The sequence below is a fragment of the Mus caroli genome, unplaced genomic scaffold (assembly GCF_978045245.1).
Source record: "Mus caroli unplaced genomic scaffold, Mus_caroli_1 scaffold_11, whole genome shotgun sequence".
Lineage (NCBI taxonomy): Eukaryota > Metazoa > Chordata > Mammalia > Rodentia > Muridae > Mus > Mus caroli.
Window position 1 is genome coordinate 109,990,264 of NW_028227266.1, and position 129,291 is coordinate 110,119,554.

The 129,291-nt window shown below is 44.6% G+C and overlaps 1 protein-coding gene across 2 annotated transcripts; it reads left to right on the forward strand.

Moving 5' to 3' along the window:
- Positions 1-2,090: 2,090 nt before the first annotated feature.
- Positions 2,091-85,569, forward strand: Trank1 (tetratricopeptide repeat and ankyrin repeat containing 1). Of its 2 annotated transcripts, none has more exons than XM_029481802.2 (22): positions 2,091-2,891; positions 25,904-26,030; positions 29,646-29,796; positions 31,937-32,055; positions 34,023-34,106; positions 34,339-34,477; positions 35,824-35,955; positions 38,784-38,954; positions 50,953-51,207; positions 52,637-52,813; positions 53,390-56,263; positions 61,848-62,047; positions 62,310-62,447; positions 66,671-66,814; positions 67,700-67,856; positions 72,811-72,899; positions 76,050-76,153; positions 76,251-76,383; positions 79,708-79,853; positions 80,486-83,535; positions 84,297-84,395; positions 84,795-85,569. In XM_029481802.2, the coding sequence occupies exons 1-22, from the start codon at positions 2,482-2,484 to the stop codon at positions 84,893-84,895; spliced, it is 9,000 nt and encodes a 2,999-aa protein (XP_029337662.1). In that variant the 5' UTR covers positions 2,091-2,481; the 3' UTR covers positions 84,896-85,569. The 2 variants fall into 2 exon arrangements, with proteins under 2 accessions (XP_029337662.1, XP_021028374.2); XM_021172715.3 differs by having other exon boundaries at positions 34,342-34,477.
- The last annotated feature ends 43,722 nt before the right edge of the window (positions 85,570-129,291 follow it).

A 129,291-nucleotide genomic window follows, 5' to 3' on the forward strand; every position in this document is an offset into this window, starting at 1 on the left:
CACTGTGTTCTCTATTGATGGACATCTGCTCCCTAGTCGTCCTCCTGGGCAACAGACACGGGTAGAGAGACCATAGGAAGCATAATGAAACAAAGCACTCAAGTATAAAGAAGATCCTGAGAACAGAGTACACTGGAGGAGAAAGGACGGACAGCTGTTTCTTTTTTGTTTGTTTGGTTTTTTTGCTGTCCTGGAACTCACTCTGTAGACCAAGCTGGCCTCAAATTCAGAAATCCGCCTGCCTCTGCCTCCCAGGTACTGGGATTAAAGGCATGCGCCACCACACCTGGCTGAATAGCTATTTCTAAAGGGAGGTAAGGAAAGCTATGCAATCATAAGAAGAAAATGGAATGCCAGCACAGTAATGCTCACTGTATAAAGAGTTCTTGGAAAAGTAAAAGTCTGATAGAAGAAAGATGAATTGGAAAAGCAAGTTGAGGACACTGCTTATAAACTTGAGTAGAGACAGGCAGAATTCTATGAGTTCAAGGTCAGCCTGATATAATCACACACACACACACACACACACACACACACACACACACACACACACACACACACATACATGCTGGCCTAGGCTACATAGTGAGACCCCGCCTCACACAGACAGACAGACAAGAGAAGAAAAAAACCAAAAATGTCAGCCAGGACAATGATGATTTGGAAATTAAGGAACTATGTCACAGTGGCAATTCTGGAAGTCCAACATCTGAATGATAGGGCTAGCCAAGAAGAAAAAAATACTGAAAATGGAGAAGAAATAAGCAACAAGTTAATTGGGGAACTTGACAGCTAAGAATGAAATAATACACCCAGCAGCCAGTGGACTGGACTGGACAACTGGGCCAGCATCTCTGCCAAGCACTGTGCAGCTTCAAAACATCAAGAGAAAAGGAAATTTCTTTAGGTTTCCAGAATAAAGGAAAACAAACAATAAAAGAGGTCAGTAACAGAATGTTTCTAGCAGTTTCAACAATTCTCAAAGCTACAAGTCACTGGAGTGAATGATTTCTGAGCCTGAATTTTATACCCAGACAAACTAGACTACCAAATATAAAGGTCTTTTGGTAAGCAGTCTCAAAGCATTTACCAGATAGGGACAGTGTATGAAACTGGGAAGAAGTATCCCAAGTAGCAACCAAACACATTTACAGACATGAACACAGCAATTAAATAAGCATGGAAAGACTCAAAGGGTGTTAAGATAGGAGGGCAGCAGGGGATTGCTGCTTTTTTTTTTTTTAAACAGTACCAACACCTCATTTTGATAAAAGTTGAAGTGATTTTGAAAAGCAAGATCTACTTTTGTGATGATTTTGAAGAGTATAGCCCACATTAGAGGGCAATGCTATGGAAATGGACGGAAAAGCACAGATGCACATTTTATTCTTGTACTGCCTCCACATCCTCTTGCCTTATTCTGACGTAAGAAACCCATTAGCCTTACTCTGACGTAGGAAACCCACTAGGCCTTTTGGAAGTGGAAATGATGAGGCTGTGGTGGTGGTGGTGGTGGTGGTGGTGGTGGTGCTGTTGCTGGTGGTGTACCAAACATGTTAGAGCTGGGAAGGTTTTATAAAATCTCTTTAAAATGAAAGGTCTAGCAATGCCTGAGGACAGCACGCCTTTCAAATTCTACTTTATGATGCAATGTCTTGGGAAGCTTTAAAAATTGCACTCTGGAGATAAACGCCATAAGAAATCAGCAGCAAAGGCAGCCACCAGCATTTTAAAAATCCCACCGGGATAGGGGTATGACTGGAGTTCAAGCGTTTGTGCGAGCACTGTGCCCGGGACCCTAGGCTAACACTGAGGAGCCTAAAGGCTCAGCCCTAGGCAGTGGGGTGCCACCCAAGGGCTTTGAGGGGGAATGGCGCCTCACATGTGTGTGTGTGCGTGAGTGCGTGTGTGGTGGCGTGGAGGTCGAATTGAGAGAAGGCCAGAAGGAGGCTGCTGGTCAGGGCTGACTGGTTCCGACTCCCCTGGAGGAGCTGGGAAGGAGCGCGGTGTTCCTGACCTCGTCCCTCCGCCTCCCCCGGCCAGCTCCTGTCTTCCGCTGTTCGACGCGCCCTGGGCGCTGGCCCAGGAGGCCCATGAGCCACCAGGAGGCAGCGTGCCAGCGGCCGCGCCCTCTGATTGGGTCCGGGGCCCCTGGAGGGTGGGAACGTGACTCCTGTCCCCTCAGTCGCGAGGACCACCCGGCGGGGGGCGAGCGCGCGTCCCGGCTCCGCAGAGCTTCGGAGCCACCTCGCCTCACCCTCACGACTTCGCGGTCCTCCTGCCAGGCGCCTGGACGGTTCCCGCCCGCGTGACAGGAACTCGGCAAATGACGGAGGCGACGAGCGTCGCGCTGCTCGGAGCTTCGCTGCCCGGTCTGCTCCCGACCTCCGGGGACGGCGCGTCGGGCGCGCGGTGAGTGTGCGACGTCGGCGTCTGAGGGGACGACCCGAGGGGAGCGCGCCGCCGCGAGTTCGCCGAGCCATGGCTTCCACGACCGCGGGCCGCCGCTGGCCTCCGAGGAGACGCAGCTCGAGACGGGGCCCCACGCCGCGGTCCCGCGCGCCCGGCGCGAAGCTTTCGGCTCCGGAGGCCGGGCCGCCACGCCGCGGGCCTCTCCCGCGCGGCGCTGCGGGACGCGACACTCTCCTCGGAGCAAAGGCGACACCTTCGTCTCCCGCCGCGCGGCGATACGTGACGGCTCTCGGGCCCCCGCAGCCGCGTGGGAGCACGGACTCGGCCTGCGCGGCGCTCCCGCAGCCGGTCCCGCACGAACCGCGGGAAGCAGCCTTCCGCCTGGCCCCGGCCTCGGAACGCGGGGCCTCGGTGTCACCTGCGCGCATCCCGAGGCGGCGGCGGCGAGTCCCGGCCATGTGGGACCCGCGCGCGGCAAGGTGCGTAGCTGGCGGGGGTGGGGGGGGGCGTCTGGGGCTTTGCGGGCCCCGAGTCCCCGAGGCCCCGCGGGGTCGTCTGCCCTCCTCCCTCCTCCCTCCTCCCTCCCCCGACCGCGGCCTGGCGCGGGAAGGCGCGCGGGGCGACACGGCCCGGGCGGGCAGCGGTGCCCGGCGGAGCTTTCCCTGCGGGGACCCCCACCCCCACCCCCAGGAGGGGCCTCCGGGCCACACCGCGGCGAACGCGCCTCGCGGCACAGCTTGGCTCGAGGTGTGCGGAGCCGCGCGGGGATGGCGGCGCGGGCTCGGCGGGGAGCGCGGGGCGCGGGCTGCCCCCTGGAGGGGGAGGCCTCGGTCCTCCATCCCTGCGGTCTCCGCGGCCCACCCTCCGCCGCCGACCGGAGTCGCGGGGCGGTTTGCACAGGAGCGCGGGCTCAGCCTGCTGCTCGGCCTGGCTCAGCCCGGTTCGTCCTCGGCCCCCAACCCCTGCACTCTTGCCCTGGCGGGCTCTGCGCACTTGTAACTCGCCGCAGAGGACTCGCGGGCCCTGCTGGGGGGACTCTGCTCTCTGCTGGGGGCGTTTCACCGAGGCAGGCAAGAGACAGGCTGCCTGGAGATAGTTCTTAGGGAGATGTGCAACTTGAAAAAAAGAAAGAAAAATTTAGAAAGGAGGACGAGGGAGTCCGTGAGCTCTGCAGCCTGGGGACCCGCTTCAGCTCAGTTAGCACTGTCGCAATCACTGCATCTTTAGCCAGAGAGGAAGAGTGGAAACCCAGAGGCTCTGCGGTTCCTTACACCCGGATTTATCCCCAGCTACCCAGTGTTCAGCTTTTCCCGTGCAAGACACCTTTTTGATTTTGAGGAAAGGCTATTACACTGCTGGTATCGACAACCTCTTTGGTGCTTTCTAGAAAGTACCTTCTTGTAGAGGGAGCAGGAATATTTAAAACTGTTTTTCTACCGGGGCTGTTTTGTAGGATTGCAGGGCGAATTCCGCCCCCCCCCCATTTTTTTGTATCTTAAAAAAATTTTTTTAAAGAAAATCTGTACAAAATAAAGGGTTTCATGATGACATGACTATTACTGTACTTTGCACGTACTTGCCTCCCCCTTGGTTGTCTCTGCTCCCTTCAAACTGTCCCCCGTGCTTCACATCATTCATAGGTACAGAAATCTAGATTCTACATATGAGAAAATAGTTCATTTCAGTATTTCATGAAATTTTAGTGTACACGGTGGGCTTAAGAGTGTTTCATACAAATACGTCATTGTGTTTTGCTCATACCTCCCCCTCCCTCTCACCAAAATGCCCGCTCGCTCGCTCTCTTCTCCCTCCCTTCTCCGCCCCCCCCCCCCCGTGTGTGTGTGTGTGTGTGTGTGTGTGTGTGTGTGTGTGTGAGAGAGAGAGAGAGAGAGAGAGAGAGAGAGAGAGAGAGAGAGGGAGGGAGAGAGAGGAGAGAGGAGAGAGGGAAATTTTAGATTGTACATGTGAGAGGAAACAAGATTTGCCTTTCTGAGTCTGGCTAATTTTATTTTACTTGATGATTCCCAAGTTCTACATTCAAATCATGCAGTTTGATTCTTTATGCATGAGTAATTGTGTATATATGCCACATTTTCTTTATCTTCCTCTCTTGATGAGTGTGGAGGCTGATTCTACATCTTGAACACTGAATACTGCAGCAATGAATATGAATGTGCGAGTCTCTGGTTCTTTGGCTTTGGCTCCTTCAGGTCGGTGCCATCGAGTACCTGGTTCATGAGGTAATTCTCCCTCTAGTCTTTTTGAGAGACGTCTGCACTGATTGCTGCAATGGCTGCACCACCAGTTTACAGGGGCACTGCCAGCACATTAAGGGTCCCTCTAACCCCACCCATAACCTTTCCAGTTCTTGTCAAGTATTTTCCTGAAGATACACATTCTGGCCGGAGGGAAATGGGATATCAATGTAGTTTTAATTTGCATTTTCCTGTTGTCTAAGAATGTTGAACGCATTAAACACATTTATCGGCCATTTGTAACTCTGGAGTTTTGGGAGCTAGAGAGGTGACCTAGTGGTTACTCCTGCTTCCTGCTCTAGCAGAGGACCTGGGGTGGTTCCCCAGACTCACCTGGTGGCTCACAATGTCCCTAATTCCACTTTCTGGGCTTCTGGCGCCCTCTCCTGGCCTTCTTGGGCACTGATCACACATGCAGTCCAATTCATATATATGTAGACAAAACACTCATACACATAAAATGAAAATGACTAAGTTTTTAATTTGGGAGTTATTTACTGATTTCTAGATGTCAATTTCTCATCATAACTGTGAAGTTCATGAATGTTGTCTCCCATTCCGTAGGCTGCCTTTTCCCTCTGCTCATTGATTCCTTTGCTGTGCAGATGCTTTTCAATTTCATGCAATCCTAGTTGTCAGTGAGTGCAAGTATATCCTTAGATGTTGGAGCCCTTTTCAGAGAGTCCTTGCCTTTCAGAGGGTCGGGGCTTATGTTAACCTGTGACGTATCTATTTTGAATTGATTTTTTTTTTTCTTTTTCAGACTAAGAGAAGGAGATCTAGTTTCATGGATCTACATGTGAATATACAGTTTCCCCAGTATCATTTGTGCAACTTTTGTTCCCAAAGTACATTCTGACATGTTTTCCAGGAACTAGGTTCCTACAGCTGTGTATGGTGGTTGATGAGGGCCCTGGCTAATCAGTTGGTCTGTGTGTCTGTCTCTGGGCCAGTACCATATTGTTTTGTTACAATGGCTCTGTAATATATTTTAGGTCCAGGTATTGTGATGATATTATGCCACTGTTCATTCTGCTAACAGTTGCTCTGGCTATTCAGGGTCTTTTGTGCTTCCATATAAACCTGTGGTGGATTTTTTTCTGTGAAGTATGTTGGGACTTTGATTAGGATTGCACGGAACCTGTGAGTTGTTTTCAGTATTATTCACTGTTCCTTCCATCTATGGTCATGGGAGGCCTCTCCATCTTCTAGTATTTTCTTCAGAGTTTTGAAGTTTTCATTATAAGAGGTCTTTTACCTCCTTGGTTAAGTTTATTCTTAAGTGTTTTATTTTATAGTTTTGAAGCATTGTGGATGGATTTACCTCCATCCCCCAACCCGGTTTCTTTCTTTGCAAGTTCACTATTGTTATGTAGAAAAGCTACTACGTTTGTATGTTGATTTTTGTATCCTACATTGCTGAGAATATTTATCAGGTATGTGTTTTCAGGCATAGTTTTTAAAAGTATAAGATGATGTTGCTTACAAACAGGATATTATGATTCTTTTTTCCCCCATTTGTGATCTCTCTCTCTCTCTCTCTCCTTATCACTCTAGTTAAGGCTTTGGATACTATATTGAATGCAAGCAGACAGAATGGACAACCTATTATTCCAGATTTTAGAGAAATTATTCTCAATTTCCCCCCACTTAGAATAATATTATAATAGCTTTTATGATATGCAATGTCCATTCTTACTCTTTAGGGCTTTTTAAAAACCAAAATGGACATTGAATTTTATCTAAACTGTTTTCAGCATTGGTTGAGGCAATCATAGGATTTCCAGTGTTAAGTTTGTGTGCTTTTTTTTTTTTTTTAAAGATTTATTTAATGTATGTGAGCACTCTGTCACTGTCTTCAGACACACCAGAAGAGAAAATCGGATCCCATTACAGATGGTTGTGAGCCACCATGTGTGGTTGCTGGGAATTGAATTCAGGATCTCTGAAAGAGCACGCAGTGCTTTTAACCACTGAGCCATCTCTCCAGCATCTTCTGTTGGGTATGTTGAACTGTCCTTGCATTTCTGGGGTGAAACCAACTTGGTTATCTTCTTTTTTTTTTTTTTTTGGTTTTTTGAGAGAGGGTTTCTCTGTGTAGCCCTGGCTGTCCTGGAATTCACACTATAGACCAGGCTGGCCTTGAACTCAGAAATTCACCTGCCTCTGCCTCCCAAGTGATGGGATTAAAGGCATATGCCACCACCGCCCGGCTTGGTTATTGTCCTAAATTATTGGTTCAGTTTGCAAATGTTTTATTGAGAAAGTATGAATCTATGTCAGGGAAATTTGTACCTAGTTTTCTTTGGGTCTTTATCTACTTTTGGAATCAGAGTAATACCAGTTTCATAGAATGAGTTTGGGAGTGTTGCTTCCCTACACAATTTTAGGGAGCAGTTTGAGGAGCATTGGTGTGTTAGCTACCCCTACTGCCCATTTTTTTTTTTTTTGAGACTTGGCTTCTCTGTATAGTACTGGCTGTCCTAGAACCAGACTGGCCTCAAACTCACAGGGATCCACCTGCCTCTGCCTCCCAAGTGATGAGATCAAAGTTGTGAGCCACCACCACCCAGGTGGTATATTAGTCCTTTAAACATTTGGGAAAATTCAGTAGTAAATATGTCCAGTCTTGGATTTTTCTTTGTTGACAGACTCTTAATTAATTGCTGTTTGAATCTCAGTGAACACTATAGATCTTTTTACAATTGCTTATATCTCCTTCATTTTGTCTTGGTAAGTAATCTTTCTGTCCCCAGGAATTTATTTTGTATAGATTTTCAAGTCTTTCGGAGCTGAAAAGTTTAAAGCATTCCCTAATGATCCTTTGGATTTCATTGGTATCCACTATAATATATCCTCTTTAAACTCTAATTTTATTAATTTGAGCTCTTATTTTTTTATATCTGTTAGTATTTGTCTTATGAATTGGAAGTCCCAATATTTGGGGCTTGCTATGTATACATTGTTCTGTCATCTTGATGGATTGTTTCCTCTTTATGCTATGGCCTTCTTTATCTCTTAGACTGATTTTGGCTTGCAGTCTACTTTATTTGACATCAGAATATTCACACTAGCTTATTCATTGCCTCTATTTACTTAGTACATTGAATGTTCTGTGAGTTCTTGAACATTGTGGTTATGGTTATATATATTTTTTCTCTGTCTGAACACTGCATTATCTAGACTTTGTCTTCAATTTCTGATATTCTTCCATCTGCTTACTTTAGTCTCTTGGTGACTCTTTTTACTTGGCTGGAATTTCATTTCTAACATATCCTTTGTTAAAGATTTAGTTTTATTTAATTTTATGTGTACAAGTATTTTGTCTGCATGTATGCATGTGCATCATGCATGTGCCTGGTGCCCACGAAGGTTCATCAGCTCCCCTTGAACTGGAGTTACAGTTAGCTGTGAGCCACCATATCGATGCTGGGAATAGAACCTGGGCCCTCGGCAAGAACAGCGGATGCTCTTAACCACTGAGCAATCTCCAGCCCCACATTTTTGACATTTCTATATTTTTTTAAATCTCAATTTTATTGCTGGGCTTCCCATGCTTGCTGTTTTCTCTTCCTTGTTACTGATTTTGTCACATATGAACTGGGCCTGTCCTTTGCTGTCTGTTTTCTGGAGGGTACTATACTGCTGGAGCCCTGTGAGGCTTGCCTCTTTCTGCTGTGTTCCCCTCAGCTTACCCACCCTTCTCAGATGTCATATCTCCATCTCGGTGATGTCTCCTGCCTTTCTACTCTGTCTTTGGAGTAGGGCATGTTCTTTGTTAACTGGACTTCTCATGTACATGTCACGTGAGTCAGTCCTAATCTCTCATCTTACCCTCAGGTATCCAGGTTGGGTTCTCGAGTCTAAGTATCTTTTGCAGGTCTTTAAATCCTCTAGAAGATGGAGTGAATGTATGTGACATGCCCACTCAGAATAGGATTTCACTACCACAGGCCTAAGGGATTCTAAGTCTTCCTTTTAAGAAAACAAAACAAAACAAAACAACAATGAAAGGCCTCTGCACAGAGCCACATCCACCAAGTTGTATGCATGGAATCAAGGGCTTCATTATAGTCATTTTCTGTTTACAGTGATGCTTACATTTGAATTTTTAAAAAGCTGGTCACCTTCACTCTTAGGACCACAGTCATCTCATGAGGCAAGCATCACCACATGGTTATGGGTGCATCTGGAACCAGACACCTGTTCTCTTAACTTCCTGACCTACAACAGACAGGTCTTGCTGCTGTGGAATTCTTAGCTTCTCTTTGCTGGTTAGTTCTTTTTTCCTGTGCTTGCTATCAAAGACCCATTTCTGTGCCCTCTTGTTGTTTTATCTTTGTTTGTTGGGATGAAATTCACCTTAGCTGCGAAAACAGAGCCTGCGGTGTTCTCTCTGAGGGCAGTAGAGAGATTCTGAGAGCACTCAAGAGCTGAAGTGGGGCTTGAAAGTTGGCTTCTTATTTTTTCTCCTCTTTTCTCAGTAATTATTTGATAGTTTTGAAGCATATACATGTGAATATAATTTTCTAACACAATGCTATATTATGAACTATATTATAATGCTGTATAATGAACTATAGCATATATAAAAATTATTTTTATAGTTTATGTGTGTATATGCACTTTTATACTATATATGTTTAAATTAAGAATTTTTTTACTGGCCATTGTTTTTAATAAGAGTAGGGAACCAGATCCCCTTTGCTTTTCCAGATGGGGAAGTGAAGCTGAAAGTCAGCTCCTTAGCCTCAGAAAGACCAGCTTTCCCGCAGGCTTCCTTAAGAATGCAGAGTACTATAGAAAACACCACATGCAAGAGTGGTGATCTCACACGCGCGCACACACACACGCACATGCATTCTTAGCAAAGAAAATACTTAAGTTACAACCAGAGATCAACAGTGGAGGCAAAGCTGGGGAAACTGTTGAATATAAGGGGGCACTGAGCTAGACAAGCCAGCTGGTGCTTCTGTTACACGGAAACCAAGAATGGTATTCTCTTTATGGGAATGGCACTGACTATCTTCCTTGACCAGATATTTTTCTTGATTTCAAAGCACATAAAATGAATATGACCTTGTTTCCTTCTTTCGTTAAAAACCTGGAAGGGTAAATGACCTTTACCTGTGAGCTCCATCCTTTCCTACTTAGCTAAACTCCATGCACCTGGTGAGCTGGTGGAGCCGTGCATCTTTTGTGCTCAAGGCAAATCCGAGTTTAGCAGCTTCAGCTTTTGAAAGTCAAGTACCATTTATGTAGACTCAGCATTGGGTCTTCTCATCCTTGATGGCAGCACTAAAAGTGGACAGATTTCTAGCCTGAGAAACAGGGAGGATAGCTGGGAGAAAACAAGGCCAAGGGTGCACACACAACACAGCAAACTGGGAGCATCACCTGGCTGTCTTGACTCCTTGTGATAATCCTGTTCAGCAGCTTGTGTCTAATCAGTGATGAGCTCCTCCTTCATGTGCAAAGGTGCTTCCAGGGCCCTCTCCTTTGTAAGTGGCCTGTGCAGCACATAAGCAAAAACTGTGGCTTGTGTGCTGAGGGCAGAGGATAGCCTTCTAGAGTTGGTTCTCTCTTTCCACCATGTGGCTGGGGCTTGGGGATCAAACGCAGGTGCCAGGCTTGGCGTCAAGTATGTTTACCCACTGAGCCATCTCACTGGCCCCAGGAAGTGATCATATACTGCACTTTATTTAAAGAGCCAGTAGTCTGAGAAGACAGTGGATTACTGTCCCAAAGGTTTGTCTACCACCTCATCTTTAGCCAGCAGATTATTGAGGGAAAGAAAACAGGCTTCCAACCATTCCAAAGTTAGTCTTACTCCTCGGATCAGGTCTCTGGCCATGTTTCTGAGATTTTATGTTCCTGCATTATTCTCTCTGTGTAGCAGGGGGAGGATTTGCATGGATTACATCTAGAGTGAAAGTTACTTCGGAACAAACCATTAGCATGTATGGCTAATACATGTATACATAGCATTAGTATGCATGCTGGGCTACAAGTGGATTCTTTCCCATAGAGTATAGTGCAAACATAGTATTATAGACTGTGAAGTGAGCCTGCCACTTGGCCAACCTTGGACAGCTCCTCTGTCCATCAGCACCACCCCTGCCAGAGGGGAAGGGCATACTTAACTGCTAATTTCCAGAGTCTGTTTAACCCTGCACACACTAACCTGGTACTAACTGTGGCTCCTGGACTTTCTCTCCAATATATTCCTTTTTACTTGCTTTAAACTTCTGTTTGACTTTTTGTTTTAAGTCGGGTCTGGTCCTCAGAGATACTTGATGGCTCTGGTTTGGGCTAATAAGGCTCTCACTGAGAAGCTTTGCTGCTGATGAGAGTACATACTTCACACTGGGCACACCTGTGAAGACAGGTGAGTGGAGGTGTGAGCAAGCACTCAGATGATAGCTCCTCAGTCCTCCTAGGGAGAAAAGTGAGAAGTCAGTTTTGAGCTGTATCTGGATAGAGGAAGAGAAATTCAAGCAGGTAGGATGAGAAAGGAAGGAAGGAAGATTCTAGATCAAAGGACCAGATAGTTATTAAGAGTATTGGTCAATGTAAGGGTTTACACTAAAACATCAACAATAATAGTTTATCTTATGCCAGGCTGTGTGTAAACTATGGGCTCTGGAAACCAGCAATGTGTGTCTCTGGGTGTGTGGATGAACACATCTTGTAGCCTGGCTGAACTTTCTGTGTGTCTTAAATAGGTATGGATGCACACTTTTGTGTTTTATTGGATTGGTTTTTTGAGGATCAGCATTTAACTTTGAAGTTCATTATGTTTTTCTAGTCACTGTCACCCTGTGTACACCATGGGATCGTGAGCACAGATTTTGGCTTTAGATTTGAGCTTGTGCCTTTCAAGGAGGATTTCTTCCTGTATGAGCCTGTTTCCTGATCTCTCAAACTGGAATGACTGTACGACTCCTTTATTGATTTTTTTCAGTCATATTCCCCTGGAAATGGCTGAGAAGGGCTTAGTACGGGACTGTCAGGTGAGACATATGCAGCACACTTCTGGTGTCATGGAGCTGCCCTGGATACTCTCATAAAACTAGTGAGCAGAACAAATGCCAGACTGAGGTGCATGCAGAGGCTGTGTGGGCTGCAGAAACTGGAGTCCAGCCATCATGTACTAAGCCATTTCTGTGACTCAGTGATATATTTAGTGATATATATTTAGTGATATATTTGGCACATTCACTTCCTAAAGCAGCAATGATGAGTTACCACAAATTGAGGGACTAAACAGAAGCGTAGTCTCTTGTAATTCAGAACATGCTCCCCATGGCTAGACCTCCTCCTCCATGAAGACCACTACTTTGACTTATTTCTTTACTTTACTTTAGACTATGTATATATGTGTATGTCTGTGTGTGGCTACGTGTACATTAGTGCAGTGCCTATGTAAGTCAGGAGAGTGTGTCAGAGCCCCTGGAGCTGGAGTTCCAGGCAGTTGTGAGCATCCCCATGTGGGTACTCAGAAGTGAACGCAGGTCCTCTGAAAGAGCAGGACGGACTTTTAACCATAGTCCAGGCTCTGCAGCTCCATTTTATTATTTCTTAAATGTATGTATGGACACACACACACACACACACACACACACACACACACACGCGCACGCACCCTTCCTAAGCTCTCTCACTTGTTCTCCAAGTTGCTCTACAAATTGCCTTCTAGTTTGCTTTATTCACTTTAGTGGCATATTTTGACAGCTTTTACACTTTATATAGATGCACCTCTTATTTTTAAATAGCAGTATTGTTCTGCTCTAAGATGCACCACACTTTACATAATTTTCTCTGTAGAACTTTTGCATTTGAATGGCTTTTACAGAGTATCGTACAATGAACAAAGCATATTTGAAGAACAATTTCCCAACAACTGAAAGCTGTGTTCCAAGATTGAACATCAAATGTTTGTGACAGATTTTATCTCGCCATCAGTGTAGATGAGTGTGGTGGCCATACTCTTGCTGACCTTAGTGCTGGTAGCTGCTCCATTGTCCCTTGATGGGCAGGAGCTGGGCTTTCCATGGTCCTGTCTGTCACTTTCCTTATGGTTTTTGCTTTTAGTGCCGCTAGAGTCCCCCTCTCAAAAAACTTGTTTTTGATGCATTAAACCTTTTTTGAATTCTGGTAATTCAGGGATTCGTAAGATATAAACAAGCTATGAAGATACGTCTTCTTCCTCTACTCCCCTCCCTTTCTCCGGGAAGGTTAAGTAGTTTTACTTTTGATGGTCCTTTCTAGATCTTAAAAATATTTTAATTAATTAGTTAGCTTTGTGCTAAGTGTATGTGTGTGTGTGTGTGTGCACGTGTGCATGTGTATGTCGAGGCCAGAGTTGACAGTGGGTGTGTTCTCTAACCACTGTCATTGGACCTGCTGCTCAGTGTACAGCTGAGCAGTTGACCTTCTAGCCAGAGAGCTCCAAGGATCTGCCTGTGTCCAGCTCCCCTGTGCTAGGATTACAGATACTGTGCTGCTATGCCCAGCTCTTTTATGGAGGTGCCTGGAATAGGAACTTAATTTGTCATGCCTGTGTTGTAAGCACTCTAATGACCGAGCCAGAATTTATGTATATATAAACAAATGCATATTTATATTCTTTTTCAGCATTTGCCTACTTATTAATATGTTATTTATTTATCAGTAAAGGGAGCATACTGATCAAAGTATTCTGCACCTGCTCTCTTCAAATATATTTTGAAAATGATCCTATATCAGCACATGGACATCATCTAAAGCACTTTTGTAAAAAAATATTGCATAGTATGTTGTTGTGAAGGGGTGTGATGGCTAATGTTAATTGTCAACTTGACAGAATCTAAGAGATAGGAGATGGGCTTCTGGGTGTGCCTGGGGGGGGGGATTACTTTGTTGCTTAAATTGAGGTTGGAAAACTTGTCCATTGTGGGTGGCACCATCCCCCTGGGTGAGATCATGGCCTGTGTAAATGGAGAAACGGAACTGGGTAGCAGCGTGCAGTTATATCCTCTGTCACATCATTGTGGTGCCATATGACCAATGTGACCAGCTGAGTTCAGTTCCTGTTGCCTTCATTCCTGTCATGACAGACTATGTAACATGAACTGTGAGCTAAAAGAAACCCCTTCTCCTTAAGTAGCGTTTGCCGGCTCCTGCTCTTTAGATTTTAAACAAAGTCCTTGATGGGCATTGCGGTAGGTCCCAGATTAAAGCTGCATATATGCATCACTTAGCTAACAGCATATTTCTCCCTAGAACATTGAAGACAGTTCAAAATGTGTATTTACGTCTTCTCAATGCTTCTCTAAAGAGGGCACCACTGATGTAGCAAAGGGTACTAACTGAAGTGCACTGATTGAATGAACTTTAGAAAATATGTATACCTATGTGACTAACCCCCTTCCACTAGAAAGCTTACTCAATTTTTTTTCTAAACTCACTTTGTTGGCAGGATCTATTTGTTCCTTATGGTCCATAGACCTAAGCTTCCATGTTCTTTCATCTGGAAAGTGCTTTCTTTACTATATTTTAAAAAATTGAAAAATATATATGTGTATGACTTCTGGTCTGTATGCATGTCTATGTCTAGTGCCATGGAGTCCAGAGCAGGGCATCAGGTTTCCCTGGGATCTGGAGTTACAGATGGTTGTGAGGTACCAGGTGGGTTCTGGGAACTGAATCTGGGTTCTCTTGCAAGAGCAGACAGTACTCTTAGCCAGTGAACCATCTCCCCTGCCCCTGGGAACCTATTTCCCATGATTCTCCACTTTCAAGGCCTGCCATAACAGGGCCAGACTTCTTAGGCTTGAAGTTTGCTGCCGTCTCTCTCCTGCCCCGTGGTTTCTCTACTCCTGTAGCTATGGAGATCTGCTTTTTCAGATCCTGTGGCTAGAGAAGGTCCATCCACATCAACACTGTAATATTCCTTTCTTAAGAAAATAAAACAAACAGACCTATGAAGTTTCTTTGGCTGTACGATATATTCACAGTGTTAGTCTGGGGATTAGGTGTGGATATTTTTGGACCATCCATTATTTGCCTTACCACACAGTGTGAAGGGGAAATTTCTTTCCTAGGTTCTACCAAGTCATGATTCATTTCTTTTCAGTTTATTTAAAAGCTACCTTTATCTACAGGGAGCTATTTAATGTCATATATTTATTTCTGGATATTCTGCGATGTTTAATTCACATGCTTACTCTTTTACATGTTAGGACAACTCCAAAAAAATGTAGGCAAGTTTCTATAAATACATTTTAAAATGCTAAAACATATTTTACCTTAATATTTCTTCTATTAAAAATATCTTGGTTGCTCTGGCTTATTTATCTCTTAATGAATCTGAGAGACATTTTATTACTTTATTTATCTATCTTGTCTTGCAAAAGTTGAAAAAAAGTCAGATTTGGGGCTGACAAGATGACTCTGCAGGTAAGGGCAGTATTAAGTTTGGTGACCTGAGTTTGACCCTTAGAAGCACATAGTGAAGGAGAGAACCAAGTCATAAATTGTCCTCTGATCTCTCTGTGTGTGTGAGGCACAGGACTCCCCTCTCCCTGCTCCTACCATAGATAAATAAATGTAATTACCATTCTAAATCAAATTTTGTTAAAATACGTTCATTAATGAAGGAAAATCTGTCATTTTATAATCATGAATTTCCCCAGACAGAAATGCAGGGTATTTTAAAAAGACAAGATTGATAGGTGAGTAAAGTTTATTTTACTTTTTCTATAAGTTAGTCTTGCAAACTCAGATGTTCGTGGATATTTCAAAAGCATTCTCTTTAAAAGCTCCTATAGGAATTACATGTGGATCTTTACTAAATTCAGTATTTTGTTATTCTAGTTTTTCTTTCTTTCAAACCCCATCTCCTCAGGTTGGCTAGACAGAAGTTATTTTAGTCCTGTGTTAATTTCAGCTTGTGAACACCAAGGCACACAGCGACGTCCAGTGAATTCACCTCCCTGGGGCTTCTGCTGCTGCTTTTCTCACACAGTGAGCTGTTCCATTTGTTATCTGGAATTTAATAAAAAGTGGATTTTGAAGTACTGTTTAGTCAAGGGACAAGAGTGAGTCAGGCTGAGTTGAGTCATGTCCCAATCTGAGCATCAGGGGAAATTACCAGCTAAAAACTGACTGCATTGAAAATTCTGCATAGCGACAAGCCAAGTCTGAAACAAACCAATACAATGTTAGGCCTTTCCCCATCCCTCTTGCAAGCAAGCAAGCAAGCAGGCAAGCAAGCAAGCAAGCAGGCAAGCAAGCACCCAAACTGGTTCATGAAATCATGTGAGAACATTTTCTTCATGTTTGCTTTGCAGTGTCAGCGGTGGTTTTATTGAATTGCATTTTGGTTTTGCCAGTCGTTGCTCATCTTTTAAAGGGAATTAGGAAGAAAGAAACTTGGTAGTTTGGAGAAGCTGTGGAGTAACAAACACATTTCTACTTGTAATGCTCTGTGAGCAAAGAGGGCATGCTATATGTATACATATAGAGATGTGGGTACAAAGAGGGCATGCTATATGTATACATATAGAGATGTGGGTACAAAGAGGGCATGCTATATGTATACATACAGAGATGTGGGTACAAAGAGGGCATGCTATATGTATACATACAGAGATGTGGGTAGGTTTCTCAGCATAATTTTTGACACCCTACATTTTATTCCAAAATATGGTTCGGGAAGTTGTTTCAAGAGAACTTAGCCTACACTCATGGGTATTACTTGATCTACATTAAGGCGTGATCGGGATAGAAAGAAGCATGATGTTCATGGTGGCAGTATGACAGTTCAGAGAGCACGGGAATATCCGGCCCTGTGTGTTCTTCATACATTGACCGTACAGGGGTTTAGAGACTAGATTTTCCACCAAGTAAACAGTATTTTGATGTTGCATATGGGTGGGGGGTAGCTCTACCCAGCACTGCACTCCCCAGTAGGACTGTTTGCTCTGATGGAAATAGGTTAGAACACTCTTCTAAAGCAGTAGTGCCACTAGCCATGCAGCCTTGAGCCAGCCGAGATGTTGTTAGAGTGACTGGACAATGGGAGCTTTGTGCTGGAGAGATGGCCCAGACATCAAGAGTGCTTGCTGCTCTGGCAGAGGACCTGGGTTGGATTCCAGCACCCACATGGCAGCTCACATCTGTAATTCCAGCTCCAGGGAATCCAACACTCTTTTCTGATCTCGGGCACTAGGCACATACACAAAGCCAGCGAACAATCTGCACCAGACACATACATACATGAAGGCAAACACTCATATAAAAAAATACATCTTTAAAAAAAAGAATAGGTGCTTTGATTGTAGTTTATCCAATTTGAATTATATTGTCAGTATCTATATCTGGTTAGTGGTGCCATATTGTACAAGCTGTTCTTAGGACAGCATCGTATCTAGTAGTTAGGTAGAATGGCAGTAGTCAGCAGAGGAATTCTGCTGTTAACGTTAAGAAATAGCTCGGCCATCAGGACACTGGCTCATTTGGAGACACTTTGCTGTTGGAAACTTACAGCTCCTGTCAAGCTCCTCTCTGAAAAGCTACCATTCAGACACGGAATGGTACTGACCCTCCCCTCCCCTCTGCGATTCCTAGTTCTCACCAGTGAGAGACAGGAAGTCTCCTTGGGGGACTTTGGGAAATTTTTACTTATTTATAAATGTTGAGCGGTGACAGAGAGCCAGGTAGCTCTTCTCATCCCCTTCTTCCTGCCTTTAGGGAAATGCCTAGAGTTTCAGCGGCCATCTTCATCCTCAAGAGGACAAGTGTGATGGCATACACAAAGCCAGTGTGTTTAGGATGATGTCATAGAAAGAGAAGGTGGTGTGCTCTTCCTGCCCTGCTTCTGATTATGAGAGAAAAAATTACCCCTCCTGATTCAAACACCGTCATGTATTCTGGGAGCCAGATGCATCCTAATGCTGCACATTCATAAATATAAGTCCAGAACGTCTACAAGTCTCGGATCAATGCCTCCTGCCCACAGTCCTGTCATTCTCTGGGCTCTTCTCTTCCTTTGAGGTATATATTTTTCAGTGCAGAAGCACATTTGGGGCCATGCATCTATTTAACTCAGTATTTAGGCTTATAGCCTTACTTCCACATTATCTGAAGTAGCAGACAACTCCTCTTTGGAAACTTAGAAAAGTCATTTTAAAAAGATCCAGCTTCAGGGCTGGGGAGACGGCTTACGAGGCGCAGTGCTTGCACTGCAAGCATCAGACCCACCCCAGAACCCATCTAAACATCCAGCCCCAGTGCTGGTGTTTGTGATCCTAGTCTCAGGGAGGCCGAGATGGATGGATCCATGGGACTTGCTGGCCAGCCAGGCTAGCTGAAGTTGTAAGACGCAGGCCAATAAGAGACCATGTCTCAATAAAATAAAGTAAAATAAAATAAAATAAACAAAGTGGACAGAATCTGAGGAATAACACCCAAGACTGTCTTCTGATACATACATGAATAGACACCTATGCTTGTGCACATGAACATGTGTACACCTTACCCCTCTTCCCCACAAATCCCCATTGTCTCAGAGTCCTTCAAAACAGCCTTTTAGGTGTCAGGGCTCTATACTCAGTGCTGAACCAGTTTCTGGCAGGGAGATACAATTTGCTCCTCAGACCCTTGGCGATTAGAGTGGAGCTAGCTTCACTTAATGCAGAGGGGCTTGGCAATGGAAGTAGACAGCAGAAGCAAAATTGGGCTCCACTAATCAGGAGTAGCTACTTTAAAGAGTACATGAACACCTCATTTCAGCCAAGTGGACGGAGTGTTAGCTTTCTACATTCTACACATTGTTATTGAGCACCAGCTTTCACGTTTCACATTCCATAAAAGTTTAATCTACTTTTAGGTTTTAATTTTAAAATCATATGCTGTCATCATGTTATCTAACAAAGCAGAATATAATGAGATCTCCCAAGGCATTTATTAGAAATAAGTGTCTTTAGAAAATTTATTTTCTGAGCTGTCTAATGGCTGGTGTGAATGACAGGTGTTAAGTGCCTGTGCAGACTACACTCTTCTCTCTGTTTAGTAGTGATAATGTTTGCTGACAAAAATAACTAACACAGGGCAGATATACTGTCATCTAGTAATTGCTTATTAAAAACAACACAAAGGCATGTTCTTACCTAAAAAAAAAAAATCCAACAATAACAACAACAACGCCCAACATAGCCCAGTGGTTGGGTCAGTTATAAACTTTAAAAGAGGAGCTTCATATGGCCAACATACTCAGGAAAAGACTCACAGTATCAGGCATCAGGAAAATGCAGCTTAACACTACAAGCTACCACCTTGGGATAAATTAAAGATTGATAATACCTAGCATCAAAATTTTGTTGGCAATTTATGTTTCTAATATTTGCCTATTGAGTATAGATTGAGTCAACTTGGAAAACAGGCAGTATTTATGAAAACTAAACAGTGCATTTAATGCCCCCCCCCCCATGACCCAGTGAGTATACTTCCTGGAAGGCCCTCACAAAGTCAGACTTATCTATTGAAAGACACATACAAAAAAAAACCTATAAAAACTTAATAGGTATCTCATATTTCCTGGTGGTGTGTATTATCTGGTGAAAAATACACCTATTGTATAATGTGCTCATTTTAATGATCAAGGAAGGTATATATTGGATACTGTAAGCCCTAGTATGTTTTAGCTGCTGTCTTGGTCAGTGGGGCAGGATTCCATTGCTCAGAAACAATTAGTACCTTTCTGCCCTCTCTTTCCTGAGGTTCATGTCCTTCAGCACTACCAGAGATGAGGGAGGCTTGCTATCCTGTCAGCCTCTGGGTTTCTTGATATACCATAGTGTACAAAAAGAAATAAATACCTTTTAAATAGAAATACACTTCAAGAAAATATTCTTTTACTCTGTACTAGTATTTTCTCCGGACATGTGTTTTTATTACTATATTTTTGCAAAAAAAAAAAACCCCAAAACCAAAAATTGAATGTAAAATAAATGGAGTATAGTGGCATATTCTATAATCTACATTCAGAAGGTGGAGGCTGGGAGGATCTACAGTTGAAGGAGCTAAGTTACAAAGCAAGAGCCTGTCTCAAAATACCAAGGCTGGAGCTGCAAGCTCAGTGCTAGAGTGTTTGTTTAGCTTGCTTAGTACCCTGAGTTTGAGCACTGTGAAGCAAACCCACACACCACAGCTACATACACGCATATACATATACATACATATACACACATTTACACCACACCTACATACACATGTATACATATACATACACACACATACATACCACACCTACATACACACATATACACACACATATGCATTACCTCCCCCCCAAATTTACCATCTTACCTTTTAATTTTGAGACTTGATCTCACTGCACTCATCTTGTCAAGTTGACCCAGGGAATGTTTTCATTTGCAAATCTGAACCTCCATTTCCCTAACACAACTTTCCATTTTTCCTTTTCCTTATTCCAGGCAACCTCATTTTGCTTTCTGTGTCCGTGAAATTGACTTCAATGGTAACCTACAGAAGTGAAATCATACATTGTATGTCTCCTTGTGTCTGATTCATATCATCACATAAGGTTCATCCATGAGAATACATACATCAGAATGGCATCCTTTTAAAGGCTAACATTACACTGTACATATCTCATACATTTGTTCATCTGCTCATCAGTGGATAAAAATTCGTTTTAAAAAACGTTTATTTTTCTTTTATCTGTGTGGTGTATGTCTGCTTAGATGTCTGTACACTAGAGAAATGCTGGGTCAGAGAGACCGGAGGGCTTCTCGAGGCTAAACAAGTTGTGGCAACTGCCATCTGAAATTTCTCTCAGAGATAGACTAGGACAGTGTAGGCAGGACTGTGTTGCCACAGGTGCTTAAAGGTTAATGCAGAGTCTCTGACCACACAGGGAAATATGCGGTACCAAGTGATCCTGAGCAGAGCTTTGTCTCCCAGCTGGCTAACAAAACCAGGCTTCCATTGAGAAGGAATGTCTACCCCTCTGACTTGATAGGTAGTGGCTTGTCTCTTATTTAAGACAAGCCACTCTGAGAGCAGAGTTCTGCTTAATAATCTTTGGCATCCTGAATTCCCAGATTTTCCGGCTGGTTGAAGTGACACAGGCTAATACCTGTGCTTCTTGCATGGCAGAGACCAGAGACTCATTTTTGGTCACAAAGCCAAACTATTAAGGCATAGGACAAGGTGAGAAGGTAAGGTCATCCAGTTTTTATTGTTGATTCAGGGATCCATAATAAAGTTCTGTCTAAATAGACCCTGGCTTGATAGGGATCATAGAACTTCCAGTCTGCATGGACAGCCACAGTAGGCTAGTTTAGAACTATTCCTGTGTTCTTTCCCATGGACCCACTCTATGACAGATGATACAGAAAGACTAAGAAAATCAAATACTGTGTGAGGCACACAGAGGGAAAAGATCAAATCAAGATTTCAGAGTACCAAAATGATTGCTTTTGTCTAAAAGAACTAGTTCACAAAATGTTCAAAAATGATTTATGTATTTTTACGTGTATGGGTGTTTTGCTTGTATGTATGTCAGCACACAATGTGTGGGCAGTGCCAGCAGAGGGCAGAAGGTGGTGTTAGGTCTGCTGAAACTGGAGTTTCAGACAATTGTGAGCTGCTGTGTGGATGCTGGCTCTTAACCCTGAGCCATCTCTCCAGCCCAACAAAATATTTGTATTATCAATTTCTTGTCGTCATCATCATTTTATAAAGAGCCAAAGAATCCTATCTATTATCCTGGCCTTGGACGTCCTAGAGCAGAGACTCAGGAAGTTGCCTAGTAAGAAACCTTTTGAGACTGGTCTGAGGTCCTAGCTTCTGCTGTAGTAGCCTCAGGACAAACTATTCCAGGTTCTTTCCCTTTGACGTGATACATGGAGATAATCAGGGTTTGGGCAGGACTGTCTTCAGCATTTGCCCACAAAGCACCTAGAGCTCCCTGTAGGCTTCTGTGAGAGCATTCCCAACTGCTGCTGTACGGGACTGTCAGCGTACTGAAGAAACATTTGTGCTTGGGTCAGCTGTATCCTCACACTCCATTTAGTGACATCTGTGGTGTGATTATCAAGGTCATACATCGTAAAGTATTGAGAATTGAGGGGAAAAACTCGAGGAAAACTCAAGTCCTACTTAATCTCAGTGGTGTGGCAAAATGGTAATTTTGTCATATTTTTAACACATTAGCCATTGAAAATTTAATTTGGGATCATATGACCTCATGTATCCTGTATTTTTCCTTTATTAAATGGAAACTTGTTAAACATGGGTAACAAGTTACGAACTATGAAACATTTAGGATTATTTCCATTTTTTCACTGTGGTGAACATCCATGAGGCTATTTCCCCTGTAAACAATTCCCTCAAATTTGAAATAACTTTCTCCCTATTGTGTAACCTAGCCTGGCCTCCAGCTCAATCTCCTGCATTGGCATCTAGAATGCTGGCTGATAACAACCAGACGGGTTGGCCTTGGCCAGCAGTAGAAAGATATTTGTGAAGGACAGGCATTGACCCTCTGTCGGGTGTTGTGGGGGTTTTCATGTTCAAGCTCTCTGGTAACATTTGTTGGGCAAATGGCTGTCAGTATTTGGAAGAGAAATATATCCATTTGCTCCCTAAATCAGTTCTTGATATTTTCTCATGTGTTCCTTAGTCACTTCTGTATAAATGCACAGAGTGAGAAATGTGGGTGGAGTTTTGTGGTCTGATTTGTATGGGAGCCACAGGCCTCATTTTCATAACCTTCTACCTAAGGACTAAGTGGGGTCAGGAAATCTCATTCCTAGCCAGCTCCCGTGTGCCTAAACTAAGCCATCATACCTGCTTGGTGCTGCTCCTTCCTCCAACTCCTGACAAGACTTGAAATGATAATGGTAACATGAACTATTACATGTCCAGGGATTGATTTGGCTGACAAGAAAGTCCACAGACTTGATATCTCCAAAGATCCATGGCTTGGGTGGATGCCTGTCTGTATTCTTGTCGTTATCCAATACTTTCCCCACTGCTTTGCCTTCATTATTGCCGTAATGGAAGGGGCTTCTCTTTTGATCCTTGCTTTCCCCTACCTCCTTGCTAGTTGCTTCTTAAGGCTTTCTCAGGCCTCTCCTCTCCTGTCTTGGCTCAACATAATTGGAGTCCCTGTCATGTAGCCAGGCTGTCAGACCGTTTTCTTCAACCTTTGAGACAAACACGAGATGTTGATATGTATGTACCCTTCCTGTGTCTGGTGTTCAAATGCTCTTCCACAGCTATTTAAATGATCTTGTACATGCTAGATCATAGAGTGGCAACAGCAGAAGAGACTGTGATTGGAAAGAGGAAGGGATATGAGCAACTTTTGGGCTAGTACTTCCAGGCTTGTTTTATAGTTTGAGGAGGAAGGGTCTGGAAAGGCTGTGCCCCCATTTCCTTATCATGTACACATGAGGTCTTTAGAACTACAGTGCCTTTCTGTGTCAGTATGTGATGAGGGTAAAGAAGGACTGCTGACTGAATTTTACTTGTCCTAATCTGCATAGAATCTAGGTTAGAAATTTGGAGTTGTTCAGATCTGGGATAAAAAAATGGACAACATCACCCACAGATCCTTGGGCAAGTAACTTGAATGTCCTTGAGTTGTTTTCTTATGTGAACAGTTGGAACAATACCTCCTTGTGGGCTGTGGTGGCACCTGCCAGGTCTATACTGACCTGTGCCTGGAAGCAGTTCCTTGGTGGTCACTAACACTGAACAAATGGAATGTTCTTGTCACGAGGAAAATGAGAAAGGACAGGTCTTCTCAGATGTCTCTCTGTGGCAGAAGGTGTGACAGGGTGTGCCCTTTCAAGGTGGGTGGAGTTAGAATAAATGAACTGCTTCTGTGGACGCCACAAAACAAGCTTGAGAGTGACCATACCCGACACTAGCAGGGGAGCCAGCCTTCCACTTTCTACGGGGAAGACCTAATTGTTCATCTGTTTAAAGAGTCTGGCCCCCAGGTTCTTAAGACTATGAACTTCTCTTTGGTCATCTGAAAGTGTAATGAAGCCTTCCAGATTCTTCTGCACTTACATACGTTGTGGGTAAGTGCTCAGCTTTTCTGGCCTTTGTTTTCTCTTTTGACTAAACAAGGCCTTTGTTTTACATTCTCTCCACATTTCTTATCACCTGGTTTCTGTTTCCTTCCTCATACCAGTTCCTATTTGTCATCCTTAGTACAGAAAGTCAAGGAGTGTGATTGGAACAGGGAACTGGAAAATGAAACCAAACAGAACTTACCCTCCCACCCAGTTAAAGGATGCGAGTTCCTGGGGTGGCTGGACCCCAAAGCTCTTCATTGTCATTGCTGTCATCTTGTTGATTGTTTCTGCCATTCATCCCTGGCCACAGGCATACCACAGGCTCTCTAAGGCTCACTGGACTTTCCTTGACTCTTCAGTTTGGAAGACCTGTTTTCAAACCTAGTAGTATTATGTGACAGGGTTAGAGGTTATTGGGAATGCTACAGAACCCTTATCTCTATAGGTTATAACTACCAATATAGTCTGAATTATCACTCAAAACTGAGAAAAGAATTATGAATGTATTAAAATATTGGGGGACTAACAAGGGGAAGGACAGGAACCAAGCAGAGTAAGACAGAGGGGTGTAGGGGAAGGCAGTGGGAAGGAGAAGAACAAATGAGAGCAAATAGTGACACGTACATAGGTAGTATATGAAATCTATAACTTGATAAGATCATCTAAAATATTAATTGCAAAAGTTCATTTCTCATGGAAATAAAGATTAGAGTAGCAATAATAGATGAATGAAGGTATAAAAATAATTGTATCTATCAAAATAAATAATCATGTAAGAAATTTGCTTTTGGAAATCTTGCTTGCTTCTGAATCAATTTTATGATGCTAAAAGCACATGGTGGCCAGCATAATTGCTATATTAATTTCCTGTGACATATTACTACACACTAGTGTTTTAAGACTACAGATTTATTCTCTTATGGTTCTGGAGCCCAGAGGTCTGGGGTTAGTAGGGCTGCTGCTTTCCTGGGTGGAGGAGGGCGGGAGAGCTCTGAGAGGAAGCAATGTGTTTCTCCTACAGGTAGGAGTCATTGTGCAGTGGAGGTCTCCCTCTTCCAAAGCCTTTTCCATTTCGCGAGTGATATTCTAGGATTGGCTTTTCTTCCCCTTTCTCTTTGCTAACTCTCTGCTGCTGACCTCCCCGTGCCTCCTGTGTGTTTCTGGGCTGTATCCTTTCACTCGAGAAGATGGTTGTGCAGTTAATGAAGGCAGACATGCAGAAGGTTGACAGTGGGAAAGGTAACAGAGATGGCTTTTGCTGTTCTTTGTTGTTGTTGTTGTTATTTTATAAGAAATGGATATATATGCCTAGTGACTTGTTGGTTTCACACTTTTAAAATGAAAAGGAAGTCCCAAGTCTTGTTTTCTCCCTCTGTGCATCTAACATTCCAGTGGCACTTGAACTTCCCTTGATAGTGTGGTGTGTTTGGGACTTCTTTCTTCTTTCAGCCTGCTCCTAGCATTTCCCTTGCTGCCATGTATGTTCTGGGGGAAGGCATGAGTGGCCCTTGCCCCACCATGCCTCAGAGGGGCCCTCCTTACAAGCAGGAGTTAGAAGCTAGTGCCTCGTTCACCCAGAGCCTTTGTCTTCCCTTTGGCCCACACAATGGGTACAATACCCTGGAATTCCCTGCCTATAGAGCCTGCCTCCAAGCCTGCAGAGCCCACTTCTACAACCAGCTTCCAGGAGACTGTGTAATCATGGATCCTGAGAGGATATGGCGTGTATGTGGAATGGGCCATGCCACATCTGCATTTTTTGAAGTCTTGGCAGGAATGCCATCCCATCCCCATCTTCATGCTTTACTTTTTCTCCAGTGTAATTTTACATTTCCTCTCTACAAATATAAAAATATTTGTATTGATTGGTGTGGGAGATGGAATTAAGATGTTGAAACCATTTGTCAATTAAAAAAGTGTGAGCAGAATATTTGGGAGCAAGAAACATAGGTTTGTACATTGTAAATGGTCCCGTCTTTTTAGGGGGTTAAGAAGACAGATTGTATATGCATATCAGAGATTTCCTGCTAACCGCTCTGCCTGGTGACAGTGGGTCAGTTCCAGAGTCAGGCCCTTGAGGACTGTGCCTTTGCAGAATGATGGCTTTATTGATGGCTGGTTTGTTCTTGCTCACAGGACTCCTCCTCGGGAACTGGCTATGCTGCTGTGCAACAAATCCAATGCATTTTACAGCCTTGGGAAATGGAACGAGGCTTTTCTTGCTGCCAAGGAGTGTCTCCAATGGGACCCAACCTATGTGAAGGTATGGGAGGGTGGCTGCTTCCCTCTTCCCTCCTTGTCAAAGTGGATATTCTAGAAATGCTTCCCCTTGAATGCACTTGCTCTTCCGAGGTCCACTGGCTGGGGGAGCCTTCCCTCCAGAGGAGTTAAGAGCAGGATAGTGAGTGTTGACACATGCTGCTGGGAGAGTGGCACCTGACTGCCTGGTAGCTGGAGCTCAGTGAGAGGTGGGAGGAGCTCACTTAGACCTGAAGTAGTTAAACAAAGATGCAGCTTCATCTGTAGGTGGCCTTTGCTATCAGCAAGCTTTAGTTCAGATGGCCGTTCAGTAGAAATCAAACCCCTTTAGGGGAACAGGGAAGTTTGGGAGGCCAGAAAGACCCTGTAAGGCTGTAAACAAAGGTCAGTAAATGGTGTGTGTGTGTGTGTGTGTGTTTCTTTAGACCTGCCTGGGACTCACTATATAGACTAGATTAGCCTTGACCTCAAAGAGATCAAGATGCCTGTCTCTGCCTCCTGGGTGCTGGGATTAAAGGCATGCACCACCAATCTTCCTGGTCTGGCAAGCACTGCTGCTTTCTCATCTGAAACGTCCCGAATGCCCACCCTGTAAGGCATTGGTGTTTCAGGACACACAAGAGGAGTGAGAGACATCGTCTCAGACCTTGAGTGAGTCATACTCAGACTAAGAGAAGAATAGCACGGAAGTGTTAAATTAGTGATCTGGGTAATGGAGAAAGACTCCCCCCTAAAGTAGGAAAACACTGGACATCAGCTTTTCTGTCACATGCTCTGATGTGCACCAGATTCTAGCTCTCAGCTCATGGTCCTGGGGCTGCAAGACTAAGGAGAGACTGAACAAAATTGTTGGCAGCAGAACACAAGAAGAAGAGGCGGGGAGGCTGGAGCTACAAATGACTCAAATACTGGGAGGGAGGCTTGACTATTTCGAATTATATGCAGGCACTGAGCCTTATACATGCTAGGGATGCACTTCTCTACTGACCTGCATTCCTTAGAAGGTGGGTACTGTACAAGTCACTGAGCTTGAAAATTGCAAGGACATTTCTGAGAATTCTTCTCAAGGGCATGCCAGGGTTGGGAGTAGTTGGGCCCCACGTGCAGTCCTGCTGTTCTGACTGTGGTCTCAGCATCTGAATAATGCTCCCAGCTTCCCTGGCGCTCCTAGGTGTCTTCCCTCCACCCTCACTGTTCTCTGTGGCAGAGGAAAAGGCTAAGTCCCTTCAGTTCAGTGGCTGGAGCCTGGGGAAGTAAACTGAGGAAACAAGAGTACACTTTAGTCCTCGATTTTTTTTTAAATGAGGATTTTCTATAAGATTCTAATGAAGGGGACAAGTCTGGAGTTTATGTCTTCTCTCTCTCTCTCTCTCTCTCTCTCTCTCTCTCTCTCTCTCTCTCTCTCTCTCTGTCTCTCATTTCGCTTTGCTTTTCAAGTCCTGGCTGTTCTGGAACTCCAGGCTGTCCTGGAACACACACAGATCTGCCTGCTTCTGCCTCCACTGGGGTTAAGGGTTAAACGTGTGCACTGCCACCGCCCAGCATAGTTTATGACATTTTTTAACAGGAGTGAAGTACAAGGGAAGGGAACCTTAGGTTGTAGGGGCTGCAACTTGTATGCTGAAACGAATAGAAAGAGCTGTTTCAGGAAGAAGGGTTGCACGTGTTCCCCTCAGGGCTGATGCTGCTCCAAAAGCTCCTTCTCATGAGGGCATTTATGGTATTGACCTCCCAGGAGATCCTGCAGTGAGTTGGAGAAGGAAGGCTTTTTGTTCTGCCTCTTTTGATTCACAAATGCCTTCCTCTTAAGGTAATCTTTATGCCAAGGCAGCCTGCTTTGGGATAGTATATTCCCATACTCTTCTCCCTGAAGAATAAAAGATGGGATTTTTAGACCTGAGATGGGGAAAAAAATCAATGGAAAGTTCTGTGCTTGGAGAAAGAAAGAAAGAAAGAAAGAAAGAAAGAAAGAAAGAAAGAAAGAACACAGTACAAATGTAGTTTTCCCTCTTTTTTCAAGTTGTTACCTGAGCTTTTTAGATGTGCAGAGAAAGGTTAGTTCAGATCAATAGATACTGAGAAATCCAAGGTTGAGTTGGATTTCTAAATGCTTGATTTTGCATGGACCCAGGTTGTGAATATTTCTGTTAAGTCTGACAGCAGTCCTGGTGTCCCTGCCACTGCAGGTGACTAAAACTGGGGAAGGCAGTGTCCTCTTACTCTTACGAGAAGTCCTGCACACACACATGTGTGCATATGTATGTGTGTGTGTGTATAATATATATGTATATGTATATATATTATACACACACACACACACACACACATACAACCAGACCATTCTGCCTCTTAAATATTGCTTATTATATATTTTATTTGTTTGTGTGTGTGTGTGTGTGTGTGTTGGAGGTGTGATTGTGCCTTAACTTGTGGGAGTTGGTTCTCTCCTTCTTCTTGTGGGTCTTGGACCCGAGTCCGGGCCATCAGGCTTGGCAGTAAGTGCCTTTACTCCCTTAGCTGTCTTGTTGGCTCATCTCCCTCTTAGTTGTAATTTTCTTCTCTTCAGGAAAGACACAGTTTTTGCCTCTTGTTCCTATAGCTTATAATAGAGAGCTCAGTAGTACTTAGTGTTTGTCATTGCAGAGCTTTCTTACATACCAGTGAGCACTGTGTTTACTGTGAGTAAAAGGAAGAAGAAATAACTTGTGTGCTCGCACAGCAATCTCACTCTTTCTCTGAACACCAGTCACAGGACACTTCTCCTGCTTCTCCTGTCCACACTGTGATTAACACCAGGAGCAGTAAGCAGCCTGCTTTCTTCCCTCCCTGTCACACTAGGTGTCACAGAGGTTTTACAGTTGAACATGATTACATACTTTTTTTTTTTAAGTTTATGAGTATTCCTTGATTTGGGGATGGGCTTGCATGCATAGTTTATTTGGTGTGACCGACCCAGGGCTATATGTGTGCCTTGGATAGTGGAAGGGTTTCTTCTTAGGGTTAAGTTTCACTGGCTGGAGTTTAAAGTGATTACATACTTTCTTATCAGGTAAGATGCATCAGAAAGACATGGCACACAGTATAATGTGGGAAGCCTGTGCTAGTGCTTGATAGAAGCTCTCCTTGGGACTGGGGGATGACCCAGTGGGGAAAGTGCTTGCTCAGCCAGCATACAGAACTCAGTGTGGAATTCTCGGTGCCCACATGCTTGTAACCCCAGCACTGGTTGGAGGGAGAGCTACGTGGATCCTGAGGGCTGACTGGCTAGCTGGTCAGTCTGGCTGAAATGGTTCAGTGAGAGATGTTGTTTAAAAAAGCAAGATGGAGGGCTAGAGAGATGGCTCAGCAGTAAAGAGCACTGACTGTTCTTCCAGAGGTCATGAGTTCAATCCCAGCAACCACATGGTGGCTCATGTGCGTGCACGCGCGCACACACACACACACACACACACACACACATACACACACACAAGCACCCATGGGGCAGTGAGACTCTTTGCACACAATGAGACTCTTTGCACACAGTGAGACTTCTGGAGTAGGATTGCTGTTTGCTTTTCTTTCCAGCAGCAGGGTGGAGGTGCTGGGAACATCTCAGCTGTCATTTGTCCTTTTCCAGGGATACTACCGAGCTGGTTATTCCTTGCTGCATTTGCTCCAGCCTTATGAAGCTGCTCGGATGTTTTTTGAGGGTCTACGACTTTTGCAGAGAAGCCCAGACCAACTGCAGGTTCCTGATTTTCTTGTTGGGATCTTCACAACGATGAGCAGTAAGTCAAACTGAAGAAAAATACGTTAAGTCCTTGTTATTTACCCCAAAGCCTATGGGAATTACTGCAGAGTGTTCTTTTGGGGCTGACGTATTCAGATGGAATGAGACTGGTCTTACGGAAAGCAGTTTGGAAGCTTCGATGGCTTGTGCCTTTGTAAAACCAGCAAACTCCTATTACTCTCATGACTTAAAGCTGTTGGAGTCATGTTTTATAACCTGTAAGTTTTCCTTATCACTGGTTAGAGATTTGCTTCGTATACTGCGTGCCCTGGATGATTTTGTTCTTTCAAGTATTTTTCTCTAACCTGCTAAAAGTCATTCTTTTTTTTTCTTAAAAAAATTATTATTCTTAGTGTGTGTATATTTTCTCTCTTAAGTTTTCCAATTGTTTAGCAAGCCATCTCATTGACCCTTGTTTGCTATGAAAATAAGCTAGAGGGCTGAGGGACAATGTATGCTTGGCAACTTAGCTGCAAAACCTCTTGCCCAAGGATCAAAGGCCTTACATATTCATTCCATGAGGGCTCAGAGGGAACCTTGTGTCTTACACTTCTGGCTGGAGGTGGTGCAGTCTACTGCCCTGACAGTAACCTTGCCTTCAGATAGTGTGTCTATCAGATTTAAATTGCACTGACTTAACGTGTGCCACTCATGTATATTGTTCCAGGGAAAACAGCATCTACTTTAAGGCCTACTCCCATTTCAGAGGTCTAAGAATATAAAAAGTGACAGACACTTTAGATCACTGAGAAATAATCTTGGCTTTCAAAAGTAGGGAAACCACTGTTGCCAGCAATTGAGAGCTGCTCTTCACTTAGCTGTTCCCACTGCAACCATGCTCACACAACTTTTGTGGTCTGTGCTAGAGCCTTACAGACTATGGCATGTTTGGTACAGAGAAGGATTAGTATTCAGGAAGAATGGAAAAGGGTGAGAGGTGTAGGCACAGCTGTGCCCTCCAGACAGAGAGATAGAAAGTCTCCAGGTAGGTCACAGTTTCCTTCCTGAGAGTTTGTTCCCAAGGTCCAAAGGTGGTCAATTTCCCTCCTAATGTAATGGCTTGGCCAGTCCCCAGTGCTTCCTCAGAGTCTTTCTGCATCTGTGTGAGTGCCTGTGTGTGTGTGCACGTGCACCTTAGGGCCAGAGGTTGACAGCAGTTATCTTTCACATCTGCTGTCCACTGGCCTCTCACTGATCCAGAATGTATACTGCATGTGAGGTGCCTTGAGTGGACAGAAGAGGGTGTTGGATCTCCAAGGGCTGCAGTTATAGGTGGTTGTGAGCCACTGCATGTGGGGATGTGGGTGCTGAGAACAAAACTCCAGCTCCTCTGGAACACGGGGTTGTGCTCTTAACCTCTGTGCCATCTCTCCAGACTGCAGCAAGGCTCCTTTAGGGCATGATTTCCTCCTCAAGTACTCCTTTCTTTTGGAGAGTGAAGTAGACCTATGGCACAGTTCCTAAAATTTTAAAAGCAAATTAATGAAGTTTTACATTCTTTCATACTCTATCTCTATCTACTTTAATTATTTCATTTCATTTCATTTATTTCTTTTTACTTACTTACTTAGGTTTTGGAATGTCTGACCCTGGAGGAGGTGCCGTGTTGTTCTGCTACTTAACTCTGCCTTCGCATCCCCATTTGTGTGTGTGAGAGCTGTGGTCTGGAGGACAAGGAGCCAATCATTGACACAGTCGTAGCCCATGTGTTAGAAGGCGTTTTTGCCAGGAATGCTCTGCTTGCCATTCCAGGGTCAGGCTTTCCTGTGTCATAGTCTCCACTGTTAAATAAACAACAGTATCTGTCACCAGAGTGAGTGCTGTAACCCATTTGGGTCTCTATTTAAATAGTATTTCCTCGGTGGTTTACTTGAGAGAATAAATAGAAGCTTCTATCACTGGGCTCTGCAGGTAGGAAGCTAAGTGACGGTTACCTTGCATCATGGCATCTGACTCTTAGGGGACTGATTGTGTGGAGAAACTTAAGATAGTTGTCAGTCATAATACATTTCTACTTAGATGGAGTTTTCCTCCTGAGAGCTTTAACTTATCATTTAACTCTGTGTGGTCTTCACTGGGGAGTCGTTCTTCAGGCTTTCCTCACTTGAAAGTTTCTAAGCTATGGAATTTTCTTTCAGGTGACTCCATTGTTTTGCAGAGTTTCTTGCCCTGCTTTGATCATATTTTCACTACTGGATTTTCAACAGAAGTGTGGCAATATGTAATACAGAAGTTGGCCAAAAAAGGATTATGGCATGTGAGTACAGGAGGTGACTCTCTTCTTAGGAAAACACACACTGTATTACTTTCTTTCTTTGACACCAAGGAAATGTAATGTGTAGTATTTGTTTATCTTGATATCAGAATAACGTCTTAAAAACATTTCTTTAGCTGGGCAGTGGTGTTGCATGCCGTTAGTCCCAGGACTTGGGAAGCAGAGGAAGGCAGATTTCTGAGTTTGAGGACAACTAGGGCTACACAGAAAAACCTTGTCTTGGAAAAACAAAAAACAAAAAAACCCCAAAACCCCTATTTATTTATTTATTTATTTATTTATTTATTCATTCATTCTTTGTGTATGGGTGTGTGCACATGCATACCTCATGCATTTGTGCTTTTGTGTGTGTATGTGTGTGTTGTGTACAGTATATGTGATGTGTACTTCTTTGTGTGTGCATATGTGCATGCAGATGTATGTGCACATGTGCGTACTTTTACTTATTTATTTATTTATTACATTGATTTACATTTCAAGTGTCATCCCTTTACCCAGTTTCCCCCCTCCTGGAAACCCCCTTTCCCATACTTCCTCCCCCTGCTTCTGTGAGAGTGCTCCTCCATCTGCCCGCGCAGGCGGGGATTCATCCATGTGTGTACTTCTGTATGGAGCCCGAGGTTGATGTTGAGTATCTTGCTCCATCTCCACCTTATTCAGTTAAACAGGATCTGTCACTGAACCTGGAGCCCATCATTCAGATAGGCTGCTTGGCCAGTGAGCTTCAGGGATTGACCTGTCTTCTCTTGCCTCAGCCGGAGTTATAGATGCCTGCTTCTGTGCCTGAATTTTTATGTGGATGCTGGGTATCTGAGCTCAGACCCTGATTCTTGCCTGACATGCACTTTACCAAGGGAGCCGTCTTCACAACTAAGGGTTTCTGTGTAGTTGTAAGAGATTGCTAACAGCTAACTGAGATCAGGGGTGTCCTGGAGGCTTTCCCTCCATTTCCTACTCAGACTGCTTGTCATTTGTGTGTAAGTTACAGCATATAGAGTTAATTTTTCAGGATTTTGCTGAGAATTTAAAAAGAATTGTTAAGGGAACCTAGTGATGATTGTAGTATGTGCTGGAGTTTTACATGTGCTAAACACTGAATGAGCAAGTTTTCCTTCTTTTTTAATGTCTATGGTGCTTGCCTGCACGCATGTCAGTGCACTACATACTTGTCTGCTACCCAGGGCTTAGTAGAGCATGTGAGAGTGTTAGATCCTTGGAATTGGAGTTACAAATAGTTATAAGGTGCCATGTGGGTATAAGGTGCCATGTGGGTGCTGGGAATTGAACCCTGGTCCTCTGGAAGAGCAACCAGTGCTTTTAACCATTGAGCCATCTCTTCAACTGTTGAGTAAAAGAGTTTTATAATAATAAGTCCAAGGGGGCAGGCCCAACATCCTAGCTGTAGTGAGACATCTTATAAAAGCCAGGCCAGCAGTCAGGACTGTAAAAGCCCTCGATGCATTATCTAGGGCTAATCACAAACAGGGCCTGTGGAAGGTGGACATTAACAGTGAATCAGACTGAAAGGACCTACTAGCAAACTATGACTTTAGTCTCAGTTCCTGGGTTCCTAGTCCATTGGTGATGACATAAATGAGGAAGGGAGTCTAGAGTTGTGACTTTAGGTATGGTCAATGTACAGCCTGGAACTTTAAGTCTGTGTGACATCAGACTGCCCTCATCCCATCTCATGCTGCTTGATATTAGAGAATATTGTCCCTAGCAGGTTGTGAAGGGAAGTGGAAAGAACTTTGCTCACAGGCAGCCAGCAAGATAACTAGACAGAGAGACTGATTATCATGGCTCAGGCTAACAAACTGTAGTAGCTTAAAAAGTAGATGAAGCCTGTGTTTTGACTGTTGTTAGCTCATACAATAACCTTTCTGTTCTAATAACTCATGTGGGTAATATTTCTATGCCAACCTTTTCTTGTCGTTCCTTATAAACAGTCATTTCTACTGTTGTCAGCGAAGAAAGACAGGCTGCCAAGCAACATTCATGTCTCTGAGTTGTCACTACAAACTCTTTTTGAGGTAAGGGGGGTGATTCTAGGAATGTGACTTTATAGAGGGAGGCCATGTCACTTGTGTTTAGGACTTCCCAACAGCTGCTTTATTGTAGATGTGCCATTCATTCTATTCTCGGGCAGAGTGTAATTAATTCATGCTTTACTGGTTCAAAAATTTGTGGATGGTGGAGCTCAAGCTTAGTATCAATGTAGTAACTTCCATGAATCTGTTAGTATATGTTGTTTTTTTTCCCCAGAAGTATGCCTTCATTGGGTTTTATGAGAAACTGGAACAAGTGCCCAAGTTGGTTCAGTGGCTCGTCTCCATCGGTGCAAACATTGAAACCATAGGGCCCAACCCTCTCCATGCCCTTATGCGGCTCTGCATCCAAGCAAGTGAGTGCTCTCCCCTTCACACACCCACCTAGCTCAGAGCAGAGTCGAGCTGCTTGAAGGCAGACTAGCCAAGCGATTCAGGGCTTCAGCATATACAAGACATCTTTATTTCTCCTGGCACCTAGCAGTTTCCAGAGATTCAGCTTACAAAGATATTGTGTTTTTAGAGTCTAGATAGAAGGGTAAGAATCCCTGTCCCAGATAGGGATTGGGACAGAGTAACTGTTGAGACAGAGGCAGCTTGCATTGTTCTGTCCCTCAACATGTTTTTCTTCCTGTCTTCAGCTGTGTTTTGGGACTGAGCTGGGGGATCCTTGATCCTGATACTGATACAGTTGGGTATATTGTCAAGGGCTGCATACACTCTCCCTCTCTCCTTCCCTTAGCATAGAAAGAAAACCTGTTGCATGCTAGGCAAGCTGCCTGCTAGTGAGCTGCTCTCACCCTCATGCCCCTCTCTAATCTTGACATGTTTGGCTAGTTCCTTTGTCTGACTTTAAAATTCATGTAATTCAGACAGGCCTTGGACTTGTGTTCCACTTGCATTGGCCTTCAAGCACCAGGGACTATACGCATGTGCCATTAGACCTAACAGGGCTGTCATTTTTATGAAATAGACTCTTTAAAGCTTCATCATTTGGTCTTAAAAAGTTAAATATTTGAGTCTATCATTAACACATATACACTTATACCACACCAGATAGAACCTTGGGTTTTCTTGTCAGGTGTTAAGTTTGACATCTGCCTGGACCAGAGCCAAGAGAACTGTTTAGGTTTTCTAGGCTGTGTTATCTTCCCAGAGGGAATTGGGGTAGCCAGGACCTGGAGCTTAGTTTTTCCATCTTTTATTTCCGCTCCACCATTATCCATTCCATACAGTCAGGATTTTATACATGATACTGTCCTTCCTCTCATGCAGAGATTGGAGGATAAACATTAAAGGAAAGCCTGACTAAAAGCAGTATATTCCTGAACTCCATTTTCAAATGAAGATTGAAAATGCCCTGTGTCTTGAAGGTCAAGACCCTGTCCTGTGTCCTCTTGACCTCAGCTGGAGCCAGGTGCCGCTGAGGGCACAGGCTTAGCTCCTTCCCTTGCCTTGCCTGCTGACTTGTTCACCCCTTTCTTCTGAGTTTCTCTCACTCTGTGAATCACAAAGGCAAGAATTCCTGTCAAGCTTCTAGGGGTCCTGACCTAAGATGATCGTGAAATGCATACTCTCCTCTCCCCTTCTGATGGAGAGTAGAAATGTATGCTATAGGACTTTGATCCCTTAGGGGGCATACAGTTGATTTTATTTGCTGATTTTATATAGAAAGTAATAATTGCAACTTATTTCTGCCTAGGGGAAAGTCAGCTTTTCCGGTGGGTAATGGATCAAAAGCCTGAGTGGAAAGAACACATCAACCACAGAGACGATGCTGGCTGCACTGTCCTGCATGTCGCTGCTGCCCACTTCCCAGGGTACACCAGCAGGCGTGAGTACTGTGATGGCTGTGCTGTGGGCCAGTGACTGCAGACATCAGAAAACTCACACATGGCAGGCTTTTCCTTAAATTACATATGTTTGGGGGAACAGGCTCTAAGCAGGAAGGAGATGGGTGAAAGGAGAGCCACTGGCTCCTGTGCTCGGTGGACTTTAAGTGGTTTCTGGGGGGTTTAATGATTCAAGAACATAGGCTTTTGGCTACACCCTTTCCTGCCCCATAGTCACCTTTACCATATGCTACAAAATGACTTTATTTATTTATTTATTTATTTATTTATTTATTTATTTTATTTTTGCCAAATTTGTGTGGGCTGCCTGAGATAAACTGTAAACCAGGCAAATGACATGGTCTTCATGGTCCTTAGAACCTAACATGGGAATTACAGCCTGCCACACATGGTGCTATATTGGTCACACATAAGAGACATGGGCACAGCTGGAGAGAAGTTGGCCTTTTTAGACACTGAAGGAGGAAAGCCAGTCACTCCCATAGAGCTTTTTGATGACACTCATTCCCCCCAAACTCAGACCCATCAGTATTTGCTTTCCATTGCTTATACAAGAACTTGTTTTCCCATCGTGTGTGGTGGAACATACATTTAATCCTAGCACTGGGGAGACAGAGTCAGGTGGATCTCTTTGAATTTGAGGCCAGTCTGCTCTACATCAAGACTGTCTCAAAGCAAACACAGGGCATTTCCCTCACAATCTCAGTGGTAATGAAGCCTCAGTCAGTGGAGTGGAAGTGACAGGAGTGGTGGCGCTTTCCTAGTGAGGTGGTCACCTGAGCAGACTTGTGATCCAGGCTGGTCAAGAATCTGACAGCAAGCCACACTGGAAATAGGGACGTTTTTATTTAATTATTTAAAAAACCAAACAAACAAACACCGTGTATGTGTGTGTGTATGTGTGTGTGTATGTGTGTGTGTGTGTGTGTATGTGTGTGTGTGTGTGTGTATATATATATATATATATATATATATATAAATTTCTAATTGTTATTTGTGTGTGTGTGCGTGTGTGTGTGTATGTATATATATGTATATATATAAAAATTTCTAATTGTTATTTGTGTGTGTGTGCGTGCGTGTGTGTATGTATATATATATGTATATATATATAAATTTCTAATTGTTATTTGTGTGTGTGTGCGTGTGTGTATGTATATATATATATATGTATATATATAAAAATTTCTAATTGTTATTTGTGTGTGTGTGCGTGTGTGTGTGTGTGTATGTAAATAGAAGACAACTTTTGGAAGTTGATTCTATTTCTTCCACCAAAAGGTTGAGCTAAGGTTGTCTGCCTTAGTGGCAAGTGCCTTTGCCTGCTGAGTCATCTTGCTGGCTCACACAATGCTTTTGAAAACAAGCACTGCTTAGTTTTCATGGTCCATTTGATAGCCTACAGATGGGAGGCTTTTACCTCCTTCTTTTTTATGCTATAATAATTGTGTGAGTTTCCTGTGCTGTGTAATGAAGTACCATCAATGTGACACTCCCTCTGACACTCATTTTTAAGTTCACAAGTTCTGTAGGTCAGCAATATGGCATGATGTAATCGGCTCTTCTGCTGATTTTTGGAAAGGCTGAATTCAAAGTGTTGGCTTTGGCTGTGTCTGGAATCCTAGGTCTGCTTTCAGGCATATTTGGTGGAGCAGAATCTAAGATACTAGGCTAGGGTTTAAACTTCCTTTCCGAATTTCTACCAGAAGTTGCTCTGAGCTTCTACGTAGTCGCTCTGTGGCATCTGGTACCTTCAAAACCAGCAGAGAAGAACTTTCCGAGCATCTAGTCCCTCTCATCTTTGTTTCTTTGATGATTGGTTTTCTTCTCTGATCTCCAGAACCTTGGCACTTGACATTCATATAACTAGGTCAGGCCCAACTGGATAATCTTAAGGTTAGCTGACTTGCAGAGTCTCATTACAACAGCATCTAGATTAATATATGATGGAGTATACAGACATCATGGGTCAGGAATCTTAGGGCTTAGAACTGTGCCTACCACAGTAAGATTTAAGTGACTAGGAATTTTTTTTTTTTTTTTTTTGTATAGTGAGGGAGGCAGCTGTGAGTACAGAGATGGTAGAGGATAGCACAGTGAACACTGATAGTTGTCATAGAGATGCCTTATCAGACAGTAAGCGCTAGTATTACACAGGGGAGTGGAAGGTTAGCATTGATTTAACTTTTTGTACCTGTGTAAGTCCTGTGCACCCCAGGGACATACCTGTTCCATTCTGAAAATAGTCAGCTCTATGATCACTGAGACACGCTGATGCTTGCCAGATAGGTACATCCGAGCACAAATGGAGCTGACAGCTGGAAGGTTGGGTCAGGGGAATGTAACAGTGACAGCAGCAAAACCCTAATGCTAAAGCAATTGCAGATGTGTGTGTGTGTGTATGTGTGCATGTGCATGTTCATATTTATTTTTATATTTCATAAATATATGTATTCTTTCTGGAACAATATTCTGCTTCCTCTCCAGGGGATAAAGAAATCTGAAGTCACAGCTTGCTCTTATCCTTACAGCTGTTAACTGTTGCCTAGTAACCAGATTCCCCCTCTCTTTGCTTGTTGCCAAGGAGAGGGGAGAAAGGTAGAGAGGAGCGCACTTCTGAACCTCTTAAGAGCTATTGTCCTTCCCACTCCACACTAGGACTCCTTGCTTTGGGGGAGTTGGGTGGACTGCACAAGGCTGTCAGTTTAGGCTGCTTCAGTAAGAGGGACCCCAGTCCCTTAAGCACTCATGGGGACTTCTCCTTATAGAAGGAGACATGAGCATCATTTCTCAATTTGGTCTGCCCTAGGACAAACTGAAGATGTGCAGATGCTGCTGAGCTTTGGAGCAGACCCTACTCTGCTAGACGGACATGCTCGGACTGTTGTGGATGTTCTGAAGAGGAACAAGAACTTCAGAGCGATTGACAAAATCAACAGTCACCTGGAAAAGCTGGCGTCCAGTTCTAAGGGCCTATCAGGTACAGCCCCAATGAATTAACTTGTTGTGGGGAGGTGTTGGGAACCTGGTTCTGTGATGTTAGCTGTAAATTGATTTATCTTTTCTTCTGATGTGTAGGTGGAAGTGAAACTTTCCCCCTCCAGTGTTCAGAAAATGTGTTTGTGTTTTTGTAACGACAGAAAGAGATAACTCTTATAGAGAGCATCTATGATGTTCTTGGAACATTTCTACATTTGAATAGTGTGGTGACCCCCGCCTCCACCATGCATGCACATGGGAAAATCATATAGAATAGGAGGCAACCAAAATTAAGCCTACTTCTCAGAAACAGTTGCTGCTGACAATTCAAAATATACTTACATCTCTATTTTTTGACTGTTGATTTGGGGAGACGGCTGTGTAAGATGGAGTGGAAGGTTGTACCAGTGCCACTGCTGGGCTTGTGTGGTAATGCCATTTGTACCGTTTGTCTTCTATCCTTAATTCTTTAAATGTTTCCTGCTTCATCTATGGGTTGATTCTAAAATCAGAAAGCAGTGGGTGGCATTTTCATGGTATTGTGATTGTTTTAAATCTTACTCTTCCTACCATAGGCCTCGAGGCCGGGCCCATAGAAATGAATCAGCAGCGGTCCTGTGACCTTTCTTTCTTTCTTTTTTTTTAATCGGGTATTTATTTCATTTACATTTCCAATGCTATCCCAAAAGTCCACCACACGCTCCCCCACCCACTCCCCCACCCACCCACTCCCACTTCTTGGCCCTTTCGTTCCCCTGTACTGAGGCAGATAAAGTTTGCATGTCCAATGGGCCTCTCTTTCCATTGATGGCTGACTAGGCCATCTTCTGATACATATGCAGCTAGAGACATGAGCTCCGGGGTACTGGTTAGTTCATATTGTTGTTCCACCTATAGGGTTGCAGATCCCTTTAGCTCCTTGGGTACTTTCTCTAGCTCCTCCATTGGGGACCCTGTATTCCACCCAATAGCTGACTGTGAGCATCCACTTCTGTGTTTGCTAGGCCCCGGCATAGCATCACAAGAGACAGCTATATCAGGGTCCTTTCAGCAAAATCTTGCTAGTGTATGCAGTGGTGTCAGCGCTTGGAAGCTGATTATGGGATGGATCCCTGGATATGGCAGTCTCTAGATGGTCCATCCTTTCGTCTCAGCTCCAAACTTTGTCTCTGTAACTCCTTCCATGGGTGTTTTGTTCCCAATTCTAAGAAGGGGCAAAGTGTCCACACTGGTCTTCGTTCTTCTTGAGTTTCATGAGTTTAGCAAATTGTATCTTATATCTTGGGTATCCTAAGTTTCTGGGCTAATATCCACTTATCAGTGAGTACATATTGTGTGAGTTCCTTTGTGATTGGGTTACCTCACTCAGGATGATGCCCTGGACTCATGCATGACCCTTATACTTCCTGTTACCTAGAGATGTCTTTCTCGGTTTGCAAGAATTCCTACACGAGTTAAGTTGTTTAGGGAGGAAGCATGAATGGTAAAGTTATGGAGTGTTTGAAACTGTCTTTCTCTTCATATTGGTTACTAATTTGGATATAGTTATCCCGTTTTATTGACAGCAGCTTGCCCTTGCCTTGCCCTGTCTTGTCGCCAGCCCCATGATTAGCCATCAGGAACCCGCCTTCATTTAGTGGCAGCCTTTTCTGGTATATTTGTGAATCCATTGTATCTTTAGATTTATACAATATTCTATAAAATTGTGTGACAACTTTGAAAAAATTATTTAATTTCCTTCTAGCCTCTGTTGCCACCGATCAGACGTCTGATGTTAGTCATTTTTTTTCCTTTTCTAGAACATTCCGTGTCCTTGAGTTCTGAAATTTCCTTGGAATATATATCAGGATGGAGGTCTTTACTTATTCTTCTGTGACACTTGCTAGTTTGTTTCCATCTAATCTGCCTTTCCTAGCTCAGGGAAAATATTTCCTATCATTTTATCTGCCCCCCCTTTCTACTATTGAGTCATTGGCTGGATTTGCCAGTTGTGTGTTTATCTACTTCCCTCTCTCATGCATACACTTGATTCTTCAGCTTTTCCTGTTAATAATCCCCATTGTTTACTGCTACAATTTAAGATTTGGAAAACCATGATTTTAATTTCTAAGAATTCTTTCTTGTTTTGATTTTTTTTCTTGAGAAATTTTATTTTATGTGTATGACTGTTTTGCATGCATGCATATCATTGCACCTCGGTGTGCCTGCTGCTCTCAGAGGCCAGAAGAGAGTATTAGATCCACAGAAACTAGAGTTACACATGGTTGTGAGCTGCCTTGTGGGTGCTGGGATTGAACCCAGGTTCTCTAGCAGGGCAGCCAGTGCTTTTAGAAGCTGAACCTTCTCTCCAGCATGCTTCTTACTATAGTGGATCTCACCTGCGTCATCTTGGATTACATTCGAGGATATATCCCCCACCCGGGATTATTTCTGTTACTTTTGAGATTTTGCTCTTCTGTTTCCTGCTTCTCCCTGATGCTATTGTTTCCTCTTAACCATCTCTCCATTCTTCTGCCTCTTACATTTGTAAATGGAAGATTAGATGAAATGGTTGCTGTTTGTATCCCCGAGGTATTTAAATTCCTCAGAAAGACCCATCCTCTCCCTTGTACGGGGAAATGAAGGCCGCCTTGGGAGACAGTCTGATGTCATCTCAGGATTTTGGAATTGGCAGAGTTTAATGAGGTTTTTGAAAGATTTATTTATTATTTTGTTTTACGGGTGTGAGTGTTTTACCTACAGGGGTGTAAGTGCACCATGTAGATGTAGTTCCCCAAGAGTCTAGACAAGGGTGTCAGATCCCCTTGAACTGGAGTTACAGGTGACTGTGTTGGAGATGGGAATCAAACCTGGGTACTCTTGGAGAACAATAAGTATTTTTAACCCCCTGGGCTAGCTCTTCAGCTTCCATAAGGTAATTTTTGTTGTTGTTGTTGTTGGGGAGATTGTTTTAGCTTTTACTTACTATTTAAAGTCCCTTCTGTTGTGTTCTTGAGGCCATGATAATAAGAAGAGGGAAACATTTGTGGCATCTCAATCCTCCCTCCTTCCCATGGATGCCCACCCTTCAGACTGTGATAGACCAGGTTTTTTTTTTTTACTGTATTCATGTTTTAAGAAATTGAGATTTTTCTCCCTCTGTAGGGCAGTGTAATTAACCAACAATTGTGACATGCTTTCTGATAGCTTGTTTATATAATCTCAGTTTCAGAATGGCCCTCCCAATTCTAGAAATCTAAAGTATCAAAAGAGGTTACTCTGCCTATGAATTTTGAAGTTTTAGGATAACTAAAAAGGACTGTTAGTAGATTGAAGTGGCTGACATGTTTACAAAATATTATTAATTCTTGTCTTAATTCTTAGAATAGCTCAAATGTAGTTTTTTAATGGAGCCTTTTAACATCATCTAACCCTAAAAGCATTTTATCTGAGTCAGGCTTTATTTATTTTTCGTGATGCTGGGGTTGGAACCCAGAGCCTTATCCTTGCTAAGTAGTGCTTACCTCTGAGCCATACCCTAACTCTGAGACAGCCTTCCTCCTGCTCTTCTCTGACATTAATTAAGTAGCTGGTTTTGGAACCAAGAGACTAGGCTCAGTGGACTCTATGCTTGTCTTCATTGTGCTCACAGGGTTAAGTTGTACTCACTGGCAGGAAAGATGCAGAAGAGGGATGCAGAGTATTCCAGGACTGCTAGCTGTCTCCCCAGGCAGCCTGGTAGCAGTGCTTGCAGTCCAATGCAGAGCTCTAGTTCTCAGTTGGTCCCAGCTCTCACCGGACCCAGCTCTCAGTACTGATTGTGCAGAAGTGTCTTAGAACATTGAGTATGGAGGTATTTCTTGCTATGATGAAATAGTGAAAGAACGACAATAGAGAAACACAGAATTAAAAGTGAAAATATAAAAGGATCTAATCAAGCAAGAAAAGGAAGTTAGTGGCAGGAAGGGATTGTAAATTGAGTTCTCCTGTATTTATCAAAGTGTCCTCCTACAAGTTTGTCCTTGAATGCAGTTCTGAGGAGGATGACATACCACACATCCCTTTGAAGGTATATAGCTGCCTGGAGTTGCCTACATCTATTTTGTTTTTAAGATTTTTCCCTTTGTACAATTTAAATAATGAGAATGGAATAGTTTTTTTTTTAAATCAGCTCCATGTAATGTGATGTCTGAGGAGATGGACGTGTTCTGTGTCTCTAGTCTCATGATAGCCATTAGTCACATATGGCTATTAATGTATATGGTTTATGTATTTATATAAGTAAGCTAATGGTCACTGTATCTGACTACTTTTAAATTTTAGCCCTTCAAGAGGCCTTTATATCCAAACAGGAGTTGAGAAGATGAAGAAGCCAAGGAAAAGGGTGTTGGGGTACTGGCGTGAAGATGAATCTAACTTTACTAGTGTGGGCTCTACCTCCACATTGTCATCAACTGAGAGGACAAGTAAAAGTACTAGTTTGTGGAGAATCCGCCCTGTGGGCTCGTGAATCCATCTTGATCAGTCTGCTGTGTGATCCGATGAGTTTTTACACGTGTGGTCCTGAGCTCAGCATTGTAAGGACAGGGCTTGTTGGTTTTGTACCTGGATGAATGAACACGCTTACAGAACAGGACTGACAACGCTTTCTCCATTTACTGTTTCTGTACATTGTGGACACCATTTACTGCTGGTGGGACTGATCTCTTTGGATAGTGTGGTCTTTGGCATCAAGTGAGAAACACATGATTTTGCTCAATATTTCTACTGTTCTCAAGACCAGATACTTCTCAATGTTGGTTTGGGAAGTTAAGAGGAACACTAGATTCAGCATTTCTCACCTCTCACCAGGGAATGCCATTTTGAGCAATAAAGCTTTAATCTTGATCAATCAAGATTGTAAAATTGTCTTTGACAGCTCTTGATGGCCACCACCAGATGGCATCCTGTCCATGTGCTCTGGTTGCTGCTGCTAGGCCTTTTCTTAGGACTAGGACCAGGAGCCTTTATCTGCTGCTGCCTGTGATCTCATACCCACCCCAGGCTTTGCCTAATGAGCTCGGGTCCAGCTCTGAAGGGGAGCTGGCTGTTTTTTGCCAGGAGAGCGCCCCTTGTCAGTGAGTGCAGCCGCAGGCTGTGGTTCTAGGATGTCAGTTATGTTTCCTCTTTTTTTGTAAACTAGAATTTTAAAGAAAATTCATGAAATGTAGGAAAGCAAATACTAATTTCCCGTGGATTCGCCTATCAGGAAACTTGATGGGTCTGGGAACTGGTCATTTAGTCTGTTATTCTATGTGTAGGTATTTGGTTTTCCTTTTCTTTTATAAATTGGGACTGATATGTTAGCTTGAGTCAACTGTGTGTAATAAAACTTATTAGTTTTGTCTTTTATACCTTGAGTGTAGTCTTTGGGTAAAACTGAAGTCTCTTTTTGAAATGATTTGTGTCTATTTTTGACAAATTCTGAGCTCTATTGCAATTTCAGAAGTTCTTTTAAATTTTGATTTCAAATATTTTTATTTTTATTAACTAGATATGATCACTGTAGAAAATTTGTAAAAATGGGATTTTGTGTACCAACACCAATGTGTTGTTAATTATTCTTTGGTATATTTTCATTTTGCCTTTCTTGCTTATGTTTAAGCCAATAGTCATCTTTTAAAAAAATCTTTGATTACAGCATACAAACAATTTTGTTTTCTGATGTTTCTTTTGTTTCATACTAAGCTTATGGAACTTTTGAAAAAAGGAACAGAAATCTTACATAATAAAGAAACACCTGCAGCCTTCATTCAGGGACACCATTTGTCACATTTAGAATGGCCCTTCTAAACCTCTGTGTTGTTTATAACATTTTATGACCCCTGCCTCACAAGCTGGAGGTTTTCCAGTCTGCAGCTGCCTTCTTAACTAGTCTATATCCTGCAATCATAGCTTGGCTTGGCTTGGTTTTTTTTTTCCTGTTTATTTTCCTGTGACTTTTATGTTAACCTAATTTTCCTGTGGGAAGAATGATCTTCCTGAAAGGCTTTTTAAAGGTACTGCGCAGGGAGAAGTGGCAAACTCCCGCCAGCTTGGTAGGAAACTGTTGGTTTCGCTGTAGTTGTAGGTTTTAGGATGCAGGTAAGAGGCAAATTCAATATTACCAGCCAGTCTCCTTAACGCCACACATATTTTCTGTCTTAGATGGGCTTTAAGGTGTGGGGCCTTTGATAGTTGTTGTGTAGTATGTGACATGGTGACTCACACCTCCTGCTGCCTCACACCTGAGGCTCTATGATTAGGAGTCCCTGGGTATTTACCACAGAAGTTGGCATATATATGTTTCTGCCTTTTTGACTTTATTTGTTGAAGTGGGATCCAGGTGTGTGGAGAAGGCATAGCAGATAATATAACTCTGCCTGGACTTCCTCTGGTCTCTTAAGCATTCTGTGAGCCCCTGACATTGATAGGCTTTCACTTTGACTTTGGGCTCATGAAAACTGTTTTGTTCATGTGCCTTAAAGTTTTTGTAGTGCTATCAATAAAAGCTGGTGCTGAAATAATTTTTATATGCTACAGTCATTTGTCTCTTCTGTAGATATTGGCTGAGGTTGTTTAGGCTATTGTAAAATTGAATGCTTCTTTTTTTTTTCCTTTCTGAGCAAATCAGGAAACAATCCTAAAAGAACTTTAGATGGTAAACCTTAGATAATTATGGAAGGTTTTAGCTTCTAAATAGTTAAAGTTCAGCATTTAAAAACTTGGGGTATGTGTTGGGTTTTATAAAAAGATAAGGAGAGAGAATATGTTTGGTGGATGTGTAGTCAGGTGTGGGGGAAGAGGGTACCTCTGTGGGCCCATGCTGAGGCATAGAGTAGAGTCTATTCAGGGCATGGGGAGGGGAGTTGAGAGGGTAGGAGAGGGAGAGAGAAAGGGGGGAGAGGGAGAGGGAGAGGGAGAGGGAGAGAGAGAGAGAGAGAGAAAGAGAGAGAGAGAGAGAGAGGGAGAGGGAGAGGAGAGAGAAGGGGGCAAGCAGCAAGTCAGGCACACCTGGTTGTTGCCAGGTAACTGTGGGGTGGAGCCTGGACAAAATGCCAGAAAAATTAGAAAGAGGTGATGGTGGAGCAGGAATATGGTCCTTGTGATCTTTAGCTGCTTCCCGCGGACTTTGGGGTGACATGTCTCTAAGAAACCTAGGAAAATGGAGATGGGGTGTTGGTCCAGTCTTAGGAGAGTTAACTGTTTCCTTGCTGTCCAGGGTCTGTGGGACCATCTGTGGATAGATCAGAAGGAGCAGGTCCAGTAGAAGTGCCTGTGAGAGAAGATTGGAGCATATGGAGGTTGCTTCTCTGGAGCTGTCCTGGATTGCAATAAATGCCTGGACACACACACACACACACACACACACACACACACACACACACACACACACATTATAGGTAGAGAATAAAGTACATTTGGGAGAAAGAAATTTTTTCTTAGGTGTACATTTGAAACCCTTTGAAACCCTTAGGTCTTGTGGTTGGGGGTGAGTCCCAATTTCAGGAACAGGAGAGGATTCCCACCCTCTGAAATAGGTAGTAAGTGGGAACTTTAGGCTATTGATTAGCAGATGTACTTATTTGGAGTGGCACATGCCTTTGACCTCAGTATTCAGGAGGCAGAGACAGGCAGATTTTTGTGAATTCGACACCAGCCTGGTCTACACAGTAAGTTACAGACCAGACAGGGATGCATAATGAGACTCTGTCAAAAAAAAAGGGACTAAAGATGTAGCTCAGTTGTAGAATGCTTACCTAACAAGAATAAAGCCCTGAGTTCCATCCCTGAATCAGCTTCCTAAGGGTGAGATGTGTAAACTTTACTGAGTATTCAAGAAAGGATGGCTAGAAAACTCCCAAATGTTTTTCAGGGTATGTCACATGTCACAGTAGTTATAGCTGAAGCTTTGTACTGGACGTGGCTCCACCATTAGTCAGATGTGTGACCTTGGACTAATCGGTTGTTTCCGGTACTTTCACCCTGTCCCCCTCTCCCTTTGCCCCATCGAGGAGCCAACTGCATGATGTAACCAGCCCATCTTCCCTCACTAAAATGTTCATCCCCAGTAGCTGTTAGGGTGAGTCGAGGTAAGATGGGTTATATATAAGGTGAGCCAAGTTTTATATATCAATGGCACACCCCAGACTCTAGGATGGGACCACCTCCTTTGAGGTCTTAGATTTTGGGTAATCACATGGAGGGAGTCTTTGGGCTTAAGCATGAACTGACTTGTCCTCGTGTAAACTTACTAGTAGCTGGCCTTTGCTACTTGTGGGTTCTTCTTTTTCCCATCCTTCATTCTGGTTTCACCCCGTATCACTAGATAGGAGAGAAGGAAGGATAGAGGGGAAAGAGAGATAGAGGCCTCTGAATCTAATCTCTTTCCTTTTGTTTCTTCTATGAGCACAACTACTAAGAAACCCCAACCACCCCCAAATCCTGAACAACCAACAACCATCAACCCCGCCTATTGCTGCCCTAGCACTTATATACCCTCTGAAAAGTTCCCAGAATTCCACGTGTCACACAGTCACAGGGACTATCTGTAGCTGGAAAATCCATGCCTCTGCTGGAGCACTGGGCAGATCATGGCTGCTTCAGCTAGTTCAAACCAGCCCCAAATCCCACACCTTGGATTACAACAAAAACACTGTCGTATAATATTTCTGTGTTTTAAAAAGAAATCAAAATTCCAGAATTCTCAAAAATGTCACTACACTTACTCAACGTTGTAAAAGTAAAACTTAAATTATTGGAGTCTGGCAATAACTCTTCCAAAGGCTATAGGTGGGAATGCTACTTCTTGAAAGCCCTTTGCATTTCATCATCTGTGGCCCCGGCCTCCTTACTTCTCGGAGGGCTGTGTGTGCTGTTGTGCTCCCTCTGGCTAGTTCCACCCCTCCCCCCAACTCAAACTGGCTTAAGTTGTTTTTAAAAATATTTTGACTTATATGCTAGAAATGTCCCAATTGGCTTCATTGTCGCCTGGATCCATTTTCTTCTATCTTCAACCCGGCCCGTCCTCTGGCCAGCTTTCATCTTAGACTTAGTGGAACCAGATCCAGGCCTCTGACCCCTGACTTATCAGCATATGTGGATCTGTGTTCCCACATCCCTCTCGAAACCATTTGAACATCCTGCGCCCAAGACTTCATTTTTGATCTTACCAGCTGAACCAGTGACTGGCCAGGATGACAGTCTTGACTGACTCAGGCCTAACTCCTTCACCTCCGCAGGGAGTGTGCTGCTCCCAGAAGACACGAGCAGATTCTGACGGTCAGAACTGCTGGGGTCTATTTTAAAAGTTTGCCTTTATACTTTGTTCTGACCCTTATTAAAGAAAGATGAAAGACTAACCTGTACTTAATTTCTCTTGTTGTATTAATTGAGTATTCATTTCAAAGATTTAGAAAAAGGTGGAAAGCAAGAGCCAGCAAGTACAAATCAAGTTTATTTTATCTTCATCTCTCCCATCTGCTCTAGTTGGGAGAAGAGCAATCACAGGAACCCTTTCTGGAGTGGCTCATTTCTTACTCAGCGTTTTCAGTGATGCGACTGTCAGACCGAGTACAGAGGACCTCGTATATTTGAATTTCAGATGAACACATTTTTTCAGTGTAAATATATCCCCAGTATTATATGAACTCTACTAAAAAGTTGCTTGTTCATTTGAGATTCTAAAAAGCAGTGGCATATACCTGTAATCAATACCAGCTTCTTAAGGGTCTGAGGTAGGATGAGCCCTGTCTGGACTATATAGTGCATTCAAACTCAGCCCATGCAATTCAATATATATATATATATATATATATATATATATATATATATATATATATTTTTTTTTTTTAAAGGGTCAGTTTTCCCCATCCTCACTCCTTGCCATGTGGTCATGAGAGCAGGAGAGCTAGCCCTGCCCCCAACCTTCTTCAGGCTCTGCTCCTTGCCTAGGCAGCAGAGTAGAGCTGGCCCTGGATGTGGGGGTTGCAGGTGAGCCAGCCCCAAGGTCATGATGACATGAGTGTGATCGAGGTGCATGATGTGAGTTCACACACACACACACACACACACACACACACACACACATACACACACATCAGTAAGAAGTTTTTAAAAATCTTTAAAAACAAACAAACAAACAAACAAGGGCCAGGAGTATAGCTCAGTGGTAGTGCCTACCTATATGTACCTATAGGTACCCTTTGTTCTACCTCTAGTACTAAGAGAGGGATTGAGGAAGGGGTGCAGGGAAAGAGGGAATGAATTAAAATCAACTGGCATTCTTTATTCTTTGCAATTTTAAAATTACAATTTTTTTCTTGGACAAATGGATGTACCTGGAGGATATCATCCTTAGTGAGGTAACCCAATCACAAAAGAAGTCATTAGATATGCACTCACTGATAAGTGGATATTAGCTCAGAAACATAGAACACCCAAGATACAATTTGCAAAACACAAGAAAATCAAGAAGAGGGAAAACCAATGGGTGGATACTTCATTCCTCCTTAGAATAGGGAGCAAAATACCCATGAAAGGAGTAACAGAGACAAAGTTTGGAGCTAAGACGAAAGGATGGACTATCCAGAGACTACCCCACCCAGGGATCCATCCCATAATCAGCCACCGAACCCAGACACTATTGCATATGCCAGAAAGATTTTGCTGAAGGGACCCTGTTATAGCTGTCTCATATGAGGCTATGCCAGTGCCTGGCAAATACAGAAGTGGATGCTCACAGTCATCTATAAGATGGAACACAGGGCCCCCAATGGAGAAGCTAGAGAAAGCACCTAAGGAGCTGAAGGAGTCTGCATTCCTATAGTTGGAACAACATGATGAACTAACCAGTACCCCCAGAGCTCGTGTCTCTAGCTGCATATGTAGCAGAAGATGGCCTAGTTGGCCATCATTGGGAAGAGAGGCCCCTTGGTATTGCAAACTTTATATGCCCAAGTACAGGGGAATGCCAGGGCCAAGAAGCGGGAGTGGGTGGGTAGGGGAGCAGGGCGGGGGAAGGGTATAGGGAACTTTCGGGATAGCATTTGAAGTGTATATAAAGAAAATATCTAATAAAAAATAAATTTAAAAAATTGCAATTTTTTATCAGTCAGGGGACACACATATAGAGGTCACAGGACAACTTGTAGGAGTCAATCTTCCGCCATGCAGGTCCTGGGGTCACACTCAAATCATAGGGTTTGGTGACAAGTGCCTTTCCTCACTGAGTCGTCCTGCCAGTTCCATCTATATAGTAAATTTGACAGTCTTCTTAATGCGGAAGCATATTTAATCTTTTTCTAACCTTAAGACTCACCAATATCATGAAAGGGGATAGTCATCAGCTCTGTCTACTCATCAAGGGTCAGATGGAAATACTCACGTCCCATGTCAGTTAGGGACTGAAGACCAAGGAAGGCACTGCTGTCTCATCTCTAACACTTCTTGGATTTCCAGCTCTTCTATCATACTTCCCTGTAATTCAGTGTTTATGAATAGAGTATACTCTCAATGTTATGAAAAATTGAAGGCAGGCCTTTCCTAACTCAAGTATTTGTCCTGAACCAAGCATTCTGTCTTCACAAACATCGTAATTCTGGACTCTGTCTTCTTCACTGGGTGTTTTTAGTCTTGATCCTGGAGCTCCTTTGTCAACGCCTGTTTTGATGTTCCTGCATGGCTAAGTAACTTGTCCAAAGTAATCCATTATTCCTTCATAAAACTTACACAGTACTTAAAAGTTTTGACTTATAAGCTACTTTAATTATGTGTACATATAGGATTGTATATATATATATATATAGGATTGTATATAATATTGTATATAATATTGTATGTATTATGTGTACATATAGGATTGTATATATATATATAGGATTGTATATAATATTGTATATAATATTGTATGTATTATATGTACATATAGGATTGTAGTCGGGTGAGGAAGAGAAATCATATGAACCATTTTTGGAGTATAGTTTATTTTTATTTTTTGAAAGAAATTCCTGCTGGCCTGGTTTGTGACGTTAACGGAGACTGTGCCACCACCTTCATCAAATTCTTACTGGAAAGACAGAAGTGGCCTGAAGTGCTTCTGCTCCTCACCCGCAAAGTCAGCGGGCAGCCTCAGCTCAGAAATGGCGTCATCAAGGATTGTGACCTCTCGGACCTGGACATCTGTACTGTCATTCCCCATCTCAGCTCCTGGGACCAGAGGAAGACCCAGCTTCTGAGCCGCCTGATTGACAGTGGAGGTGAGTGTGCGCCGTGACTTGTCTGGACAGTCTCAACTACACACCAGCTGTCCCTCCTTTCAAGAAACCAGCACATTTTACCTCCTTTTCTCCCCGTGAAACAGTGAAGGCTTCAAGTGAGTTGGTGTGAGGAATGCTGTAGTCTTGTGAATCCCAGATAGTCCTTTCCTAGTTTTCTCCTATGTGGGGAGCATCATGTGTGTGGAGGGTCCTTGGCCTTTGCTCCTCCCAGTGGTCAATTCTATTTGGCTTTTGGCTAAACCGTTTTTCTACCCTGGATGCATTATGTGGACGTTTGTCCACTCTTGGGGCATTCTTTCCTAATCAGTAGACTGGGATTTTATGATGCTTGTTTATAGAGAAATAGCCAAGTAGTTCATGGGTGGAAACATTGGATATTCTAGTAAGAGGATCCATTGGTTAGCTGTGTGTCTGGAATGTGCAGGACATTGCACTAGATTGGATTTAATTAAAAAAGAAATCAGAAATATCAGCCTCTTGCTACCTGTATTCCCCACATGACCACTCTTGTCCTACCAGATGTGTGACCTTGCGCAGGCTGTCACACCCTTACCCATTTATAAAATGGGAATCTCTTCAGTCTATATTTCTTAGAGCTGCTTTATACATTAAATGAGCTTGTGTGTGCAGGCTTTTGGAAGAGGACCTCAGCTGTGTGGTTTTCTTCTTTGTGTTGTAATCTTTCATAGAGAGTAGTAGCACCCTGGTCCCTGGCTTCCCAACTGTGCACTCAGCACAGAGCCTCTAGGCATTGGCTCCACTCACAGGGAGATGGAGTGCCTTTTACAAGTGATTTCTTTAGGCCCCTTCCTTGTGTGTGCTGCCCTCTCAGAAGTGACTGCTGTGACGGAATTCCTGTTTTATTCTTTGATTTAGCTAACACTCACAGATCATCTCCAGCATCAGGTGCTAGTATAGCAGGGCTGCAGATTTACAGGGATGGGCTGCCTCCGGGTGCAGGTTATGGAGGCTGCAGTGCAAAGGGAGTTTGGATGAGCTCAAAAGAAGGTGAGGCGGTGAGTGGAATGGAGGTGTGTCAGGGAGGGGAGAAGCAAAGATTTGGAAGTGTTCTGAGGTCCTGATTCCTGACTATGTCAGGGAGACGGTGTTAGGAGCGTTAAGATTTCCATTGTTCTTGTTCCCTGTACTCACTCCACGGTAGGAAGTGTGGTCCTGTGGTAGGACTAGAGGAAGGACAGGAGCAGCGGGAGGAGCCTGCCTAGAGAACATCATCCTTGAGGAGCAGGGGTTCCTTGAGGGCCTGGGGAGCCGTACTGCTCAGGAAGGTGGGGGACATCTTGGAAGTCAGATGGGCCCCTTGCCCTTGTCGTTGGTAGCAAGTCTGCCTCCTTCCAGGGTCCTGATGCTCTCTTTTCTGCCTCTTTCTCCCATTCTACTCCCCTTCCAGCGCTGCCTGAGGGTCTCCAAGACAGCCAGGACAGGCCACTTCTCATGTGCCTGAGACACGAGGACTTTGACTTAGCTTTTCTTCTCTTGACCAAGGGTGCAGACCCCCGCAGTGTTTCTCTCGTGGAAGGTGACACTCCTTTGCATGCAGCGCTCCACATCTTTCTGGACATTAACGGTAAGCCTCTTTTTTTAAGCAGTCTGTTTCTGGAGGAGGAAGCTGGATATTAGAACTGATTACTTGTTCTCTTATCTGGGAAAAAAATCTGAAGAAGCCCGTTTCCTGACCAGATCTAGTGACATTGTATATCTGTGAGTGATCAGATTACAGTGGGGGCTGGGGAGGGAGTTAAGTCCTAAAGTTGCCTGTAAGTAGCTTACCAATACTTTCCATGGATTTTTATCAGTTTGAACCCTGACTTAGAGGATCTTGCTATAATATCATCAGGTACTTTTAGGAGGCTCCATCGATTGCTGGGCTAGCAATTATTTGTTGACAGGGCTATCTTGTGCATGGCCTCTGCTTATTGGTTGCCAATATACCCTCCTGATTGTCACAACTAAACTGCCTCCACATGGCCATATTTCCCATGGGGCAGATTACCTTGGTTGAGAACATCATCATTTAATGTGTATCATCACGTCTTTGGAGAAAGAAGGTCAGTGTTGTATGATGCCTCAGATTGTTGTATGAGTCCTCTGTCCCCTGAGAAGGATGGCTTTGTACTCACAGGATTCTGTTTGTGTCTTTCAGCTGACATTGGCTTTAACTTCCTGAGCCACCTGTTGGACTTATTCTTGTCCAACCCTACCGAATTTTACTACCTTAATCCTAACGTCCAAGACAGCAACGGGAACACACTGATGCATCTCCTCTTCCAGAAGGGCATGCTGAAGCGCACGAAGAAGCTGATAGATCTACTGGTGAAGTTTGACATCAACTTCAACCTGAAGAACAAAGCAGGCAAGGCTGTTAGGCACCGGGTTAAGAAGAACGATGCTCTGCTTTTGGCTTGGAACAAAGCGCTGACTGAGAGCAGGCGGAAGAACCGCCAAGACCCAGCCGCCCACCTGGGGAGGCTCTCCAGATCTTCTGCCCCTGGCCATACACCTCAGCTCAAGTCCCAGACGTCCTTCAAGTCTTTGCCATGTGGTACTGCTGACAAAACCCTTCCTAAGGGGCTCACGGATAGTCTCCCTGATGTCCAGGTGAGCAGGCAGGAACCTGAAGCCGTCAGGACACGTTCTTTGAGGGACCGCCTCGTACAGGACATCACAGTTCTGATCCAGCAGGTGGAGCTGGGTGTGCCTCTCCCCGAGGACTCTCCTCAGCGAGACTCTCCCAAGGGAGCAGCGGGCACAGAAGGAAAGAAAGACAAACTCCAGAGAACCCAGAGGATGGGGAGCTCTGGCTGCAGTGGAAACAACCCTGTTGCCTCTGAGGCTGGGGATGGCGCTCAGGCAGGACCAGGGGCTTTACAGCTTGTTCCAGTTGGTAACAGATTGGAAGTAGCCAGTGATAATCAGGAGAACTGGACCATGCAGGAGATTCAAGGCTGTCTGCAAGACTTTGATAAGATGACCTGGGAGATTGAGTGTACTTCAGAAATGCTGAGGAAGCTGTCCAGTAAGGTTATGAGCAAAGTTATAAAGAAGAAAATAATCCTTGCCATCCAGCAGCTGGGAAATGGTGAGTGGACCCAGGGCCTGCAGAAGAGGCTGAAACACTCAAAAGGGAATATCCAGCTCTTTGAAGCAAAGCTGGACAAAGGTGCCAGGATGCTGTGGGAGCTTGCCATCGACTTCTCTGCTCGGTGCAGTGAGAACTCTGAGAAAATTATAGGTACGGAGCGGAACACCTACTCCCTGGAAAAGTCAGGGCGGGTCTATACAGAAATCATCCGCATCTGGGACATTGTCTTAGATCACTGCAAGCTGTCAGATTCCATCATGGCTATCTGCAGTGCCTACACCCGGGGCCTGTCCTGTGTCCTTCGAAAGAAGCTGAAGGGTATCAACAAAGGGCAGGTATCAGCTAACATGAAAATCCAAAAGCGGATACCCCGCTGCTATGTGGAAGACACAGAGGCTGAGAAGAGCTTAGAGCAGGTAGATCCTGAGTACTTTCCTCCAGCCAGTGCTGTGGAGACAGAGTACAACATCATGAAGTTCCACAGCTTCAGTACCAACATGGCCTTAAACATTCTCAATGATATGACAGCAACGGTGGAGTATCCATTCCGAGTGGGTGAGCTCGAGTACGCCGTGATTGACCTCAACCCTAAGCCCCTAGAGCCCATCATCCTCATTGGACGGAGCGGCACTGGAAAAACAACCTGTTGCTTGTACAGGCTTTGGAAGAAATTCCATGTTTACTGGGAGAAGGCTGAGCAGGCAGGAAGCCCATTGCTGTCCAAACAGATCTTGCCAAAGAGAAGGTTGGAAGTAGAACCAGGAAAAGAGGGTCCAGGTCGAGAGGAAGAAGAAAATGAGGAAGAGGAGGGTTCCATCAAAGTGGAAACAGTGGATGGTATAGATGAGGAGCAAGAGAGTGAAGCCTGTGCAGGAGGAGCCACAGTGGATCCAGCAGGGGACAGCCAAGGAGCAGAGGGATGTGTGCCGGACCACCCACACCAGCTGGAGCATCTACATCAGATCTTTGTGACTAAGAACCATGTCCTGTGCCAGGAGGTGCAAAGGAATTTTATTGAGCTCTCCAAGTCCACCAAGGCCACCAGTCACTATAAACCACTGGATCCCAACGTCCACAAACTCCAGGACCTGAGGGATGAAAACTTCCCTCTGTTTGTGACTTCTAAACAGCTTCTCCTCCTGCTGGATGCCTCTCTGCCAAAACCTTTTTTTCTGAGAAACGAAGATGGAAGCTTAAAAAGAACCATTGTAGGATGGTCCACACAGGAAGAGTTTACCATCCCCAGCTGGGAAGAGGATGATGAAGAGGTTGAGGCAGATGGGAACTACAGTGAGGAGGAGAAAGCTACAGAAACACAAACAGGGGACAGTGATCCCCGGGTGTATGTGACATTTGAGGTGTTCACCAATGAGATATGGCCCAAAATGATCAAAGGGAGAAGTTCCTACAACCCAGCACTGATTTGGAAAGAAATAAAATCATTCCTGAAGGGTTCTTTTGAGGCTCTTAGTTGTCCCCATGGGAGACTGACTGAAGAAGCCTATAAGAAATTAGGGAGGAAACGATCCCCCAATTTTAAGGAAGATCGGAGTGAGATCTACAGCCTCTTCTGCCTGTATCAACAGATCAGGTCCCAGAAAGGGTATTTTGATGAAGAGGATGTCCTGTACAACCTGTCCTGGAGACTGTCGAAGCTCAGGGTGCTCCCGTGGTCCATCCATGAGCTTTATGGTGATGAGATTCAGGACTTCACCCAAGCAGAGCTGGCACTGCTGATGAAATGCATCAATGACCCCAACGCCATGTTCCTTACTGGAGACACTGCCCAAAGCATAATGAAAGGCGTGGCTTTCCGTTTCAGTGACCTGCTCTCTCTGTTCCACTATGCCAGCAGAAACACAGTAGACAAACAATGTGCTGTTCGAAAGCCCAAGAGGATCCATCAGCTGTACCAGAATTACAGATCTCACTCAGGTACCTCGGGCCTTAGGGGAGGGGCTGGAGCATTGGCCTTGGGCTAAGTCTGTATCAGAAGAAAGAGCTAGTGGTTTGAAATTTGTTAGTTGATAATGCTCCCAAGCAAGTTAGGATTTTTGCCAGTACTTATCTGTAAATAGATCACTGAAGATGTAGTGATAGAAATGAATCTTAAATGACTGTGTATTCATGATGTAATAGACATTTCAGGAGAGCATTTAAAGTGCTATGTAGGCCTTTGCTAACTAACACTCCTTTGTAGTAGCACCAGTCATCTGGCCAGAGATCATTTGCTCTAGTGTGATAGAAATTGTTGATGACAAGAAGCACGTTCACAGTAGCAGGGAGTGACGGCAGGCAGGAGCCACAGCAGGTGGCACTGGGGACTTGCACAGAAGTCCTGCTGGCATTAAGTGGTAGGACCTTTAACTCTAAAAATGTTACAGCTCTAGTGTAGGCCTGGGAAGTCAATTCTTTTTCTTTTTAATTTGAAATTTAAGTAAATTTAAATATAAGTATATCACTTAGCCCTGATTATGCTCCCCAAGTCTCCCATCTGCCCCCTCTTACTCTCAAATTCATGGCCTCTTTTTCTTTAATGATTATTCTCTCTCTCTCTCTCTCTCTCTCTCTCTCTCTCTCTCTCTCTCTCTCTCTCTCTCCCTCTCCCTCTCCCTCTCCCTCTCCCTCTCCCTCTCCCTCTCCCTCTCCCTCTCCCTCTCCCTCTCCCTCTCCCTCTCCCTCTCTCTCTCTCTCTCTCTCTCTCTCTCTCTCTCTCTCTCTCTGTCTCTCTGTCTCTCTCTCATCTGTTTAGTGTTTGCCATGGGGTAGCCCCAGCAGTTGACAGGTTCCTGGTGAGGGAGGAGTCAGGCATGGTGGTCAGGAGAGTCTTGCAGCTCTGACTGACTAGTAATCAGGCTGCTTCTTTATTTATGGAGATTTTTACAGAACAAAGATAGACTCATGATTCTTCAAAAAGTACAGATTATATCACTTTGTCTCTGGACATGTGCTTGATTTTTTCATTACATATTTGGGTTTATAAACAAAGCAAACACATTTATTATATGACAGCCTGCTTTTAGGCTGACAGTATTTGCAGCTTGAAAGTATTCCAGACAAATAGAAAATATTTGGTCTTTTTATGGATAGCAAACACTGATACTTAATTCCTTTTTCTTTTTTTTTTTTTTTTTTTTTGGTTTTTCAAGACAGGGTTTCTCTGTATAGCCCTGGCTGTCCTGGAACTCACTTTGTAGACCAGGCTGGCCTCGAACTCAGAAATCCACCTGCCTCTGCCTCCCGAGTGCTGGGATTAAAGGCGTGCGCCACCATGCCCGGCTAATTCCTTTTTCTTATATCCTTTTATCATCCACTCTATTAAGTAGGAAAGTTATTTTAGTCAATCTGTCTTATTTACTGAGTTCTAGTCCTCCAGGGGCAAACTCTGTGTGAGTGCCTATCTATAAGCTACATTTTTAGAAAGCCCGAAGCATATTCTAAAAGGAGGCCGTTGATGTATTACCAATTCTCCTGACCAGTTGGAGTTTGTCAACTATTTCTAAGTTTACTCTGTTTCAATTATACTGTTTGAGCTTGGTCAGGGATGGATATCCCAAGAAGATTACTGATGTCGTGTCCTCATAAAGAGATTCCTAGCGTCTTTGCCAGATAAAGTTGTTTCCCTAAAGGGAGAAGGAATAGGAAGTGTAGGGCTTTCCTAAGTAGACTCAGATGTAATTTTCTTGGGAAAAGACATAAAATGAACCATAATGCAGAAAGTCCCCAAGAATGGAACACATAGAGACTAAAACCTAAAAGTGAGAGACAGAATGACAGAGATCACAGCATTTGGCTCAGCACTGCTGCAACTGTGTCAGACAGCTGTGCTGGCTTCATGATTTTTGCCATTTCCAGTTGAGATAGCTGTTCCAAATATTGTTTGTATGTGTATGTTTTCAGGGCCGATCAGTAGGTTTTAGATAACCAAGTAGTGGGTTTACCCTGAGAAAGTCTAACTCCCCTCTCTCTGCACTTCAGCAACAGTGTTGGGCTCCACTTCCCCCTTCCATAGTAGCATGCTTGCTGGTGTTAACACTGTTCAGGGAGCAAGGCTGAAAGTCAGGAATATTTTATCCTTGGCAGCATTTGGTGTTGCAGCTTTAGGTGGGTTTAGGTACCAAGACTCCTTAGCTCTTGACAGTGGCTAATGTTATAACTTCCAGGCCTGAGGTCTCGGAAGCCATTGGCCCTAAAAGCTTGACAGCTCTTTGGAATCCTAAGCCACCTGGGCCTGCAGTGTCTCTTTGGCTCTTTAATGGCCTTTTTCCTTCTGCAACCTCAGTTCTCTTCATCTATCTGATTACTCCATCCCACTTGCCCCTGTCTTGGCTGCTCTGCTGAACTCAGGGCCTCTTCTTTATTGGCCAGCTCCTTGTCATCTGCTCAATTGCCTCTACTGTTATAGCCTCTCTCCTGCTATTGCCCTCATGGCATAGGGCTGCCTCAACTGACTGACTCTTCTTTCTTCATTACCAGTCCAGTCTGATGCAAAGCAAAGGAGAAAAGGCCTTTTATTGTGCCGACACCATGGAAGGGAAGCTGCTTAGGAGGCTGTCTCTCAACTACTTGCACCAAACAGCCTGCTTATTGGCGAGAAAAGGGGTGCTTGTACCAATCACAGCACACTTTGAATGCCAGAATTATTCTTCCTCTGGAGTAGGTGGAAATGGTTGCAGGGACATCTAGAGGTTATTGAACCTTGTGGTAGCAAAGTCTCCTAGAAACTGTTTGAAAGAGTTCTGATTGACTGAAGCTATGTCTCCAGGAATTGGGGCAGTTGGCTGCCATCATTGTATAGCTCTTTCAAGGCATTCATGGAATTCAAAATGGCTGGTTCTGGTAATTCTGCTGGCTGTTTGACAGTCCTTTTAATTAAGATGGCCAGGGCAGCAAGAGAAAGACCAGCAGCTGCCAATTAGGGAATCAAACTGCCTGCCTCCCAACTTCTTTGCTTATTTAGAAGACATTAAAGAATTTATTAATGCTGACTGTGGTGGTACACATTTTTAATTCCAGCACTCTGTAGCCAGAGGCAAGCGGATCTCCTTGAGTTCAAGGCTAGCCTGATTAACATAAGTTACAGGTTAGCCAGAGCTACATAGTGAGATCCTGTCTCAACAAGAAAAACAAGCAAGGAAAGAAACAAACAAAAAACCTTACCATTAACTCTAATAATGACTAGAACAGCATTTTAATGATGCTTAACACTTGCCCAGTGCCATGAGGAAAAGATGAGTCCACTTTATCAGCTTAAAATAAGTAATGTTTGGTTAATAATTCATTAGTCCTTAAAATAGTTTTTTTTTTTCTCAAAGAAGCCAACTGGGAGATAATATACACTTAAACACTTTCTCTTTTACTTTTGCATTTTTCATGTGCTGTGTATGTGTGTAGGCATATCTACAAGTGTATTGGTACACATGTGTGGGTGTGTAGATAGGTATACATGCATGTGTGTGTAGAAGACCAAGGCTGAAGTTGGGAGTGAGTCTCCCTTGATCCTTCTCCAACTTAATCATTGAGGCAGCCATCCTTCATTGTTTTCTTCCTGTCACTTATCTTTCTGTTTCTATGGTGTTGTCTGTTACAGACATCTCTTGTGACTTGAAAGGTACAACAAGTACATATTTTACTTAATTTTGTATGATTTATTTAGCTTAATCTTTTCAAGATTTATCAAAGATATATCCAAATATAGTGTGTGTGTGTTTCCTTTTCATGGTTGGCCTGTCTTATTCCTTATGTATGGTAATATCAAAAATTACTTACCTAGTTTCCTGGAGAATATTTAAGTGAATTCCAGTTGTTCAGCACAGTACTTTTATGCCCTTTTTTGGGCTCCTCCATCAGTGTAAATTTTTGGCCATTGCTAGTTCTTAACTAACAGGGAACTACAGTGGCAACAGATTTTCTTAGTAACAGCAGTTGATAATTATGCTCATTATTACTATATATTTTACTATATATTGGAAATTTGTAAGAATTAAAAAATTAGGTAATAGATTTTATCTTCACTATTTGATAATAGTTGTGACAACACATGCAGGTTTTCAGTGCTCTGCCTTAATCTAACTGGTGTTAGGCAATGACAGATGGCTTCTAAGGGAACTAGAGAGACCCAAGAAGATAGGTATCCAGTCTACCTTGAGATGCCATCACTTAGAGGAGGTTAGTTATTTCTCAGGCGGTGGAATGCATTAGTAACATCTCCATGGTTTTGTCTGGCCCATTGGGTTCTGGTTGTATGGAATGATTGTTATGAGGGTGACTGTTGTATCGCAGACTTTAGTCAGGACTACTTTACAGCACTGATAAGAAATGAGACCTGACTGGGGAAAGAAAAAAAAACTTTTTGAAAAGTCTGTTCTCTAGCTTTGACAATTTCCCTTTGTACAGTCCTATTTCAGCTGTGTAAACCTGGGGGAAAAGGATGATAGAGACCTTGGTTGTCTCCAGTTAACAAGTCCTCATGCTCTTACCATGGAAATGTTGCTTCTAGTGCTGTGGGGACCAATGGGAGGAAACAGTGATTCTTGATTTCCTATCATATTCTTACCATATTTATATGGCCATTCTAGTACCTTTAGTTGTAGTGACATGTCTGCCTTGAGTTATTTAGCAGTGATCTTTCTGTTATCATCAGAAGTTGCAAGTGAGAGCCCATAAACCCTCTTGGTTCAGTAACACATTTCTGCCTTCATCTACTACACCCAGAGTGATAGTAAGTTATAACTCATTGTTAACTGAGTGGAAACTGGATATAAGCTTGAAACAAAGTGTACTGTCAAGGTAGCCGGTTAGCTCAGTTGGTAGAGCATGGGACTCTTAATCACAGAGTCCTGGAGTCATGTCCCATGTTGGGTGCCATCTGTTGCATGTAATTGTAATAAACCATGCTAGTTCTGGCTAGGCTCTGGGACTAGCAGCTGTCTGCCTGCTAGTTAATGCTTTTCCCACAATGTCAAGAGTGCCTTCCCAACTATGCTCTGAGAACAGCCACCAGTGACCATCCCAGTTTCACTCAGCTCCTATACTAGCTCTCCCAGTGTCTGCTTGCCACTTGCTCAGTGCCACAATGGCCACCTTACCCAGCTCTCTTTGGCCCACTGGAAGGAAAACCCTAGAGACTTTTATATTTTAAAACTGACCAGATAACTCAAAGGTTAGGTGAAGAATATCCTACCCCATCCTTCTTGGTAACTGCAGAGGCTACAAACTATTGGTGCCCCAAGAAACCTATAGCTTCCTCTCCACTCCACCGTCTGGTCCGGCTCCCAATCCTCTCTGTCCCCCTCTTCCTGTCCTGCCTGGAAATTCTTCCTTATCTTTCGCCTAGTGATTGGCTTTTGTCATCTTTATTTAGCCAATCAACAATTAGGGAAACTCTCCCTACACCAGTGGTGTATACTGGCTCCCCCACAAACAAACAAACAAACAAACAAACAAACAAACAAAACTAAATAATCAAAACCTCAGCCACGCTGTGCAGTATCTGACAGGTGCTTTCTGTTTCATCCAGGAATCCTCAATCTTGCATCTGGAGTAGTGGATTTACTTCAGTTCTATTTCCCAGAATCCTTTGATCGCCTTCCAAGAGATTCTGGACTTTTTGATGGTCCCAAGCCAACTCTCTTGGACTCTTGTAGTGTAAGTGACTTGGCAATTTTGCTGCGAGGGAACAAAAGAAAAACTCAGCCCATCGAATTTGGTGCCCACCAGGTGAGCTTCTGGGGATTGTGCATTCTGAAATAAGTCAATTTTAAGTCTCAATGATAAAGAAGAAGAAGGTGAGTTAATATGCTCTTAATACGAAATGAGTCTGTGCTTGAGAGAGGCCATTGACTATCTTCCCAGTCCTAGATGACCAAGTCAATCCTGGCCGGTTCTCCTTAGAGCCATTACTTGTTTTACAGGGAAACACAAAACTTCCCTTTATTTGTCTTTGTAGAATCTGATATTATTTGGGTTTGTTCTATTTTAGGTGATTCTTGTTGCCAATGAAAAGGCTAAGGAGAAAATCCCAGAGGAGCTGGGGTTAGCTCTTGTGCTAACTGTTTATGAGGCCAAAGGGCTGGAGTTTGATGATGTCCTTCTTTACAACTTCTTTACTGATTCTGAGGTACGTGCGTCACACTGACTTCTCCTCACACAGTGCAGGTCTGTGCCTGAGTGGGGCTTCTGCTCTGAGGTCAAGAGTTTGTTACAGGTGCCTGTGTCTGTTGTAGAGCATCTTGCCCTTAGGGTGAGGTTTAGAAGTCAATGGGGTGGGGGTTGAGAATAGCTCTGAGCTGCTACGGGTTACTTTTCCATGTACATGTCCCTGGCTCTCTTATATTCATGTTTTCTGAATGACCAGTACTCAAGGCCAGATTTTATTAGCTGCTGTTATCATTGGCTCCCAGGGGTGTCTAAGTTGGAACAAGTTCTAAGGAGAGCCATACATGAGGGCCAGGTTAGCAATGTCCACCCTATAAGGGCAGAATTGGGCAAAGTCAGGTGAAAGACAACTCCAGGAAGACAGTGAGGCTTGTTCCGGCCTGCTGGATCAGGTAATGTGGGTGACAAGAACAGTCACCCTGTCCCCAGCTCCCTTTGGCATGCTTCACTACCACAGCTTCACACATGTAGACCACAGTAGTCAGAGTCCCTGGACTTGTCCCCAGTGACTTCTGTGCCAGCCATTGCCTTAGTGTGGTTCCTGAGTCCTTGCCAATTTTTTTTTTTCTTCTTCTTTTTTAAATTTCTAAATTACTGTTGGGTGACCCACTAAATCAAGACCATTGTCCTGTGGCTTCTAGCTACTGTTTTCTTTTCACTAACATTGTCTTTGGTGGGGACTCAGGCTGACTGCTATGGGTCTTCTTTGTGCTACAGCTTGCTGTGTTTTGATCCCTGTTGCAGATTTTCTGTTACAAGCTTGGAGAGGCTGTTTTATACCTAAATTAGAGCACCTTTTAGCTTTGATATCTTAAAATTTACCACTGATATGACTCTTGAAATAGAATCCTTCCTTATGTTTTAAAATCATTCTTTGATGCCATATTTGACTTAATAATATTTATGTCTGGTACTGCAAAGATGGCCTTATCATTTATAAGGGAATTTTTGAATATAGTGACTCATCTCACCAATGTTCTGAGGCCCTAAGGAACCTTGTTATCTTTGTTCTGTAGATAAAGCCAGAGGTTACTGGGTTAAGTAAGTTGTCCATAGTTAAAATATTCATAGCAGAATCTGAAGAAATGCTTTGGGCACTAAGTATTTTTCCTTTGTCCTCCCTTCCCTCTCACCTGTGAATTGGCTTCCAGAACTTCCCACAATGAATAAATACATCATTGCCATTTCTTATGTACAGCCCCATCCTGGTAGGTTTGTTAATAAAAGCAGATGCATGCTCATTAACCCTGCTACCATTTTCATCTCTGAGGTCTAACTTTTTTTTCCTAATAACACATCCACTGGTCATGGTTGGACTGAGGCTCTCCTGAAAGAGAAAGGGGTAAGACTTTGTTGTTCCTGTCCTTTATTAAGTGCCATTTGTATGCACATGCCAGTGATAAAGTCAAAGGTCAAAGATTTAAGGATCTATGTGGGGGAGCTTTGCTTTTGAAAGAAAAATCAGTGACTCTTTCCACCTAACCCTGGGAATGGCACAGGCTCCTCCCTGTCCTCCCACTGATGACTCAGACTTTGTGAAATTCAGAAATACACAAAAGCAACAAACACCTAAACAGAATCTTTTGATAATATTTGCTTTATTTTGTATACATAAGGAGACCTCTAATAAATATTTTAATGGTGTTTACTGGTGTAATGCAATTGTGTGTTCCCTGGTGCAAAGTATGCCCCCAATTCATCCTTTACAATCTCCAGACCAGAAAAAACGCTACAAGAAAAGGAAAGGAAATGCATTAGGGGGGAAAAAGAGAGGGAAGGCAGATCAGACTTCCCCACCCTCTGTGGTCTGGAATTTAGAGTTTCTCTAGAGGTGGCTGGATGAAAGTTTCTGAACAGTGATCGATGTTTGCCATGAGGGATGGTGGAGGTTGTCTGTCTTTGTGCCTGTTACTGTCCCAGGCAGCACTGCCTTGGAACACCTGGCATTTGGGCTTGGGTGGACATTTGGACCTGGGTGTGCATGGGCATGGGTGGTCGCTGTTTGTGTTCTTCTCTCTAGATTTATTTTGCCTGTTGATTCACATAATTACCAGGTTGTCAGAGTTGGGAGGCCAACCAAGGAGTGGCCACATCAGCCCCTCATAGGATGTTTCTTCATCTTAGTGGAGATGGAGTAACTTTCTCAGATAACCCTAAACCATGCTTGGGAATTTAGAAGGGCAATTGCTCTTTACACCCTGTCCTGGGGGCATTCTTTCTTTCACACTCATATAGGAGAGGGATGGGGGTGGTGGTGTCAGGAACCTTGAAACCTACAGACTTTGTGGGAGACTTGCTGTGGATCCAAGCTTTTTACTTGGAAGAAGCAGCTCCTTTCATGGCCCCAAATGCTGCAGGTCTGTTATCCTTGCTCCAAACACACAACCTCTTCTTGTGTTCATTTTGAAATAATGATTAAAAAAATGTTTATTTCCTGGAAATAGGTAACCACAAACCCAATGAGCAGGTTTGCTTCTCTTCCAGCAGTTTTAAAATGCGTCTAGCTTCTTTGGCCCCTTTGTCAGCCTCCCCCTTTTTTGCCTCTTTGCCTGCCAAGAGAGAGTCCTCTTAAATGTCGCATTTTTACCTGCTTTCCTTGCTAAATAGCTTTACAAAGAGGATGTTATGAGTATGTCCTAAAGAATTTTTCTAAACCTTTCAACTATTCAAATGATTTCACCTATGTTGACATCTCTTTTTAGAGTATGACAATGAACCCCATAGTTGATTTTTTTTTAATCGTAACACAACCAGCCATGTTTAGTAGACAATGCTTTAGCCATTTCACTTCGCTTCATCACGTAGTTAGAATAATTTAAAGCAAACACCTCTCAGCTCTAGCCACTTCATGGTTTGAGCATCCTTGAGCACTACAAAGATGCCAAGTTACACCACTTTATAAAAAGGAAAGGTTGGAGAATGAAGTGGCTACAATGATACAGAAGATACAGTGATGTGTAAGATCCGAGACTCCTGGGAGTCACACTTTAAGTACCACATGTAACCTGGGCAGTTCAGCCGTGCTAGGGTCAGAAACCAACTCTGAGGCCTTCTGACCAACTCCAGCCCACTGGCTGTTTCCCATATCTTGGTATTAAGAATGGATTTTATATTTTTGAATGGTTAGAAAAAACTCAAAGAAGAATAATATTTCTTGGCACATGGAAGTTATATCAAACTCAGTTTACTCTGACTTTATTGGAATACAGCATGTCATTCATTCATCTGCTACCTGTGGTTGCTTTAGTACTATGGCAGATTGACCAGTGAGAGACATGTAACATGCATATCTGACCCTTTGCAGTGGCTCTCAACCTCCTTAATGCTGTGACCCTTTAATATAATTCTTCATGTTGTGGTGACCCCCCAGCCGTAAAACTGTTTTTATTGTTACTCCATAACTATATTTTTGCTACTGTTGTGAATCTTAATGTAAACATCCATGTCTTTTGATGGTTTTAGGTGCCCCCTACCAAAGGGGTTGTGGCTCACAGTTTGAGAGCCAGTGCTTAGAGGAACAGTTGCCATCCCTTAGTCATAAAACTACCTTATCTCTGGGGCTTTGGGTAAAGGAAGGAAGGAGTTAAAAGCAAGTATACCCTCAACATTGGTTATCTTCTTTTCTTTACCAACACATTTGAGTTGTTCTGGTTATACACTACTAAGAACATTGTTTTCAAGGTCAGATAGTAAATAGAAAATTTAGATATTAATATGTCTTGTCTACCTTATATCATGTTAGCATACAGTATCTGATTTTTCCACCCATTTTTAGTTGGCTAGTTTAGATAATTCTGCTGCCTGTGTCTTAAATGTTGTCCCTATGTGGCATTTCTTAACTACATTATGAAAAGGAATATGGTTCCCTCTGTCCATACTGTTTGTTGACATTCTTTGAATTACCCCACCCTGGGGCCCTTAGCATTTTTGCCCATATTGGGTACCTATATCTGGTTTCTAAACCTTCTGATCTAAGTGTTGGAGTATTTTCATGGTAGCTTCTTTGACCTGTACTGATGTAACCTTATCTCCTCCCACCTAATCTGAGGGCATGGGATGTCTCCCTCTATACAGTGTGTGGTGAAGGCTCCACACCTCTGGGTGGGGCTCAGTTCTCCAAGAAGCTTGGGAGGTCCTTCAAAAGCAAATTCTGTTGTTCTTCAACTTGTTTTTGTTGTTGTTCAGGCTTACAAGGAATGGAAGATCATTTCCTCATTCACACCGTCATCTGACTCCAGAGAGGAAAAGTGGCCATTGGTTGGCGTTCCCTTGGAGAGATCAAGTCCCTCTCAGGCGCGGTCCCTTATGGTGAACCCAGAGATGTACAAGGTGAATACGTGCATTTCTCCACACAGTGATTTAGTGTGGAAAGAGCAAATAAGGCTTGAAGGGAAGATGAGATGGAAGATGGAGTTTCCTTGCAGCTGGCTTCCTTCCATTACATCAGCAGTGCGAGTGGAGAAGGGAAGGTGGTGCTGGCTGCCTCCTCCCTTTCTGCAGAGCACTGGACCATGCAGGTGAAAGTGCCTTCAGTCATTTAGTTCCTTTGGCGATAAACATTATTTAGGAAATTTGATGAAATCACAGAATGTGTCTGAACTAGTTTAGTAGTAATGACAGTTGTTATACAAGGTATGAGTGTCTTAATTTTAAAGATCAAATGACAGCAATCGTGAGGTCCTGGTGTCCTCCAAGATTTACAGTAATTCTTTAAAACTTAATTTAATAAAAAGTGTTTCTTTTATGATTTATTCATGTGTGTGTGGGTTCCTGTGGAGGCTGGAGGAGGGTGCTGGGTCTGCTGGAGCTGCATTAGAGCCATCCAGGAGCCACCTGCTGGGGACTTACGTGACATCTTCTACAAGAGCAGCTAGAGCTCTTAACTGCAGAATCAAGGCTCCAGCCTCTAAAACTTAATTTCTTTTTGTGGGCCAGTGAGAAGGCTCAGTGGGCAAAATGCCAGGCAAACCTGGCTACCTGAGGTCAGTTCCTGGGGAATGCAAGGAGAAGGAGAGATCTTACTCAACAAAGTTGTCTTGTGACCTATACATATGTGCCAACACGTGTACATACAACACACATACAAATAATAAAGTAAGTTAAAAATTAGCTTAGTTTTTGTGTTTTTCCCAAACAAGAGTAAACCCCTTAAAGCATAGTCATCCTGTCAATTGGCACGAGGCTCATCATCTGTGTCCTCAACCTTCTTGTTAGCTCCTCAATGGAGAGCTGAAGCAGCTATACACTGCCATCACGCGGGCTCGGGTCAACCTTTGGATCTTTGACGAAAACCTAGAGAAACGAGCTCCTGCTTTCAAATATTTCATTAGGAGAGACTTTGTCCAAGTTGTAAAGACAGATGAAAATAAAGGTAAGATTCTTGCTGTCAGAGGAAAGGTGCGTCTCTCTACTGTTCTGATGGTCATGTAGAAAGGGCACAGTTTTTGATGTTTGCGTTTTATAGTACAGAAGAGTGAACCTGGGCCCTAAGCAAGTGCTCTACCACTGCTCTGTGCTTCCAGCCTGGGCTTTAGAGTTTCATTTTGTTTAATAGTATCCCTTCCATGACTTCCTCAGGCAAAAAAAAAAAACCCATTTTAACTTATTTATGTGAAAGCATCTAGGAAAGAGTGTTTGAGATGCATCTGGGGAAAGTCTGTTATTTGTCCTTTAAAAGTGAGTGTTTGGATAGGAGCTGCCTAGGCTACTGTAGTATAATACAAGTTGCTATAAGCTTTGGGGTAGCTGGATTTAGATTGCGTATCAAAATAGAGATCACATAGCTCTAGTTGTAATGACAAGAAAATGAAAGTGGTTTAAGTGTCCATCCAGTATGGGAAAGGCCAAAATACCATGTAATCATTAAAAAGACTAAGATAGATTTCTAATATAGAAGGGTCTAATTTTAAAGAACTTTATATTAATACAAATATAAAAACTATGTATGTCTGTCAGCATGTAGCATAATAGGACACTTGCATGTATGTTTGTATGTGTGTATGCATATGAAATCTGTTTGAGTACCTATAACTGTTAAACCAAACTCATTTCTCACACCAGTACATTAAGAATTATGTTTGTGAGTCTCTTAGTTACTGTTCTCTGAAGAGACACTATGACCAAGGGAGTTTCTCTAGGTTTATGTACATATAATGCACATACAAATAATAAGTTAAAAATTGGCTTGGTTTTTGTATTTTTCCCAAACCAGAGTAAACCCCTTAAAGCATATTTATACTGTCATTTGGGCACATCTGTGTCCTCAACCTTCTTGTTAGCTCCTCAGTGGGAACTGAAGCAACTATACACTGCCATCAGGCGGGCTTGCTTACAGTTTTAAAGGGCCAGTCAGTGATCATCATGGTGGGAAGCAGACAGGCATAGTGTAGTGTAGTAACTACCTGAGGTTTACATTCTGATCCACAAGGAGACAGCAACAGGCAGATGGGGACACTGGGCTTGGCATGGGCTTTGGAAAACCCCAAAGCTCATTCCCACACCTCTCCAATGAGGTCATACCTTTTCCAACAAGATCACAACTAAGCCCCTGCAGACACTCCACTAACTGGGGATCAAGCATTCAAGCTCATGAGCTGGTAGAGGACATTCTCATTCAAACCCCCACAGCGAGAGTTCAGACAATCCAGTGTCTGGTGTCTGACTCTCAGAGCACACAGGCCAAGAATTCAGAGGGCAAGGGAGTTATTTGTATCTATTCAACTCCTGGTTATGAGTAGTAGAGAGCCGCATGGAGAGAGGGTCTGGAGACAGAAAATGCAAAAAGACATGTTTGCATGGCTGCTACTCTGACACTGAGTTTACATTGCTTGCTTTTGTATAGATCTTGTGGCTGTGAATTGGTTGAGTACGTGTGGACATCATTTCCTTCTCTATTAGTATTAGAGGGGTTTACAAAATTATCATATAATTATTATTATCGTAATTTACAAAGACTAGCTAATAAAACAGTGAAGTTCTCTGAGTAAGATAACCTTGAAGGGAAAAAATCTTCCCTTTATGGAGAAGAAATCTGTCTTTCTTGAGAGCTAGTTAATGAGTTTGTTCTTCTAGACTATGGTTAATTTCTCTAAGGGTTGGGGAAGAAGCAGGGAGGCTTGCTTGTCTATTTCTGGTTATTGCTGATAGGTCAAATGGGGACTGAGATCCAACATTCTGTTCCTAGAACCCAACAATTGTTAAAAAAAAAAAAAGGTGAGAAAAGTTGAAGGTTTAAAATGTAAAAAAAACTCCATCTTCTCAAGGACCCTGCCATCTGAACTTGCCCTTGTTCAGGTCTGACTTTCTCTCTTTTTTTTTTTTTTTTTTGCATAACAATTTAATGTAAATGAACTTTATAAAATGCACATTAAGTTATTTCATTTAAGTTCATTTACTTAATGTAAAATATTTTTTTTGTTTTTTTTTATTAGGTAATTTCCTCAATTACATTGTCCCCAATACACTCCCCCCCCCCAAGTCTCCCACCCACCCACCCCCACCCCTTGGCCCTGGCATTCCCCTGTACTGGGGCATATAAAGTTGGCAAGTCCAATGGGCCTCTCTTTCCAGTGATGGCCTACTAGGCCATCTTTTGATACAAATGCAGCTAGAGACAAGAGCTCTGGGGTACTGGTTAGTTCATAATAATGATCCACCTATGGGGTTGCAGTTCCCTTTAGCTCCTTGGGTACTTTCTTTAGCTCCTCCATTGGGGGCCCTGTGATCCATCCAATAGCTGACTGTGAGCATCCACTTCTGTGTTTGCTAGGCCCCGGCATTGTCTCACAAGAGACAGCTATATCTGGGTCCTTTCAGCAAAATCTTGCTAGTGTATGCAATGGTGTCAGCGTTTGGAAGCTGATTATGGGATGGATCCCTGGATATGGCAGTCTTTAGATTGTCCATCCTTTCTTCACAGCTCCAAACTTTATCTCTGAAACTCTTTCCATGGGTGTTTTGTTCCCAATTCCAAGAAGGTGCACAGTGTCCACACTTTGGTCTTCGTTCTTGAGTTTCATGCGTTTAACAAATTGTATCTTATATCTTGGGTATCCTAAGTTTTTGGGCTAATATCCACTTATCAGTGAGTACATATTGTGTGAGTTCCTTTGTGACAGGTCTGATTTTCTCAACATGGGCTTTTCCCTGCTCACTAAAAGGAAAAGGGGTAGTTTGGTGTAGCATATAATTTCCAATTTATTCTGTAACTCATATTCCCTTTAATTCCCAGATATGGTTTGGTACCACTGGAAGATATGATTAAGATAGGTAGTTTATTTACAACATTAAATATTCAAGAATGACAGTGTCTTTTGTATGGCGACAGTGGGAGCACAAGAGCAAGGTTAGTCTTAATCACAAGCTATGGTTGTACACAGTAAGCTCTCCCAGAGCATCTGTCTCTCCAGGACAGTGAGTGAGGGCTGAGTGGTGATGATACATTTTGGCTTGGTGTGGAGTTTTACTGTGGGAATAAAATCCACCCAGAACAGAGAGCCAATATTTGTGGCTGCAAAGCCCTTGCTGTGTTATGCTCCAGAACACTATCGGGAGGGACAGAGCAGGGACAGAGCAGGCTGTGCAGCTCCGCCTGGGTTTGCCCCTTCTGAGACTATCGGAAGGAAGCAGGGACAGAGCAGGCTGTGCAGCTCCGCCTGGCTTTGCCCCTTCTGAGCACGGTTGCCTGGCTTCCCTAGTTGGTAGCTTTTAGTCTCGGCATCTCTGCTCCCATTATCTTTGATCTGGCTTGCTGTCATTGTCTTGGCATTCACCACATCTCTGGTACTTCATGAGCTGTGCATTGCTGCTCATTGCTGGTGACATTCTGAGGGCCATGGATGGAGAGAGCTGGTGCAGTTACAGGAAGGTTTGTATGGAACAGGAGGACAAACAGATGGTTACAGTAGTATGTGCCCACCCTCAGGAATGTGTTAGATTGTCTACAGCTATGAGGACAATATCGGCAGCTAAAGCAAAAGATGGGTTTTGTTCAGCTTGGAATTTTTAAGCTTCACATTGGTACACACAGCTGATACACTTCAGTAGAAACTATATTTTGAATTTTTGTCTTTTCTTCAGCTAGCAATAAGTGAGTACAAGGCTGGTCAGTGGCAGTGAGCCATAGCTGCCGGGCATCCACACACACACACACACACACAACAGTGAATGGCCAGAACCCCACAGTGTGCTAGTTTGCTAAGCCAAGCACTATTCAATTTATGGTATTTCCAGTTTAGTATGGGGTTTATTGAGATGTAACTCCAACAGAATCCAAATATCATATGTATTGTAAGATCCTGTTACCTTGAATCTGGGAGCTTGCTAAGAACTAGTTAGCTGTCTCTTGTGAGGCTATGCCGGGGCCTAGCAAACACAGAAGTGGATGCTCACAGTCAGCTATTGGATGGATCACAGGGCTCCCAATGGAGGAGCTAGAGAAAGCACCCAAGGAGCTAAAGGGATCTGTAACCCTATAGGTGGAACAACATTATGAACTAACCAGTACCCCCAGAGCTCATGTCTCTAGCTGCATATGTATCAGAAGATGGCCTAGTCGGCCATCAGTGGAAAGAGAGGCCCATTGGACTTGCCAACTTTATATGCCCCAGTACAGGGGAACGCCAAGAAGTGGGAGTGGGTGAGTAGGGGGGTGGGGGGGAGGGTATGGGGGACTTTTGGGATAGCATTGGAAATGTAAATGAAGAAAATACCTAATTAAAAAAAAAGAACTAGTTGGCTTTGAATTTTCAAGGAGGAATTAATAATCACTGTCTTCTACTTCATAGCTACAGACAAAGAAAATAGACCAGAATTTAAAAGGCAAATTATGTCCTTTTCTCACTTCTACCTCCTCCTTATGAAACCTACACTGGCCCATTTTGGTGCTAAAACACATGTTGATGAGGTCTAGACTGTAAGCATGAGCGCCAAAAGAAGTCACTTTCTCACATCTCTAGTCGATACAAGGCGTGGTCAAGGAGTGGGCTGGGTTAGTTCCTTCTGAGGCCACTCTTGGACTTCCAGACGAGCAACACCTTCTCACTGTGTCCTCACATGGTCGTTGCTCTGTGTGGTGCACGTATGTGTGTGTGTGTGTGTGTGTGTGTGTGTGTGTATCCTTATCTCTTCCAAGGATACCAGTGAGATTGGATTAAGGATCACTCTAAAGGTTTCATCAAATAGCCCCTGTCTCCAAATAAAGCCTTGTTTTGCAGCAGTAGAGATAAAGAATTCAATGAATATGGGAGGATACAGTTTAGGTCAATCAGGTATAAGTCAATGACTACTGCCTGGAGAAACAAACTGGCTTTTCACTTTCATTGTAGACTTTGATGATAGCATGTTTGTTAAGACCTCAACTCCTTACGAATGGATCATACAAGGAGACTATTATGCCAAGCACCAGTGCTGGAAGGTAAGGAGCTGGGCCAGACACCAAGGGTGAGGGATGTCTGTGGTCCTTGGCAGAGCTCATGGGAAGGTTTCCCACTATCACACTGGTGACTAGGACACCGTGAGGATGGCAGTGATTCTGTCACTTCTTCTGAGTTTGTCCTGACAGGAGAAGAGCTCCCTGCACCCTTCCCTCGCCAGTCAGTGCAGACATGGGCAGTTCTTCGTTTTAGCTAGTTGCTGGACACACTGATAGGTAGGTAGAGTATCAAGGCCTGTCCCCTGCCAAGGATCTCTCCTATTTTTATTTCCTTGCTTGATTTTTGCAGCTCAACAAAACCATCAGAGGCCCAATCTTATTTTACTTCTTCCCTTTGTCTGTGCAGCCTGTTAGAGTGTTCCCCTTTGTATCTGTAAGTGGCTGCTTCAGCACCATCCCACACAGGAATGAAGGCAGGCACTTACTTCTTTAGGATCTCTCTTTAGATCATATTTCTCCCGGTTAGTACTAGGTCACATGCCCCCATCTCTGCAAAGTCATCTGAGAGTACACTCCTGCCTGACAGCTTCAGCCCTTTATGGAGAGTAGATCTTTCCATCTGGGAAGAAAGGAAGGAGGATTCTGTGGGTAGCAACACCACCACAAACAGATCCCTAAGAGATCACACCTCCTGGAACTGACTGCCTGGGTACCTGGATACCTGGGTGACTGGGTATATTCATGTCTGCAGCTGAAAGCAGCTGGGCTGGGTTTAACAGATGGCTGTCTTGACTTCTGTGCCCCATATGTGATGTCCAGCTTCTCAAGTGTCACAGAAAGATGCCCACAGTTTTGCTTCTATGACTAATAGACACTGTGAGTCAGTGGTTTCTTTCTCTGTGGGGCTCATTCTGTTGCCTAGCAACCCTCATTATTTGATTCGATAAAGTTAGGCCTGAGTGAAGGAACTAGGCAGTGGTAAAGAGCCTGGAACTGCAATTCAGAACTGATTAAAGCCATGCCATGAGGTGTCTGCGGTCTCACATACCTGGGAGACAGAGCTCTTCAAGTTTCCTTAGCCTTGATTCCTAGAAGAGTTTTGTCTGCGGTGATGACAGGGGAAATGGTTTACATGCACAGAAAAGAATACATATCTGGGTTTCTCAGTCACCTGCTGCTGCATAACAAATACCTCCTATCCGAATTGAAATCACAAGAAATTTGTGCTGCTCCCAGTTCTAAGGGCTGGCAGTTTGAATCAGCTGAATAGCTTCTGGGCTCACCTGGAGAATTCATATGTCCACACTCAGCTTCCATTCAGTTGTGTTGTTCTGTTTCTAGTGATTGGCTGATTATGGGGGCCGGGGGTGGGGGCAGGGGCGGTCACTGGATTCTTGGAAAACTTGTCTCTGATCCTTGAGCAGGTCAGTCTGGGTTAGTTCATATGATACCAGGGTTCAAAGAAGTATGTCAGTCCCTGGAGGCCTTTTCTTAGAATTAGCCCTGTGCCCCTTTTGCTGAATTCTCATTGGACACAATAAACTGATAAGTCACAGCCTACACTGAAGGACAAGGAGACAGGCAGACTCATGACTGCAGGAGTAGAAGCAGCAAAGGTGTAGACAAAGGCGTGTGGCAGAGGTGAGAGGTGGGAGCGTGCTGGGGCATGAGGTAAAGAAACAGAACCATGCTGTTATAGATTTGCTGTGTATGGAAAGTCATTTTCAAACTATGTAATATTTAGCCCTAGAAATTGATAGAAGTATGGAACATTTGGCTGCTGTAAAACCAAAATATTTTTAGTCAGGGTGGAGGGAGGCAGCAGGGAGGGATCTGCAAGGCAAGCTGGGCAGCAGCAGCTGGAATGTGAAGCCTCACCTTTCGTTCCTTTCAGAACATCGTTGATGTTACCCATATGTGTTGTCCATGGGATTCCAATTATTTATCCCTTAAAAAAATACCTTTTGAATGTTTGAATCTAAAATTTTTTTAGGGGAGCCGGCACAGATGAGAATGTTATAAAAAGCCTTCTCCTCGCCTGACTTTATTTTGACCCCGCTAAAGGACTTCAGGACTCAGGTGGCTTATTGAGTTTTTGGCTGCATGTCAATGAATGTGTCAGAACCACCATGCAAGATCATTCATCCAACAAATACTTGTTGAGCTATGGGCCAGACGTTCTATTTAGACCCTAAGAATATGATGGCGAGCAACAGTGCACTATAGACAAGTGCACAATTCAGTATTGCAGGTGTCATAGAAGAGAACAAGCTGTCCCCAGAGCCACCTGTTCTGGACACGGGAGGTCAGGGAAGCCTTCTTTCAGAAAGGGGATCTTGAGACTGTTAGAATAAATGAAGTGAATTAGGCAGAGAAAGGAAGTGGGAGCCTTTCAGTTAGAACAGTGCATGCAAAGGCCCTAGCTGGGAAGGAGGGTGGTACAGAGGTCATTCTGTCTGAGTCACCAGAAAGCGTCACTCAGTGCCTCCTGCATCAACACCACGACCTACTGCCAAGTGCAGTGGGAGCCCACTGCTTCTCTAGCTCCTGCTTTGAGACAGTGCGAGCACTCCTGATTCTGAAGAGCAGCTTTCTGCTGGCCAGGATTTGAATTATGCTTGGAGACCCTTTGACACCCTTTTGCACATCTCATAGTCAGAGGTTTGTGAACACAGATCTGCATGCTCCAAGGATCTGGATATGCTCTGATTGTCATCTCTACTGTATTTTTATAACACCATGTCTACACTGCTGTCTACTAGCACACAGGTGCCACTGTAGTTAGCAATTATGTCAAAGCCCAGAATAGCCACTGGGTGACTTTGGACCCATTGCTCCATGGCTCTGACTGAAGTTGCTACTACATACAATGAGGAGGGTACATCCCCTGCGTGTGGCTATTGGAAGATTAAACAAAGTTGGTGTTGTGGTGACCTATAGATACATGTTGTATCCACCTTTTCATGGCTACTGGCTATTTCCTAATGAAACCTTTGGGTTGAGTTAGCTGGTCCCACAGCTGGGCTGTCTTTGGAGATGTGTCTCTTTAAATTACCTGCACCTTCCTGCTTTCCCTGTCAGATTGGGCTGGGCCAGGCACAGAGCTCTGTTCATAGGAACACAATGCATGTATTAACTCAGTTCTATTAACTCTGTTACCTTGCTGGGAATCAAACCTTTGACCTGTTCTAGGTGGCAGCTAAGTGTTACCAGAAAGGAGATGCATTAGAGAAGGAGAAGCTGGCCCTGGCCCACTACACTGCCCTGAATATGAAATCCAAGAAATTCAGCCCCAAGTAAGTGTCTCAGGATTGGTTCAGATGCTCTCTGACGAGAGCAGCAGGTTGAATATACTAGCCACATTTCATGACAATTCTGGTTTCTTTTCCCCAGGGAGAAGGAGCTGCAATATTTGGAACTGGCTAAGACTTACTTGGAGTGCAATGAACCAAAGCTATCTCTTAAGTGTTTGAGCTACGCTAAGGAGTTCCAGCTCTCTGCCCAGTTGTGTGAGAGGCTGGGAAAGGTATGGCCCCACCCAAGGGCACTGCTTGAAGAATGGGGCTTCATCTGGGCAAATGGGGTGGTGCTCAGCCTCTGCTTGTGCCAGGAAGAAGAGACTGGTCCTGTGATCTGTGATTGTTCTTTTTCCACTTGCTCATGAGAGAGGGGGTGCGTGTCTGTATTCATCCACATCTGGGTTATTATTCAAGGCCTGAAGTCAGCCACAGGGAGGCCAAGTTGCAGACCCAAGCCAGATGGATGTTAGGATATTTTTGCTTTCTCTTTGCATATGTTCATAGTCTGTAGTCAGCTTGAGTAAGTAGCCTGGTGTTTACAGGGAGTTTTTGTGTATGTGTGCGTGTGTTCATAGTAATTATCTAGATCATCACTGTCTAATCCAGCAGCCATGGGCAACTACTTGATATAAAATTAGTTAAGAGGAAATAAAGTTAAAAGTTTGACCCCAGTGTCACCAGTCATGTGTGAATGCTCATCATTACAAAATGGAATCATTAGCTGGGTAGTGGTGGCACACGCCTTTAATCCCAGCACTTGGGAGACAAAGGCAGGCGGATTTTTGAGTTCAAGGCTAGCCTGGTCTACAGAGTGAGTTCCAGGACAGCCAGGACTATACAGAGAAACCCTGTCTGGAACCCACCCCCCCCAAAAAAAAGAGAGAAAAAACAAACAACCAAAAAACCAAAAATGGTATTATTGCTCAGAGCTCTGTTGGGCAGAGCCTCTAGTCTGGACATAGCTTCTCAGAGGTTGGCAAGCTGGCAGTGGGCCACAAGCTGGCAGTGGAATGATTGTTTGTGGCAGGGTTAAAACAGGAGAAAAAAAATAAGTTAGAGATTGTTCACAGCTGCATCACACTGCTATGACTCCAAGTGGCCGTCATAGTCTCAGCAGTTTCTCTGTTTCTTTTTCCATTGGTGTATGTGTATGTGTGTTTGTGTGCACCCAAAGCTGATGTTGGGAATCATCTTCCATTCCTCTTTCACCTTTACTCACTGAGGCAAGGTCAGCGAATCCAACCCAGAGCTCACGGGTATGGCCAGTCTTGCCAGCTAGCTTGTTTTGGGGGATTCCCTGTCTTCACTTTGAAGCCACTCCTCTCGCCAGACATTTGATTGGGTTCTGGTGATCAGAACTCTGGTCCTCAGGCTTGTATAGGTACTTTAACTACCGTGCCAGCTCCCCAGCCCAGCTATTCCTTGTCAGTATACCAGTTGTGGTCAAGTAGGAATGTAAAATGGTCTGGGAGTTGGAAAAACTGTGATAGAAAGCATGGGGCTGTGAGCTGTTGAGTCATCTCCCCAGATTTCCTACCCTCCATTTGGAACTCGGATTTTTGTGTCGGTGTGTCTAGGATCTCTAGTGTACCCTGGGAATTGAAGTCAGAGTTGGGGATGGGGAATGAGACCTTCTGAGAAGTTCAAGGTGTGGGCCCCAGGTCAGTGTTTGAGAAGGGGATCAGGCCCTCCCAATGCTGCAGTCCTGGCTCCATGGTTGTTATGGGTATGACTTGCATGAGATGGGGCAGATGGGATAGAGTAGGCATTTATTGGGAACAGGCATCCTACCTTCTAGGAAGTGAGATCGTTCCTAGGCTCTTCAATGTCTTTAGTCTGCCCTGCCATCTTCGCTGCTACCATCCTGAACCCTAATAAGAGGCTACAAGATACAGGTTTGCCTATCGCTTCCCCCTTTGGCCTCCCAGTCTCTGCCATGGGAAAGGAGCGGGTTATACCTTGTCTCTTAACCTTGCTTCAGCTTCACCTTCTCACCCTGCTAAAGATTACACAGTGGTGTCTTTTGTACACGTGTTGTAAGCTTGTCTAAGTGCCACCTTGTTCTGTGCTGTTGCTCTCCCATCGTTTCGCTTGTGTTAAGCTCTGGCTGTGTCTCCACCACAGTAACATTTCAGAGTGAGTGATCTATGTTTTACTACCCCAGTTTTCCAGTGAGCAAAGTCCAGGCTGCCCACTAAGGCCTGGCTGCCACATACAACGCTGGTGTAGCGTGACTCAGTCTTGCTGGACACATTTGTGTTGTGTCGCTATGAGTGGCCTGCTGCCCTGGGGTCTTGGGATACTGTTACCTCATTTTACTAGGTATGAATGATCACCTTCCTGTTCAGAATGGCCATGCCACTATTCGTGTAAAGATTCTGCATTCCCTGTGTCCTTGGCAGTGTTTAATAGATTCAACTTTTTCAAGCTCATAGATGTTGCTTGCTCACTGGGGATCTAATTTGTACTCCTCTGACTGTCACCGAAGCTGGGCAGCTTCACGTCAGCTGGTCACATCCCCACTGTAAATTACAGATGGAGCCTGCCTTTTTAAAATTATGCAGTTTAAAAAGTCTTTACTTTGTGGTTACAGGAATTCCTTTTATGTTCTAGACTTACAATTCTTATATGGCAGCTTCTAGTCAGATGTGGCTACTTAAGATTAGTTAAAATTAAATAAAATTTAAAATTCAGTTTTTAGGTTACAGTACCCCATATATCAAGGTTGCTATTCAGATTTAGCTAGTGGCCAGCAGATAGGATCCCACAATAGTGAAATACATCTGCTCTCACAGAGTTGTTGGACAGTGCTACAGTTCTTGTCTCCCTTGCCTCCTCCCTCTCCTCCCTCTTTTCCTTCATTTCCAATGCTAGGAATCGAACCCAAGGCCTCACACAAATTTTAAGCAAGTGCTCTATCACTGAACTTCATTCAAAGTTCTTAAAACTGTTTTTTTCTTAGCTTTATTTCATGATACTTTTGAACAGCTTTGAAGTCATAAAATTCATCAGCTTTTCCCCTAAGATTTTTATCTTTAGCTTTTGTTGGAAACATTTTTACTTACACAGATATCTTCATATATTTTTCTTCAATAGTTTTCATATCTAAACCTTTAAGCCTTTTCATTTTTTTATGTTTATGAGTGTTTTGGCTGCACGTATGTATGTTTACTGAATGTTTATTGAGAAGGCTGGAAAAGGATATTGGATTCCCTGGGACTGGAGGTAAAGATGGTTATGAACTGCCATGTAGGTGCTGGGAATTGAATTTGCAAGACAAGTAAGGGCTGTAAACTGCTGAGCCATCTCTCTAGCTTCTGTCTTTACATCTGTAGTCCACCTGTACCTTATCTTTGTATAAGATATGACGTTGGGATTTAGCTTGTTCCTTTATTTTAAACGGAATTTGTTTTTATATTATCTATACTATAGTCACTCTAACTGGATTCTAAGAAATAGACATATAATCATGTTTATTATTTATGTATTACTGTTTTAAAGATTAAAGAAATTAGAATACTTTAAATAAAAGTAACATTTTACTGTTCTAGATAAGAGACGCTGCCTATTTCTATAAGCGAAGCCAGTGCTTCCAAGATGCTTTCAGATGCTTTGAGCAGATTCAGGAATTTGATCTTGCACTCAGAATGTACTGCCAAGAGGAGCTTTTTGAGGAAGCTGCTATTGCAGTGGAAAAGTAGGTGGTTTTATTCTCTTGCATCTGCCTGCCTTCTTCTCCCTCTTCCAGGGGATGGCTTGCCATGGTAGTTACTCTGCTGATTCTGAAGTGGCCTGACCACGTCATTCTCTCTCAGTTGAGAGGACGCTTCAGTGCAGTCTCAGAGCTCCTTGAGAGTGACCCTGCCTCTCAGCCTCTTGAGCTCTGACCCATCATCACAGAGATGGCTGTAGATGAAGGATGTGTCCCGGTGTGTTTTAATAGGATATACTGACTCTAGTCAGTGGAGTGAGAGCTTTATCTGTTATTTGTGTAACATGATTCCAGTCACATACATACCTAGCAAAAGAGAAGAACTGTAAGCCAGATAAAAACAAAGACGGCTGCAGCCACCAGTGTGTCCCTTTTCAAAATCACAGTCATGTTTGCCAAAGCTCAGTACCCAAAGTATTGTTATGTTTTGACTTTCCAGTATGCATAAATTTTGCCTGGACAATGAAGCATTTCCAGAAATGTCTGAATGGCAGACAGGTTTAGGTCTTTTCACCAGTATTGCTCATGGGGCCCTATTTAAGGAGCTTTGTATTGGTTTGGGGGACTTTCCTACTTTGGTGACAGCAGGCTGGCATGTGTGCTCTCTGTCTTTACAGGTATGAAGAAATGCTGAAGAACAAGACCTTTCCCATCCCCAAGCTCTCCTATTCTGCCAGTCAGTTTTACCTGGAAGCTGCTGCAAAGTACCTGAGTGCAAATAAGAGCAAGGAAATGATGGCCGTCCTCTCCAAGCTCGACGTAGAGGACCAGCTGGTGTTCCTTAAGTCACGGAAATGCCTAGCAGAAGCGGCAGAATTGCTCAACAGGGAGGGCCGGAGGGAAGAGGCTGCCCTATTGATGAAGCAACATGGCTGCCTTCTGGAGGCTGCCAGGCTCACTGCCAACAAGGATTTTCAGGCCTCATGCCTCCTGGGGGTTGCCCGCTTCAATGTGGCCAGAGATTCTGACATAGAACACACAAAGGCTATTCTGAGAGAAGCACTCGATCTCTGCTATCAAACCAACCAGCTGGCTGGCATCGCAGAGGCCCAGTTCCTGCTAGGGATTATCCTGAGAGACTTTCAGAAGCTTAGAGATGCCTTCATCAAGTTTGACATGCTCAACCACTCAGCTGGAATGGTAGAAGCTCTCTATGAAGCAGCCAGCCTGTGTGAGTCTGAGTATCAGAAGGTCCTGGCACTGGCTCCTGGGGGCTTGGAAGTCCTTCTCAATCTGGTCAGGGCCCTTAAAAACGTGACCAACAATGCTGAGAAGGAAATGGTCAAATCTTGCTTTGAGTTCTTTGGAATTTTTCAGGTGGATGCCAAATATTGCCAGATAGCCCAGAATGACCCTGGGCCCATATTAAGAATAATTTTAGACCTGGATTTGACCTTGAGTGAGAAGAAAACAAAGGATCATTTCTTAATAGTGACTGATCAAGTGAAATTAGCCCTGAATAAGCACCTTTTGGGCAGACTGTGTCAGATCACACAGGTCCTGCTCGGGAAGGCCTACCCAGGAATCTGCATGAGATTTATTGTGGGTTTGAAATGTGAGGATGAGCAGTGTGAAGATTTCCATAGGCCCCTCAGGCGCTGTGAGGCCAAGTGCATGGTTCAGTCAAAAATGCACCTGGTTGCAATCAACGGGTTGCTTCTGGAGGCCAAAAAAGTGTTCCCTAATGTCTTAGCTGAAGATCTTGAAGAAATGGATTATATTTTGTCTCCAGATACATATGGCCTTTGCAAATCCTTCCTAAACCTCCTCTTCCCTAGGCATTTCCACCAGAGAGTGCTGTCAGAAAACCCCATGGCCTGTAAAGAAATCCTCAAGCCAAATTACAAGTCCTTTCGCTCCTTCCGGTATGCCTTGAAAGAGTACATCCATGACCTGTTTCAGAAAGAGAGTGCACACAGTCGCAGGGAGTCCACAGACCTGTGGCTGAGTGCCATGCAGGCCTTCCTTCTGTCCTCCAGCTACCCAGAGGAGTTTGAGAAGCTGCTCCAACAGGAGGAGGACAGTTACAACCGGGAGCTGAAAGTGCTCGAGTCTGACAGAGAGGACAGAGGCAGGGGTCGAGGCAGCAGAGTGAAAGGCATAGAAGGGAAGTTTGGCATGTTGGTGCCCAACAGGGAAGATGAGAACGTGGAGAAGTCCTATCTGTGCTTCATCCGGCTGCTGGAGAGTTCCATGGACCAGCTCTATGTTTGCAGGAACCCTGGAGACTACAAGAGGCTCTTCTTCCGCTTCATGAATGTTCTCATCAAGAGGTGCAAAGCGCCGCTGGTCCCCAGCATTATCAATACAGTGGTGCTGCTGGAACTGCAGTTTGTGCACTGTGGGGTGGTACTGACCCGCCTCTGGAAGAATGCTGTCCTGTGCCTCCCCAAGAGCTACATCGCACTCTTGCACTTCTGGGAGTTTCTGTACGGCAAGAAGGACCGGGAATCTGGGGAGGTGTTCTCCATCATCCAAGAGTACAAGCCAAAGGATGTGACCAGAGCTATCCGGGACTTCCGGTTCCACCTGTCCTACCTTGTCAAGGTGCTGTGTGGCTACGAGAATATGAACTTCAATGTCCTGCTTGACTCCTTCAGCGAGATAGACTATGTGATATCGGGGGAGGCAGAGCGGACACTGGTATTGTGTTTGGTGATGCTGGTGAATGCTGAGGAAGTCCTGCAGCCCTTCTGCAAGCCGCTTCTGTTCCGCCACTTCCGGGAGATCCAGACAAGGCTGCAGCTGATGAGCATGGACTGGCCAGACCAGGTGCCCAAGAGGCTGCTGAAGGTGGTGCAGCGGGTGCTGGTGGCAGCCAGTGTGAAGTCTGTGGCTGAGGCGCTGCAGGACCTGCTCTTCGAACGAGACGAAGAGTACCTGGTGGATTGCCACTGGCGGTGGGACAGTGTGCATACCAAAGGCACTGTGGTCCGTGGCCTCTGCCATGAGGAGGTCAGACTGAACCGCCTGCTCTGTACGGGCCCCATGGACCAGTTTGCTGACTCAGAGTGGGATTTTGGTGAAGATGAGACTCATGAATTAGATGAGTTGGCCCAGGAAGACCGAGATAATTTTCTGGCTGCCATCCTTTCCCAGAAGCAGCGAAAGGCCTTGATCCAGCGCAAGCTGCGCAGAGCCTGCCTAGTGGTGTCTCTGTGCATCCGCTGGAGGAGGTGGATCCAGACAGAGCACAGCAGAGAGGATAGGGAGGTCAGACCTGGGAACTTCAAAAGGGCCGATGTAGACAGGACCCAGTGCGACCTGTGTGGAGTGAAGTTTACCCGCAGCCCCGAAAGCTACTTTAGTCCTGGCAAAGCATTTGAGGGAGCAGCCACAGAGGCTGTGATGATTTCCAGGGCTGAACTGGAAGGGAGGGAATGCCGAGAGAGAATCAGTGAGTCTTATGAGCAGCACATTCGCCTGGAAGGCCACCGGAGGCAGCAAGCAGCCTACCAGAAATACTTGGATTTTTTCCATGAAAAGGTAGACCCCATCATTGAAGAAGGCAAAGTGGTGGTGCAGGGCATTGAGCAGAGCGTCTGGATCCGTAGTCACCTGGGCTCCAAGGAGCAGAGCCACATGCTGCAGAGGAAGGTGCAGGAGCACATTAGGAGGGTTTCAGATCTGGTGGAGGAGCTCTACAGGCGGAAGGCCTGGGCTGAAGGTGAGAGCCAGAGGGGGACTGGTCCAGGCACTGGTGAGCTTGTACCTAAGAGGCTCAGTTACAACTGACTTAGGTAGGGTGGGATGTTAGTATTAGCAGAAAGACAAGAAAAGGCTGTTCACAGATCCCAGCAATATCTCATTGTTGAGACTATCGCCAGTTAAATATTTGTGATTATTGTGAGTGATGATGGTTTCTCTGGGTGCTACAGATGAGAAACTAGTTTGTTAGCTAATGCTATCGAGAAGATACAGGCAGAAATTTTAAAGTTGTGAGAAAACTCTTTGAGGTGCCTTTTTGTTATTCATTCAGTGATTCCTTGAGCACCAACAAGATGCTGAGCCCTAAGGTAGGAACTGAGAGTATATAGATCTCTTCTTAGGATGGCCCCTGACTCACTTTAGTGGTGAGTGCTCTCATCTGCTCTTACAATCAGGTTTTCCCCTTGCTTCTTTATTGGCCATTTCTTACCAGCATTGTAAACTAAGCATAACGTTAACAAAATTACACTGAAAATATTCTGTAATCCAGACACTTTCCCAGGTTCCGGCTTGATGATCTTTTGAATAGAAGTTTCCAGAAAGCTTTGCTTTTGGCAATTGGCAGACCCACAGCTGTGGCACTGGGCTATCATTTAAAGTACCTTGTGCTTGTGGTGGCAGAAGGAAGCTTTGGGATGTCGTGATCTTGGCCTAGTGCTTGATGCTCTAGTGCCTGAAGCCATTTCTTTGCTTAGAGCATTTGTTGTTTGGTTTCTGTAGCAGAGGAGGTGATGACTCGGCAGGTCAAAATTCTGACCCTGTCAGTCAAGAACGCACAGGAGTGGCTGAAGAAGACAGAGCTCCGCTTAAAAGATGAAGGTAAGGCCTGATCTCTAGGACAGGTGACACCTTGGCTCCTGTGATTCTTAGTACTACTGGGTTCCAGGTGAGTATCAGGTGGATTTACCAATGATGTCAGGAGTATCTGCCAGACTCTCAGTGATAGACTTTCTCTGTCAGATGAAGGCCATTATTACAGGCTTGTGCTAGTTGCGTATGAATTGTCATAGATGTTCAGTTGTTGTGCAGACTTAGCACAGTAACTCCCAAGGACAGTACTCAACAGAAAGTTCCATTCCCTACCACCCTGGCAGGAAGCTTCATTTCTTTAACTTAAAACAATGATTGCAGAGAAATCAGGTGTAGCAGGATGTTAAGCTGTGGTAGAACAGGAAACTGCCTTTTCACTTGGATTTTGCTGTTTTGCTTCCTCACTAGGTACTGTTCAGGAGGAAGAGTATGAAAATGACGTGGAAGACTTTGGTGAGCTCCGCCCTAGAAAGCGGGCCCAGAAATGTGGGAAGCAGAGAAAGCACTAATGTGTTTTACACATCTGTTGCCTCCCAGACCTTCAGACCATTCCATCCTCTCTTAAACTTCTGAATGCTGGCTGGTGCAGAAGAGAAATATAATGTGAATTAGTGTTAAAAAGGGACAGCCACCTTTGCTGTCCGTTGTCACTATTGCCCAGTTAGAGGTGGCATAGGGTCAGAGTGCTCCTCTTGCAGGGACCTCTAGTTTTCCAAGTTGAGGTCTAACAGCAACACTGCTCCACAGACACCACACATGTCCAGTATGGTGGGAGGTAGTTGAAAGGAGTGCTGGGACTTCTCTGCCCCAAGCCAGGCTCCTGGGCTCATAACCACTGTAGCAGGGGAGTAGGCATTTAAGATTGGCAGCTTGGAGTGCCCCTGCTCCAGGTTAGGAAATCCCTCTGTGGATCCCACATCTCTTGACACACTGCTGTAAAACAGCAAGCAGAGTCAAGGCTGTCTGTGCCCAGAGTACATTAGGGCCTTGCCATAAGCAACCCCTGAGTCCAGGCTCCCTTTTGGTTGTCTGCGTGGCTACTGTGGTATATTTTCCTGTTGTCTATGGCGACTTTTCTGCCCTCCTCTTCTCTTCTCTTCTCTTCTCTTCTCTTCTCTTCTCTTCTCTTCTCTTCTCTTCTCTTCTCTTCTCTTCTCTTCTCTTCTCTTCTCTTCTCTTCTCTTCTCTTCTCTTCTCCTCTCCTCTCCTCTCCTCTCCTCTCCTCTCCTCTCCTCTCCTCTCCTCTCCTCTCCTCTCCTCTCCTCTCCTCTCCTCTCCTCTCCTCTCCTCTCCTCTCCTCTCCTCTCCTCTCCTTTCTTTTTTCTTTTTTCTTTTTTTTTCTTTTTTTTTTTTGTGTTCATTCCCAGCTACCTGTGCAAGCCAGGGTTAGACTACCTCAGAATGTAGTCAAGCATCCACCCAGCAGCCTTTGGTCATCTTTCCATTTTTCCATTCAATGAACATTTGAAGGTATTTCCTGTACACTCCAAAGTGGTCTTGCCTTTGCCTTGGCTATTGTGTAGATGATAGAGGAGAAGCACCTTGCCTATGCCTTGCACATCTGTGTTTCGTGGCTTTCCCTGGCACATTTCACACCTATGCTCAGGTTGGCAGCTTGAATTTCTGCTCACTGGGCTCTTCAGCTGGTGTACAATGGACAGAGGAACTTCTAATGATAGTTCTGTGGATCACTGCCATGTGGCCTGTAGGCCCTGCCAGGGGTGCTGCATGAGGCCTGCATTCCCCTCCACCCACTGCCAGCCACTGTCAGCCTGGCCTCGTCTGGGAAGCCTCCCTGCCTCTCTGATGGTCACTGCCCGCCCTTTCCCCGCACAGCCCAGGTTCGCGCCGGTCTCTGGGACTTTGCCTCCTACAGAACCAGCTTTTCTTCCATGTTGCTGCTGCTTTTGCTGCTCACCATTACCCCCCACTGTCTTTCTAAAGATGTGTTTCCATGACAAGTTTTGTAATTTTTATTGTTATGTTTCTCACTTTTATTCCAGATTTTTTTTATAAACTTGCCAGAAAATCCAATCAGATATCGCTGTATTACCTTGTTTTTATAAAGTTATAGCATCTCTCTTACCTGTTGTTGTCTTTTTGTTTATTTAAAATTTCCACCGAGAGCAAGTATGGGCTGGTGCTGTTGGCTCTTTCTGGGCTGCTCGCTGATGCTGTCTTTTTGTGCCTGCTAAGGTTAAGAAATTCAAGGTCAGAAACGCAGCTGAGTGCAGGCACTTGTGCTTAGGGGTGTGTGGAGGGCCAGCCTTTTCAGTCTGCTGCTGCTATACAGTAGGTTTGGGCTGCATGGACTTTGTCAACGCTGTGTACCAGGATGTCCCCCTAGCAATGAACATGGCCGTAGGAGATGGGAATCCTAGAATCAGATTCCGTTCCTGCCCATAGTGAGAATCATCTGAGATAGGCTAGATCTGCTCAACCCTGTGTTCAGGTGCCCCACCTTCCTCAGCCTCCGGACCTGATAGAGACCTAGTCCCAGGAGAAAGCAGCGGAGATAGAGAGGCAACGCGTACGGGGTGGCAGCAGCATTTGCGTACTGCATTTGGGGTTCAGTGTCCCCTTTGAGAAATTGACTAAAGACCCCTTTCTACTTGATGAAGTTGGACTGTTGGATACCTTCAAGTCTTGGTGCTATGAGGCAAGAGGACATCTGAGCTGGAGAATGCCAAGTGTTCTACCCTGGACTTTAGGATTAAGGTTTCAGCATTGGGACAGATAATCCCACCACTTCCTCTACTTGCAGCTTCTGGTAAGCACCTGATGCCCTTCCTTAGTAGTCCTCCTCCACAGCCTTTCAAGTCCTGAGAAGAGAGTGGAAGTCAGCAGGAGAGTCAGAAATGCCAACCGTGAACTGACCTCAAGAGCCTAGTCCTGTGGCAAGAGCTTGGCTGTTCCAGGCCTGCTTGGAAGAACAGGCTGTGGGTGTATATAAAGGTCACAAGTCCATTGTGGGGTCCAAAGAAACCACATGAAGGGCTCAAGGATTCAGCATTCCACAGTGGTCATGCTGATGATTTACTTTGCAAAGGCAACCCAAGCCCGGCCTTTAACAGGAAAGGCAGGTGGAACAAAATTAGGGCTACCAGGAGCAAGTCACTCAGGGTGTACCCAGCTCTTCAGCAAGGGCAGAAGGTGCCCTTCCCAAGCCACTGGGCATCCGTTTCCCAAGAGGGATCTTCTTATAGTTCAATGTGAGCCCCAGGTTTGCTAGCACCCTGGTCTACAGTGGCTGCTGCACGGGCCAGCTCACAGCTCACTGTGTAATGGCTTACGATGCACTTGCTATCAGTAGCATACAGAGAACATTCGCCTACATAGGTCCTGGTTGTCACCAGGTCCCCCACCAGTGGCCAGAGTGCATCAGCTGTCAATGTCTTCAGTGTGACAGAGTAAGCTTTCCTGGGCCACTGTAGTCGTTGCTGTTGGGTAGGCACATGGACTAGGACCAATGAAAGGGATGAGCCTGGAGGTAGATAGGATTTACACTCCTCCCTCACCCAGAAAGGGCCTTCAAGCCAAACAGCAGGGTTGCTCCTGTGGCCTAGGGAACTGGTCCTAGCTTCACACCTTCACAATCTTAAGCAAGCCACTTCTGTATTTTACATAATTCTTCTGTGAAGCATTCCATTTTTATTTTTAAAATGGCTTTGGCTATGAGCTTCCTGTGTTTCCAGCTTTTTTTTTTTTTTTTTTTTTTTTTTTTTTTTTTTTTTTTTTTTTTTTTGGTTTTTCGAGACAGGGTTTCTCTTTATAGCTCTGGCTGTCCTGGAGCTCACTTTGTAGACCAGGCTGGCCTTGAACTCAGAAATCCGCCTGCCTCTGCCTCCCGAGTGCTGGGATTAAAGGCGTGCGCCACCACGCCCGGCTGTTTTGTTTTTCTTTTTCTTTTTTTTTTTTTTTGTTGTGTTTCCAGCTGATAACACCAAGTCTCTTATAATTCTGGAGTTAATGGCCTAATAATAGAGTACTCATGTGCATCTTCCTTGTGCATGAAATGTCTCTTTTAGTTAATTTGACTCAGATCCAATTCTGTGCCCTGTTCTCCTTGTGGAAATTCAACACAAGTCATTATCGAGAAGCCCCTGCTTTACCTGAAGTTTCTCTCTAAGGATTGGAAGGCTTCTGTGATATGGGAGGCGCAGTATGCACCATCAGTCACATACAAGATGATAGTATGTCACATCTGCCCTTGACACACATCTGAGTGGCACAGTCTGAGACAATAGGTGACTGTCCTCTTTTTGGAGCTGAGCACCTGTGAGGCTGGGAGCCCTGGGGCGTGTCTTCCAGTGTCTGTGGCTGAACCATCTTGTCCCACCCTTCAGGCTTTTTCATACCCGCAGCATTGTTGTGAACATAAGCACAGGTCTCTTCTGGCCACAACACACCCTGGTACCCTCTTTGCCCCTGAATAGAGGACTAGCTGTTTTCCTGGGGTAGGGGAGTAAGAATAGAATATGCACAGATTGACAGATGGGTAGAGTTGAGGGCCAAATAGACCTCCAAGGATGGTCATTCTCCTCCCTCATTCCATCTCTGAATGTGTGAACTACTTGGCTGAAGATGGAGTCTGTTCCCCCTCACCTAGGATTTAATTTCAGCCAAGACAACAGTGGCAACAGTGTGGCAACACTACACTTGCTTGTAAAGGCCTAACAGCTTAGGGGTAACTCAGCCACCCACCACAGGAAGACTCAATTTCCTGAGACCCATACTGTGATGGACCCAGGCTAGTATGGGGAGAGCCTTGTAGGACCCCAGTGGAGTCCCACATGCCTTCACGTGAGTCAGTCTGGTATCTACTGAGAGCAGCTGGGTCAGTGCCTTTGGCTGATTTGAATAGAGAAGAATCAGCTCAGATTTGCCCCAGTGCCCACAGCCAAATCATAGAACTAGTCAGTCCTGGCTTAAATCACCCAGTTTAAGGTAGTTTGTTATACAGAAATGGGGAACCGAAGTGAAGGCCTGTTGCATGTCTGATAGTGTGAGGAACATTATTCTTCCAACTCCAAACCTTAGGGTCACTCAAATCCAGAGTGACACCTGCTCTTTTATATGTAAAGTAAGGAATGCCTGAAGCTAAGGCAGTAGGTTGGCAGAACAGAGCTCCCAACTGGAGCCTATATGCTCAGCTTGCTGTTAAATGAAATGATTTGCCAACACCTTCCTGGCCTGGTGGAGACAGCGAGATCTTAGGGCTTAAGACCCCAGGACTGAGGGTACCTAAAACTCTCCCCTGAATTCAAGCGTTTAACGTTCAATATCTTGGCTATCGGCAACTAGCTGGCTCTGCAGGCTGAGACTCAGTTGCTGGGCATCTTGAAATATGAGTGAAGCCCTCTGACCATGTCACTGGGCCTTTTCACTCAGTTCTGGAGATCTGTTTCCTCAGGGCCACTGACAGCCAGTGTAAGGCTAACATTTGTGGAAACTTGGTAATGGTGCAGAAGGAGACTGGCTATGGTAATGCGCACCTATAATCTCAGCCCATGGGAGCCGCAGGCAGGAGAATGGCCAGCCTGATCTACATAGTAAGCTCCAGTCCAGCCAGGATTACACAGACTGAAACTGGCTTTAGCCTGATTTTGTCACTATAAATCTACCTCAGAGATTATGCCTCTGAAACAAAACTCTGGGTGGGTGGTATCTGGTGCCACCTCCCACCCCAAAACCCCTATTCCCATCAGCACAAAGATTAAGAATTCGTCGATAACTTTGACTCCACACTACAGGTCTTTGATAATGACACTGGATTCTCATGCATGACTACCCACTCACTCACCTTCCCTGGGGAAAATGTTTTTCCTCACTCGGGTGGAGGGAGAAGACATCCGTTAGCAAGATACCTGAGGCATTGTGTGTGTGTGTGTGTGTGTGTGTGTGTGTGTGTCTGCGCGCACTAGCACACATGTTCTCACATGTGCCAGCAAGTGTGTGGAGGACAATGTTGGGTGTCTATACCATCCGCCTCATTTAAAACATGGTTACTCTTGTATGCTGCATACTGCAGGCTAGCTAGCCCTCAAGTTTCCAGGGATTCTCCTTCTTTGCCTCCCAGCTTCTCATAGGAGCCCCAAGATTACAAGTGTATGTGCTACTACTGTTCCCAGACTTTTCTGTGGGTTTTAGAGATCAGAACACAGGGCCTAGACACATGCTGTACCCTCTCAGCCATCTCCCCAACCCTACTGAGCATCCTGTAGACGAGCTGTTTAGAAGCACACCTCTGGGTCCTGGAGAATTCCAACTCTGTTCAGAGTTCTGCTCTCTGCTTAGGAGATGCACACTCATGACCTGATTATGTGCTGGGACTTGGGCTGCAACAGAGGAGCAGGTCACAGGCACCACAGTATCTGGAGTGACACTGAAGATTAAAATGTGGTTTCCTATACTGGCTGTGAAAACCCAGACAAGTCATTTCAACTTTCTGAGCCCAGATGGGAATTTGTAAATTAGAAGTAGTGACCCGGCTTCTAGCTTGGTTGTAAATGCCTTTCTCTTCCTGCCCACCCTCCACAAATGAAGCAAGAATCTGAAATGATTGCAAGTAGGGATTTGTCTCCAGTGCAGGGAGGGCTGATCATGAGTAAGGAAGAGAAAGCTGAATTAGCTTTTGTGTGCCCCCGGTTCAGAGGGGAACGTTTGCAAGATGGCTTTGTTACCAAGGGCCCATCCTTCTTTTAGAGCCAGAGACTATTTTTAACTTAAGTTTCAGAGATTCTACAGGCCAGCTGTTTCAGGAAAATATGTAGGTCAGTCTGTGATTTTTGGGAGTCATCATTTTTTATGGCTGGGGAGTAGGAAGGGGGAAGAGAACATAAATAATTCTGGAGTTTCTGGAGGCGTCCACGGAGCTATCTGCCCACTCTGCAGAAAGCCACCACCCAGATGCACTTTCTGGAGGCTCTGCGTAGGGCCTGGCGGATAAATAGTCTCTGTTACACGTAAGTAGGACCTGTTGGTTTCTAGTCTGTTTCCCCTTCCCTGGGCATTGCCAAGCCACGATGGGAAGAAGACTGAGTGGACCCAAGTCAGGAGCTTGTGAGAGGAACCACCGTGTCACCCACTTTGTGAGAACAAAGACTTTGACAGTGTCTACCCAAATAAACAAGGATTTACTTTCAAATCCAGCACTCTTTTTTTTTCTTTGCAAGAAATTCATTTATGTGTGTGTGTGTGTGTGTGTGTGTGTGTGTGTGTATTTGTGTATGTGTGTGCATGTGTGTATAGGCCACACTGAAGTCTCAGCTCTCATTTCTCAGGAGCCATCCACCTTGTCGTTTTGAGACAGGGTCTCTCACCTCTACCTGAAGCTCACAGATTTCCTGATTGAGCTAGGCTAGACAGCTGTGGAGCCCCAGGAATACACCGTCTCTGCCTGCATGCTGCCGAGGTTACAAATGTGCACCATTCCCAACTTTAATTTCATATAAGTTCTAGGAATCAAACGTTGACTCTGAGACAAGCACTTTATTGACTGAATCATCTCTCCAGCTCAAAATACAATTGCGACTGTGGCAAACTTCATATAACCCTGAGATTTACCATCTTGTTTTTAAGTGTGCAGTTTAGTAATGCTGAGTACATTTATATTGCCATATAACCCACCTGCAGAACTTACACAAACCCATAGCTGGAGTCACCCATTGACACCAGCTCCCGTCTTCCCATCTCCCCGGCTCCTGGAAGCCTACTCTAGCTGCTTCATACAAGTAGGACCCTGCACTGTTTGTCTATGTGAAGGGCCAGCTGACTCCATTTTTTTCTTCCTTCTCCTGGTTAAACACAATGTTAGACTTGCTTTATTTCTATATTGTTCCCATTGGTGTTTTTCGCTAATCTTGTCCCAAGCTAAAGCTCAACGTTTTTTAAAACTTGTTCTTCTATAACCTTGTGATTTACACACCATAAATTGCTTCTATTGTTCCATGGTATATTCTGGGAACTGTCTGATTATAAACTCATATCATAATCATAATCATAAAAATAACTGAAAAATTCTGCTTTTTGTAATCACCTGCTCGCTTGCTATATAAAAAGGTTTCCTTGGTTTCAGTCTTGGCCACTTCTCTCTCCTACTTATAGGAGACAGCAAGTTTGTCCTGGCTTTGGATTTTTTATTTATTTTTTTATTTACTTTGTAACATCTCAGTGTTAGCTTCTGGTTTTTGACCCTGTAGCAGCCTATTTTTGTTTATTTCACTTGATTTAGCATCTTTGTGGTTTATACACATTGCAATAGGTGTCAGAATATCTCCCTTTTCAGGTTAAATTCTGTACCATGTAAGTAATTATCAGCTTCATTATCAGGGATTTATATTAGAGAAACATTTCTACAGGTGATGGAGAGATGTTTGCTACAGGGCCATCTTGGAGAACGCCAAGTTTGAATCACCTTTGATAAGGCTACAGGTGTGTTGGTGGAGATCAGTCATTCACTAACATGTGAGCTGCAGAGGAGGCTTGGTAGTTTGATTTACTTTGGCCAAAAGTAAGTAAAACTGCTGTCCAGAACTGTGGATGCCATTGGCCTTGAGAACACTATACTAGGTGAAGTTTGTAAAATTGTCTGTATTATATTTGTCAATGTAAAGCAATGGAAATGTTTCTGGAGGTCGAACTGGAGAGGTCCAAGAAAGGAGATGTTTGTCGTTCCAAGAGATTGTCAGAAGATGGTTCCCTTCGGTGCTTACAAAGAGTCACTTGGGTGCTAGCGCAGCCCCAGAAAGGGGGGGGGTATCATGTGCTCCGTGGTATTGACAAGCTAAAAGGAAGATCAGCTCTTTGGGACACATTTGGGGATCCATATAGAACTGGTCTCTCACCCAACTGACCCAATTGGCATGCATCTTTAGCCTCCGGTGATTAAGGGGTCTCACCACTAATGTTTTCTGGACAAATACTGTTCACCCCCAGATCGTCTTATGTCCAGGTAATCTTGGCTTTCTCTTTTCTACCTTCCTGCTTGAAAGCTTCCTTGCCTTGGGGTCTCACAACTCCTCCTCACAACACGCCTTCCTGTTCCTCTTCCTCCTTTTCCTAGGTTTGCCTCAGAAACAACAACTGCCACTTATGGGCAGAGTTGTTCATGCTGGCTTGCACAGTCTCTTCCCAGTGACTATCACAAGCTCAGGAGGGAAGCTGCTGCTGCATTCACTGTACAGGTGCAGGTGGGGCCCAGAGAACTCTTCAAACCCGATGCTCAGCCACTCCATGTAACTCTGGACCACGTGGATGCAGGGTGGAGATGTTCTTGAAGTTAAGCAAACCTTTCCTCCGTTTTCCATGCCACTGCCAGACCAGTGTCTTCCTTTCTTCAGTCTCCTTGGAGCAACGTCAGCATATTTCCAGTTCTCTCTCTCTCTCTCTCTCTCTCTCTCTCTCTCTCTCTCTCTGTGTGTGTGTGTGTTAGTATGCACACATGCACATAGGTGTTTGATAAGGCTAGAATAGGATGTAGGATTCCTGGGAGCTGGAGTTACAGGCAATTACGAGACACCTGACATGGGAATTAGGAACCAAACATGAGTGTTCTGGAAGTACCATGCTCTTAACCACTGAGCCATTTCTCAGGTTCCTCTGGCTTTTTTTATGCTGTTCTTGCAGGTGCTAATGGGAGTGGAAGGACCTGTTTTCTCATGGACTCTACCCTGGAGCTCTGGTTACCTGCCCAGGTGCAGGATGAGCCCTTTACAGAGTCCATTTCATTTTTTCTGTAGGAGAGCTCTGAGGTAAGCCGAGTGATGGATTCTGTCATCTAATATAACAGCATTGGGCACCTCCAAGGAATGAAAAGCATCACTCACGTGTGAAATCAGGTGACTTTACTAGGGGGCATGGAACCATATGAGACTATAGGTAGTGACCTTTTCAGTTTAGTCAGAGCTGGGCAAAACAGACTTCCTGGGGCTAAATGATGTCAGGAGATGCCAGTTTAGAAGGCAGGATATGGTCTGTCATTCTGAGACTTTGTGGTCTTAAGGCCAAATATCAGGGTCCTTTCAGCCCAAAGTGACGCCCTTGATCTGTTGTGCAGGCTTATCAGCACTCTGGTCTGAAGAACCCAGGGTAACCAGTGCTCCAAGGAGACCTGCGCTTGCAACAGCTGCGCTTTCCCAGAATTCTAGTATTACTTCCATCAAGAGCTTTCCAAGGGGCTGGGAATGTAGCTCAGTTGGCAGAACACTGGACTGGTATATATGAAGCCCTGGGTTTGACCTCCAGTGCTGCATAAGACCAGGTGTGGTAGTGCATGCGTGTAACCCCAGCACTTGCGAGGTAGAGGCAGGAGGATAAGTTCAAGGCTATCCTCAGCTACACAGTGAATTAGAGGTCGCATTGACTAAGACTTTGTCCCCAAATAGACATTTCCAGGTTGACATTTTTAAAAAGGTTTAATTATTTTTGGTGCATTGCATGTGTTGTTGCACGTCTGTTCATGCACTCCATGAGTCACTGATGTCCACAGAGGCCAGAAGAAGGTATCAGACTCTTTGAAGTTACTGGAGTTACAGATGGTTGTAAGCCACCACATGGCATCTGGGAACTGAATCCAGGGTTTCTGGAAGAGCAGGCGGTGGTCTTAAACCACTGAGGCATCTCTCCAGCCACCCCCACCCTAACACATAAACATTTTAAAGCAAAGTTAAGTCCTTTTAGAATATAAGTAGATCCTATTTAAACTGACAGGACACACGCACCGGAGGAGGCAGAACATAGCTCCTGGACAAAGCTATGGAGTAGGCACAATACTTGTAGTCTGTCTGTCTGTCTCTGTGTTTCTGTGCATGTATGTAGGGAACTGGGGCACGCAGTTGGAGAGGGTGCATATGAGTGAATTTCTTGCCCATTCCTTGCCTTCTTTGCACTACTTTCAAAGTTTAAAAAATATGTATGCAGGCTGCCTGAGGGTGTCCAGATGGAACTAAAGCCACTGTAGCTAAGCCCAAACAAACCAGAATCTGGGAATGTTTCTGAGACGCAGCCTTGGCCAAGGAACGAACTCTGTTTCGTCTACCCTCGCTACTGGGGATATTTTAAAAAGAGAAGTGGGAGCATGCAACAGGAAGGGATGGAAAAATTCGTTCGTCATCTTTGTGCTGACGGGAGTGGGTGTGTGTGGGAGGGTCATGCAGGCAGAGGGACATTCTGCTCATTGTTGGGTGGGATGTCTGTCCTTGGCTTAAGGGGAAGGATAGGGGCCTTCCTGCTCCAGCAGTTGCCCTAGTATCAGTAACCAGGGCCTCATTTAGCAAGTATTGGGGGTAAAACAGCTCCTCCCTTGTGGCCGCCCAGCTACACACTGCCCTAAGTTACTCCATATTGTATAAAACTTTGCTCTCAGGCTGTGCCCTGCCTTGAGAGACTCCCTCTTATAAGCAGCATTTGACTCCATTTTGGATCTAAATAAAGAGGTAGGGTGACTCTGCACCTCAGTGGCCATAAAAACAGCTCTATGTGACACATGCGCAGTGTCAAAGTCCAGCTCCAGCAGGATGGGTGGAGTCCGTGAAGATTGAGGAATCTGACCACCGTTGTCTTTTTAATAAATGGCCCTGAATAGCTCGAGCCATCATTATTCACACAAGTTCTCAAGCATTTGAGCACCAGCAGTTTCAATTCTTTCCTCTTGAATCATTTCCTAAGAATCATTAATGTTTAGCCACTTTGTTTCTCTTCCTCTTTCCCACTCCTGTGTCGTCATTAATTGGCCTTTACCGCATATCTAAGCATCAGTGTACCTTGACTTCATATCTGAGCATGAACTTTCTATTGTAAGCCAAGTGATTCTATCTAGCCAGGCACATCTTCGTACCGAGCCTAGGCTGGTGGCAGACATGTGGTTACAGAAATGGAAGACCAAGCTCTGTGGTCAGTCTTTAACAATACGGTGCTTTCATGTATTTGTGGTCATCAGAAAGTATGATACCCTACATAGAACAATATTTTCCAGGTGCAAGTCTAATTTCTATGGCCCACATATCATTTTTGTGAGAGCAGTAGTTGTGGTCCTGTTCTTTATACATTCTCAAAAGGGGAATGATTAATACTTAACTCTTAACTGTTGGGAACAAGTTTCTATTCTTTCAGGCAGTCTCTGCTTGCTCTTTTACCTCCAAGGGTAATAGGAGAGTTAGATTCCTGTGTTGATGCTTTTGGCACGGGAGTGATGTCTGACCTTTTACATCCTTTATTTCTTCCTTATGTGTTCTATAAGTTCTAATGTCATCTTTTAAGGAGCTATCTCCTATGTTCTCGACAATCATCTCTTTTTTAGGACGGTTAAGTAAGCAAGAATCATTAATCTCAGCGCGTTCCCATCTTGCTTACTCAAGATGACCATAGAAGTAGTCAGGGCTGTCAGGGAGAACCAATTTCTGTGTTTTGAGGGGAAAAAAAAACCAAAACCAAAAACAAAAAACCCCCCAAAACTCCTGGTTCATCATAAATTCAGCCATAACCATGACTAACAAAGTGAAACTAAAAATTACCACAAGAGAAAACACAGCAAAAGTCAAGAGAGCCCGGAGCATGTGTGCCCCCTAGGATCGGTATAGGCTCTGCAATATTGTTCCCACAGGTCCTGGCCAAGTGGACAGGGCTCTCCACAGGCCTCACATTAAGGAGCTCCATTTGCAAAACACTCGTTGCAAAACACTCATGCGCCGTTTGTAGAGATTACCGCCTGGCTTTTCTACCACCACAAGGCACGGGGTGATAGATCACCTACTTCTGAAAGTAAATGGGTGCCACTCTGTACATTTGTCAAGGTAGATTGATTGTTTATCCGCACATGGACATATACCAGAAAAATCAATTCCAAGAAGTCAGCAGGCACATCATACGAAGGAACAGGTACAACATGCTCCCCTGAACCCTTTAAGGAGAGACCACCACCACATGCCTGGTGTGTGTGTGTGTGTGTGTGAAGGAAACAGGCAGAGAACTCTCAACTCTCCTAGAGATTTCAGTCCGATGTTGTACTGCTGTTGATAATGACAGTCCTGTTCTGCATCTCGACCCAATCCTTAAGTTTGCCTCAACTCTGACCAAGCAGCCTGACGCAGTCTTGGAGGAGTGTCAGTGTGTCTTGGAAGTGGAAAGTTACCTGAGGGTGAGACTTGGAAGAAGTCCCCCTGGACACGTTAAAGTCTCATCATCTGCTAAGACTCAAGAAGTCCAACACAGAGGCTGAGAGACGTCTCAGTGGTTGAGAGCACTTGTGGAGTACTGGGGTTCAGTTCTGAGCACCCACACGTGGCTCATAGCTCCCCATAACTTTAGTCCTAGAGGTTCTGATGTCCTCTTCCGGCCTCTGTGGGCAATGCACAAGTGCTATGTAAGCATGCCTGTGGGCAAAACCACTGCTAAACTAAAACAAAATAAATATATTCAAAGATAAAAATGTCAGTTTTAAAGAGAAAGAATCTCAACACAGCTTTAAGAATGCCTGCTAAAAAACACAGAAGTGGATGCTCACAGTCAGCTATTGGATGGATCACGGGGACCCCAATGGAGGAGCTAGAGAAAGTACCCAAGGAGCTAAAGGGATCTGCAACCCTATAGGTGGAACAGCATTATGAACTAACCAGTACCCCGGAGCTCTTGACTCTAGCTGCATATGTATCAAAAGATGGCCTAGTCGGCCATCTCTGGAAAGAGAGGCCCATTGGACACGCAAACTTTATATGCCCCAGTACAGGGGAACGCCAGGGCCAAAAAGTGGGAGTGGGTGGGTAGGGGAGTGGGGGGGGGAGGGTATGGGGGACTTTTGGGATAGCATTGGAAATGTAAATGAGGAAAACACCTAATAAAAATATTTAAAAAAAAAGAATGCCTGCTGAAACCCTTTCTTCATTGCTAACTCTAAACTTAAGCTTTTCTGGAGCTTCATCTCTTGTTGCACTACATAGACATGTCCTCAGTCCTTCCTGCAAACTTAGTTTTATCTCAGGTTATAATTCTATCCAAGATTTGCTTATACCATCACTCATGAGAGAGGTGTGTGTATGTGTGGGACTCTTAACACCATGTGAGAGTCTGAGGCATGACTTGAGAACCACCAAGATGGTTCAAATGGCTTAGCCTAAGGATACCGAGATGCAATTCTTCTTTGATAAGTACACACACACACACACACACACACACACACACACACACACACACTTGTGTGTGCAATATTTTTTTCCCTAAGTGTCTTTGTACTTTTAGTAAACTCCCACCCTGTTTTGAATGCCTTGCCTGAAATACTTTTCCTATGCTATGGCCAAACACCTAGTTTTCCCTGATTTGAGGTTCTGAGTTGAGGGAACTCCCAAGGCTTCTGTGGCTACAGAGCAGTATCTGACCGCCCCCCACTCCTACCCTCCCTGGCCCTGTTGAAGTCCCCATCCACCCACAGCATCCATCCTGTCTGCCCTTTAATGCTCCCTCGCTGGGCACCCGACTCCAAGAGGTATTTCCCAATCCCCAGGGGTAAATTCACCTCTTTCTGCCCTGGGGATGATGCTTTGCTGCCTCAGCCTCAGAGCCTCCAGGCCTCTGTTGTAGGATTTTGGGGCAGAAGATAGGATAGGGAACTGGAGTCTGGCTTGCTTCTTCCTGCCCTGAACTATCCAAAATAGCAGTAGCTCTGAATTTGTAGCAACATAAGTGGAAATTAAATCAAATGGACAACTTTGTTTCCCTTTTGCATTAAGCAGAACTTAAGTGTTCTGGAGACATGCGTCTGGTGGTCACATGCCAGACAACGCAGGTACAAAATAGAGAGCATCCCCCTTACTGCTGGAGTCCTCATGGCCAGTTCCTGACTGTCTGACCCTACATTAAGCTATAAGCTGGCTCACAACGAATATTTGTTGATGTATAGTTTCAGAAGGAGTAAGAGATCTTGAGGACATTTGTTCAATGAAAGCCTCAGGGTCCTTGGACCTGCTCCAAAGATTTCAAAAGGGAAGTTATAGCTGGCCCTAAGGGGCAGTGGCAGGGTGAAAACGGGGAAGGGCCAAGAGCCAAGCATTTGATGTTCATCATGTCTGCACGTTTGACAGAAGGCTGGGGGTTGAACAGTCACTATTTGAGATTTGAGACACATTTTCTCATCTCGATAAGACACATTTTCGTTCACAGTTTCACATGGGATCAGAGCCAAGAGTGTGCTCTTGAGTGAGAACATGGAAGATTGTCATAATGTTTGAGGATTGCTGTTTCATTTGTTCCTTATTTCTCTCTGCTCCCTTGCCCTGCCCAGCCAAATGGCATGGTTCCTGGGAGACAAGCACACCCTGGGCAGAGGTGACAGGGATGCAAATGGAGGGTACTCTACTAGATAACAAGAAGAGGCCAATCAGGAGGAAAGAGCTGGGCTCCAGGTCATTCCCCACCCGAATCTGGGAAATCTTCAGCCATGTGTCAACCTGAGCTTCAAATAGAGGCAGCTAGAGCAAACTGGTTTCCTGGGAAATCCAGGCTCCAGGTCCTCGTCTGTGTGTGGGAGGCACTAAGCTGTGTCAGGCTCAAACCAAGAAGCACATCACGTCCCTTTCAAGATCTGCTGCCATCTCTATAAATGCTTCAGGGAATTAATATCACAAGATGGTTTTTAGGATTGCATGATATACCATTATGCATGCCATTCACCACATTTTTCTTATATATTCAGCAACTGGTAGACAGATGTTTTTATATATATTGTGTGTGTATGTTATGGTGAGCATGGCAGTGGACATGAGTGTGTCAGTGCCTGTGACACACTGACGTCATTTCCTATGACCCAGAAGCAGGATTGCTAGATCACACCGTAGTTTTTTAATTCTTTGAGGAACCTCATTACTACTCATCACGGCACTGTCAAAGACTAGAATTTTCTGGACCACTCAGATGACTTCAAGGACTGTTTTACTTCTGATTTGTAGGACATAAAAGTTGTGAGGGTGGTGAGCCAACCCTTGTTGGTGTCTGGGCTGTTTGTAGAGCCACAAAAAGGCCAAGGTATAAGTCACTTTTTTAGCAGACTTTTGGCCTCAAAGTGAGGTACTAGGAGAAAAACTGCACTGGTCTTGGCTACCCTGTTTTCTCTAAGATCTTTCCAAATGTTCCCTAACACACTGGCTCTTTTCTGCTCTCACGTGTTTATATGAGCAGCCAGCAGAGCTAGACTGGCCTCTCTGCACAGGGACCCAAGGTTGGTGTCACATGACATGGGACCCAAAATTCATGGGAGCTGGAGTTCCGTCTCAATGGGCAAAGGGCCTATCATTCCTGAGCTCAACTCCTTACAAGCCACGTAAAGAGGGGTGTGGTAGTGTGCACCTGTAATGGCACTTTCCTATAGGAAGATAGGAGGTGGAGACCAGAGAACTCCCAGAAGCTCAAGGGCCAGCTAGCCTGGCATATGTAATGGTGAGCAAGAAACTGTGTCTCAAGCAAAGTCCTCTGATGTCCCTTGTCACTCATGGCACAAATGTATCATGCCCTACCCCCCAACTAGAAAAAACTAAAATTTCTCAGAAAAGGAGAGAAAGAATTGTTGGCCCTGACCCAGGCAGCCAGTAAAACACCCTGCATTGGACAGTGAAGAGCTAAGGACATGACTGACCGATTGTAGGTTGGAGCAGGTGCTTTGAATGCTATTGTTCTCTATCAAGCACCGGTCTCTACCAAAGCCAAGGAGAGGTACCTCAGACCACAAGAACTGAACAGGCAGAGTTCAGAACTGTGCCATCCCTGGAGACATGGAACGACTAGGGTTTGTCAGCCAGTTCCAGCAGGAGAGGAGCAGGAACAGGAGAGACACAGTGATCTCAGCCAGTGCTAACCACTGCTGCTCCTGACACTGTTGAGACCCACAGAGGTTACAGTGGCTGGGGGTGGGAGCAGGGGTGGGGTGGTCTGTTAGTGGCCTCTCTCTAGTATGCACAAAATCCTGGATGTTATCATCGGGTGCTCACAGTAGGTGTTATCACAGCGTCTTGGCCTTCGGAAGGTGGAAGGAGGCAGTTCCAAAGTTCAAGGTCATCCTTGGCTACATTGTTGAGGTTTCATTCTTGGCTTGCTCTGCGTTCTGGTGTGAGGACCACTGAGGCAGCCTGGTACCATAATTTGTCTTTTCTCTCCTTCAAGATCCTAAGACATGAGACCATCTCTGGGAGAGGGCTCTCCTACTTGCCCACCTAGGTTGGAAGCTGTCTATCAGGTTTGCCTGTGACATGGCTGTGTTGCCTGGCAACCAGGTTCAGATGGTAACAACAGTCTGCTGACAGGACAGAGGACTCTACATCTGCTTGTCTCTTCTAGGGAGCTCTATCCTCCACCTGGAGAGTGACCACTGTGAGACCAGTTGGGAGAAGAAACTCCTCCTAACACCGCTGTCATGCTTTCGGCTCCTTTGCTTTTGCTTATTAATTTTTATTTAATTTGTGTGTGCTTGGTGTGTGTGCGTGTGTATACCTGTGTGAGGGTGGACATATATGTATGTGTGCTTGTGGAGGACAAACATTGACACCAATTATCTTTTTATTTTTCCATTAGTTAACTTATTTATTCACTTTAAATCCTGATCGCACTTACTCTTCCTTCCAGTCTCCTGTCACACAGCTCCTCCCCCATCCCTGCCTCCCCTTCTCCTCTGAGAAGAGGGACACCCCCATCCTGGATACCAACCCACTCTGGAATATCAAGTTACTGAAGGACTAGGCAATCTGGCACACTGAAGCCAGATGAGGCAGCCCAGTTAGGGGAACAGGATCCATAAGCAGGCAACAAAGTTAGGGACAGCCCAGCTCCAGCTGTTGGGAGACCCACATGAAGACCATGCTGCAAATCTGCTACATATGTGTGGGGAACCTAGGTCCAGCCCATGCTAGCTCTTTGGTTGGTGGTTCAGTCTCTATGAGCCCCTGAGGATCCAGGTCGGTTGACTGTCGGTCTTCCTGTGGAGTTTCTATCCCCTCCTAGTCTCTTAATCCTTCTTCCAACTCTTCCACAAGAATCCCTGAGCTCCATCTAATGTTTAGCTGTTGGTCTCTGCAACTGGTTTGGTCACTGCTGAGTGGAGCCTCTCAGAGGACAGTTATGCTAGGCTGGAGCTGGTGAGAGAGGGCTGGGAGGGGTGAATGTAAATCTGAGGGGTGAATCTCTAGGACATGCCAGAGACCTGGGATGGGGGAGGCTCCAGGGAGTCTCTAGCTGAGACTCCTAGCAGTGGGGGAATAAGGAGCCTGAAGTAGCCAACTCCTGTAGCCTGGCAGGACTCCCAGTGGAGGGAGGAATAAGGACACCAATCCCATAAAACCTTCAACCCCAAATTTGCCCTGCCTACAAGAAATGCAGAGACAAAGATGGAGCAGAGACTGAGGAAATGGCCAACCAATAACTGGCCCAACTTGAGACCCATCCCATGGGCAAGCACCAATCCCTTTTAGTGATACTCTGTTATGCTGACTGACATAGCTAGCATAATTGTCTTCTTTTTTTGAGATAGGGTCATCACTGAATCCGGAGCTCATTGGTTGGCGAGACTGGCTGGCCAGTGAGCTATACAGATCGGATCCCATGTGTCTAGGTTACAGATGCCCACTGCTGTGCTTTCTATGTGAACACTGGGTATCTTAATTCAGGTCTTCATGCTTGTCCAGCTGAGGCATCTCTCTAGCCCCTTCTTGTGGAGTTGAGACACGCCTTCCTATGCAGGGCTGGATGGTCTCATTTCATAGCCCATGATGACCTCAAACGGCAATTATCTCCCACTGGGCTCCTGAGTCCTGGGGTTACAGGCATAGGCTATCATGCCAACCTTTGCTTCTGTCCTCATTGTCTGCTTTCTCTCACGGGAACGCAGCTTCCCAAAGAGTCAGATGTTTAAGCTCACCTCCGCACCCTCAGCTCAGGTGGTGAGCTTTATCAAATATCGGTGGTGGTGGCCATGGGAGCATAGTGGAAATGTCAAAACTCAGAAGGACAGCTCCAAGTTAGGAGTTCATGCTGGCTTAGTGCACAGTGTACCTTAAACACATTAAGCTTTCAATTTTTAAAAATTAAAGAGACTAATTTTTATTTTTTTGTGTGTAAGTGTGTGTATGTGTGTGCACACAGACACACAGAGGCTTACTCACATGTGATGACTGTTTGGGTGCCCACAGAGGTCAGAAAAGGACAAAAGATCCGTTGGAGCTGGAGTTACAGGCTGTTGTCAGCTGTCTGACTAGTTACTGGGAGCTGAACTAAGAACCTTTGCAAGAGCAATGTACATTCATAACTGCTGAGCCGTATCTCCTCTAACTTGTTACTTTCATATGAGAGCTCACCGTTTTACATTGCTTGTCTCTTACTCGAAAGTCTCTAGTTCATCTCCTTTTCCTTCTTCCACATCCCACACACTGAGTCCCTGCAGCATTTTGGGGAGCGTGTGCAGAACACGCGGGTCTGGAAAAGCCTGTGGAGACGTGCACATTTGGTAACGGCTGTGTTTTGTTGTTGCCATAGCAACTGTTTATGAGCCGGCACAGATAAATCCCCGGAGTATTGCTTTGTCACTTTCAGAAGATGGATTCTTAGCCTAACATCTATATGTTCTCCTTGGGCAAGGGAAGGAAATATGGAGTTTGCTTTATTGAGAACTGAACAATGCCTGCTGGCTTCTGTAACGAAGACAACAGAGACAGAGTGCCTTACGGCAAACAGAAAATCATTTCAATATACAAATATCGAGAGAGCATATTCAGTCTGTAGCCCCTGGAGAGAGATCTCTAAAGGAAGCATCCTTGCAGTGGTCAAAAAGGAGTGATATTCTAGGCAGACATATTAGATTTCATTTAGCATCAATGGTCCCTTAGGTCAGATAACATGTAGAACACATCTGAAACTGCAGTTATGAATATTTCATGTCATGTCCTTTCTGAGTCTTTGATTTCTTTTTGTATCTTGCCTCTTTTGGGAAGATCACCTTTTATCCAATGGAACGCTAGCTCTGAGCACTTGTCTGTGCCCAGGAAACAGGCCTTGTTTTCACCATCCTACATTGGAGATGAAAAGGTTTGGGAATCAAGGGGAAACTGTGGTGGATTGACCTTTTGGGTAAAAGATTTCTTAGAAGCATTGTTGCCACCATTGAACAGAGAGGCGGCAGCACGGGGGGGGGGGCGGAAGGGCTCGCTGGAGAGTTCAGGGTCACTAAGCAGAGTGCTGGGGGTGGACGTGGTATCCTCTCTTAGAGGTCTCAAAGGAAAAGGGAGGTCTCATGAAGTCAGGATGACTCTGATTCCCTGGAGACAGAAAGGGAAGGGGGGGTGTCTGTCTAACATGTGTAACTCTGAGGATGTGGGCAAATTGAGGAGGGATACATCCGCTTGACACAAACCCATTATACAGATGAGTGCTGCTCCCTGTAGCTCTCTGGTGTCCTGGAGTCTTGAAAACTGCATGTAGGAGGAACAGCAGTGGCCACCTCTATATAAACTCTGGGGGGCTGCGCAGCCACAAAGGCGTCTCCTGCAGGAGGACCTAATTGAAGACTGCCTAAGAGACCAAGGATTCCTGATGCAGACAATGCCAGCCAATTGGGAACTGCTGTTTAGAAGAGATGCTTTCTTGGGACCAATGGGGCGTGGGTGGAGGGTATTGAAGGAGCTTGCAGCAGTGCTCAAATGAGCTTGCTGCTACGTTTGCCACCTGTTCTCAGAGTCTGTGCCATTGATTCTGCACCATCTCATCTCTAACCCCCAAGGGCAGGTAGGGTTGGCAGTGAATCATCCAGGGCCCAGCTGAGGTCCAAAAACTTCACTGTAGAAGTGAGAATGACACTTACCTAGGCCTGGAGTCTGGGCATCTGGGTAGTTGGTTAGGAGGGTAGAGATTCACAGACAGGTTCTTGGCAGGAGGCCTGCCATTTCCTTCACAGGAGCAAAAAGAGGCAGCTGGGGGCAGCGGACAGTCTGGTTTGTAATCTCACTAGGAGTGTGTTTACCTGTTCACCTGTATAGCTTCTGCACACAGCATTGGTGTAGCTGGGTATGAGGACATGTGCCTGTAAACTCAGTAGAAGAGCAGGGAGTTTAAGGCCAGCTTCATCTACACAGCAGCTTTAAGGAATGGTGCTACCCACAGTGGGCTGGGCCCTCCGACATTACCTAGCAAGGATGACATAGCTGGCAGGATGCCCACAGAGTAATCTCAGAAAAGCAATGAACTCTCTTCAGGTATGTTTAGGTTTGTGTCAAGTCGACAAAAACTGTGAGGGATGCTACTGCAAACTAGTTTGTGGTGTTCAGCAACATGGCTGAACACCGTGAGACCTACAGATCAGCCCAGGCAATAGTGTCTTAGTTAGGGATTCTATTGGTGTGAAGAGACACCATGACCAAGGCAAGTCTTATAAAGAAAAACATTTAATAGGGACTGGCTTACAGTTTCAGAGGTTTAGTTCGTTATCATCATAGCGGGAAGCATGGTGGCATGCAGGCAGGCGTGGTGCTGGAGAGGTAGCTGAGAGTTCTACAACTAGATTCCCTAGGTAGAAGAAAGTGAACGCTACACTGGGAATGGTTTGAGCATCTGAGACCTCAAAGCCCCTCATTTCCATGACATACTCCCTCCAACAAGGCCACACTTCCTAATAGTGTCACCCGTTATGGGACTACGGGACCATTTTTACTTACTCTGCAACAGATGGGGATTATTTGGAGCAGGGAGATAGTTGAGTGGATACACAGATCTGCTTTCACAGTGGGGATTATTTGAAGGGCCATCGAGATGGCTCAGCATTATGTAAAGGTGCTTGCTACTAATGACCTGAGTTCTCTAGGACCGACATGGTAGAGGGAAGAAAACCAACTTTCATAAGCTGTCCTCTCATCTCCATAGACATGGCTGTGCTCGTATACATGCAAACACACACACACACACACACACACACACACACACACACACACTAAATAAATGTTTAAAAAAGTTAACTACCTCCAAATGCCAATAGTATTAAGGCTGATTATCTTAGTTAGAGTTTCATTGCTGTGAACAGACACCTCTTATAAGGCAACTCTTATAAGGACAACATATAATTGGGGCTGGCTTACAGGTTCAGAGGTTCAGTCCATTATCATCAAGGAGGGAACATGGCAGCATCTAGGCAGGCACGGTGCAAGAGGAGCTGAGAGTTCTACATCTACATCTGCTGTTAGCGGAATACTGATTTCCAGGAAGCTAGGGTGAGGGTCTAATAAACCTTTATTTTTTTTAATGTAAAAGCATACGTTTGGATGGCTTTGGACGGCAGGAGGAGGTGAAATAAAGACTTGCTAACTCCATGTGTATTGCGTGTATTAGTTGCCTGGGGACATATCAGTGGCTTTTGGCGTTACTGTCTGTGGTAGGTTGGGTTCGGTGGGAGGCTCATTTTGAGAAGCAGCTTAGCCTGAAGTGTGTTCATTAAGAGGAACCCTTGGGATCAATACTGATGGGAGGGAGAGGAAGGAAGCAGAAGTGGGCCAAAGCCGAAAACAAACAAGGGCCTTCAATGACCTGCTGGGGAATGCTAGAGCCCCAAAGATGCCTGATAGCTTTGGGTGAGAATGGCCAGGCTTGCTCAGAAAGTGGGCCAGTAAAGTGTGAGCTGTCCTGGGAAGTCTGTGTAGCAGAGATTCTCTCCCTACTTAGGGCTGATGGCTCAGGATGGTCCTCTGCTGGGTCCAACCTGCCACAGTGGGCTTCCCTTTTGGGTTTGACAGCATGAGGCAGCAGGTGGGGACATCAGCATTAGAGACTTCTGTCAGATAGCAAATAGGGAAGAATGAAGAAATAGGAAAAGCAAGTGAGCGGAGAAGGAAGCTCACTGGCGGACACTGCTGGGGTAAGGCTAAATGTCGGCCAGGTGAGCCTGCCTGTGCTTCTCCCTCCAGTTTCTGTTCTGTGTTTTTCCACAAGTGTGTGTGTGAGAGTATATATGTGTTAGTGCATGTGCACATGTTTTTTTGTGAGTGTGTGTGAGAGTGTGTATGTGAGAGTGTGTGTGCACATGTGTATGTATGAATGTGTGTGTTTGCACATGTGCTTGGGTGAATGTGTGCACATGTGTTTGTGTGAGTGTGTGTGTACATGTGTATTCATGAATGTATGTGAGTGTGTGTTTGCACATGTGCTTGTGTGAATGTGTGTGTACATGTGTATGTGTGAGTGTGTGTGTACATGTGTATTCATGAATGTATGTGAGTGTGTGTTTGCACATGTGCTTGTGTGAATGTGTGTGTACATGTGTATGTGTGAGTGTGTGTGTACATGTGTATATGTGAATGTGTGCAAGTGTTTGTACACATATGTGAGTATGCATGCTGTCTGATGATATAGGTCTGTTTGAGTTGAGTCAGAAATGCAGGGTGGTTCAAGGCAAGATAAATAAGATTCAGCATGGCCACAGTAAAGGATTCTGGAAGCACTCAGCTTAGAGAAAGATGGTCCCAACCACACTCCAACTCCAACTGGGAGATGAGTGATCATAGTTATCCCGGCAAGGGATGGAGAAGAAGTGGCTGTCTACATTCTCTTCTCCCCTCTTTAGGTGAGCAGGACTATTTTTACCAGGGGAATTGTCTGCATCCACTCACATATATAACCAAGACCCTGTCTGTGTAAAACTGGGACTGTTGTATACAGAAACAGCCTTAGATTCAAGGGGAAAACATGGAAACTGTTGAGTTACATTCACTATCTAATTTAGGATGGCAAGAGATTAAAATCCATGATGCTACAACCTAGGGGATGGAAAAGAGGGAACTGTGTAGGACTGTAAAATAGATACCCAAATTGGAAGGACTTTAGATGACACCATCCATGACACCTTTTATTTCCTCCTCCCTAGTCTGGAACACACACACACACACACACACACACACACACACACACACACGAGAGGGGGGGAGGGGGAGGGGGAGAGGGGGGAGGGGGGAGGGAGACAGAGACAGAGACAGAGAGAGACAGAGAGAGCACACCAAGAACTGAGGCTAGAGAACCAAGTGCTGAGTCAGAATTGGGCGCCACTGTGCCAGGTTGAGTGACAGTTGCTACTGTTGAGCAGATTGTGTTTCACCTCTGACCCTGGGCTTCAGTGTTCTGACTTCTTTTTGCTAATGTATTGTGCTGTTTACTACGTGGAACCATGAGCTTTACGTACATCGCAAGTTCTGGAAACTTCCACTGTTCTTTTCTTCCTTCCATGTATATAGTGTGTCCTAGAGAATGGACCAATCACATTTTTATCCTGGATCCCAGAATGCAGAAGATTCTACTGCTGATTCAATTAGAGAAGAAACTGAGACCAAGCCTGGCTGTCACCATAATGCCTTTCAAATTCTCGTCTGCCTCCTGACAAGAGGCTTAGGTGGTATAGAGGCAGTGAGAAAGGGGTTCCCGTGCTCAGGCGTGGTCACTGTGGTCAAGGAAAATGCTATGGTCAGGGTTGATATATAAGATTAAATGTAGTGAAAGAAAATGGTTGATCCATATGGGGGAGAAACACCAATAAAAAAAATCTCTGCTGGTTTCTCAGCCTCAGTATCATTCCATCTTTCCAAACTGATGTTTCCTGCCCAGGAAAAGATTTCATCCCTTAATACTAAAGCCACATCCCTGTTATCCTCATTTGTGGGTGCCGGTGCCATCGCTGCAGCTCTCAGCTAATCTCTTGCTTTCTGAGGAGGGTTGCTGAGCATGCTGACCTGTTCTGTCTTTCTGTTCTCAAGGTCTGCAATGCACGTTTCTGTTCACATCGAAGCCATCCATAATACACACTTTGGCATGGTATGAAGTTTCCCCTGGGGGAGAGTCAGAGCCCAAAGAGGACTCTTATGCCAAGTTTTAATTTTGAAACATGTGTGATTCTATGCAGGAGGTATCTTCTCCTCCTCTGTGGTGCCCTGGAATGTCCCCCAACTTCCACACAACCCTGTCACTCTTCTCCTTCCTGTAACTGTACTCTAGAAAAGGACTAGGGTTATTTCTCTCATGAGATGAAGGCATCAAAGAAGTGTTTATTGAACCAGTGTTCCAAGGTGGGCTACACTCTAGGAATTCACATTGCTGTAGATTCAGGGAGCATGTGAGCAGTTTCCCATCTATTTTGCTCACTGGTGACTCCAGATCAGTGTAAGCTGAACTACATTCTTGCCAGTGAAGCTTTAAAGACTCAAGGTGGAGTGGGTGTGAGGAGTTTGAGGTAGAGGAACAGAATTTCTGATAAAGCCCACTTAAACAAAGACTCACAGGCAGGCCCTAACGGGCTCCTTAAAGAAAGATGGGTGAGTAGTCACTGTTGTCTCCCAAGTGCTGAGTTGATGTTGGCATCACTCACTGAGTCAGGGGACATGAGAGAAGGAGCACATTGGATTCGGGATGCTTCTGTGGTATCTAGATGGGAGTTCTATGGGCAGCAGGTTGATCAGTGGGTATCCATCTTGGGGAAGGGATGGCATGAAGGGATAGGCACAGAAAAATATCTGAAGAGCATGAGCAAAAGGGAGAACTACCCTACACCCCCCTCCCCCGGAGTCATGGTACTAAAGCAAGGAGTCAGAGTCTTGGAAGGAGGGAAGAATGACCAGAAAGGCAAATACTGTACATGTCAAGGGTATGAGGCAGAAGAAAGACAGGGAAGTTACAGTGACAAGTTGTGGAAAGAGAAGGGGTCTTGCAGCCTACGATTTGGTCTGCTCTTCTACTGAGAAAGGCAGGGAACTTCGGATTGCACTGATAAAGCCCCCACCCCCCTTTTTTTTTTTACAAAAAGCATTTTGTCAATGACAATAAATAAGTTCTCCTTCGGGCCAGATGACACAAAGGTATCTAGGGATACCTCAAGAATATCAAGGACTGTAGGTAGATTGTACCTACAGAGGGCCCAATCATGTGTAACTGTTTATAAACCTAAACAATACCATAACTCATAAATCTACCTACAACTTGTTGGAGAAAAATTCTCTGGTCTTTAAGCCTTGTAGCAAATTACATCCTCTTGACAACTTAACAGTTCTCTTAGAGGACACAGGATTTAATCTCTCTCTCTCTCTCTCTCTCTCTCTCTCTCACACACACACACACACACACACACACACACACACACACACACACACACACACAGATCGGTCGCTCCATTGTAAAGACATCTGGTGTGACTTGTCCCTGATGAATCCACCTCTATTCTCTGAGGTGTGACGTCTTCCTTCCTAGAGCACACCGCTTTAAAAACATTCCATCTCTTATTTTGAAATTCTTTTCTTTAAAAATTAAGTGTAGGTATCTATGCTTGGTTGTATGTGCATCATGTGTGCAAAGGTGTCTCCAAGGGCCAGAAGAAGGAAGGGGATCCCCTGAAGTTAGAAATAGTTGTAAGCTATTGGGCACAGCTGGAAACAGAACTGAGTTCCCTGCAAGAACAGCAGGCAGTCACTCTTCACTACTGAGCCATCTCTGCAGCCCCCTGAAATTCCTTTCATTGTCCTAGTCCTGAATCATGGCTTTGCGTTAGTCAACATCTCTGTAAAAAATCCCTCTTATTATTGCTAGTGTGAGGTTGGGTCACTGTCCTCATGATCCTCACCAACCCACTGCTGACAGATATGGCCATATCCTTCTGGTGGTGGGAGAGTGACCCGTGTCCATACAATAGAACACTATGATCATGATCCTCATGCTAAAAGGAATAGTCTGGAGACCTGAAGAGGATACAGGAAGTATTCTAAAGAAGCTGCCTGTACCCTTCCATGCTGAGAGTGGAGACAACGGAGGCAGCCTGGGGCCCAGCGACCTTACTCCTTAGGAAAAGACCCATTAGGGTTGGAGAGATGGCTCAGTGGTTAAGAGTACTGACTGTTCCTCTAGAGGTCCTGAGTTCAATTCCCAGCAACCATATGGTGGCTCACAATCATCTGTAGTAGGATCTGATGCCCTCTTCGGTTGTGTCTGAAGACAGCAAATAAATCTTGGGGGAAAATATTCTTTTTTTTTTTTTAAAGAAAAAGAGCCATTAAACTATCTCAAATCTAAATTTATATACCATCTGGCCTTTGTCTCATGGTTTTCTTCTCATTTTAGAAATATATTTTAGAGAGAGTGTGTGTATCTGTCCGTCTGCCTGTCTACCTGTCCATCTGTCCATTCGTCCATCTGTGTCTGTGTCTGTGTCTGTGTCTGTGTCTGTGTCTGTGTCGTCTGTGTCTGTGTATATACACCATGTGTATGAAGGTGCATGAAGAGACCAGAAGAAGGTGTCAAATTTCCTGGATCTTCAGTTACAGGTGTGTATGAGCCAGCTGGTGTGTGTGCTTTGAACCACACTAGGATTCTTTGCAAGAACAGCAAGCTTTTAGCCACTGAGTCTCTCTCTAGCCATATCTCATGGTTTTCTATAAATTTTAGCTACCACACGCATGTTAGAGGGCTCCTGTCCTTTGAACACTAGAAATAAGTTCATTTAAAAAAAAAACAACAATTTCTATTCCATAATTTTGTTTTGGAATATGGGGAAACTGAGGCAGCAGGTGTGGACCTAAGTGCTCAGTAAAATATAAAGTTCATCTATGGCAATGATTTCCACTGGGCACAACATTTGGAGGGTCTTTGGAGGCCTTCAGTGGAACGGAATTAGCAGAATAGCAGAGCTACAAGCCTGTGGGCTGACGAAGGGAGAGGTGAGTTGAGAGGGTGGCCTGGATAGAGTAGACAAGTTATCTCAAAGGAAACAACTAGTTATCCTCAGGCACCTGGGTAAGTTAGGGTTTTGATAGGATCAACTCCTCTCCACCCCAAGTTTCTGGGATATGGGTCTCGATGAAACATTAAGGCCTGTGAGGTGGGCTTCCATAGAGTGGGGAAGAGTTTGGTGTCCACATCACCTGAGGACTTGTTAGGGAGGCTGAATGTCATCCGAGTCCTGGTGACTTGGTCACAGGGCAGATAGCCTTCTCCATAGGCTCACAGCATGGTGTTTTCTCCTCCACCAGAGGCCTGAACCAACAGAGCCAGAGTCTATAGCTGATGATTCCCCAGTTGAAGTCTGAACTAAATCCTTTCTCCCTTTGGTTGTTTATGTCAGTTATTTGCTCACGGTGACAAGGAAAATAACAACTATAGTGATTTGTCAGCTTCCTGAAGTCAGTCCCTCTCACCTTAAAGCCAGCTAAAAAGCATGAGGCATCCCTACCTCTGGGGTGAGGTCAAGATATCAAGGCCACACTCCTTTGAGACACTTGCTTCAATAACGCTGCTTACAAATGGGCAAGGACAAGGAGTCAGGGTCATGTGGTTCACACACACACACATATGTATATATACATAATATATACGATATATATGTGTATACACACACACACATGAGAGATTGTTTAGTGGCTGAAAGTTCTTGCTGTTCTTTTAGAGGAGAAAGAATATATATATATACATGAACCCCACATAAACATTGTCTCATAGAATGTTACTTCAGTGGACCCTAAGATCAGCTTTGTAATGAGGACCTTCCTACTCCACTTGATAAGGAGGAGACAGAACCTGGGAAGCTATCAAACACCTTCAAGGTCTCTGGTCAGTGAGCACATTTGACAAACGCTAGCTCAGGGCTGACTAGGAGCTCTGCTCATCTCAAGCCATATGGACAAGTGTAATAGGCAGGTTTCCTTGGAAGCTGGCGCTGAGACAGAATGTGAGGAACAAGCAAGCTGTTCAGTAGGAGTCAAAATCCACTGAAGGAAAGGGGGAAGAAGAGAAATACCCAGGTGTCTTGTGGGCCAGGCAGGGTGTTCTGGAGGGAGACCACCTGAGGCTGGTCTCAGGCACACTGAATGCCAGGCCTCCATGCTCTCTTTCCTTGGTCCTTGGCTCTGTAGCTGAGGTAGCTCTTGAGGAGACTTATGGTGGAGTTTCCTTGGCGTGGGTCTGGGCGGTTGATACTTCTGCTTGAAGTACCGAGACTTGAGACTTCTTGATGTAAGTCCATCCCCTCCATAGTGAGGAGTAATGCTAAGCTTCAAGCAGCGGGCAGAGGGGAGGGCAGGGCATGGTAGAGGCTCTCTGTCTCTGGTGGAGCCATCAGCTGGGGGAGGACCAAGGGTGAGTGGGTTTTAATGGAGCTTGGGGAGCAAGAAACCTGTGGGAAGGGAAAACATGTGGGGGACCTAAAAGGGCAGGCATGGATTGGGTGAAGTAAAGGCTCCAGTTGGAAGGTGTGGGCTGTCCAGACCCTGAGCTGGGGGCTGAGCCTTCAGGATGCATCTCTGTTAAAGCCACTTGCAGAATGACTTCTTTTCTGTGTAAGTTGTTTATGAGAGCACGTGGTGGAGAGATGAACAAATGCGAAAGAGCATCCGAGGAGAGAGTATCAACTGCACAAAGGCCCCAAGGCATGGAGGAGCTGGGGGAAGCCTTGGAATGCGGCCAGAATGAGAACATTCCAATGAACAAGGACAGAGGAGAAGCCCTGAGAGCTACAGAGCTGGCCAAGTTGTGTAAGGGCTAGGGACCATGAGAAAGCTTGCATACCATCCTAGAAGCAGGGAAAGCCATTTGGGGGAGGAGGCAGAGGACAGCCCTAGAGGGAAGGCTCAGGAGTACCAATCAAGATCCTCATAAACAAAGGATACAAACAAGAGTTTTGCTGCTTGCATTTCTCTGGATTCTGCAAAGAGAATAGGAGTTCGCGATGAGCTGGACAGAATGAGAATCTCACTGTTCTGGGCCAGTAGGCCAGGGCTTGGCAATGTTTCCCTACAAAGGGCTCATAGTGAACACTTTGAGATTGGTGGGCAGTGTGATCTCTGCTGCTGTTAGGGCACGAAAGTAGCCACAGACAGTTTTTCAAAGAACAGACATAGTCTGAATACCAATAAAACTTTATTTACAAAGACAAGCAGCAAATAGGGTTGGTCTGTGTTTTATATTTTGTCAGCCACCAAGTTTTGAAGGCTGACAGAACATTGAGCATGAGGACACAGGGGAAGGGTGCATGGGGGCTTGACAAGGGTAACCCCTTCTAGGCCACTGTGGCTTTCGATAAGGATGTGGACAGGTGCTGGGTGATTTAATTCCAATACTTGGTAAAATTTAACCATAAAAGAGTAAAGTGTCCCTAAGATAACTGCACAGCTTGCTGAATTTTCCTAAACCATATTTCTGTAATAACTGGCATCTTCACATGAAACCAGAGTACGACCAGAAGGAGGTCTCTCTTTGTACCCTTGCTCTGAGAATAAGCACTATTGTGGTTTCTAGAACATTCATGTGCTTGGTTGCTTTGTACTTCATATAAATGCAGGCATGCACTGTGCACTTGGATACCTGACTCCTTTCACACTGGTGTTGTTGAAGGGCATCAAAATGCTGGTGATTGTCTCTTCTTCAGTCTTACTGGGTAAGAATGCAGTTGTTTTAACAATTCTAACATGGCTACCATAGACTGTTCTGTTCTGAGCAATCATGAACATTTCTATTTCTTTTGGACACACACACTTTGATGGTATAATCGCAGGGTCACAGGATGGCTACATGTTCAGGCTTGGTAGGTATAATTTTGTGAGGCTGGGGATGGCTTGGTCGTCTAAGTTCTTTCTGCACAATCGTGGGGAACTGAGTTCAGATCCTGAGCATCCATGTGAAAGGCCAGGTTCAGGGGCATCCACCTGGAATTCCAGCTCTGAGGAGGTGGAGACAGTGGGCTCCCTGGGGCTTGCTAGCCAGTCAGTCTAGCCGGGTCAGTGAGATCTTCCCTCAGTGAGAGACCCTGTCTTAAAAAAATAAGGTGGAGAGCAGTTGAAGAAGCTACTCGGTGATCTCCGGCTTCCACAGGCATACATGTGTACCACCATCTTATTAAGGTTCCCATTGCTGTGAGGAGACACCATGACCAAGGCAATTTTTATAACGGACAATATTTAATTGGGTCTGGCTTACAGGTTCAGAGGTTCCGTCCATTATCATCAAGGCAGGAGCATGGCAGCATCCAGGCAGATGTGGGGCTGGAGGAGTGGAAAGTTCCACATCTTGATCCAGAAGCAGACAGGATAAAACTGCATTTCATATGACTAGGAGGAGGGTCTTGATGCCCACTCCTACAGTGACACACTTCCTCCAACAAGGCCACACCTCCTAATAGTGCCACTCTCTGGGTCAAGAATATTCAAACCACCACACACACCATGCAAGTGGACATACATGAGCATGTACACACACACACACACACACACACATTTGGAAAGAGATAATAGAACATGCTGCCTCCTCACCACCAAGGTATGAGGGTTGCCAGTTCTACACTAGCTCTCTATGCTATTTTGTGTATTTAAGATGCTACCAGACATTTTTAAATGAATCTTCTCTATGTAGCTCCTGGATGCATGAAAGCCTTGTGCATACAAACAGCTTTCTAGGATCTTGCCTCCATCCTCACTCACATAACCCTACCCAAGCTTCAGGGCTTAGCTGTCTGCCTCTGACTGTGTCACAGAGGCCCTAGGTCCTGTGTAGTGACTCAAGTGGAGAGGGACAATGGTGGACTTCCTGGCAAAGCCCTGCTCCTGGGCTAGGATATAAGTAGCTCTTACTTTTGTTCATATTGTTTCTTTTAAAGATAAGCTCTAACTTTTCCTTACAAGGAAAAGAGCCTGCTCTTCACTGGGACAACAAACCTACCATGTCTGCCAACCAGGGAAGGTGTAGCTTGGAGGCCTTCTACCTCCTTCACCAGAATGACACGGCATATACATCATCAGTTCTCTCCCATTTAGAGTCGAGGCTGGACTGGAGACTGAGCACAGTAGCTAGATCCAGAGGTTCTTTCCTCGAGTATCTTCCCTGGAGGGAGTTCCTCTCAGTGCTGCCTTGGTAACCCACAGGCTGCGTTGCCCTGGTAACCCACAGCTCCTAACCCCCATGGGGCTTCCTTGGGCTCAGGGGAACTGGGCAGGAAGCCACATCCTTGGGAGCCTTATTAACTATTCTTCAGAATGTCGCTGGGTCATGAGTCCCAGGACTCAGGTCCCACAGGAGTTGTTGAGGAGTCTATTAACATCAGCTTTATGTCTCGGGACACATATTTTTCCACTGAGCCATTTGTGTGTGTGTGTGTGTGTGTGTGTGTGTGTGTGTGTGTGTGTGTGAACAATTCACTTGACACTCTGGCATCTGTCTCAAATGCCCTCCATGGAGAACAAGTTCTCTGGGAAATGGAAAGTGTGTCACGTGCTCTCATCATTCCGCTCTTAGGTTTTCCCTTAGACTGTTCTGACCTCCGAATTTTATCTGATGATGATTGCTCAGAATCTAGTCCACACCCTCCTGTATCCTGCAGCAAAGGGCTGAAGATATGTCGTTTGAGGTCTCAAATCCCCATTTAACAGCCCATAGCCATTATACTAACTACTCGGTTTATTGCTGTGACCAAATACTTGACCGAAGCTACTTAAACGCGGAGAAGTTTATGTTTTGCTTGCAGTTGGAGGGGATATAGTCTCTCATGGCAGAGAAGGCATAGCGAGTGGCAGGGAGGCATCTGCTCACATCACGTCTCTCGGCAGAGAGATGAATGCTGTCTGTCGCTCAGCGAGCCTCTCTCTTTTGACGAAGTTTCGAGCCTACCCCATGAAACAGCACTACTCATACTTAGGTTTGGATCTTCCCACTAGGAAATCCTTCACAGACACCCTGGAGGTGTGTTTCCATGGTGACTCTAGTCAAGCTGACAATGAAGATGAACCATCACAGCGTGGTGACTTGTGGTTTGAACAAGAACTGCTCCCCACTGGCTCATACATCTGAACTCTTGGTCCTCAGTTGGTGCTTTAAGAAAGTTAATGATTTTTTAATTTTATTTTATTATTTTTTTGAGGCAGGGTTTCTCTGTGTAGCCCTGGTTGTCATGGAACTCACTCTGCGCTCCAAGCTGGCTTCAAACTCACAGAGATCCATCTGCCTTTGTCTCCTGAGTTGCTGCTATTAAAGGTGTGCACCACCACTGTCTGGCCAGGTTACTGAATCTTTTTGTTGTTTGTTTGTTTTGGTTATTGAATCTTGATGGAAGAAGTAATCATTGAGGAACATCATTTGAGATTCTGTGCCTTGCTGCCATACCTTCTCTCTCTCTCTCTCTCTCTCTCTCTCTCTCTCTCTCTCTCTCTCTCTCTCTCTTCTTTCTGTGCACAGATTCTTCTTTCTGTGCACAGATACAAGGTTACTGCTCTGTTTCCTGCCTGCTGGGCGAGCCCCACGCTCCTGCTGCCCTGCCTATCTCACCATGACAGACTGTATCACTCCGGACCTTGTAAGTCCAAATAAATCCGTTCTTCCTTAATTTGTTTTTCCTCAGAAGTCCTAGCATAACAATGGAAAAGTAGCTAAGACATGACTTTAGGCAAGAGGAAAAAAAGATGAGGAGTCATAACATAGAGCGCATGGTCTTCATCCTTAGATAAAGCTGAGCCCAAATGCCCGGCTGCATTGTGCTGGCTAAGGTTCTTAGACAAGTTCTGTCTACATGGGCCTAAAAGTTGTATCTCTCTCACCTCCACTGTTTTCCCGGGTCAATGTGCTCAACATACAGTCTAACAGCAGGAATTCAGTAAGCATCGTTTTGCATCCAAGAGTATCTTCCTAGGACAGAGTCTCTTAGGCAATTATTAAGGAAGACTTAAGTTTTATAGAAGCCTAAAGCTAAGTACTTCTCAGGCATGGGGGCCCTGTGAGGCAGTTCCATGAGTACCCATCTTGTGGGTACCCACCAGCACTGAGCATGGGCGCCAAAGAGGCCTCATCTCTGTCCCTGTTTGTTCTTACTACGTCTTATGGCTCTGATAGTGCCTGCAGGTCACTGTTTCTCCATTTGCCATTTTGTTAGTCGCTTTCCAAATTCTTTGTTTTAGCCTTACTTGTTACATAAGGAAGGGCTGGACTCAAACTCATAGAGATCTGCCTGCTTCCTAGGATTCAAGGTGTGCTCTGGCTGAGCCAGCAATTGTTTCTTTTTAAGGCAAGTTTTTGTTATTCTTGATATGTGTGTATATATCCTGTGCACTCTTTACCTCCCTGATGGGTGTGCTCGCAGCTCCTTCCTTTAGGTGATAAAGTCTTAGTCTTCCCCCCTGAAGCTGAGCTGTGATGATGACAGAATGTGGTGGGAAGGATGTTTGTTACTTTAATGCCTGTGTTTCCAAATTGTGTGCACATTGCCAGCTGTTCTTTCTGGACACTGCCAGTCACTTCGTGCCAACCCTGATAAACCTGATAAAGGATTAGAGACTCCATGGAGCAGAGACAAGCCTGCCAGACAGAACCCTCCTGGACCAGACAACACCTAGCCACTCTATCCAGCAAGAGCACTGAGGGAGCCCACCTGAGCCTATGTCGTTAACCACATCATGAAGGCTAAATGATTTTGTGACATTGGGTTTTGGAGTTAGTGTCTTGTGGGTGCTGCGTTATTATGGTGTATGTTTGTTATGTATGCACATATGTATGTACGTGTGCCTGTGTGTGAGCATATGTGTGCATGAGTGTGCGTGCATGTGAAGGCCAGAAGCTGATACCCCGTGTCTCCTTTGATCTCCTTTGATCATCCCTATCTGATGTATTGAAGCAGCGCATCTCACTTGCTAGCCAGCTGGCTCCAGGGACTCTCTGATTCTGCTCCTCTCCTACTGGAATCACAGGTGGGTTGCCATGACTACGAGGCTCTCACATGGGTTCTGGAGATCCAAACCTTGCTCCTCAGGCTTGTGCAACGAAAACTTTACCTATTGAGCATCTCTTCATACCTTTTATATTTTACTTTATTTTTTAGAAAACAATTTCTAGGTTATTTTCTGCGCATGAGTATTTTGTCTGCAAGTGTACCTGTGTACCACATGCTTACGGTGTATATGATGGCCAGAAGAGGGCATCAGTTCCCCTGGACCTGGAGTTACAGGTGAAATTATAGGTGATTGTGAGAGGCCTTATGGGTGTTAGAGACTGGATCTGAGTCCTTTGCAGGACCAGTTGGTACTCCTAACCACTGACCCATCTAGTCACCCCTTGATTTCATTTCTGAGACGGGGTCTCACGTAACACAGGCTACCCTTGAATTCACTATGTAGCTGAGGTGTTCTTATTTTCTGATCTTCCAGCGTTAGCCTCCTAACATTCTGGGATTTGACAAGTAGGCCACCATGCCTATTTGGGGTTGGTTATTACACAGCAAAAGCTAACTAGAATGCTCCCAGCCTTTAACACCACAGTACAGTGAAAATCAACCCCTAGGTCCATTTTCCAACTTGGTTACTAGTCATATGATCTTCAGCTAGTTCATCCTTCTGGTGGATAAGACAATGTCTGCACAGAGCTTAGCACACACTAGACAATCTGCATGCAGCTAGCAACAGAGCCTAGCCCATTTTAGATGCTCAACAATTGAGTCTCTGTCTCAGAGCCAAGGTGACACCGTCTGAAAGTTCAAGGTGTGGGAGGCGCCATTGTTCTGGAAGCCAGTCTTGTCACTGATTGCATGACACGAATTCTCTTTTGTAAGATAAAACATTCTTTAACCATTAGCTCCACCTCATTACCAGCAATTTCCATGTTTAAGTTATTTTTTTTTCCTTAAAGACTGAGATAAATAGCACCTGTCCCTGCAGGACACTTGACTGACGATACCCATGTGCTTCATTTCATGTGTTCATCTCCAGTGGTCCAGAGCGCCAAGCCTTGCACATATGACATTGCAACACAAATCCTGCCCTGTTCCTCTAAGCAGAAGTCACGCTGACAAAAGCCAAGGAATTACATAATTATCAGTGTTGCTTGCTAGATAATTGTTCTTTTTAAATGCTTTACTCAAAATAGTTTTTCTTTCTTTATTCTTCTTCTTCCTTAAAAAAAAAAGTCTACATTTGCTACTGTCTCTGACTTAAGAGTAATTTGAATTTTCTTTCTTTCTTGGCATAACTTTTCTTGGTGCTAAAATGCTGCAAGAAACAGCATTACCATGGGTGAATAGAGGAAGCTGGAGGCTTGTAAGGAACTGGTCTGGACTGTGTTCTCTGGTACTGCAGAGGTTCTTTTGTTTATCTGCGTCTGGCATTCTCTGTCTGCACTCAGTGTCAGTGGGATGCTCTCAACCCTCACCCCACAGTTGCAGAATTCTTGAAATTTCAAACCAGGAATTCCTATGCAGGACAAAGACATGGACTCAGAAAAACCACAAAATGCCCGTCATGGCTGACTGACATCCTTTGAGGATAGAAATGTGTTGCCATTTCCTTTAAAAAAAAAACCCACTTGTTCAGCAATTTGGTTTAAAAATTTTTTTTGATCACTCATGGGAGTTTTGGACCCTCAAATTTATACCCTTCATTAAAAATATTAATCATGAAATTTAAGTATTACAGTGTATGATGCTAAAGAAAATTTAAACACTGATAACAACAGTAGCTTCAGCCGTGGAGCAGAAGAGACGGGTCCTGGCTTCTCTTTCAGCTTCCTCCAATTCCCTACAAGGCTCATTACTATTAAATCATAATTGGCCAGCAGGTAGTGGGTAGCTCAGTTATCTGGTTTGGATACTGGCACCACAGTCCTCCATGGAAAGTATGGAGCGGCCTCTTTCTAAAGACCGCACAGAATGGGTTGAAGGTCACATGGTCTCAGGTCCCAGATGGGTGGGTGTCAGCACTGATTAACGACACTTGTTTGTTAGAATTATGTCTTCTTATTACTACTTTTTAGTTATTAAAGATGCACACAGAAAAACAATACCCATGAGACTGGTTGAAACCACAGGCAGACCCTGGAGGTGTCTTCATCTCTGTACTTATGTCACCGTACCTCTAACTAACTGTGTCTGACTCTGGGAAAAGCAGTTATTCTCATTGCCTGTTTCTCCTTGTATCACCCTGGGAAAGGAGACATTAGCTGCCACAAGTTGATCAACTTCATGATTTTTGTGGGTCCCTCAGGTATGGTACAGTGACCACAGGGCACATTGATTCTGACTTCTGACTGTTGTATGCCAACATGACTCCATATAAATTAGCTTGTAGGAGAAGGCCCTTAGCAGGGTGAGGATATTCTCATTGTCTAGGCCTGTGGCTGGTGTACTATCAGCATTGTCCCCAGTGTCCATCCATCCTCCATCTGTTCTCCATCTTCTCCATGCCATTTATTTTCCTGGAGTAGGACAGCCACTTAAGCATGGCTCCTTCCTTCACGTGTCATGTGGCAAGAGCTGAGTCATACTTTACAGGAGCTAATCCATATATTAGTACAAGTAATTTTAATTTCACACACACACTTGTGCGCTCGCACGTGCACACGAGAGAGAGAGAGAGAGAGAGAGAGAGAGAGAGAGAGAGAGAGAGAGAGAGAGAGAGAGAGAGAGACTGCCTCACTGTTGGATACAGGGTGAAGATCACTACTTTTGTGTTATAGCAATAAAAACAAAAGTGGCTTTCTTTTTAAATTATTTTTATGTTGTTTTATTTGACATTGTTATTTAGTATATAAACATGGGCTAGATGCTTCTAGATGGTGGTAAGATCTAGGTAAACAAGCAACACCCTCAAAAATGGCTTTCAAAACCACCGCTCAGTATTGATATATGAATGGTCATGGGAAAGTAAAATATAGTCCCAAGTCCCTATCATTGGGAATAGATTCTTGGCAAGATTTTGGGTACCACAGGCTCCCGTCATCCTTCTGAAACTTAAGTCTGCACATCTCAAAACAAAGGCTGTACCTACAGTTGAGCATCATACCTAAAAACAAAACAAAACAAAACAAAACAAAACAAAACAAAACAAAACAAAACAAAACAAAGTACCAGCTAGATTTAAGCCTGAAAATGCTGGGCTACTACAATAAACACGTGTTATCCCCCTGAGTCGCCACACCTGTCCTCAAGGAGTGAAGAGAGTATAAGCAAATGAACGCCAGTCCTACTTCCCACAATAAGGCATGGGTTGTGCAAAGTCATACACCCATGCACACACAAATACATGTACAAGATACTTATATTGAATTTACCATTATCTGTGAGGTATCCCGAGCTGCAAACGCTAGAAATCCAAGCTCTCTTAACACGTTTATCCAGGATTCAGTTATCCTTTGGTAAACTCCTCGTGTTCATCTAAAAAAGATAGAAAGATCACCCCTGATATGTGTGCTGCACTCAAATACAAAGAGAGAGACCAGCTTTCCCCGCCTGTCATGTCGCTTCCGAGGTTTGCTGTGTTGGTCTGGGACCTGAAAACTGCCTAGACCCTGAAGCCTAGCATGGCCTGCTGCTAGTTTTGTCTGTTTTGTTTTGTTTTGTTTTGTTTTGTTTTGTTTTTTAATCTGCTTGTTTTTTCTTTTTGGTGATGATGATGGTGGTGACAGTGATGGTGGTGTTGGTGGTCGTGGTGGTGTGTATGTGTCTATGATGTGATGTGCATGTGTGTATGAGGTATATATGGTTCTGTGTGGTCACATCACAGAGTGTGTGAAGAAAACAGAGGGTAATTTTCAGGAATTGGTTCTTAGCTTGCACCGTGGCTTTTATGCAGGGCAGGGTTTCTCTTGTTTCTGCCATCTGTATATTCCAGGCTAGCTGGCCCAAGAACTTCTAGGTGATTCTCCTGTCTCGTGGTAGGAGCATTGGGATTATAGATGTCACAACACCCACCTTTTTGTGTGTGTTCAGAGAATCTGAACTCGGATCATCAGGCTTGTGCAGCGAGCCCTTTTGCCCAATGGCCCTTTACTCCAATCCTGTTCATTTTTGAGACAATCTCACTATGTAGCCCAGGATGTCCTCCATCTCTCCCTCCTCCTGGCTCAGTCCCCTCCCATCTGGAATTACAGCGATAGCTTACAAATCGGATGTTCTCCTCTCTCTGTGTCATCTGAGGCAATATTTTGCCCAATGTTTTCAAGGGTGGACGCTCACTCTGTGAACTTGATAAGGCATCTGAGTTTTCAAGTGGTAGCTCTGGTTACTTAAGGCAAGGTTTTTACGATATTTCTCCACAGCTATGTGAAGTAAAGAAAATGGATTATAAACATTGGCAACTCAAATGTTCTCCACATACACTGTGAAGGAAAATTATATGAAGCAAAATAGTTGTGGCCGTGCCCAGAGACAATGCCAGGGACTCTGTGGTTTCATCTACACAGATGTTACTGTTTTACCTTGCTTCTGTTTTTACCTTTTTTATGTATTTGTTTTTAAAGGAAACAGTAGACTCACAAGGGAAGATGTAAAAATCTGGTAATGTCAGCTCAAAATACTGCTTTCACTTCAAACCCAATAAATGATAATTTATTCTGAGCCAAAGATGAATGACTAGGATCTGGGAACAAAGTTTCAGGGTGTCCCAAATAACGTGTGCCAATGGGAAATAGTTAACTTGAAATTAGTATAGTCATATAACAAAAGTCATAAGTCAAGGCATTTTCAGATGCCATCTAATGACTCTTAACTTTTGGGTTGGTAGAAGCTATGGTTTGCGGAGTTAATGCATGCCAATAGTTTTACCTGATAATGAGAAGCACGCTGGGTCAGACACACAGGTGGACAATGCACGGCTACTAAAGGGGATGAAGATAGCCCAAAACAATTTGGTTCTGGATCTGGCAATATTCCAAAGCTCCACAGCCACGAAGCTCTCTCTCGTTGTTTTGGGCTTGCAGAATCTTGGGCACCAGTGTGATTTTCTTCTGGGAACATCAGCACATAGCAGTCAACTAACCAGACCTGACTCTGTTTCAAAACTCTGGCCAAATGGCAGGAAATGACATGTTCTTTTCATCCTTTCAAAGTGAGACACAGTGACAGAGCCTTAGGAATGGGGCCCCCCCGAATAAACCACATGTTCCAATATAAAATTGGCAAATTAATAATTAATGGGTGAAAAAAATACCCATTTCAGAAATAGCAACCTTTCTGAGACCAGGAAGAGAATCATGAAAGAGCAGGCACATCAGCCACGGCAACGCCATGTCCGGAGAGAGCACACATAAAGACTGTATGTGTGTGTGTGTGTGACTTTTCCAAACAGTGGGGATAAACCAACTGAGGGCCTGAAGAGATGGCTCAGTGACTTAAATGCTTCTTATTCAAATGCGAGGGCAGGAGTTCATTTCTTCAAAACTGGTAGGTGTGGTGGTCCCACTATAATCCGAGGGCTTGAGATCGAGCGACAGGAGGTCCTTTTGGCAAGCTGGCTAGCTAAAATCAGTCAAATTGGCAGGATGCAGTTTAGTTAGAGAACCTGCCTCAGTAAGTCAAGTGGATTCTACCAGTGAGCCAAGTGGACAGTGATTAACCTCTAGTCTCTACTGCATGCATACACATGCATTCACATGCACTAGAATGTACACACACACACACACACACACCACTCATATACCACACACATTCAAAGAAGAGGAAGAAGAGGAAGAGGAGGAAAAGGGGGAAAGGGGGAGGAAGAGGAGGAGGAAGGAGAAGAAGGAGGAGGAGGAAAAGAAGAAGAAGGAGGAGGAAGAGGAGGCGGCAAACATCCATTTGAAAGCAGGAACTGTATCCAGGAAAAGTGACAACGTATTTCAGATGTGTTCATTAATTCCTATTACATGCAGCTGACTTACCAACCAAATGAGAAGAGAGATTACAGGCACTCACTTAAATTCCATGTTTTCTCCAATGTAGGGTAGCAGTTGATTTCTTTGTCTTTGAAATCTTCCAGTGCAGTGGACTTTGGTCAATTTTGATGAGTCTTCAAACCAGACAGACTACCTTGCTAACTACAAGATAGGTAGGAAGCAATAGCTGGTAGGATTACCATTGGCCCAGTCAGCTGTCATTCCCAGGACAGATCCAAGTGGCCCTGATATTGTCACTCTTCTTCCCACCCTCTTTCACATCCCTCTATTGGCAGTGTGGGCCAGGACAATTTACGGTCGATGGCGTGAGCCTGAACCCTGGCCTGGCAGAGGTGATTCTTAAGCAAAGGTTTCTCAGAAACAGGTGGGCAGGATAGGAAGAGATGGAAGTCAGGGAAAAGCAGGGGGTGTGCTCTCGCTGGGGCCTTGAGTACCCACAGTCAGTGTCCAGAGGTCAGAGGTCGAAGAGTCTTGCAAGCCATCCTAAAATGGCTTTAAATTTGGACTCTTATGAGTCACTAGAGGCTCTTAAGTGGGAGATTGTGCAACAGTGTAGGTCAGTAAGGAGATTTCCTTAGCTCTGCTAAAGCTAATGATCTGGGGTAAGGCTGAAGTGGAGAGATGCAGAGATGTCAAAGATTTGACCGAGAACATTCAGAAAGCTTGAACAGGGCTAACTGAGTGAGTGGGGCAGAGGAAGGGACAGCAGAGCGCTTGTTGATAGGGTTGAACTTGACATTAATTCATAGGTTTATGACCTGGATGAGTTAAATATGATCAAGGATAAAAGACAGGCAGGGGTGGGGAGAGCTTTCTGGATATACTGTAGAAGGCTCCTGTGGGTTGTCATTCCAGATGGGAATGAAAATCAAGGGCTTAGATAAGATCATCCAAGAAGAGTATGCCAAAGACAGTAAGAAATTCCCCAATAGTCATAACATTTAAGGGGCACCAGAGAACAGCAAGAATGTTTGCTTATTTATTTGTTGTTGTTCAAAGATTTATTCTACTTTTACTTTATGTGTATGCATGTGCACGGTGCCCAAGGATCCAAAATAGGGTGTTGGTCCCCTGGAACTGGAGTTAAGGACAGTTGTAAGCTGTCATGGGGTACTGGGTCCTTTGCAAGAGTAGAAAAGGCCGAGCCATCTCTCCAGTCCCTGGTTTTTGTTTTTGTTTGTACTTTATTTTTGGGCAGCGTCTCCTATAACTCAGTCTGGCCCCAGGCTTATAGAAATCCATGCTTTGTTAAGAAGGATAGGATTAAAACCGACAGGTTCCAGGATGTCAGACAAGAAGAAAATTTAATGAACAAGAGGAGACTGGTCATATCAGCAGGGTGAAGGAAAAAAGGGATAGAAATGGTTTTCTGAGACATCCCACAGAGACAGTTCGGGGCAGTAGATCCAAGCTAGTCTAAAGAGGAGAGAAGGCAGTGGGTATGTACAGGAGAAGTAGTCTCTTGGGCTGGTGACTAGCTGCAGATGTAGCTGGGGTAGAGTATTTATTTAGCTTGCATGCAGGAAGCCCTGGGTTTTAGGCTCACTGCCACATTCACTGAGCTATATCTCTAGTCCTCTGTTCCATGTAGTACACGCCTGTGTTCCAGACACTTGGGAGGTGGAGGCAAGAGGATAAGAGGGCCAAAGCCATCTGCTGTTACATGGGAATTTTGAGACCAGACTGGGATACATGAAATCTTGTTTCAAAAAGAGAAATGATAATGAATGGGGGGGGGGCAGACGGAGGACAGACAGACAGATTTCAAGTTTCGCTGGGAAGATGAGGATGACGGTAGTGGTTTCGGGGAGGAGACATGTAAGAATATTCTGCCAATCTGATGAGGAGACCGAGTGCCCACTGCAGGCTCATTAAACTAGTGAGTTCTGTCACGGGAGATTCACCATTTTCTCACTTTCTGAAGCTCCTATTGGGAGTCTCTCCCCACCTCCATGTAATTCTGGGAACAGAGAGTTTTTTTCTTAGAGGTTCCATGATCTCCGCCAAAATCTCTCTTCCAAGTTACCCTTAAACACACAGTGGCATCCCAGTCAGGGTAGTCGTCCTGGAAACATCTCTAAGCCCCTCCTCAACAAAGATAATTAGAGTACATATGCTGGGTGACGGTCTTCTTTCCCTGGAGAAGGCAGATCCTGAGACACGCCACTGTGAGGGGCGTTTCTGGGTAAGGCCTTGCTGCTTTTGAAAGACTTGCAAGTAGAGAGACCCAGTGTTGAATTGAGAATCCTTTTGATCACGCTCTCATACTATTTATTGGGGCAGAGTCTCTTGAACCCAGAACTTAGCTGGACAATATGGCCGGTTATGTAATCTAGCTTCCCCTGAAGAGCCCCCAATCTCTGCCTCTGAACCTGGGAAGGTGAGCTGTGATTCCAGCCTGGTACTGAAGTAGGGTCTGGAGATCCAAACTCCAGCCCCCAGCCCTGTGTGGCCAGTGCTCTAACCACTGAGTGGCCCCCTCAACCTCTACTCTAGCCCCCTAAGAGATTTCCTTAGACATCCTTAAACACCCTTGACTCTTCTGCTTAACTGGAGCTATGAGTGAGCTTACTTCCTGGAAACCAAAATAGTCCTATACCTTGGCCAGGCTCCACGGCCACTGTTGCACTCCCTTGAGCTATGCCAAATTATCTCTAGTTCAGTGGCTTACTGTGAGCATGGAGTTCCTTCTTAGACCTCTATTTTGCATTTAAATGACTGCCTATATCTGTATTCAATGTTTGTTTGTTTGTTTTGTGAGTGTGTGTGAAAAATATTTTACTTTGAAGAACTGGCAAAAATACCATTTCTCAGGTAATAAGATTGTAGTGGCTTAAATATACAAGGATGCATTCTCTTTTAAAAAGGGAAATATACTGTTGGCGTAGCTTTGCACTGTCATGTGGGACCCCGACCTCTATTTTATTGGTCTATAATATTTTGGGCTTGTCTTAAAATTTTAAGGCAACCATTTAATCCAAGAAGGCTCCCGTATTGTGGGACACCATATTAGCTAGCTTTTGCTACAATAATCTTGAGGGACACAATAGCTCAGAACTTAATTGTTTGTAACTATGGGCATTTATAGGTAGCTCTAAATCAGGTCAACTGTTAGCTGTAGGTTGATGCTGAGGCCTGATTCATGTTTCTCTATGTTCTCCTTGGCCAGGAGCAGACTCTAGGGAGTGAGACCAGGAGGGTACATATCCAATAGCACCCCACTGGTCATTTAAGAAAGATGGCCACCACAGACATGATGCAGAGAAATACTGTGGTTTGAAGGGACAAAGGGTGTGGCTGTGATTTGGATCTGGGATCTTCCCCAGAAGCCTAGGGGTTGAAGGCTTACTCTCTAGCCTGTGGTGCTATTAGGAAGTGGCAGGCCATTTGGTTATGCCAATTAGTGGGAGGAAGTTAGGTCACTGGCATCACACCCTTGAAGTGATACCGGGGCCCCAGCACTTTCTTGTCTTTGCTTCTTGGCCGTCAAGATATAATAAATAAATCTCTTCCTTCATGTGTTCTTGTCACAACATGCTGCCCCACCACCAGGGCCAAGCAAGCATAAATTGAAACCTCTGAGACTGTGATCCAAACAAATATTTCTTCCATTTAAAGTATGCACTCAGGGAGCTAGGGAGACGGCTTAGCTCTTAAGAGTGCTCCCTTGTGTTGGAGAGGACTTGAATTTGGTTCCTAGCCCCACAAGAGATGGCTCACACGTTGGTTGTTATAACTCAGACTCCAGGGGCTTGGACATCCTCTGCAAAAATCTGTGGGCACCTACACCAGTGTGCACCTCCCAACACATACTTGTGCACATAATTTAAAATAATAAAAAATAATTAAAAAAATTGGCTACTGGTTAGCTTATGTGTTTTGTCACAGTAATGAGACTATCTAGGCAGGAAGCGGAACGGGACAACGGAAAGCATCTATTAGCCTCAAAACCATTTTGAGAGTCTCACATAAAGCTTCCCAGTTATAGTTCACTGGCCAAGACCTTTTCTTATTGGCTAGTTTTGGCACCAGGACAGCTGGGAAATGCAGTCTTTATTGAGGGTTGCAATGTCTTCAGCTAAAATTGGTGTTCTGTTAATAAGGGGGGGGGGTTGTGAATATGTGAACAGTTAGTTTTCCCCACAGCATGCAGCAAAGTGTGGGATAAATGCACTGTGGTGTGTTGTCTTGAGCTGAGAGCTCAAGACCCCTACTGCCGAGTGTATTAAGCCAAACCACAGGGAAACGATGGTTATCCACCCAG

Coding starts and splice junctions, on each gene's coding strand:
- Trank1 (XM_029481802.2), top strand. CDS start 2,482: ATGGCTTCCACGACCGCGGGCCGCCGCTGGCCTCCGAGGAGACGCAGC. Junction 38,955..50,952: donor CAGTTCTAAGGGCCTATCAG/GTACAGCCCCAA, acceptor ATTTTTTGAAAG/AAATTCCTGCTGGCCTGGTT. Junction 84,396..84,794: donor GCTCCGCTTAAAAGATGAAG/GTAAGGCCTGAT, acceptor CTTCCTCACTAG/GTACTGTTCAGGAGGAAGAG.